General features: G+C 46.1%; 5 protein-coding genes and 1 pseudogene across 19 annotated transcripts; 3 read left to right on the top strand and 3 right to left on the bottom strand.

The window, feature by feature from the left end:
- The first annotated feature begins 28,074 nt into the window (after positions 1 to 28,074).
- LOC100282483 (pseudouridine-5'-phosphate glycosidase) lies at positions 28,075 to 35,186 on the top strand. Of its 3 annotated transcripts, none has more exons than NR_178034.1 (12): positions 28,090 to 28,301; positions 28,444 to 28,554; positions 28,821 to 28,903; positions 30,605 to 30,664; positions 30,783 to 30,843; positions 31,172 to 31,278; positions 31,709 to 31,786; positions 32,728 to 32,773; positions 33,751 to 33,866; positions 33,943 to 34,028; positions 34,295 to 34,378; positions 34,803 to 35,186. NR_178034.1 is itself a non-coding variant. In NM_001155392.3 (12 exons), exons 1-12 carry the CDS (start codon positions 28,214 to 28,216, stop codon positions 34,823 to 34,825), a joined length of 948 nt encoding a protein of 315 aa, NP_001148864.2. In that variant the 5' UTR covers positions 28,090 to 28,213; the 3' UTR covers positions 34,826 to 35,186. The 3 variants fall into 3 exon arrangements, 2 of the variants coding, with proteins under 2 accessions (XP_020408940.1, NP_001148864.2); NM_001155392.3 differs by having other exon boundaries at positions 33,751 to 33,871; XM_020553351.2 differs by lacking the exons at positions 33,943 to 34,028; positions 34,295 to 34,378 and having other exon boundaries at positions 28,075 to 28,301; positions 33,751 to 33,895; positions 34,803 to 35,098.
- Positions 35,187 to 37,596: 2,410 nt separating this feature from the next.
- LOC100284810 (uncharacterized) lies at positions 37,597 to 38,914 on the bottom strand. The gene has a single exon (NM_001157705.2). It carries the CDS (start codon positions 38,775 to 38,777, stop codon positions 37,923 to 37,925), a length of 855 nt encoding a protein of 284 aa, NP_001151177.2. The 5' UTR covers positions 38,778 to 38,914; the 3' UTR covers positions 37,597 to 37,922.
- A 7,066-nt stretch (positions 38,915 to 45,980) lies between these two features.
- Positions 45,981 to 47,800, top strand: LOC103627569 (VAN3-binding protein). The gene is made up of 6 exons (XM_020538639.2): positions 45,981 to 46,100; positions 46,176 to 46,244; positions 46,318 to 46,714; positions 46,788 to 46,892; positions 46,995 to 47,090; positions 47,444 to 47,800. The coding sequence occupies exons 1-6, from the start codon at positions 46,026 to 46,028 to the stop codon at positions 47,632 to 47,634; spliced, it is 933 nt and encodes a 310-aa protein (XP_020394228.1). The 5' UTR covers positions 45,981 to 46,025; the 3' UTR covers positions 47,635 to 47,800.
- Positions 47,209 to 48,995, bottom strand: LOC103627570 (uncharacterized). The gene is made up of 2 exons (XM_008647853.4): positions 48,721 to 48,995; positions 47,209 to 48,534 (listed from the first exon to the last, which is right to left on the bottom strand). Exons 1-2 carry the CDS (start codon positions 48,892 to 48,894, stop codon positions 48,139 to 48,141), a joined length of 570 nt encoding a protein of 189 aa, XP_008646075.1. The 5' UTR covers positions 48,895 to 48,995; the 3' UTR covers positions 47,209 to 48,138.
- A 410-nt stretch (positions 48,996 to 49,405) lies between these two features.
- LOC100216988 (uncharacterized) lies at positions 49,406 to 80,856 on the bottom strand. Of its 13 annotated transcripts, none has more exons than XR_002269407.1 (21): positions 80,409 to 80,856; positions 78,668 to 78,826; positions 78,327 to 78,407; positions 78,093 to 78,200; positions 71,988 to 72,068; positions 71,702 to 71,790; positions 71,461 to 71,603; positions 71,333 to 71,382; positions 70,803 to 70,938; positions 70,427 to 70,548; positions 70,265 to 70,303; positions 68,734 to 68,769; positions 68,411 to 68,479; positions 66,574 to 66,636; positions 63,360 to 66,498; positions 63,113 to 63,177; positions 62,958 to 63,028; positions 56,655 to 57,357; positions 50,923 to 51,377; positions 50,121 to 50,756; positions 49,406 to 50,000 (listed from the first exon to the last, which is right to left on the bottom strand). XR_002269407.1 is itself a non-coding variant. In XM_020553112.2 (20 exons), exons 2-20 carry the CDS (start codon positions 78,725 to 78,727, stop codon positions 50,339 to 50,341), a joined length of 5,928 nt encoding a protein of 1,975 aa, XP_020408701.1. In that variant the 5' UTR covers positions 78,728 to 78,836; positions 80,409 to 80,807; the 3' UTR covers positions 49,425 to 50,338. The 13 variants fall into 13 exon arrangements, 4 of the variants coding, with proteins under 4 accessions (XP_020408701.1, NP_001304309.1, XP_020408702.1 ...); XR_002269405.1 differs by having other exon boundaries at positions 50,106 to 50,756; positions 80,409 to 80,848; XR_002269406.1 differs by having other exon boundaries at positions 78,668 to 78,836; positions 80,409 to 80,848.
- Positions 80,857 to 82,668: 1,812 nt separating this feature from the next.
- Positions 82,669 to 84,057, top strand: LOC103628811 (uncharacterized; annotated as a pseudogene).
- The last annotated feature ends 60,122 nt before the right edge of the window (positions 84,058 to 144,179 follow it).

The following is a 144,179-nucleotide window of genomic DNA, read 5'->3' on the forward strand; positions in this document are numbered from 1 at the left end:
TGGTACGGTCCTTTTGCTTTGGGCTCATTTCTCCCCCTTTTTGGCATGAATCGCCAAAAACGGAATCATTAGAGCCCTAGAAGTACTTTCTTCCCCTTTGGTCATAAATAAATGAGTTAGGATTATACCAAAGACGAAGTCCTTTTGCTTTCTCCCCCAAAGATGGAGAGTGGCATGGAGCGACGGCGAAGGATGAGTTACGGAGTGGAAGCCTTTGTCTTCGCCGAAGACTCCAAATTCCTTTCAATATACCTATGACTTGGTTTGAAATAGACTTGAAAACACATTAGTCATAGCATATACAAGAGATACGATCAAAGGTATATGAATGTGCTATGTGTGCAATCTAGCAAAAGAAATTGCGGGAATCAAGAATATTGAGCTCATGCCTAAGTTTGGTAAAAGTTTGTTCATCAAGAGGCTTGGTAAAGATATCGGCTAATTGATCTTTAGTGTTAATGTAAGAAATCTCGATATCCCCCTTTTGTTGGTGATCCCTAAGAAAATGATACCGAATGGCTATGTGTTTAGTGCGGCTATGCTCGACAGGATTGTCGGCCATTTTGATTGCACTCTCATTATCACATAGCAAAGGGACTTTGGTTAATTTGTAACCGTAGTCCCGCAGGGTTTGCCTCATCCAAAGTAATTGCGCGCAACAATGGCCTGCGGCAATGTACTCGGCTTCGGCGGTGGAAAGAGCGACCGAATTTTGCTTCTTTGAAGCCCAAGACACCAGGGATCTTCCCAAGAACTGGCAAGTCCCCGATGTGCTCTTCCTATTGATTTTGCACCCCGCCCAATCGGCATCCGAATAACCAATTAAATCAAATGTGGATCCCCGAGGGTACCAAAGCCCAAACTTAGGAGTATAAGCCAAATATCTCAAGATTCGTTTCACGGCCGTAAGGTGAGCTTCCTTAGGGTCGGCTTGGAATCTTGCACACATGCATACGGAAAGCATAATATCCGGTCGAGATGCACATAAATATAGCAAAGAACCTATCATCGACCGGTACACCTTTTGATCCACGGACTTACCTCCCGTGTCGAGGTCGAGATGCCCATTAGTTCCCATGGGTGTCTTGATGGGCTTGGCATCCTTCATTCCAAACTTGGTTAAGATGTCTTGAGTGTATTTCGTTTGGCTAATGAAGGTGCCCTCTTGGAGTTGCTTTACTTGGAATCCTAAGAAATACTTCAACTCCCCCATCATAGACATCTCGAATTTCTGTGTCATAATCCTACTAAACTCTTCACAAGTAGACTCGTTAGTAGACCCAAATATAATATCATCAACATAAATTTGGCATACAAACAAGTCATTTTCAAGAGTTTTAGTAAAGAGTGTAGGATCGGCTTTACCGACTTTGAAGCCATTAGCAATAAGGAAATCTCTAAGGCATTCATACCATGCTCTTGGGGCTTGCTTGAGCCCATAAAGCGCCTTAGAGAGCTTATAGACATGATTAGGATACTCACTGTCTTCAAAGCCAGGAGGTTGCTCAACATAGACCTCTTCCTTGATTGGTCCATTGAGAAAGGCACTTTTCACGTCCATTTGATAAAGCTTAAAGCCATGGTAAGTAGCATAGGCCAATAATATGCGAATTGACTCAAGCCTAGCTACGGGTGCATAGGTTTCACCAAAATCCAAACCTTCGACTTGAGAGTATCCCTTGGCCACAAGTCGAGCTTTGTTCCTTGTCACCACACCATGCTCGTCTTGCTTGTTGCGGAAGACCCATTTGGTTCCTACAACATTTTGGTTAGGACGTGGAACTAAATGCCATACCTCATTTCTCGTGAAGTTGTTGAGCTCCTCTTGCATCGCCACCACCCAATCCGAATCTTGAAGTGCTTCCTCTACCCTGTGTGGCTCAATAGAGGAAACAAAAGAGTAATGTTCACAAAAATGAGCAACACGAGATCTGGTGGTTACCCCCTTATGAATGTCGCCGAGGATGGTGTCGACGGGGTGATCTCGTTGGATTGCTTGGTGGACTCTTGGGTGTGGCGGCCTTGGTTCTTCCTCATCCTCCTTTTCTTGATCATTTGCATCTCCCCCTTGATCATTGCCATCATCTTGAGGTGGCTCATCTTCTTGATTTTGCCCTTCATCAACTTGAGTCTCATCCTCATTTTGAGTTGGTGGAGATGCTTGCGTGGAGGAGGATGGTTGATCTTGTGCACTTGGAGGCTTTTCGGATTCCTTAGGACACACATCCCCAATGAACATGTTCCTTAGCGCTATGCATGGAGCCTCTTCATTACCTATCTCATCAAGATCAACTTGCTCTACTTGAGAGCCGTTAGTTTCATCAAACACAACGTCACATGAGACTTCAACTAGTCCAGTGGACTTGTTAAAGACCCTATATGCCCTTGTGTTTGAGTCATAACCAAGTAAAAAACCTTCTACAGTTTTGGGAGCAAATTTAGATTTTCTACCTCTTTTAACAAGAATAAAGCATTTGCTACCAAAAACTCTAAAGTATGAAATGTTGGGCTTTTTACCGGTTAGGAGTTCATATGATGTCTTCTTGAGGATTCGGTGAAGATATAACCGGTTGATGGCGTAGCAGGCGGTGTTGACCGCTTCGGCCCAAAACCGGTCCGGTGTCTTGTACTCATCAAGCATGGTTCTTGCCATGTCCAATAGAGTTCTATTCTTCCTCTCCACTACACCATTTTGTTGTGGCGTGTAGGGAGAAGAAAACTCATGCTTGATGCCCTCCTCCTCAAGAAAGCCTTCAATTTGAGAGTTCTTGAACTCCGTCCCGTTGTCGCTTCTTATTTTCTTGATCCTTAAGCTGAACTCATTTTGAGCCCGTCTCAAGAATCCCTTTAAGGTCTCTTGGGTTTGAGATTTTTCCTGTAAAAAGAATACCCAAGTGAAGCGAGAATAATCATCCACAATAACTAGACAGTACTTACTCCCGCCGATGCTTATGTAGGCAATCGGGCCGAAAAGATCCATGTGTAGGAGCTCCAGTGGCCTGTCGGTCGTCATTATGTTCTTATGTGGATGATGAGAGCCAACTTGCTTTCCTGCTTGGCATGCACTACAAATCCTGTCCTTCTCAAAATGAACATTTGTTAGTCCCAAAATGTGTTCTCCCTTTAGAAGCTTATGAAGATTCTTCATCCCAACATGTGCTAGTCGGCGATGCCAGAGCCAGCCCATGTTAGTCTTAGCAATTAAGCAAGTGTCGAGTTCAGCTCTATCAAAGTCTACCAAGTATAGCTGACCCTCTAACACTCCCTTAAATGCTATTGAATCATCACTTCTTCTAAAGACAGTGACACCTATATCAGTGAAAAGACAGTTGTAGCCCATTTGACATAATTGAGATACAGAAAGCAAATTGTAATCTAAAGAATCAACGAGAAAAACATTGGAAATGGAATGGTCAGGAGATATAGCAATTTTACCCAAACCTTTGACCAAACCTTGATTTCCATCCCCGAATGTGATTGCTCTTTGGGGATCTTGGTTTTTCTCATATGAGGAGAACATCCTTTTCTCCCCGGTCATGTGGTTTGTGCACCCGCTATCTAGTATCCAACTTGAGCCTCCGGATGCATAAACCTACAAAACAAATTTAGTTCTTGACTTTAGGTACCCAAACTGTTTTGGGTCCTTTGGCATTAGAAACAAGAACTTTGGGTACCCAAACACAGGTCTTGGACCCCTTGTGTTTGCCCCCAACAAACTTGGCAACGACTTTGCCGGATTTGTTAGTCAAAACATAGGATGCATCAAAAGTCTTAAATGAAATGGTATGTTCATTTGATGCATTTGGAATTTTCTTCTTAGGCAACTTGGCATGGGTTGGTTGCCTAGAACTAGATGTCTCACTCTTATACATAAAAGCATGATTAGAGCCAGAGTGAGACTTCCTAGAATGAATTTTCCTAATTTTGTTCTCGGGATAACCGGCAGGGTACAAAATGTAACCCTCGTTATCCTGAGGCATGGGAGCCTTGCCCTTAACAAAGTTGGACAATCTCTTAGGAGGGGCACTAATTTTGACATTGTCTCCCCTTTGGAAGCCAATGCCATCCTTAATGCCTGGGCGTCTCCCATTATAAAGCATGCTACGAGCAAATTTAAATTTTTCATTTTCCAAGTTGTGCTCGGCAATTTTGGCATCTAGTTTTGCTATATGATCATTTTGTTGTTTAATTAAAGCCATATGATCATGAATAGCATCAATATCAATATTTCTACATCTAGTACAAATAGTGATATGCTCAATGGTAGATGTAGACGGTTTGCAAGAATTAAGTTCTACAATCTTAGCACGAAGTATATCATTCTTATCTCTAAGATCGGCAATTGTAACTTTGCAAACATCAAAATCTTTAGCCTTAGCAATCAAGTTTTCATTCTCTAATCTAAGGCTAGCAAGAGAAATGTTTAATTCTTCAATCCTAGCAAGCAAATCATCATTATTATCTCTAGGATTGGGAATTGAAACATTACAAACATGAGAGTCAACCTTAGCATTTAAACTAGCATTTTCATTTCTAAGGTTGTCAATCATCTCACGGCAAGTGCTTAGCTCACTAGATAATTTTTCACATTTTTCTACTTCTAGAGCATAAGCCTTTTTAACCTTAACATGTTTCTTGTTTTCTTTAATTAGACAATCCTCTTGGGAGTCCAAAAGGTCATCCTTTTCATGAATAGCACTAACTAATTCATTTAATTTTTCTTTTTGAGCTATGTTAAGGTTGGCAAAAAGGGAACGCAAATTATCTTCCTCATCACTAGCATTGTCATCACTAGAGGATTCATATTTAGTGGAGGAGTTAGATTTAACCTTTTTCTTTTTGCCGTCCTTTGCCATGAGGCACTTGTGGCCGACGTTGGGGAAGAGAAGTCCCTTGGTGACGGCGATGTTGGCGGCGTCCTCGTCGTCGGAGGAGTCGCTTGAGCTTTCGTCGGAGTCCCACTCGCGACAAACATGGGCATCGCCGCCCTTCTTCCTGTAGTACCTCTTCTTCTCCTTTCTTCTCCCCTTCTTGTCGTCGCCTCGGTCACTGTCACTAGATATAGGACATTTAGCAATAAAATGACCGGGCTTACCACACTTGTAGCAAACCTTCTTGGAGCGGGACTTGTAGTCCTTCCCCCTCCTTTGCTTGAGGATTTGGCGGAAGCTCTTGATGACGAGCGCCATTTCCTCATTGTCGAGCTTGGAGGCGTCTATTGGTTGTCTACTTGGTGTAGACTCCTCCTTCTTCTCCTCCGTTGCCTTGAATGCAACGGGTTGGGCTTCGGATGGGTCGCCAAGCTCGTTGATTTTCCTCGAGCCTTCTATCATGCACTCAAAACTTACAAAATGCCCGATAACTTCCTCGGGGGTCATTTTAGTATATCTAGGATTACCACGAATCAATTGAACTTGAGTAGGATTAAGAAAAATGAGAGATCTTAAAATAACATTTACCACTTCGTGGTCATCCCACTTCTTGCTCCCGAGGTTGCGCACTTGGTTCACCAAAGTCTTGAGCCGGTTGTACATGTGTTGTGGCTCCTCCCCTTTGCGAAGCTGGAACCGACCGAGCTCTCCCTCGATCGTTTCCCGCTTGGTGATCTTGGTGAGCTCATCTCCTTCGTGCGCGGTTTTGAGCACATCCCAAATCTCCTTAGCGCTCTTCAACCCTTGTACTTTGTTATACTCCTCTCTACTTAGAGAGGCGAGGAGTATTGTTGTTGCTTGAGAGTTGAAGTGCTCGATTTGGGCCACCTCATCCTCATCATAGTTCTCATCCCCTACCGACGGTACCTGTGCACCAAACTCAACAACATCCCATATACTTTTGTGGAGCGAGGTTAGATGAAATCGCATTAAATCGCTCCACCTAGCGTAATCTTCACCATCAAAAGTTGGTGGTTTGCCTAATGGGACGGAAAGTAAAGGTGTATGTTTGGAAATGCGAGGGTAGTGTAGGGGGATCTTACTAAACTTCTTACGCTCTTGGCGTTTAGAAGTTACGGAGGGCGCATCGGAGTCGGAGGTCGATGTTGATGAAGTGTCGGTCTCGTAGTAGACCACTTTCCTCATCCTCTTGTGCTTGTCGCCTTTCCGATGCGGCTTGTGGGAAGAAGATTTTTCCTTCTTCTCTTTGTGGTGAGAAGAAGATTTCTTCTCCTTCCCTTTGTTGGAGGACCTCTTCTTCTTCTCCCTCCTTTTGGTGCGGGACTCTTCCGATGAAGTGCTCCCTTGGCTTGTAGTGGGCTTTTCGCCGGTCTCCATCTCCTTCTTGGCGTGATCTCCCGACATCACTTCGAGCGGTTAGGCTCTAATGAAGCACCGGGCTCTGATACCAATTGAAAGTCGCCTAGAGGGGGGTGAATAGGGCGAAACTGAAATTTACAAATATAAACACAACTACAAGCCGGGTTTGCGTTAGTAATAAAGAAACGAGTCCGCGAGAGAGGGCGCAAAACAAATCCCAAGCGAATAAGCAAGTGAGACACGGAGATTTGTTTTACCGAGGTTCGGTTCTTGCAAACCTACTCCCCGTTGAGGAGGCCACAAAGGCCGGGTCTCTTTCAACCCTTCCCTCTCTCAAACGGTCCCTCGGACCGAGTGAGCTTTCTTTTCTCAATCACTTGGAACACAAAGTTCCTACAAGGATCACCACAAGATTGGTGTCTCTTGCCTCAATTACAAGTGAGTTTGATCGCAATGAAAGAATCAAGAAAGCACGATTGCAAAAGCCAAGCGACAAGAGCGACAAATAACACACGGATCACTTTCTCTCTCAAGCCACTAATCACTAATGATTTCTTTTCTCAATTGTGAAACTTGGAGAGATGGAGGCTTTGAATGTGTCTTGGAATGGGTTGCTAGCTCTTGTATTGAATGTTGAAGGTTGGAATGCTTGGATGTAGTGAATGGAGGTGGTTGGGGTGGTATTTATAGCCCCCAACCACTTCCTAGCCGTTGCACCATTCTGCTGAGCGCGGACGGTCCGCGAGCCAGGTCCGGACGGTCCGCCCCTGTTGATCAACGGCTGAAAACGCAACGGTCAGCAGTAACGGCTATATTGCATTTAATGCGTCGTCAGATGTCAGACAGAGCCAGTCGCGGACGGTCCGGTCGTGCACCCCGGACGGTCCGCGAGGCCCCCTATAATTCATTTCTCCGAACCCGTTACCTTCGGGTTTTTCGGTTTCTTACCGACCGGACGGTCCGCGCCTGAGGCCGGACGGTCCGCGCGAGGGCTCAGACGGTCCGCCCTTTTTCTCCGGACAGTCTGTAGTAGAAACTTGTGTTTTTGCATTGGTTCTGTCCGAGGGGTATCCCGGTGTCGCGGACGGTCCGCCGCAAGGGCCCGGACGGTCCGCGCTTGGCCTGTTTTTCCAAAAAGCTTCTCCTGTCCGGAATAATCTACGGTATTCCGGACAGTCGATTTCGTATAGTTATAGATGAACCTTTGGCACCTGTAGAACATATAATCTAGAGCAAACTAGTTAGTCCAGCAATTTGTGTTGGGCAATTCAACCACCAAAATAAATTAGGAAATAGGTGTAAGCCTAATTCCCTTTCAACTTCCCTTTTGATTCTTTGGGTAGTTCAACCACATTAGCTACTCCATCCTCAGATTCTAGAACTGCTCATCATTATCTTCATCCAGGTCAACCTTTATCATCTCTAATTGTTTTAGCGTCTTGATGTCATTGTACTCGTGGACAGGGGCTAGCTGTCTTTGTGTCATTGTACTTGAGGACATGGGCTAACTCATGTAAGTTTCAGACTCTCAGGTATTCTCTATTGCAACATTTTCAGGCTAGAGCACAATGTTGTTACCTAATCCTTTGTTTTATTTTTTTACCTTCAAGCTCTGGAATTACATTCTCCTTAAGCAAAAAAGGAATGCCACTATAATTCTGGAAACATTATCACATAATCCTATCTTTTAAAGGGTTATACCTGGTTCTTCCTGTGCAATCTTACCAATTTTTGCATGCAATTGCGGTTATATCCTCTTTTTCTTCAAATAGCCTGTACTTTTGCTACCAACTTAGTCTCTTTGTCTCCATTGTAGATCAGGGCCAAGGTAGCCGCATTTGGATTTGGAGGACGAACTAAGGTACTCCTGGTGGCAACGCCTTGAAGTTTTATGCTTCTGCTCGCTTGAACATCAGGCATATTGGTCTGGTAAACAAAGGCGTGCAGGTAATTAACTAAATCATATGTTTGGCGTTTACCTGATTAGTTTCGTCTCGTACTTTAATGTGTGACATTCAGTACATTCATAGCGTAACTTTGATTTAACAGAGATATACATGTCTGCATGAGACCTATTTAACTGAGCCAGTTCTAGACACATGTAATAGGCATCTACATGTGTTGTCACTCGACAATCGTAAATGATTAGTGAATTTAAAATAACTGACTCTACATATGCCATATTGGTGGGGTGAGCACTTGTGCAGACCAAATGATCACCTTTCAAAGGTAGCAGCGGCAGCATGCGTATGCCATGTAAGTACTGAACTTCTACATATGCTCGAATAATTGTGCATGATTTATTGGTTACTTTTTTATCACGGTACAAAGTCTGTTATGCTCCCAGCTGTGTGTACTGTCATGTATAAATATTTTTGTCAAAAATAATTATTTTGCATAAGGCACCTTTCTCCCTATGAATGATTTTTTATTCTGTCCATTTTTTTTAAGTTTAGTGGTACACATACTAAAACAATCCATTCTGAATTATTGTGAACGACGCTCTTAGTTATTAGATCTATTAAAGAGAAAGGTAAGGCAAGTCATAATTTATTCAGACTGTCATGTCACAGTCTTATGACCTTTCTAGCAAAATTTAAGACCGTCTACCTTTTCCCTTGTCCAAAGTCTAAATTTTTCTTGGTTATGCATCAGCGAATGGAATCTGATGGCTATAAGCCATGGGTTACTATTCTATTAAGATGAAGCATTATGTTACATACATTATTTTCTTTTGTCATAATTATATAGTGTGCTTATTTTCTCATGTCAGGATGGTGTCCAACGAGTGCATATCTGTAAATCATAGAATAGTTTTGTGTGGCATGTGTCAAAACACCAGGGTATCTTAGCTCCGTCAAAACACCAGGGTCACCTTTTAATAAAAGAGATGCTGCAAGCATCCTATTTTATTGTTTTTGTTGGGACATGTGTACGATTTGGAAAACACATGTATTGTGTTGTGCTTCCATGTATCCTCTAGAATGATGTAATAGATTACTACCTTCTTATGTAATACTTTATTATCTGATATTTTGTAATATTTGTATCTTAACAAACTAACGTATGAATTTGGCGATTTTTTTAATTTCTATGGCATAGTACGAGCACATACATATATTATTTCAAAATGAAATATTCTGATTGCAAGCTTAAATGTATTTTTGTACAGCTAACACATTTCATTTTGTATACCAGCTGCATGAAAACTCTTATTGAGTTGTTCGACAGTATGCCTCACCGGAATGTGTTGTCATGGACGATGGTGTTTGTGGGATACACACAAGTATAATTATAATTAAGGTCTTGTTTGGGAGTAAGAGTATTGGAGGGTCTTGAGAGGACTGCAATCCCTTACTTCCTCTTCATAGTTATTTTTATGAAACACCTTGGGTTATGACTAGATGACAATGAAGGTAACATATCTTGATCCAAATGCACTGATGAAAGCAATAAACACACGGCTCGACTCTAAAACGACATTGTTGATGATATTATTTTGTTAAATATTTCATGACACTTTTGCATGGAAGCCATCTACTCAGAGGTGCTAATTGAATGGCAAACACTTTATATCAAGGCCATGAGTTAAGGATCAAGGTTATCATGGTATTATATGTTTCCGTTGCAACGCACGGGCACTCACCTAGTACATATTTATGTTTGAAACAGTCATATACATGCTCAGTTAAACGCGACCTTAGAGAATCTCCAACAGAAGTTCTAAATAAAGTTGTATTTTAATATATAGAACTGTAACATAAAAAATATGTTCCAACAAGGGACCTATTTAAAAATTTCATTAAATAATTATAGGATTCGGTCTCTTAGATCCTAAATATAAAACCCAATATGCGGGAGTCCTATCCTTATTTTTTACACTGTTGCTAACCTTTTATTTCCTAAATAACATAATCTATTTCCTAATAACATAATATATGACTCAACTGTTGGAGCCCAAATGTTTTTTGCCCCTAAACACTTCAAAATCATACCTTATTTTAATTATTAGGACTCAATTATAGGACTTCTTGTTGAAAATGCTCTTATTAGGATATGGTGTATACATACAATACATATATATAATATGATAAGTGTATAGAGCATATCATAACTTGGTCTATCGTCATCACATATTTAAAAATATCAATGTAAAAGCTATTGTGTGGATTACCTATTAGGGTTATCGCTCTCAGAAGCCATGTGCCCAACTATGGCAAAGACTTGACAATAGGTAACTTAACATCAAGGTATCCAAAGAAAATAGCTACACCACTAAGTTCCTTAAAGAGCCACTAAGAGACCCAGGGCACATCGACCCTATGACTGAAGCATCTAGTGCACGTGATGTCTCATGATGGAAGACCAAGTCCCTAGAGCCCTTGTGTCTCGGACAATTATGAAGAATGAGGCTACTCAAAGGAGTATGTCCTCCAAACACTAAAACTTAGACAGTTTGGGGCGTCTGTTGGCCTTCGAGGCCTCTAAGGTCCTCGGCTTCACATCATGTGACCGGTCGGGCCCCAAACCTTTCGAAGCCAGAAGCCTCCATGGTAACCAGGGATAGAGCATGTGCAATCCTACCATAAAATAATGACTAGAACCACATGGGATGATGGGACTTTACAGTCTTGAGGATGGGACCCCACATCTACCTGCCTACTAACAAGTTCATGGCATTAGCTTAATGGACAAGTCTTAGGTACAATATAATAAATGTGTGATATTTGATATTATAGGTCTGTCAAGCATGTTGTTACTCCTACTTGTGTTGTAGGGTACTCAAGACCACCATATGGTATGTACATAAATCCTATTGCTACATGTGCGCACATGGAGTGTACAAATGAAGTATTATTAAATGCAAAAGTCTACACCAGCTACCAACTACGATGCACTTAGTGGCACGAGCCCCAGCGCATGTGTGCGACATATCATATTGCCCTTGCGACAGATATGGCAACCGTCTCGTGAAATGACATCTCCAACATCGTATCACGACCAAAGGCATGGTCCTAAGAACATAATAAGAATGGTGACTCCATGATGGTTCGGTTGAACTTTCCACTACCATAATTCTTCCTTTGTATCCTTAAGTTATATGGCCTTTAGATCATGAACTTGAAAGGGAATTAGGCTTCCACCTCTTCCCTAATTGATTTTGGTGGTTGAATTGCCCAACACAAATAATTGGACTAACTAGTTTGCTCTAGTCTATAAGTTCTACAGGTGCCAAAGGTTCACAATAGGCCAATAAAAAGACCAAGAAAAGGGTTCAAACAAGAGAGCAAAATACAACCTAGAAGGCACCCTGGTCTGGCGCACCGGACTGTCCGGTGTGCCACCGGACAGTGTCCGGTGCACCAGGGAAGATCGACTTCAAACTCTTCACCTTCGAGTTTTCCAGGCGCACCTCCGCTATAATTCACCGGACTGTCCGGTGTGCCACCGGACTGTCCGGTGCGCCAACGGAGCAACGGTCATCTGCGCGCAACGGTCGACTCTGCAAAGCAAACAGTGCAAATCAGATGTCAGAGCAGACGGACAGAGGGGCATCGGACTGTCTGGTGTCGCACCGGACTGTCCGGTGCCACATGAGGACAAAGCCTCCAACGGTCGACCAGCTCTAAGCCCTAACGGGAGGATGACGTGGCGGCGCACCGGACACTGTCCGGTGCACCCATCGCCAGTAGCCTTCTCCAACGGCTACAATTTGGTTGGTGGCTATAAATACCACCCCAACCGGCCACTTCAAGGGGTGGGAGCCCAAGCAACATTCCAAGTCATCTAGTTGACATTCTCAAGCCATCCCAACCACATATATTCATTGATACATCCTATACACAAGATTTAGACCACTACAACCAACACAAGTGCCACAAAAGAGAGAGCAAGCAATAGAGAGCTACTCATTTGAGTTGAGCACTAGTGCCTTGTGAGATTCATTGAGAGATAGTGTGTGCTACATCTTTGTGTTCATTTGCGCGTGGAGTTTTGACTCCCATTGAACTTCCTCCAAAGTTTTGGAGGCTTGTAAAAGCTAGCAAGAGACACCAAAGAGTGTGGTGGTCCTTGCGGGATCGAGAGTGATCCTTGAGAAGAAGAAGAGCTCGCCGGTCTTGAGTGATCGGTGGAGAGAGGGAAAGGGTTGAAAAAGACCCGTCCTTAGTGGACTCCTCAATGGGGACTAGGCCTTCGAGGGCCGAACCTCGGTAAAACAAATCACCCGTGTCCATTGTGTTTATTGCTTGTGATTTGCTTGTTTTCCTTCACTCTAAGTTTTTCTTGCACTATTCTTTGCTAACCCATTTGGTGTTGCTTTAAGATAAATTCTCATTTAGTGAAGCAACATTTCGCAAGAAAGAACTTAAGTCGTTACTCTTCTCATCTAAGCCTTCTTGCTTTATTATCATAGACTTATTAGTTGTATTGATTAATCACTTCCGCATTATTTGAAAGCTATACTCTTTACTAGCAAGAACTTAGTTTTTATACTCCGACAATTGTATATCTTGTTCTAACCACTAATCAAGGGATCTAGTTGGGGGATAAAGTTTTAATTTTCAGGTTTCGCCTATCCACCCCCCTCTAGGCGACTTTCAATTGGTATCAGAGCTAGGCACTTCATCTTGAGTCTAACAACTCGAAGTGATGGCTCGTAGGAGATCCCAAAAGAACAAGAAGACCCAGGAGAACAAGGAGGTAACTCTTGAGATATTGCTTTCCGATTGTTCTAATTATGATTCATGGTCTACTAGGGTGATAAATGCTTTTAGAACGATAGATCCACAATTAGAACAAATTTTAGACAAGAGTATTATTCCTCCTAACTATGCTAGGGAAAATGCCTCCGAAGAAGATTTAAGATGTATACGCTTAAACTATCTAGCTTATGACATCTTAAGTAAATCCCTTAGCAAAGAAGATTATCATGCCTTCATAATAAAATATGACAAACCTATTGTTGGGGGCCTTCGGCTTCCGAAGGTCCTCAAAAACATGATTTAACAATGTTTCTGGAGTATAATGTGTGAACAGGTATCTTCGGACTTGAATCATAAAGGGAGAAGCTCAAAAGATACGAAGGTTGACACAGTGCCGAAGCTGTGAAGCAGGAAAGCTTCGGCATGTTCGCAGAAAAGGGAAACCGACTTAAAGATGAAAAGGCCATTTAGACCTCGATAGAATGCTATAGAATTATCACCAAATGTAAAGGGCACGTATGTAATTTTGTATGGGTTGTACCCCGTGCCTATAAATAGGTGAACAGTACCCCCGTACTGTTCACGCTGACTTGGCATTTGCTTTTGCGTCACACTTGTATTTTCATCTCCTTCCAAGCCGAAGGTACATTTTTAATCCAATATTGTTTCTATTTCTTTATGATGGGTTAATAAAGTTAAATGAATAATGTTATATGATTATTCACGCTATCTTTTATGTTTCATATGCTTCGTCTTTTACTAATGTATATTGTAATGATGAAGGTTGATCCTTCATGACCTTCGCCCGGAGATCGTTATATCCTAAGGGAAATAACGCTTCGAAGGACGAAGGATCTTAATGTTTAACATTTTCTGTGTTGCCTTGTTCTTAACTCATAGCATTTGAGAACAAGTCCCCAACATTGGCGCCCACCTCCGGTGAACTCACTTCCACTTCGAGTCTTCGTGAACACCTTCGGAAGCTATAGACCTTCGCTATGGCGCCGAAGAAAGCTTCAGCGGCTGGGGCTGCAGCACTACAACCGCTGGACCACAACCAGGAGACCGTCTCTCTTCGGGAGGCCAGAAGCCAGAAGAGAAAAGCCGTCAGCCCGACGCTTGAGGAAGAAGAGCTAGACCAAGAAATCAGAGAGATGGAGATGCTACATCAACAAGTGCAGAGGAAGAAGGAGAAGATGGCCCGCCTAGCTGAGTTGCAAAGGCAAATTGACGAAGCTTCTGAGGAAGTTCGCCATCTCACTCACGATGAGCAGAACAGAAGGCCTCATCAGAAAGACCTTCATCAGAAGGGCTTCGTCAACGAAGACGACTGGTATGATAATTTCCATCAGGGAAATTTTGTTTTTGATGATGCTTCTCCTCTGTCTGCTGAGCTGCAGGCTACTCCTTGGCCTCCATCCTATAAGCCACCCCAGCTCCCCATGTTTGACGGCCACTCCGACCCGAAGCAATTCTTGATGAGCTACGAAGCAACAGTGTCTTCGTACGGGGGCAACGCTGCAATCATGGCGAAGTCTTTCGTCATGGCCGTCAGGAATGTTGCTCAGACCTGGTATTCCTCCCTTCGGCCAGGAACAATCACTTCATGGCAGAAGTTGAAGGATATGTTACTGACCAGCTTTCAAGGATTTCAAACGAAGCCGGTTACAGCTCAAGCTCTCTTCCAGTGTATTCAGGATCACGAAGAATACCTTCAGGCGTATGTCCGAAGGTTCTTACGATTGAGGGCGCAGGCACCAACGGTGCCCAATGAAATCGTTATCGAAGCTATGATCAAGGGGCTTCGTCCTGGACCTGCAGCTCAATACTTTGCTCGGAAGCCTCCTCAGACCTTGGAGAAATTGCTCCAAAAGATGGATGAGTACATTCGTGCTGACAATGACTTTCGCCAAAGAAGGGAGGAGGCCTTCAGATTTTCTGAGATGACCAGGGGCTTCGGAGGAAGATACTACCCGAGGCATGTCCGTTCCATTCACAGCACTCAGAATGATGACAAGGGGAGTCAGCAAAACAGGCCGCAGTGCTCCTCACAGGCTTCGGGGCAACAACAAACTTCCTTTCGGCCACCAGCTCCAAGAGGCAGAGGCGCCAGGGGCTTCGGCGGAAGATTCGGAGATCAGCCAAGGAGACTGTTTTGCCTATTCTGTGGAGAGGGCAAGGGCCACACCACTAGGACGTGCCATGTTACAATCCAGAAGCAAAAGGAACTAGCCGAAGCTGCATCTCAACAAGCTCAGTCGAAGCAGGTTATGCATACTGCTTCGTTTCATCCGCCTTATGTCCCACAATACATAGACAACCACCCTGCGGCTTCTGTAGCTTCGGCAAGTCAACCTCAAGCTTCCTGGCAGCAGCTTCCGCCTCCACCTCCATTGCAGCAAGGTCAACAGCCAGAAGGGAGTCAATACGCTCCACAGCAGAGGGACTTCAGAGAATAGTCCGAAGCTCGCACAGTCAACAGCACTGTGCCAGAGTCGAAGCACATTTATTGACATATCCTACCTTTGATAGCAGTCTTTTCTATTCAGTTTTATTTTCTGTGAAGCAAAAAACATTGATAGTTTCCATGTAATAATTTCGTTGTTTCCACGAGAAAAAATTTATTTGATTCACAGGCCTAAGTTGCCGAAGCCTAAAATTTCTTCCGTTACCAAGAAGGACCTTCGGACTAAAAATCCTTCGGAGTAACAAAAAGTCGTTCTAAGGAACGCAGAGTAAGTTTATAAAGTCACAAAAAGTCGTTCCAAAGGGAGCGCAGCGTAAGTTTTCTGCTCAGAAGTCGTTCCTAAAGGAATGCAGAGCCTACAGCGAAAAATCAACGCTGATACCGTCTAAGTAAAAGACGAAGAAGCTCCTAAGGGAGGCTTACAGCGAAAAGTCAACGCTGATACCGTCTAAGTAAAAGACGAAGAAGCTCCTAAGGGAGGCTTACAGCGAAAAGTCAACGCTGATGCCGTCTAAGTAAAAGACGAAGAAGCTCCAAAGACGTTCCTAAGGGAATGCAGAGCTTACGAATATATTTTGTGTGTATCTTCGGAACAAATGTCACATGCATAACATAACATCATCACATCATTTTGCATAGCATAAGCATCATACATCATATCGCATCTGGCAAGAGAAGGGGACACTCTCAACCTTCGAAGCGATGCTTTGAAAAAGTGACATTGAAATTGTATAGCTTCGGAATGCAGTTTCGGGGAATATTTTCACGAAACATGGGCGAACTTTATCAGATCAATATCAAAGTTGCATAGCTTCGGAAAATAGCTTCGGAAAATGTTTTCACGAGGCATCGATGTCATTCATCAGAATAATTTTGACGAAGGCTATCTTCTTCACGACGCATGAAAAGAAGGGAAGGTGTTTTTTCGCCGAAGGCTCAAAAGTGGTATGTATTTAAAGTTTCATGCATCGTAAAGAATCCAATAATGAAAAGAGACTTGTATATTACATTCAAATGTACAAAGTGTTGCATAGATTACACTTTAAATGTTTTTTCCAAATAGCACCTAATCTTCCCTCAATACTGCTTCGGCGGCTTTATTCAGAAGTTGGTCAACGACCTTGTCCATGATAGTTTCGGCCATTTGATTAATTTCTTCATCCCCTTTTGTGTGGGGGTCGGCAGATCGTCCAACAGTTTCTGAGCGTAGAGAGCACTTCTTCAGTACTTTTACAAATCGCGAGCAAAGTTTAAAATGAAAATTACAACGCAACAAGAACGACTAGTTGGTACCTAACTGTCTTTCGGGCTCCCTACTCCTTTCGGCAGCGTCTGCTACTCTTCTAGCATCGTGAATGCCTTTTTCGCTTCTTTCAATGATCTCTCGTGCCGTTCCTCGGCCGCCGTCGTTCCAGATATCAGTAAAAAATTTGCCTCCAACTGTGCTCGCTTCGGCCGAGGGGTCCTTGATGTCTTCGGTAGATAAGGTAGCTTCGGATTGAGCTAAAAATTTTACATGTTCGCAACCTTTCTTCTCTAAGACGGAAGCAATTCCTCTGGCGCCCGAAAAAGCACATATGTCGCCACGACTGTTCAGAATCTCTTCGAAGGCCTCTGCTTCGTGGCTAATCCATTCCAGCGGACCTTCGGGATTGCCTCGAGAGAAATTCTCTTCGCTGGAAAAGGCGCCTACGCTGGCGAAGCTGGATTTAATTTTATTAACACATTCTACAGATTTCACATAATATTTCCCCTGAGATGTGCGAAGTTCCTTAACTCTTGATTCCAATTTGCTGACCATAAAATCACTAAGTTCTCGTTTCGTTTCCTCAAGAGCGCGATCCTCTTCGGCTCTGGCCAGCTGTTTCTGAAGATCTTTAATTTCGAGTTTTTGAGCTTCGGCCTGGGCCTTTGAAGCAGCTTCGTTTCTTCTCACTTTATCTACCAGTGTAAGCAGAATCTTATCTTTTTCCAAAGCTTCGTTTCTCAGTTTGATAACTTCGGAGCGTAAATTATTAAACGCAATTTCATAACTTTCATCTTCGACGCTTTTTTGCGCTCTTAACGCGTTGCTTAGGATCAGGCCCTATATGAAAAAAGAATTCATATAAGAAAAAAGGAATGAGTTGCGTAAAAAAAAAAAAAATAGGGGGTTTTTTCTCAAGTGTTTAATTCCCGTACCTTCAGGCTGTTGTACGCGAGGCTGTCTGCGAGATCCTCTTTCGTCATGGCGCTTAACCCAGCTTCAAGCTTCGGAAAGCCTATGCTTCTCGCCATCTCTCGGCAGACGGATAGCTCTTTGTTATCAGGCAGGCAGTATAAGAAGTCATCTTCATTTGTTCCATTGAATATTACTGCCCCCTTCGGATATTTCAGCTCCTTTGCATAATGGTTGGCCTCATGAGTTTCTTCCTCAGATAGCTTTTTCCCCGAAGCATGTCGTATGATGTAATCATGCATGCCGGCAGGTGCTTCGGGGATGACGGTGTCCGTTTCTTCAACTAATATTGGTTCCGGAATTTTAACTGCTTCGGCTTCAAAAGGTTGTTCTTTGAAGGGCTCTGAAGGCCCAGCTTCAGCTTCAGCTTGTTGAGCCGAAGCTTCAGTAGAAGCTTCAGCAACTTTAACACTCTTTTTTGGAATTGTGCTTGAAGACTTAATTGTCTCCAAGACGTCTAGTACATTTACCATTCTTTTCCTTTTTGGGGTCACTGATGGCCCCTTTTGGTGTTTTGCTGTCCCAACGATTGCTGTAGGACTCAAAACTTCTGATGTTTTGGAGCCCTCAGTTGCTTCTCTTACCTCCTCAATTTTTTCTATGAGCGGCGCTTCGGTTTTCTCTTTTGTTTCTGACAACAAAATGTTTGATTGATCTGATTCTATCTTTGGTGGCACTTCGGCCGTTTCTACGATCTCTGGCAACAAGGCTGGCTCGATTAGTTTTTCAGCTTCGGTGGCTGAAGAAGTTTTCCCGGTAAACTCCGGCACCGAAGCTGGTTCAATATAACGCGGCCGTTGCGTAAGAACCTTTATCTTTTTCCTTTTCGGTTCTGGCTCGCTAGGAGCAGCTGCAGCTTCTTCTTTTGCAGAGATTGTGTTTTTTCTCTTCTGCCTTCGAATGGGATAGCAGTAATCAGGGTAGACAAACCCGATGGCATCAAATACCCGATTCAGTCTCTTCTTTTTTCGGCCTCCGAAGGCTGCTGACATTGCATTATCTTCAGCCTTCGAGTAGGTCCCGAGTAGCTCATCACTTAAATTGTCAATGCTTTTCAACCACTCATCATCTGGCTCAATAAATTTATCTCCAAATTTGAAGGTGTACTTCAGTCTCACAAGCTCACCTTCGTCGGCCTCTTTTATGGTTTCTTGTGGCATTTCCCATGTTTCAGCAAGCGGCCACACCCTGAAGGCGATATGTTCTTGTACTAAGTCCCTTGTTCCTATAAAAGAGCAGACAACGCCGAAGGCTCTTTGGCACTCTTCGGCGGCTTCGTTCATTTCAACCTTCGGCCTCCGAAGGCCGAAGCTTTGCCAAATAGGACGCATAATTATACCTTTGATGTCTTCTCGTGCTGATAAGTCATTCTTCACATAAAACCATTCTGTCATCCAATCCCCGGGCCATCTCTTCCGAAAGGTTGGTACGGGACAGCTTGCCCCGGACCGAGAAACGAAGCTGTAGCAGCCAAAATTGTTATGGTACTGTTCTTTGCCCCAAGGCTTTGTTTCATATAATAATTCATGAACATTACAAAAGCTTCTTGCGTCAGGCTTCAGACCTTGACTTCTCGCGGCCCACACGAAGATATTTAGCCTTATAATTGCCTCGGGAGTAAGTTGATGAAGATAGACTTCGAAGATTTTCAACACCTCCACGACGAAGCTGCTCAAGGGGAATCGCAATCCAGCTTTCAAAAAGCTTCGGTATACCACAACTTCATTTTCTTCAGGGTGTGGACAAGTTTTTTCCCCTTCGTCCGCCCTCACAATGGACAGATCCCGAAAATACCTTCCTCTCATATTAACAAGATGATTCTCTTTGATAGTTGATTTACCATAAACTGAATGGCTTGGTCGCCAGGGGCGATCTTCGGAGTCTTCGCCACCGCTGTCCATATCATAACTTTCACTGTCACCAGTATCTTCAGACAGCCCCTCCAGAATTTCCTTGGTAATCTTTTCTGTGTTGGACTTCGACATCGCTATAAGAAACCCTAGGTTCTTCTCTTCATCAAGACTCAGCTTCATCTCAGCAGCAGCCTTCTTAGCAGCTTCAGACATCTTCGGAAGCGCTAAAAAACTGTTTTTAAAAAAAGCCGAAGCTTCAAAGCTAAAAACTTAGCAGATCACAGTGCACAAGAGCTAAAAAAATGAGTGAGCAGGAGTGGTTGGCCAGAAAGCGTGCAAAATAAGTTTGCGGTATGGCCGTATTTATACGCTTGATGCGTTGAAAGTTGAAAGACCCCACTTGTCATTGAATGTTGCTATTCTAGCAAAGGGAAGGTGTTTTTTCGGACCTTCGGCACAAAGCCTTCGTTCATATCGCAATCTGAATTTATTATTTCAAACAAATTAATATTGCGAGGGGCTACTGTTGGGGGCCTTCGGCTTCCGAAGGTCCTCAAAAACATGATTTAACAATGTTTCTGGAGTATAATGTGTGAACAGGTATCTTCGGACTTGAATCAGAAAGGGAGAAGCTCAAAAGATACGAAGGTTGACACAGTGCCGAAGCTGTGAAGCAGGAAAGCTTCGGCATGTTCGCAGAAAAGGGAAACCGACTTAAAGATGAAAAGGCCATTTAGACCTCGATAGAATGCTATAGAATTATCACCAAATGTAAAGGGCACGTATGTAATTTTGTATGGGTTGTACCCCGTGCCTATAAATAGGTGAACAGTACCCCCGTACTGTTCACGCTGACTTGGCATTTGCTTTTGCGTCACACTTGTATTTTCATCTCCTTCCAAGCCAAAGGTACATTTTTAATCCAATATTGTTTCTATTTCTTTATGATGGGTTAATAAAGTTAAATGAATAATGTTATATGATTATTCACGCTATCTTTTATGTTTCATATGCTTCGTCTTTTACTAATGTATATTGTAATGATGAAGGTTGATCCTTCATGACCTTCGCCCGGAGATCGTTATATCCTAAGGGAAATAACGCTTCGAAGGACGAAGGATCTTAATGTTTAACATTTTCTGTGTTGCCTTGTTCTTAACTCATAGCATTTGAGAACAAGTCCCCAACACCTATTTGTGATGTGCATGATATTTGGACTAGAATTAAAAGCGAATTTGATGAGTCCAAACATGATAGTTCATTTTGTGCTTCTACTTCCTTTGGTCTTTGTGATACTAACCCTTGCAAGGAAGAAGAAGAAAATAAATGATGGAGACCAAACGATGAATCCACCTCTCCAAGAGGTTTGTCTTCCCATTTCGATTCCCACATATGTTGTGTGGCTAATGAAAATGATAGCGGAAGCACAAATGAGGATGAGGAGGAAGAAAGAAGCTTCATGCAACTCTACGCTCGCCTAAGCCAAGAAGACAAGGCGGTCATGCTCAAACTTTTAGAAAGAGCGAGAGAGCAAAGCGAAGCTCGTCAAAGGCTAGAAAGTGTTCTCTCCATGAAAATGCAATGCTTTGACGAGTTGACTAAAGAACATGAGGAGCTAAATTGCTCTCATGTTGATTTGGTCCAAAGGTATAAAAATGTTTCAATTGAGCAAGATAACGCTTTACATTGTATAGCTCAATTAGTAAATAGGAATACCTTGCTTAAGGACCAAGTAGAAAAGCTAAAAGTTGAAAATCTAGCTTTTCAAGAAAAATATGATATGCTTCTATGTTCTCATGAAAATCTTAGAGATGATCATATCATATTAAACATTACTCATGAGGTTGTGATAGAAAACTTAAAATCCCAACAACCTCACTCATGCACATGTATTCAAATTGAAACTACATTACCATGTGCTAATGCTTGTTGTCCGTCGACAAGCAAATCTCCCTTTGAGCTAGAATTTGCAGGAACAAATGATGATACATATCAAAAGCTCAAGGAAGAAAATGAGAGGCTAAAGATGAGCTTGACACAACTTAAAGGGAAGAGCATTGCTCAACCTTCTCAAGATAACCGTGATCACATGGTGAAGAAGCTTGAGACGAGAACAACCGTGGCATGCACTAAATCCCTTGAAGAAAATGTCAAGGACTTGAGGATTGCCAAGAGGAGGAAACAAAAGAAGAAAATCAATACCTCTTCCAAAAGCCTCAACCATGCCTCCATACAAGGTAACATCTAAGGTAATGATCAAGCCACACTTCACACTAAGAAAAATAAGAAGTGTAGTGAATGCTTTGAAGAGGGACACTTGATTAGGTCTTGTCCCTACATTAAAAATGGCTTGATTATTAACAAGGATGATAGACTTTGTTTTAAATGCTCAAAGAAGGGACACTTAATCAAATCTTGTCCCCATTTGAAACAAAAAGGCATACATTAGGAAAGAAGAAATCCTCAAAACTTGAAAAACGCCTATGCTACACTTGCCGAAAGAAGGGACATCAATGCAGGGATTGTCCCACTAATAACTATCCCACTTCTAGCTTGTCAAATATTTCTCATGTAACTAGGCAACCCAAAATTGCAACTTGTGTTAGAATGGTAATGAGTTTACCAAGTGCTAACACAAAGGACTCTTGGGCTCCTAGATCTTTGTTGACTAACTGTGATGGACCCATCAAGCAATGGGTACCAAAATATGCTTGACAAGCTTTGCAGGAGAAGGAGATGATATGAAGCCTTGGGATGCTTGAGAAAGTTAATTCAATTTAACTCAAGCTATCAATCTTCAATGATCCATATATCCAAGATTGACCCAAAGTTACTTCAAATTGTTATGTCTAAAACTCATATCGTCTCGGGGAAGATATTGATGTTGTAGGAAATAAAGGATTATTTTGTGCGGAAAAATCAAGGCCTACAACATGGAGGAAAGCCGAAGGATGGTAACACTTGTGTTTTTAAGTGCAAGTATCTTAAATTATGATTTCTCATGTGTCTTGTGTAGTCGCATAGAAAAAGAAGCACTTCAAATGTCTTTAAATTTATATTACCATTCTTTGAAGAATTTCCTCTCATATGGTAGATTGCATACTCATCATTTCCATCCTATGGCAATCTACATGCCTTAAATTGTTGCAAGTATCTCATGGCATGTTTTTTTTCGCTAGTCACTCTATTATTGCCATGATTCTAGATATAGAGAGATATTTCATGTTCTTAAAAGAATATAGTGTCATGTAAGGAATTCAAATCCTTAGGACACGTATAAAAGGAAAACTCTCTTTATAACTAGGATAGTGAGACTAATGATTTTGTCTAAGTAACCTAAGTAGTCTCACTTATAGAGAATAAGTTTCTCTTTGGGAATGCGTAATCTAACATAAAAAAGAAAAAATCAATCCAATGATTTATGATGTATTTCTACTTGCTTAAATTGGATATGATTCTTTCACATTCATCGCTTTCCATATAATGAATTAGATTTATTCCCATAATCTTAAAGGATTATATATGCTTGTTTTATGATTGAGCATAACATCATTTATAGGATAATCTAGTTCATGCTATGAAGTTTCCATATTCTAGTAATCCATCTTTTCATTCCTTATAAAAAATGATTACAAAAATAGAAACTAGTGCTTATGTTACTAACGACGTATCTCTTGAGCTTACTTATGAATATCTACAAAAGAGAAAGTGCACAAGCCTCAAGGATTGCTCTTCACCCAAAGGAAGAAAGGAAAAAGCAAAGGTATGGGAACTCATCTTCTTAATCAAATACAGTTCCCATCAATGGTTATTTACTCTAAATTATCTTATTCTACCTATGTGAAGAATAGATTCTTTTTGGGACTTAATTTTTGCTAGGTGTGCATACAATCTCATTCTCATAAATGCACTAGTCCATTAGAATCCATTTCATGCCTTTGCTATACATATTCTCATATTGATTTACTTCCAAGTAATGATTAATAAACTCAATATGAAGAAGTAAAATTCCTATGATTGATCAAAATGCTTAAAGGATGCATATTGTTGTGTTCTAACGTTAAGGAATTTACTTCATGTATATGTGAAATATGGATGATGAATTGTATTTATTTCCTATCTAAAGAAATCATCCTTCATTATATACTCCCTTGTGTTATTAACATCTTTCTTGAGTATTTTCAATGAGTTTGAAAGGAAAAAAAAACAACTACAAAGGGAGGACTCTCAAATGAATGAGGAGGACATCAAGAACAACACCACCTACTTGGATAGTAAGATCTACAAAACAATCAATGGTGTGGTTGTGAGTATTCTAAATCCTTTTCATTATGAGAATATCAGGCATAAGTTGTCTATTGCAAATCATATAAGCCTTGATCAAGATGTATAATGCTTCTCCCTACACTTCTCTATAATAAATGCATCTATTCATCTCATTCAAATTCTTGATGCATATCTCTAGGGGGAGTCTATTTCTACATCTTGATTGTGTTGAGACTATCACTTTATCTTAGTAATTTCATATAGTCACGTGCATAAGAATGAGTTTCTCATGAAGTATGCTACTATTATTCAATTCTTATTTTTCACTCTAAAGTAGCATATTTGATGGATTCTCCTACTCTAAGCTTATTCGATAATCTATTGTGTATGTTGTTCTTTTGATCACATTTGTTATTTGTTTGATCATTGAATGACTTAAATTAACAATCATGATTCTTAGTGCCATATATATATATATATATATATTTTTAAATCGATATCTCTCTTGATATGCACTAAGTTGAAAGGAGAATTCATGATACATTTATGCAATTAGTGACTCACTTAATATATGCTAACAATGACTTGCAGAAGGATCACTGGTTGTAGAACTCTCTCTTGTGCAAAATATTTCCATATATTGTCTTGAGTATAGGTCTTAAGCAGCGAAGACTGAGGACAAAGCACAATGAAGAGAGCGTCTCTATGTGAAGGTACAAAAGGGTAAAACTATCTCCTTTCATTTAAACTTGTACCTAAATCTTCCTTTTCTATACTTTCTTTACATATCTTGTATAAAAGGAAGAGAAAGCATGTCCATGCATTATCCCTGCTTCATATCTAGTTTAACTTCTCAAAAATTCATTCCTGCTTTAATGCATCTTTGTTGAAACTAGATGAAGTGTTTTTATTATCAAAGAGCTTAAATCTTAACCTTGTAACAAGGATAAGCTACCTTTGTTCCAAAGGTGGATGGTCCTTAAGTCTCTTTGAAATCCTTCAAGGGAAAATGCTTAAATTGTTCATAACATGCTTTCATAAGTGCATAAATTGTCATGAGCATCACACCTATACTGCGACACAATGCACTTCACATTCTATATGATATAGATATGTTCTCATTAACCCAATTATGTGCAATTGGCATTTAAGGCCAAAATATATGTTCCTCTCCATGCACACATTTAGGGGGAGCAATCTATATTATATAGAACTATGATCATGCTTAATTTGATATATCCTTTGATCATATCTCTTTTATGTCTATGACTAATGTGTTTTCAAGTGTATTCTCATGCTTAGTCATAAGAATTGAAAGGGAAATGGAGTACTCGGCAAAGACAACGCTTCCACTCAACTCCTTCGGTATTATCCACTCTTTGTCGGTACTCCGCATCGTTCTCCACTTTGGTATAATCTTCACTCATATTTCAATTATTTGCCAAAGGGGGAGAGAAAATAAAGGGCTTATATTTCACTCTAAATATCCGTTTTTGGCGATTCATGCCAAAGGGGGAGAAAGTATTAGCCCAAAGCAAAAGGACCGCACCACCACCTAATTTTAAAACTCATGATTTTCAAAATTGGTATCTCATTATGTTCTAAAGGGGGAGAAAGTAGCACCTTCAAAAATTGGTATCTTAAAACCCTCTTGAACACTAAGAGGAGAATTTTATTGAAGGGGAGTTTTGTTTAGTCAAAGGAAAAAGCATTTAAAACAGGGGGAGAAAATTTCAAATCTTGAAAATGCTTCTCAAAATCTTACTCATTTACCTTTGACTATTTGCAAAAAGAACTTTGAAAAGAATTTACAAAAGTATTTGCAAAAACAAAACATGTGGTGCAAGCGTGGTCCAAAATGTTGAGAATATAAAGAAACAATCCATGCGTATCTTATGAGAATTTATATTGGCTCAATTCTAAGTAACCTTTGCACTTACATTTTGCAAACTAGTTCAATTATGCACTTCTCTACTTGTTTTGGTTTGTGTTGGCATCAATCACCAAAAAGGGGGAGATTGAAAGGGAATTAGGCTTCCACCTCTTCCCTAATTGATTTTGGTGGTTGAATTGCCCAACACAAATAATTGGACTAACTAGTTTGCTCTAGTCTATAAGTTCTACAGGTGCCAAAGGTTCACAATAGGCCAATAAAAAGACCAAGAAAAGGGTTCAAACAAGAGAGCAAAAGACAACCCGGAAGGCACCCTGGTCTGGCGCACCGGACTGTCCGGTGTGCCACCGGACAGTGTCCGGTGCACCAGGGAAGATCGACTTCAAACTCTTCACCTTCGGGTTTTCCAGGCGCACCTCCGATATAATTCAGCGGACTGTCTGGTGTGCCACCGGACTGTTCGGTGCGCCAGCGGAGCAACGATCATCTGCGCGCAATGGTCGACTCTGCAAAGCAAACAATGCAAATCAGATGTCAGAGCAGACGGACAGAGGGGCACCGAACTGTCCGGTGTCGCACCGGACTGTCCGGTGCCACATGAGGACAAAGCCTCCAACGGTCGACCAGCTCTAAGCCCTAACGGGAGGATGACGTGGCGGCGCACCGGACAGTGTCCGGTGCGCCCATCGCCAGTAGCCTTCTCCAACGGCTACAATTTGGTTGGTGGCTATAAATACCACCCCAACCGGCCACTTCAAGGGGTGGGAGCCCAAGCAACATTCCAAGTCATCTAGTTGACATTCTCAAGCCATCCCAACCACATATATTCATTGATACATCCTATACACAAGATTTAGACCACTACAACCAACACAAGTGCCACAAAAGAGAGAGCAAGCAATAGAGAGCTACTCATTTGAGTTGAGCACTAGTGCCTTGTGAGATTCATTGAGAGATAGTGTGTGCTACATCTTTGTGTTCATTTGCGCGTGGAGTTTTGACTCCCATTGAACTTCCTCCAAAGTTTTGGAGGCTTGTAAAAGCTAGCAAGAGACACCAAAGAGTGTGGTGGTCCTTGCGGGATCGAGAGTGATCCTTGAGAAGAAGAAGAGCTCGCCGGTCTTGAGTGATCGGTGGAGAGAGGGAAAGGGTTGAAAAAGACCCGTCCTTAGTGGACTCCTCAATGGGGACTAGGCCTTCGAGGGCCGAACCTCGGTAAAACAAATCACCCGTGTCCATTGTGTTTATTGCTTGTGATTTGCTTGTTTTCCTTCACTCTAAGTTTTTCTTGCACTATTCTTTGCTAACCCATTTGGTGTTGCTTTAAGATAAATTCTCATTTAGTGAAGCAACACTTCGCAAGAAAGAACTTAAGTCGTTACTCTTCTCATCTAAGCCTTCTTGCTTTATTATCATAGACTTATTAGTTGTATTGATTAATCACTTCCGCATTATTTGAAAGCTATACTCTTACTAGCAAGAACTTAGTTTTTATACTCCGACAATTGTATATCTTGTTCTAACCACTAATCAAGGGATCTAGTTGGGGGATAAAGTTTTAATTTTCAGATTTCGCCTATCCACCCCCCCTCTAGGCGACTTTCAGAACCTCACCCCAACTATATCCTCTCATGTTGAGCTTTCTGTACTTATGGATGTCAGTCGTAGGGGTTAGTCCCTCCATGACACTATTCAACCACTTTTTCACATACCAGCGCAAAGTAGTCGTACGAGTCAATCATAGAGTTGTATGGTAGATATAGTATTAGACCCTAGAAAAGTTATTTCAAAAGACAGATACATATATTAGAGTAGTTAAAGACTTCTGTTAGCATCAACTTGAAAAAAGTATACAAAGATATCATAAGGGCCTTTGACAGGAATGAAAGGAATGTCCAAAGTATTCAAACTGCACCCCATTTTGATGTAGAGATGCAACTTTTGCAAAAAAAAACTTCAACCACAAGCCAATCCTTCAACAATAAAGTGGTTTCTAGGATGGTCCAACACAAATAGGTGGAAGAGGTGCTCACGCCTTTGGAGGCAGGTATTCCAATAGTGGTTGTCCAACAAAATTATATATGGTAGCATACTTGTATCTCAAAATATAGTACTTTTGTTTGACTATAAATATACATGCCACACTAGATCATGTGATTTAGTAGCATTTAATTACATTGGTTTGCTTAGGAAACAACAGAACGAAACTCTCTATTGCAAGAGGCGGTTTCATTCACTCAAAGATGATATGATACTCTTAAAAACAGTGTCATGAAACTCTCAATTAAAAATAGTCTGGGAACCAAACACCTCCTTAGTTCTAATAGACTCGTATTATCATTTAGTCTTTATCTATATAATTAATTTTATATTTTATAAGTAAAATATATTAATAGTTCTAATAATTTATATTAAACATCCGAATACTAGCTGACTAAAGTTTAGCACGTCAAACGGCCACGAATATCTCGGTCGCCAATTGCTGTATACTCTTACCTTCGCCTTCGCCGCCGCCGCCGTACAGTCTAGAGAGAACCGGCACAGCCGCCGCAGTCCGCAGATGTCGATCGTGGTGGCATCGGAGGTCGCGACCGCTCTCGCGAGCCGCGGCGCGGTCGTCGCCCTCGAGTCCACCATCATCTGCCACGGTCAGCTTGCTGTCTTGCTCCTGCTTTTTTCCTTCCGATTTCCTTTCCATTCAGCTTGCTCCTGCCTTTTCCTTCGGATTCTCTTTTCCATTCGCCGCGCCGCCTATTGTGGCTAACTTGGCGCATCATGGACCCCGTTTAGGTATGCCGTACCCGAAGAATCTCCAGATGGCCATGGAGGTGGAGGCCATCATCAGGGACAACGGGGCTATCCCTGCAACCATAGCCGTCCTGGACGGAGTCCCTCACGTCGGTCAGTTCTCTGCTTCTCCACATGCTGCTGGATTGTCTATTAATCTTTAATTTTGCTAGTGTCCATTTCGTTCTTCCTTCACTGCTTGAATTTGTAGACATGTTACTTCTGAAGCTAGCACCCAAAACGTCATTATAGCTTCTTTTGGAGCGACCATAACACATCATCGATAAAACCCTATTCGCTGTGATCACAATCCAAATTTCTAACTCAAATTCTACTGTCAATTTTACATCCTACCCCTGACACTATTTGTGTGATAATAGGCCTTAACAACGAACAATTGAAGAGATTGGCTATAAGTGGAAGGCAATTTCAGAAGACGGCTAGAAGGGATATTGTCCATGTCGTGAGTGCTCTGCACACTTGAAACTATTCGTTCTTAGCCTTGGTTTCGAAAACCGGGGGACAATATAATTTATGTTTGATGGGGGTGCTAGCGTGGGCTCACTCCGAATGGTGAATTGCATGGATTCAAGAAGAGGATCTAAGACAGAGGGTTATACTGGTTTCGACTTACATCCTAGTCCAGTGTAGTGCTGATCGTAATATTACTTGATGACTATATTATAGCTGGTGCGTGTGTGGGAAGGAGGGGGTCCTGCCCTTTTATAGCTCAAGGTCAAGGGTTGGACCTTACTGTGGGGACTTGTATTCTACCGATGAGAGAGTGGCCTGTTGCCCTAGAGTGGTGTAGTCCTTCTGACGTCTCTGGGAGGGTCGTGCGTATCCGTACTTCCGGTATGGCGTACCGCTTCATCCGCCCGGTATGCGGGTCCCTGTAGCAAGTTCGATGTTGACGTAGTGGCACTTGGCGGGTCCCATAGGGTAGACTTTCGGTATGCTTTGGGGTCGTGCGTGGTGCAGCTTCATCTCCCGTCATGAGCCTTGCGTCACCTTTATGTGTGCGTAGGCATAACCCGATATGGTGTATCGTCCCGTCCTTTCCGGTACGTGAGTTACTGTAGAGATTCCAGTGCTGAGGTCCTCCTATGACTGAGGTTGATTGATCCCACAAGGCAGTGGGGATACGCTTGAGACCGTACATGGCGGTGTACAGTCATGTTGATTGTGACCTATTGGCACCCCTTCGGTAGTCGCGCCTGTGGTCCAGACGTGATTTGGTGGTGACACGTCTTGTCGTGCTGACGTGGGTCAGCAGTACTGGATCAGCCCTTTCGCCTCGCTGAGTTGCTCGACAGAGGGATGGTAGGTCGATCCGCCTCACAGGGTTGCTCCACAAGGAGTTGGTCGGCCGTTCCGTCTCGCTGGGTTGCTCGACGGAGGGTTGGTTGGCCACTCCGCCTCGCAGGGTTGCTCGGCAGATGGTTGGTCGGCTGCTCCGCCTCGCAGGGTTGCTCGACAGAGGGTTGGTCAGCAACTGGGTCGCTAAGAGGCTTTGGGCCTACTTTGGACACCTGGTTCCTGGGTACCCGACACTCAGGTTCCACGTTGTTTGCTTTTCTTCTGTTATTAACACAAGAAGGGGCACTTCACATGCTTTATGCCTCAACAATCTGCCTCCTTGCTGACATAACAGCAATGGAGACCCATAGTGCAATACATCTGAATTATTGTAATCAAATCTAGGTGACTCATGCATATATTTGTACTCTTTTTTTAAATGAACTTTTATAAAAAAACTCGGCCAATAAGGGAAAGACCGTCCCTACGATTTTATATTAAGAAGAAGCTCAATCGGAGCTCCGGCCGAGAAAGGTCACGAAAGCTGGTCCCCCGTGCAAAATGAGGGTCCGCCCCTTATAGACCAGATCTTTACTTGTGCTTTGAGCCCTCCCAGCCCCTACACGAGGATCCGCCCCCCATAGGTCAGTCTATCTCGTGTGCACACGACTAGGGGAACCAGCAAGTGACATTTTTTAACCTCAACCTGAAATTCGCTCCCACTGGGATTCAAACTTAGGACTTAAGGTGTGCTACTCAGACCACCTAACCAACTCGGCTAGAGGCTCTTTCGCTAATGTCCTTTTATAGCTAGCCATATACCTATTTTGTTTCGTTCCTTATTTTTTCCCTATTTTATTGACAGATCGCATCTGGTGGCAACGGCGCAACAACAGTTTCGGCCACTATGTTCTTTGCTCACAAGGTGCCGAAATATCTTTTCTAAAATCATTGTACCTATCTTGTTTATCTTGGTTTGATCTGATATCATTTTTATGTTCGTACCAACTACTCTAAATAAATTAAGCTCTTTCCAAATTCAGGTTGGCATACCAGTTTTTGTTACTGGGGGCATTGGAGGTGTGCATAGACATGGTGAACAAAGTAAGCAGCTTCATATTGCATACTTATTTTGCTATGCGTTGACTGTTGACACTGGCAGGAACTCATTGTATCTTAACTGTTATGATTTACCTCTTTCAATCTAGTGCTTCGCACAGCTCTCTGTGACACCCTTGTTAATGATCTCCTGTCAACTGTCGATTGATGGATTTAAACTCTGAAGCTTAAAGTTCATGAATAAAGTTTGTTCTCTTTTTCTAATCTCTGAAGCATGACATATACAGTGCACAGTTAAACTAAACTACCATTTGGGTGTGGTCAGGCGACAAACAGTTGTACATTGATTGATGAAGTCACCATTTCGATGCAGCTATGGATGTCTCCTCAGACTTAACTGAACTTGGAAAGACTCCTGTAGCTGTTGTATCGGCAGGTGTGAAGTCCATTTTGGACATACCGCGGACACTTGAATACCTGGTAGTATACTTTCTGTTTGCTGTCTTCCACAGATAACTTGGTTTATTAGAACTGACTTTCATGTAGAATTGTATATTGCTTTCATATTTAGCTGTTAAGATGTAAAATATGGATAGGCTATACTTGAGGAATTTACCTTCCTTTGGTTAGCATTTAACTCAATTTAAAGCAAACCAAAACGTCAACTTATTGGTGTTTGTTATTTTGAAGGGACCATTTTGTTCATGTTTATCCTGAATGACCTGAGATCATCTTTTCAGTAGATGCTTACACGAAGTTTCTTGTGTTGTTTGACAATTGAGTCAATATGTGGTGCTTAATACGAGAGTAATATTGTAGAAATTCGTTTGTGTTTCTGCAAGATCCTGTGTAAGTTATAATGCTTTGCTCATGTTCAGTCACGTGATCTTATTAGTCTATTGCATGACAGGAAACTGAAGGGGTGACTGTTGCTGCTTACAGAACCAATGAATTTCCCGCGTTCTTCACAGAAATTAGTGGATGCCAGGTTAATACCTTTTCTTCTGTAAGATTTTTTATTGTTGATACTTGGAATTAATTGCCATACTGTTGAAAGAGCCAAATGCTTTCATCTGAACCAATGATGGCTTAGCATGATCCAATTGCAACTTTTGATTGTTCATAATTCAATGAAGTTGTGGTTTGGACAGAGTGTAGTATGGTTTGAAGAGAAGGTTTGGTAAACTGCTTTATGTATCTTTTACTTTGGATGGTGTGCTAGAGCACAGTCATTGGAAATAACTAACCTAAAGCTTTCAAGGGATAACCATAACCTTTTAAATCTTTCGAGCTTCACCATCCTAGAAGGCTAGAACCTCCCTTCCTATTCACGTTTTCATTGTTATTTTTCTTTTACCCAGACTCTGCTATCTGTATCCTGTCCTGTAACTTCTAAACCCTCCCTTCTATCTTTGAAAGGGTAACACCTTTTTTTACTTTAATAAAAAACTTTTTACTATTTGTAATATTTTGTTTTTTCTCGTCCAACTGCATTTGTATTTATAAATACTTCACGTGCCACATAGTCTATCAGCTAAGTGCTAAGGCAACTAGGCAAGTATGGATATTTTTAAATATACGATTTTAGCTTAACAGGATTTTGTGCCACTTCTGTGCCTATGTCTATGTTAGTCTAAAGGGCATTTTCGTCATCTCAGTGTTTGACAACTATGCAATATGACCTCTTGCAAATAATCCAGTAGAGTACATACTGCCGGTCTTGCAATAATTTAGCACTATCACATAATAATGATTAGATATGTAGTTAGGCCCTGCTGCAAGGGACGCTTTTCTGGATTCTTATGGACTTAGTTTGGAGTTGAAACGTTCCTTGCAATATTCCTGCAATTTCTTTTTCATCCAAGTTCCAAGCATGCCCTATTAACTCCTGTTCTGGATATTTATTGACATGTACTTAACCCAACATAGGTGCCATGTCGTGTTGATTCTCCAGAAGAGTGTGCCAAAATAATATGTGAGTAGTAAATTACAGTATTTTACTTAATATCTTTACATTTTTCATGAGATGAACTTTTAGTGATGACTTGATCCACCGTTCCATCGATGAGCTTCTACTCCCTGAGTTGTCTGATTTCTTGATTTTACAGAGATATTGACTGGTATGTAGATAGAACCATTTCGATATGTTGTACCAGTTTAAAAATCTACAGCCAGACTGCCGGATTAATAAGGTAGCTCCAAATTTATGTGCTATAAATCCAAAACCAAAAGGCATCATGTAGAATGCTTGTATTCTTCTAACGTGCAAAACTCGATCACATTACAAAGCAGTGTTTTCAGATCGCCTGATCGGCTGATCGTTTGGACTGGGCGATCAGCCGATTACTCGCCCCTGATCGACCCTAGCCGTTCACCTGGCTGTCCTGCATATTTCCAGGACACACACGCATACACATATATAATAGTATATACTTATATAGTATAGAATATACTTAGAATATAGAGATTAGAAGGGTGTCGGAGGGAGAGAGAAGGGAGCCGCCGGTCCTGGGAAGCAGAAGAGTCGCCTAGGGTACAGGTAAGTGGAAGAGTCTGGGCGGCTATATTAATTCTGGTCCGAAAATGACTGTTGGACTTCCCTGAGCATTAAACCCTGTTGATCGACTGATAGCCCATCAGGACGATTAATTGCTACAGATCGCCGATTAGGCGGACGATATGGACGATCAGCACATCTGATCGAATCGAAACCTCTAATCGAGTACTGAGTACCGATCAGCCCGACTAATCGCAACTAATTGCGATTAGTCGGACGATATGAAATCACTGTTACAAAGTCTAATTAGCAACCCACACATTGAGTTGTTCAAACTTTTGACTTGTGTAGTATAACTATTTTTGCTTGCTAGCTTCTGCACTGATTAGAATCTTGGTTGTCACTTGTCAGTGGTTCCAGAGTTCTTTGTTTGTAAGATTTCTGATGTCATGCAGATGCAAACAAGAACCTACGTCTTGGTTCTGGGATTCTTATTGCAGTACCGATCCCCAAGCAGCATGCAACTTCAGGGAAAATTATAGAGTCTGCAATACAGACAGCTCTAAAAGAGGCAGGGTACAGTCAACATCTGCACTTCTGGTAATGATATATAAAACTGATAGCTGATGTTGCCCTTTTTTTCTCAGGGATAAAAGGATAATAGGAAATGCGATCACTCCCTTCATGCTTGAAAGAGTAAAAGAACTAACTGGAGGATCTTCCTTGGAAGCTAGTATCCTATAGCATTATTATCTGTATATAGTTTCATTCAGTGGCATATTATTAAGATGGTTGCATAACGTGCACCAATAATTTTAAGCCTACTTGCTGCATTCCACAGATATGAAATCCAATGCATCTTCAAATTCTTATTAGACAATCCATATTGGATTTTTGTGGGAAACAAAGGTTCACTGGGCATAATTACAAAATCCCATATCAGTTGTGTGCTCTTTTAGTTCCCTTCATCCAAAGACAGTTCTCCTTATTGATGTTTAGATATTGCACTTGTTAAGAACAATGCTCTTATTGGTGCGAACATTGCTGTTGCCCTTTCTAACCTTCAGCAGAGAGAAATAAGCAGTAAGCTACTGTCACTTTAATAGAAGGGCAGGCCTGGTGAAATGGTGAGAGCTATCTCACCGAGTCACTAGGTCGTGGATTCGAAGCACCCTCTCCGCTTTTGTGGGGCAAAGGGTGGCATTAGTTTATCTCTTTCCTAGACTACTCATGTCTGAGCATTTGGTACCGAGTCTGCCCTTTACTATCAATAATAAGTTTTCATTTTGCCATATGTAGTGCTTATGATATCACACTACTACTTAATTTACTAGTGTTCTTCTAACACCTCTTTCTTTCTCTTGTTTATAAAAATAAAATAAAAGAGAGATATGGTATTAACTTGTATTGAATGTGGCGTTAAGCTACTCTTTTTATCTCCAACATTGTGAATCAATCTTGATTCGTGTGGTTATGGCTTGATGAAATGTGATTGTTTGAATGACAGGAATGGGAAGATCCGCGTTGTAGGGTTACGCTCGCGGATGGAGTAGCACAGGAAGCAAACCATTTACGAGGATGGAAGCTAGCTGCAGGTTGGGAACTGGATGTGATTGAGATGTGTCTGAGTCTGACAAGAATAGGTTGCCTGCCACTTTGGCACCGTAATGAGATGTAGGCCATCAATGTACTATAATTAGATGTTTTTTGGGATGTAATCTGAATTTGGATGGTTCTCTATACTGAAATCATCTGCTTTGTGAGCGGAATTATGGAATGGTTTTGGCACTTCCATTTGATACATGTAGTATGTGCATGCAAAGCAACCTGTTTTGGCACTTCCATTTGACCTACCGTAGGGGTGGTTACATTAGCTAGAGACTCTTTTGCTTACATGGTTGTCAATTATTTGATACCAATATTGATTTGTTAATTTATTAATTAATTGATAATTAATTAATTGATACCAATTTTATCTTTGTGATGTACCACTATTGTGTCCCCAACCATGAACGTTGGTGGCATGCGTCTTCATACACGCATCGGTCGCACCTCTGTTTGGTATTTTCATGCGCCCGACAAATGGTGTAGACTTCCACTAACTAAATTCACGTGTTGCATAACATCCTACGCTCCGCTGACACTTGCTGCCAAAACACTAATCGACCATTTTGAGGTGTACAAGTTACGAGCCATCCGCTTCATCTCATCTCCTGCTGGCGACCTGGCGTTGACGCATCAGCATTCAGGTCTCTGCTCCCGTTCAAACCGAGGTCAATGCAAGCCGGCGCTTCCTTCCGTTTCCATCCCCGGCCGAGTGACGGAGCTAGAAACATTCCTGTCAACCCAGACGTGGATCCGAAGAAGATAGATGCATGCATGCACGAGATGAAAGAGAAGCAACACTCGTCACCGGACCAACTGTTCATGGAGCCCGAGATCTGAACAGAAGTTTGTTGCGAGGAAGCACTCCCCTGTGTGCAATGCAACTACAACTACTAGTAATTATCCTTGGCCGCAAAGGAAAAACAGCGCAAAAGAAGCGGCGATATGGTCGACCGGAACCGGATGGGTTTTCATGCATCTGCCGCCGACCATACGGGAGGCACCACCACCGCACGTCCGCACCGCACCGAGGCGCGGCGCCACCTGGCCGATCCCACTCGGCCTGGAAACGCAAAAGGCAAGCGCAACGGGAGGACGGACGAGAAGCTATCAGAGCCTGGAGGGTTGTGTGCACGCTACGGCTCTGCTGCAGCCCGCAGCGACGACACAGACACGGCCGGTCAACTACACCGCACTAACAGCGAGCCAGCGACCGATCCCAACCTAGCCACCACCATCATCATTACCCGCCATCGCGCCTCTACTCCACGTCCACGTGACGTCTCCACCCCACCCCACCACTCACGTCCGTCACGGCTAGCTGGCCCCGTGCACTGATCGATCTCCACCATGTCCCACGGTCAGCTCCTCTATCTGTCCGATGCAATATGAACGTCTGTGTTGTGTTTGTGCTTTGATCCGGAGGATGGACTTTGCTCGGAGCAAATTATCCGGGTTGACTCCGGCAGGCTCTGACTTCGCGCCTCGCAGGCAGCAGCCAGTTGCGCACAGATCCCCACCGCGCCTCATGGTTAGGCGTCAGGACACCACGAGTATGTGTCGGCTGTCCTGTCTGTCTAGGATAGCAATAGCGTATCTGGCCAAACACGGACGTATAGCGTACTAGTACGTAGAAAAATACTGCTGTGCAAAGCCTGCTCAAAAGTCCAATCTTTTCCTCTGATCCTATAAACTACACACTTAGCATGTCAGTTTAACGTGAGCTAGCCTGCGCGTATTTTGTATTGGTAGCAGTAGTCTAGCTATCTGTGAGCTGTGGTAAGCCCCCCGTTGTTTAGTAGTACTGGTGCTTTGATACGGCCGGTGATGGCACGCACACTGGCAGAGCAGGTTGCAAGTTTTAAAAACAATGGATCAACCGATCCGAAGAGCTTGTAGTACGTTCACACATCATCATCGGCCTCGGCCAGTCCCCGCGCTAACACCCACACGAACACAACATCATCATCGCCATCGCACACCACATGTTTCACATCGTGGACAGCCCAGAACCCACTAGGAGAGGTGCTAATAACGCGCGCGAGGAGAATCTCCCCCAGAATTGCTGCCTGGCACTGGTGTACGCCATTTCAAGGGAGTTATACCGTGGCCGTGGCCGTGCCATCTTTTCAAGAAGACGTAGCACTCTGCACTCCTGAATCCTGATCGTGAGCCGTGACCATGGTCTGTTTCCTGTGTACCAGTCTCCCTGCAAGAACTGGAATGTGGCCGGTGGAACGGCTCCAACTCCAACACGCACAAAGGGGTTGGGAGATCATTAAAAGGAGAATGGTTTGGTGTACCAGCAAAAGAGTAACGGAAGGACTAGCCATCCATCCATCCAATACACCATCAATATGCTGCCTGCCGCCATGTGAATCCTCTGACCAAATGGAATTGAATTGAAATATACTAGTATAGTAGTGTAGAACTGGTGTATCAATATCATTCACGCGTCTCTCGTTTTCGTCGTCGGCCATAGAATAGGTTCAGGACTCCTTCGTTCAGGCACAAAACGATCAAGAAACTTCTTCTACCAATCTCTGTGTGAATGCTTTCTCTCTCCTCCACCCCTCAAATTCCAGCATTTAATTCTGTACCTAGAACCTGTACTACCACAGGCACAGAATCATTCAAGTCTAATCTTTCTTATTAGTAAATCCAATATGCATGGGTCAGAGTAGTTCAAACTTTGCAGAAGATGAAATCGAAATTACACAAGTAGCTGTACAAACATGAATATGTAGTTACTTGGAAGCAGTACAAGCAGCTCGTTACATCGCCACAAAATGTTGGGCCGACAAGCAGTACTAAACTACGCAGTAGTATATATGTCAACGGGGGTGTTTTGGACTTGGTTTGGGGTGTGTGTGCCAGTCTTGCATACTCTTCTTCTTCACGGATAGACAAAATGTAATAAATCCAAAAAAAAAAAAAAACAAAAAGAAATTTTAAAACGTGGACTAATCTGGATTTGGTGCATGGAATGGAAGGACGAAAATGGTGAAGGTGGAAGCAATCATCACCGGAAGCGGCCGACGTCGGCGAGCTTCCTGGAGCGACAGCGCGTAACGGAGGCAGCAGACGAGAGACTGTGGAGCGGCGACGGCCGGAACTCGGAGGAGAAGGAGCCCGGGTCCGGCGGCTGGACGTGGCGGCGGCGCCCCGGGCTGGGCCGCACGAGCGGGCTGAGGCAGACGGCGAAACCCGACGGCATGCTGTTCGTCTGGCGGCGCCGGCAGCGGGTCCTCCGCATGGGGGACGGGGACGGCCGCCACGGGGGATCCGCGGCGGGCGAGCTGCTCTCGTCGCCGCTGCCGTGGCTGTCCCGCTCCGGCGACAGCCCCCGGTTGCTGACCACGCGGCAGGAGCGCCTCGGCGGGGCTGACCGTGGCGAGGTGATCGAGGCCGGCGCCGCCTGCTTCTTGCGGCGGCGCGGCATGATCGCGGCGAACCAAGAATGTTTCTTCCGCTCCGTGGCGCCTTCCTGGTGCGTCTCTTCCGATCTGTGACCGTGGTGGTGGCCGAAGAGCGTGGCGAGCACGGAGAACTTGCCGGCGCGCCGCCTCTTGTACTCGTAGCCTATGTCGCCTTCCTCCAACGCGCCGCCGCCGTAGGCGGGCCCTACCTGCGGCGTCCGGAAGAAGAGCAGGCTCGGGTGGTGCCTGAGCGCGCCGCCCCCGCCCGACGTGTCCGACTTCCTGCGGGACACGTACGGGGACACCGACCTCGGGAACGCGGGCGCCGCGGCGGGCGGCGGCGGCGACGACGACGCGTCGCCGTTCTGCGCGGCCTCCAGCGCGATCAGGCGGTCGCGGAGGCACGTGGCACAGACGCCACCGCCGCCGACCTGGTACGGGTGCTTCTTGCACCTCATGCCCACCCCGTCGCACTTCGTCTCATCTCCTCTCCTCTCCCCGCGTACGCCGCCGGAGCGGCGGGGCGTTCCTTCGGCGCAGTAGATGGATGGGTGGATTGACGACGAGCCGGGCGCGGGTGCGGAGCCAAGCAAAATAGCGACTAGGCAGATGCACCTGCCTCCCTTACTTTCGATTATATACCCCGTTGGCTCTAGGATTGTGTCTTGTTTTAGTCTTTACTTGATACTCTAGTATTTAACTCAATTCAAGTGTTTTGAGGTGTATATTAGTTTAAGTTACATTCTAATCCACCTCAAAATATGTAGATTGATGTTAATAATAGAGTATACAAACTAGACTTTAGTGAGATAGTAGGGTACATATCTACCGTCACATCTCATATTGATTACAGTTTTCATGTGGTACTTGCTCTGTTCTTTTTTATTTGTCACCGTTTAGTTCGAAATAAACTATGGGTGGTAAATATTCAAGAACTAAGGTAGTATTTAGATGTTGTTTGGTTAGACCGTTTTGGCCCGTAATCCATTCACAGCGTGAAGCAATTACTTTGCATTATATGTAGTTGAACCACAGTATAACCGATCACACTTTTTATTAGTCGCTGGATTGGATAGTGCAAAATTACACTATCCAGCATGCGTATAGAATCTCGATACTGCTCTTCATCCAACGTTATCCAGTTTCGCTCCCATAATCATTCGGTCAATTTTGCACCATGCGTGCGTTTGGTCGGATGCGATGGGAGGCAGGAGAACCTTTTCCATTGGACGCTGCGGTTCCCGGGGGCGGGTGGGCAATAGAGGGAGGTGGACGAAGGCACGAGGCGGCGGAGGAGATGGATGTGGAATTGATAAAATCCCGGCAGCCGGCATGGAGGGGAGGGGGCCGGGGCGACCGAGCGAAGCTGCTGTTCTTGACGCGACGGCTTGTCGTGTTCGTTTGCCATGCGGTGGTGCGGCTTTGAGCCGACGATACCTCTGGTTTCGTTCGTCATTGGGTGGTTGATTCGGCGTTGGCTGGCTTGGCCCGTACTCGGACTGGGTCAAATTCTCTTGGCCTCGGACACATATGGCCCCGTTGCTGTTTTGCTTGTGCGTCGTGTGCCACTGTGGGCCCGTGCCAGGGCGTGGTGTGGGCGTGCGGCACGGTGGACCGGCACAGGCTGATGTCCGTTGGATACTTATTAAACTCAAAAGGGCTTGTTTGGAATATTGACATACACAATTACAATTACTACTACCATCATATATAAGTTGACAACCAATTAACATTCGCCGTAATCAAGGCTGTTCATCAGTTTTATGTCCGCACATGACATGACCCACCTTACCCACGACTATGTTGGATCTTTCGCCGACGAAACGAGCACGTGTGTATTTTAATACCAGGCAGCATTATTTCCAAGCTTTTTCGTCACTGAGATATCGAGTGTGCAGGATTGTGTTGGTTTCTGCGCCACATAACCGTCGCTCGCCGAACTAAATTGACCGGCCGCTGTGTATATCGCGCAGCTGCGGAAAGCCCACCGTACGTACTCCATTCTACTACGTGTTGTATAGCATTACAATGGATGGAATCGTCGACGCGCGGCACGGATCCGATCGAGCTCGGTCACGTTGCCATGGACTCGATCTTCAGAAGGCTGTTCCGTTCACGCAGCCGTTTCCGTGCGCAGTTGCTAAAAAGCTTCCTTTTTTGTGTCGCTCGTGCACCGTGAGACGAGTAACAGCAGCTCTGGCTCTAGCTTAGCTCTCGATCGAGTGAAGTCCGGTCCCCCGATCGATGCGAGCCAGCGAGCGCGACCGCATCCTCATCCCCAGGGAGACGGAAGACGTACGGTACCGGAAGACAAGACGCCATGCCTCGTTGCATCGTCTTCTAGAAAACCGGGACGGGACTACGGGTCGGCAGACGGAGAAAAGGGTAGGGGGCGCGGCGGCGCCACCAGGTCCGCGTCCGTCCGTCCGGGCAGAGAGTGAGGCGTCGGTCTGTCACGTCGCGCCCACGGGAAACTAAAAGCGCAGCGGTGTCGCGCCCGCCGGGCTCATCTTCCTCTTCCTTGCGTTAGCTCCTGGTCGCCGTGCTCGTCGCGACAAGAAGGCAGCACGCGCACGGGCCTGCCTCCTCCTGAGCGCTGATCCCGTCAAGGCCGTGGAAAGATCAAAGCGGTGACTGTGCACGCTGTTGCACCTATCTATCTACATTTATTATATATTTACGGAGGCGCACGTTATCGTATACGTCGATTTCGCCGCGAGCCCACCTGCACTTTGGCGAGGTCGATGCCTGACGTACGCCCCACACAGTTCACCGTCCTGTCTCTCCTCAATACACATAAATTAAGGATTTGTTTGGATACCTCAAATCACATGCGTTGAGGTGGATTGAATGTAAATTAATGAAATTCCTTCCCTTGTCTTATCCTTCCATTACTTAACATTACTTTGTAGCTACCAATTTCAGTTAGAAGTAGGAGTTCCGTTACCAATTTCGTACTTTCAATGAAGAAATTTATACCCTAATCCAACTCAATATATGTAGTTTGTGGTGAATACTAGAGTATATCCAACCAAGTCCTTTGTGTATTAGGGTGTAAGTTAACTTACACCTCAATACATCTTAATCCATGTATATTTGAATTTATCAGTTACTCACAAGCATATATCCGAGTTTTTAAAAACTAGCAGGTGATCCGCACAAACAGTACGGATGGCTAGTTTTATTTTACTAAAGCCATTACGTATTTTGTATTTTTGGGAAACAAATGTTTGTTTGTTTATAGTTGCTCTTGATGTTCCCAACTACATCTATATCTGCCAAAAGTATATATTTTATCATCGACCAGATCCTTTGTTTGAAGATCTCTTCTCTTTCCTTTTCTTCTATTTTCATCTAATGGCCCACAATTTATGCTATAGCGAGATAACGACATCATTTACTTATTTGATGAGCTCAATAAAATTATCATCTTATGTCGTTGGGCTACTCCAAAAGCTCCTCGAACAACTCCTTGAAAATTTCACCAGAAGGGAGGCTCTTTGATAGACTCTTCATGAAAAAAGAGTTTCTACTAGCTCCTCTCCCATGTTTTTTTCTTCGTCGGACCTACATTGCAAGAGAAACTGTAACAGTGCGTTTGGATGTTGGAATTTAGACTCGGAATTCAGAATTGGAATTGACAAACCCGAATTCTGGTGTTTGGATGGTCACAGTATTTGGAATTGGAAATCCACAAAATTCCAGCCGGTATTCAACTCTACACACGCATCCACTCTCCAATTCCGACCCTCCACCCTCTGATTTGCTCGGAATTGAACTGGATTTGGTATTTGATCTGATTTCCAAAGCCAGTCTGATTTGGTATTGGATCCAATTCAATTCCACCATCTCCAATTCCAACATCCAAACGGAGCATAAGTGTAAAAGGAGTTGTGTTTCCAATAAAACATGATACTCTTTCTAGAGCTCTTCCTGAAAAAAAGAGGGAGAGCTAGAGTTTGCGTTGAAGCCCTACCAAAAGGGACCTTAATATCTCATAAAGTTTTAAATTATTTAGTCCTCTTATAATTTATTTTTTTGAATAATATTAAACCCTAAATCTAAAAGGGGTTTGGAATATAGAAACAGTAGAATAAAATACGTAGTTTGGTGCACTGCTCATAGGTGATCTGGTTCGTGGCCTGTCTATTTGGGCCGGCCACTCCGGTATTTCCAGACAATAGAGGGGGAGTGTGACTTGGCCCAAAGTAATGTATCTTTTGCTTACATATTTAGTTTCGCTACACTGTTTGTGCCTAATACTAGATGGCTCTATCTGCAGGGCGCGCACTGATCCAGTTGTGTGAACACTCCCTTTGGTGGAGTCTTGTATGATCACCAGTTCACCACTAGCAAGAAGATCAACGACAATCTTAGGCTTGTCTCAATAGCCTTGCATTTACTTTTCCATATTAATCTGCTTGTGTCATCATCTTGTAATAAAAATCATCGTGTCATCATCTTTCTGTTGGTTTGCAATTTTCTATCATAAGCCTTGTATTCACTTTTTCATATTAATCTGCTTGTGATTGTACTTGCTTAGCTTGTGTAACTAAGTTGTAGTTGCTCTTCTAAATAGATATACTTATGTAGTGTAACTAGGTAATAATAGTGCTACTCTAGTGCTAATGTTGCTTAGGCTTTGTACGTTTTGCTCATGCATGGGTATGTGTAGGGGCTCCTAATGTGCTTAGAGTGCTAGATGCATATGTTTGTGACCTTGCCAACTAAAATTATTTAGGTGATTTTTTACAGCGTATTACCTTAATTATTTTACTTACTATCTTTTGTAAGGTGTTTGTGATAAATAGAGGGGTATAGTCTCAACTAAACCGTCTAGTTTAATTTTGTTTTTATATTAGTTAACATACATACAATTAGTTTTATAAAGAACTATTCACCCTTCTCTACCCTCTCGATCCTACAATACTTCTCTTGTAACAGGCGCCCTGCAAAATCTAAAAAACCCTAACCTCCATCGCCACCGTGTCACCTTAGCGACCGTACCGGACCTTACCGCTAATCGCCATGGTACATGAGACAAACTAGATTGTACAGTGTAGACAGTGGATGCTACATTAAAGAATTTCGTCCACGCAAATAGGGGGGGGGGGGGGGGGGGGGGGGGGTCAACATTTGCTTCGAAGGGTTTCAAAAGAAGAAAATCCCGGAAATGCCTTCAAGATATGTAAACACTCAAATGGGGCAACTTGTTCTCAAACCAGGGAGCCAATAGATACAAAATTACTTTCTTAGTAACAATTGGACTAAAGCAACTAGCTTACTTCACGGTCCTCTAAGATCATTGGTTACAAAAAAAAAGGGTACGCACAAGATCATATGCTATGATAATGCAAAACCTTATCAATCTCCGTGACAAACAGGGGCATGACCATATATATAGGCTCCACAGTTCCAACTGACTTACCAGCTAAGAAACGACAAATGAACTTTTCATACATAAAGGCGCCTTGTGCCATAGCACAACAATTTATGTAAGAAACCAAAGCGATGACACTTAAATATGAATGACAATTTTGAAAATTAATCCGTGCATCGAAACCTTGTCTGAGTAATATATTTCAGTCAAGCGAGAACAATAGACTATTTCGTTTGTTTTGTATATGTAAAACTTGTAGCATTCTTTCCCAATCACTAACCTTGAGCATGCCAATTGCGATGGTTGCGTAATATTTCTGAGTCAGTGCGATGTCACATTCCAAGCCACAAGAAGATATCACTAGTTTAGGAACCCCACTGCAGTACCCCTTTCACAAGCATGATTTATAGGGTAAGAGACATCTTCTATATATATAATATACAAAGCAGGTTAAACTCTATTCACATACCAAGAACAGACAGAATAGCATACCAAGTCAACAGAAGGTTGCTAACTCCGATGAAGGTATACTGCTGGCAAATCCGGTGAGACCATCAGAAAAGGAGTAGACCATTTAAAAGTTTCAACCACATCTCGTGATTCTTTCAAAAATAACTTCTACATATAGAACATATATAAGGGCATCAAGTAGTAGTCATCGGCTAAGAGGGTTCATCACGTCCAGGCCTACCCTTTTGAGTAAGCATACCCTTCCCTTTCGAGTAACCATCCATGCTGATTAGTTGTCATGTCAAATCTTCTTCGAAGATATTTCAACTTCTCATGTTGCTTCTTTGAATGTTGATCTATTCAATCAATCATATAACATCATTTTTTATATGAAATGCATCGTATGCATAAATATTGCATGCAGACTTCGCGAAGCTGACTTTATGGTTCTAAAAATATATGTTCTTATTAAGAGCTGATTTTGAGCTACTTTCAGCTATCTATGTTCACAGGAAATTACAGGTCATCAACAAATGGGGCAAATAGTAAAATTTGGAAGAACTCTATCCCAGATTGGTGTCTCAAGGTTTGATCCTAAGGTGAGCAATATGTGCTTTGTTCTCGCCAGTTAGAATGATCACTTTTGCCACATATACGACAAGTTGCCAGGACCTCCAGGTCAAATTCATGCTTTCAATTGTTATGTGCCAAGATGAAAAGAATTAACCACTTATAGGTAGGGGTAGCAATGGGCTCTAGATTTTACACTATAAAATTTAAGGATTGATTCGAATTAGGACCGAATTCTATTCATATTCATTTTTGAACTAAAATTATTTAAGGGCTCTAACTTATTATGAAGAAACATTTGGATCGTGATCCACTACCACTAGGCATCTGAAGTAACTTGATGTAATCATGATTCATGGCAGGAAGGATGGCAACAGAAGTTGAATGACCAAAGAAGCCTAGACCTATACAGCGAAATTCCAAGAAAAACAGAATATTCTGAACCAGAGGAAACTAAGAACCATCTACACACTGCAAAGCTTCGTCCCCAAAGCTTATCTTCTATCTGTAAACGTAAGTTTTTTTTGACCGGGAAACTGTAGGGGAAGCCCCTACAGCAGAATTTTATTGCAAAGGAAAAAACGCCATAGGCCAAAACTATACAGCAGGCATCTCCTGTGAACCTAATAATCTGATGTTCTATTTTAACTTGAAGTAAAGGATTCATCTCGATCTACTCAAAAGTACACATTATAAGGACTGCATGTTCTATGGAAGACTGAAATAAGGTAGAGTGCAATTTTATGTTAATCCACCCACAACTCCATGATACCAGTATCCTTCAATTACATATTTTGTTCAAGATACTACTCAATACTACAAAGCTTAGATATTATCATATATATGGTTGCATTGCATATATTAAAATAATTTCTGAAGCCAAGCATAAACTATAGTTAACTATTGGTGAAACAAAATGAACTTTTCTTAAAAATAAAACAAAACAAATAACCTATCAAGTGATTGCTAATGGTTAAGGATTTCAATTTATCGTATAACTGTCAAGTGTCAAACATTAAAAAATATCTTATGGTTTATAGGTTTATGGCCCAGAGGGTATCTTAGAAGTGATTGCTTTACTGGGAAAAGAAAAACTAGAATGCAGAGTAAGATGTCCTAATAGATTATACTCGAACAAGACGTTGAGATGGCAAAATGGAATGGTCCTACTCATTGGATATTATATTTTTCCAGTACCCATTATATTTCATGGAATATAGCAAAGTAATATCAAATTACGACATCTATGAGACTATGCTGTGTTTCTTAGAGTATAGATGCATTGGCTGGCAATGGTACACTGGATATGTGCAAGGATGACAACGGAAACAACATGCTCAATCTCAATGAAGAGATAAAAAAGAGGGTGGAAGAGATTAGGGTAAAAACAAAGATCAACGTTATATGCATATAGCAGATGTTTATATACTAGATCTGATGGATGCTCTTCCAACAGGCTCTACTATCCAGTGGAAATGTTCAGCGCACAGGATGTCAGAAATACAAGACTAGCCATGTCAACCGTGTAAGCAAAGAAAAAACTTCCCAAAGCTAAGGCAGTCTTTCTATTTTACATTGACACATGTAATGCTCTCCAGATGATTGTGAGCCCAGTGGCAGAATGGTTGAAAGGCAAACTAATGAATATAATGCAGAAGGGATATGTAAAGAGGGAGGATAAAAGACTTCAAACTGCCCAGATAAATGCAGCCCTCTCGGTTGCAAAGCTGTCTACAGTAGTTGCAGGAACTATTGGAAATTTCACCTTTGGGTCAAATAATTTGAGTGGCATTGCCATGACTGAGAGGAGAGAAGACACTGACATGAAGATGCATGCCGCAATCATGTCAGCTGCAGCGCTGGTGGCAGCGTCATGTGCTGAGGTGGCGAAATCTGCCGGAGCTACCAGGGAGCAGGTTTCATCAGTCATTAATATGGGAATGGAGACTAGGGCACTGGGAGATTTGCTCACACTAACTACTAGTGCGGCAGCTTGTAAGATCATGAACCAGACCAGCTCATTTTCTCCGGATAACATAACACGAAACCATGGTTCTTGCTTCTGTAGGTCTAAGAGGGGTTGAGGGTCTTAAGATGCGGATAAGCAACTGTTCCTTGGAAGGCCGCATGAACAACCAGAAAGATGCCACACTATTTGTTCGTACACCCAAGGGTATAGCCAATTAACTCACAGTTTACAGATTGTTTATCCAATTATATTACTGCATTTTCAATAATATAATGTTTAGAGAGAAAATTTTGTGAATTCATGCAGGAAGGTTCCATAAGAGGATTGTTTCCGTGCACTGCAAGTATGACAATATAATACTAACATTAGGCAAGAAGGGTCATTTCAAAAGCTCTGAAAAATGTGAGTACTAAATGACATTCATCATTGTTTGTACATAAACAAATAGAATTCATACTAAGATAGGGTTGAAATAATGATGAGCTCTTAACAGATAAATTTTCATTACTTACCCATGAAAAAACATTCCAAGTTCCAACATAGCACAATGACAGACTCAAAAGATCTAGATGATACAATCATATAGTTAAACTATAAGATAGAAAATACAGTCACTTAAAGAAAGAACAAACCTAGAACTAACCCCACTTTGCTGAGCAGGAGGATATTAAAGATGGGTGAGCTGTCAGAACTATGACGCATTGTTTGTTGTTTCTTTCCAACAAATTGTCATACCATTTACCCACATTTTCCAGATGTAATTTTCCACGAACAAGGGGAGGGAGAAGAATTCAGGTATCCTACAGATAAACAAAGCTATTGTGCAATGAATCTCTCTACATCTGGTGGAACCATTCAGTTACTATTTGAAGACAATGAACAATACAACTCCTGGAGAGCATTCATCAGCTACCACATGAACCAGGGACGGATGCTATCTTACTGAGTGCCTAGTTCCAACTTCCTAGCAACACCAACTACATGTATTTATTATTTTATTGTACTCTCTAAGTTTGAAACCTATCAGTAACAAATATAGCGAAATAAAAACTTACAGTTATCTCACTAATGTAATCAAGGACGATGATTTGTCTCAAGGTATATTTTCTTAACATTTTGATCAGTAGTTATTTAGGATATCAAATTTGAGGCTCGGTGAACCTCATTGAACTGACATGTTTTTAAGTTTTTGTTAGCATTGGCATCACAACTGGCAATTTCTACAGTTGATTTGACAGTTTTTGTTTCTTATTACTTTAGACTAGCGTGGTGTCAAACTTTTGCAATTTCATCAAACTTCAAACTGACAAGACCAATTGTCAGCAACATTGGTCTAAGACCTCTAGATTGATACTTTTTGTATTTGTTTTTATCTCAATAAGGTAACAGTTTCCAGGCTACAGGAGTCGAAACTAAAACATAACAGCCCTACTCCTACCCTGAAACCTGCCTATACGAAGATGATGCCGTGCTCCTTAATGGTGTCAATCACGATCCCGAGCTTGCCCTCGATCCTCTCGTTCTTCTTGGGCTCATAGGCCATAGCAAAGACGTCGGCGTCCATGGACCTCTCGGCGATGAGCCTCCCTATGGTCCGGCAGGCGTTGTCGTCGACAAGAGATGGGAGGGTGAGCCGGAGGTCCTTGGAGTTGGTGGTGGCGACGGCAATGACCTTGCTGGTGCCCCTGTGCATGACCTTTGCGTGCACGAAGCGCTTGGAGAAAAAAACATTGAGCAGGAAGGGGCGCATGTACATGTCCGTGCGCTGCTTCCACGACTTGCGGTTGGGCCGCTGCTCCGCCTCCCCGCGCGACCGCCGCGTCCACGCCGCACACACCACCGGGCTCTGCGGCGGCGGGTTGGCGATGGGTTAGATTAGCGCTACTGCGCAAAGACATCATCGCGGTAACGAATCGAATCGTAGCGTGCCGTTGCGTTAGAGAGAGAGAGAGAGAGAGAGAGAGAGAGAGAGAGAGAGAGAGAGAGAGAGAGAGAGAGAGAGAGAGAGAGAGAGAGTTAAGAAGGTTCGGACCTGGCGGTTGCCGGAGGCGGGAGGATTCACTAGTGGGTGGAGCGCGAGGCCAGGGGCTGGCGGGATGCGGGAGACGGCGATGGAGGCGGACCATGAGAGCGACGATGCGCTGAGAGAGGGGGCAGGGGAATGGCGCTGGGCCAGCATTGCTGTCGTGGGGTGGAGCGAGGCCATGGCAGCGTTGGGGATGGGGGAGGTGGGGGATGTGGGCGAACGGGACGGGGAGAGGAAGGGGGTTTCAGACCGTCTTATCCAGAATTCCAGACGCTGCGCGGCAGCAGAGATTTCTCCAGTAGCAGCGTTTTCAACTAGCTGTTCGTTGAGATAAAACACTGTAGCAGTGTAAAAGCTACACTGTAGTAATAGCTGACGTTGATCGCGCTTGCAGAGTATTTTACAAATAAGTGGAGCCCTGTTTTCTTACTATTATTAAAACAGTTTGCGTTTAGAAAATTTTGTTTTCTGCTAAGGACATCAGCTAGACCTTAATTGGCCAAACATTCTCAGCTTGTAGGCAGCATTGTGACCTTGATTGGCCAAACAATCTCAGCTTACAGATTATGGGATTCACCATACATTCTCAGCTTACAGATTACGGGATTAGCTAGATATTCTCAGCTAGTCAGCCTACGTATTATGTGGTTGGCCAAACATTCTCAGCGTTCAGGTTACTGGAGGTCAAGACTGAATACAAGCTCGTAGTATTTTTGCGCGAAACAGACCAATTACTCTATCTCATCGTTGCTTGGCAGTGATGCAAAGTCCACTTACCAAGAAAACAATATGGAGGCGCACAATCAGCTACATTGTTACCGGCTCACAGCAGCAGCCCGCTGATCAAAAAGCCCCCTGGCCTCTAACAACAAATTATGGCTATTAATTGGCATAACCGAGACCGAGAGTTCACAGAACCTTATTCATTTTATTACATGTACAACTATGCCCACGCTCTTTACCTCCTATGAAAAACTTGCATCCCGAATCACCAGAAATTGCATTCCTCAAATGAAACTGGAACAGCAGTTCTGATCATATTGATGTCATGCATTGATTCCTGACCAAATATAATGCGCCGATAAGCTGCACTTGACTGATCATTCTTTGGACATTGGCGCCACATCCTAAATTTCTGATAGAGATGGCATCCACCAACTTGACATGTGAGATGTTTTCAGTGGCAAAATAGCCAAACAACATTGGATTAAACAGAGAATGAACACGATATACAGCAACAAATGGGTGGTGCTGAGGGCCTCCTCTTTTACCTTCTCTGTTGGTACCTGCTCAACAAAATTTCAATGTGGTCGAGTTACAAGGTCTACCCTCAAACACAAATGAGGGAAGCATTTCTACATCCTACAATTCTAGACTACCAATATACATACATGTATGGAAATTACCCAATGCCGCCATTAGTGCAAACCCATCCTCAAGCTTGTCAGATCAATGTGACCTCACCAAGCCAGCAGCTTTGCTCCAGCCAGCCATGATAAAGCTTGCAGCACATCTGTGCATGGTTGAGCAACTCAACCTATATCCTTGGGCTCCTGCCAGAGGCGATCTTGTCTCCTCTTGGTATAGGACAGCATCCCATCAACCATAATTTGCTCATCTATGTTCATCCGATATCTGTGAAATCCGAAAGAGGTTCTAACTCTTCAATACCAAGGAGACCAGAGTCACCCTGATCTGGGAAGAACTCGAGGGCGTCAAACTCTTGCAAGAGATCCTCAGAGTAGTTGAATTCATAATCGTTGATACCAAAGTCAGATAGGGAGTCACTAATGTGGAAGTCAGCTGTACTTGGCAATAGTTGAGCAGGCATACAGAGAAAATTACTCATGGCAATTGGCCCTTCCTGATGCAATTCAGTAATCTTCTGGACTTTGGATTTGGGAGGTCTACCAGATTCCGATGCTGCTTTGTGCTTCCCTATAGACTTCAAACCAGATTTGTGGCGGGCAGCATCATTTATGTGGAAAGATGATGATGCCCAATGAAAACTTTCACCATCATAACAAGCTTCTGACGCTATCCTGCAAAGAAAAGTGAAAATGATGCTTAGCAGTATTTTGTGTAGCAGAGGTGAGCTAAATATTAGGAAAATCATGAAATCCAAAGAATGACTGTTTTATTTAAACTAATATAACGGCAACCGCCGCCACCATCATAACAGCAATGAAGACTTGCATCAACACTGACCTGAGTCGGTTCTCAGCCTGTCTACATGAAAGTTCAGATAACAATGATTGTTCCACTGGCTCTGGAGCCTGTTTGGATGATTCTGGTTCCAGTATGGATACATTTAGTACAGACGGGAAGTCTTCCTCATAGGCATGTTGATCTTTCAAGAAATCTAACTCTAATTCTAAATAATTCCGTGAGTATTCCTGGTTTCTTGACGGTGGTGGAATCACAGTTAGCGTAAACTTAGCCTGACCAGCTGCAAGGGCTTCCCTAACTAGATTGACGCTTGGTCTAAAGTTTACCATGGGCCAGTTCTCACTTGATCCACCAGGCTTATTCCTAAAACAGCAGGGATGACGGCAACATTTTGATCTCCATACAGATGAAATTACAGCCATGAAGTGTTTCTGGAGAAGCAATTCATTGTTGGGAAGTTCACTGGTCACATTCACCAACATCTGAGCTTGATCCTGAAAAAAAGATATAAAATACTAAATCAGATATTTGCAAACACAATAAGAGCTACTTTGGATATCCCCATGGGGATTGGAGAGGATTGAGGGGGAAATGAACCCCCACCCTCCAAAAACAATCCCCTCTAATCCTGAAGGGGAATGGTAGATCCAAAGGAGCCCTAAGCTTCATGCCAGCAGTAAATTGCAGATAAGTTTTATGCTTCATGCCAGCAGTAAATTGCAGATAAGTTTTAACATGACACAAGCAAAGTCACATGTTCTTCCTGTTTAATTGGATTGAAAATATGCTGGATGTTAGTAGTGCAGCAGCTTTAGGATGGGCAGATGTGAATAGCTGGGGCTGGGGTTAGAACAGGTTCTGTTTTGTGAAGCAAGCTGGCTCAGTGCTAAGTCGGTTTGCAAATCGACCTGCTTATTCCTAGCAGCTGGCCAGCTGTACACTAGCAAAAATAAAATTGGCTGCTACTACTACTAGCTGTAACAGCACCTGTCTTAGTGGTACAGTGTACAGACTCAAGTTGGTCACTTGCCTGACAGCATATATACTACCTTACTGACCAAGTATAAAAGGAACAGAGTTGCAGCTAGCTTTATAAAACTCAACCTGCAGGGGTAACACAGCCCCGGGGTATAATATTAAGAAGACCTCACGCAGGAGTCGAACCCAGGACCTTCCGCTGCAGCCTGCAGCTAGCTTTAGGAGAAACTACTATCAATACTTAGCCAGATAGTGGTAAACACAAGGATTACTGTAACAGTCTCCCCCTAATCCTTGTGTTTCTCATTGATCCTGACCATTTCAATCCTTGCAATGAGCTCATAAAATCAAACTCGCCCTAATGCCTTTGTTAGAATATCTGCGAGCTAGTCTTTGGTGCTAACAAAATCAGCAGAAATGCTCCCATTCTCCAAGCACTCACGGATGAAGCAGAGATGCTCACTTCTTCAAGCATTCACGGATGAAATGGTACCAAATGTCTTGCTGAGTGCCACAGCGGACATGTTGTCCATTTTCAGTTTCCCTGTGGTAGCTTCCTTTCCTGTGAGAACGCCCAGTAACCATGCCAACAATTGGCTTGCCGCCATTGTTGCAGGAACATACTTTATTTCCCATGAAGACAGAACAACGATCCACTGCTTCATCGATTGCCAGCTGATCGGGTTAACACTGTGGAAGACTGAAGCACCATAGGTGCTTTTGCGTGAGTCAATGTCACCGACAAGGTCATTATCCATAGCTGACCAATTTAGCCTCTCCTATGCCACGAGGGTAGACGAGGTCATAGTCAATGGTGCTGTACATGAAGCGGCTGACATACACCACTGTGAACGCGAGATCAGGCCACATGTGGACGAGGTACTTCAGACTCCCAATGATCCGCCGGTACATGGTTGTGTCAACCTCCCCAGCCATGCTCTCTCGACTCAGCTTGAGCTGCTCCTCCATGGACCATGGATGTGGGTGATGGATTGCAGTTCCTCATCATAATGATGTCGAGGATGCGCCTCGTGTAACTCCCCTGATTCAAGGTAATACCATTCGAGCCTTGGTGTTGGTGTACCTCAATCCCCAAGTAGGAGAGGAGCCCAAGGTCACTCATAAAAAAATGTGCTTTCATCTCATCCTTGAACGGATTGGTCTCTCCTTGATTTGACCCGGTGATCACTAGATCATTGACGTAGATGCCAACAAGCAGACTATCGTCGTATCCATGCTCGTAGACAGCGTGCTCATGGGCACGCTGCTAGAATCCAAGTTGCTTCAAGGTGGCATCAAGGTGCACGTTCCATGCCACGGGGCTTGGCATAGCTCGTACAACGCCTTCGTCAAACACAGTATCTTGCCTTCTTGTCCGGCAATGACAAACCCTGATGTCTTCGGCACATAGACCTCCTCCAGCACTATGTTGAGAAACACCGACTTCACATCTATGTGATGAACAGGACACCCTTCATAAGCTACGAGTGTGAGGAGCAACCACAAAGATTAGAGGGGTGCAATAGAGGCGAAGACTTCATCAAAGTTGCTCTCGAGTTGCACCTACCCCTTGCCAACGATCCACAACATGTGCTTAATTATAGCGCTAGCCTCGTTCTTCAGCTCTTAGACCGAGCAGGCCGATTGGATGGTGGTCGTTCGGCAATACCAGTAGCTCCTAGGTGCCATTGCGTTCTACAACATCCATCTCCTTCATCACGGTGTGCCATGTCGTATTATGCTCAGCATCGGTCAAGGAGCTCGCCTCTCTTTCACAACAAAGCAAAGCTCACCTCAGTTGAAGTCACATGGCACATTGGTGTCTCATCATGAGATGTGTCCAGCCGCTCTTTGTCGTTGGGCGGTGATGAACTCAGGATCGGTTGGTGATTAATGAGTAGGTGTTGAAGTTGATGGTTGTGGAACTAGAGGCGATGTCAAAGCTAGAGTTGTTTGTGCCGAGTGCAAACCAGCTAGTAGCACCAAGTTAGGGGATGCTACTTCCCCTACAATTAGAGTAGGCACCATGAGGGTAACTTGTTTGATTGTCATGGTGATGCACGTGCAAGAGCTTGTCCACTGAATTGTAGGTGTGATAGCCATTGGCACACTCATCGTAGTTGATGAAGATCATGGGAGAGCGTGGGTGGTGGAGCTTCCGAAGTTGTGGGCGCACATCTTTAGTGCGACTGCTTAGTGAAGGGTGTGCATCGACGTTTGGTGGTGATGCACACGTCACCTAGAAGGTCATGCACCAACTCAAACCCAAGAAGACCAAACCGATCGTGTCATCTCTAGGCATCGGCATCGTCATCGTGGCGAGCAACAAGGTAGATAGGGTGTGAAACATCCAGGTGCAACACATGCAGGTTGTTGGAGCCACGTCACACCTTGGTGAATAGTTGCTACCGATCCCAGATGCGGAGCACACGATCGTCAATGTGGACCATGACATCGTTCACATCAAGTTGCCCAAGGGTCACAATGAGGATCTTGTGTGTGCCTTGCTTGTCGCGTAGTCGGTGAGGATAACAGAGCCACAACCTTAGATGCTCCCCACCAAGCCATCCCCGAACTTGACGGTGCCAACCATAGAGCAATCAAGCTCAGAGAAAGCTACCATAGAGCATAGTTGTTAAGGCGAGGTAACGCGACTTACCCCCTTTTCACCTTTTAAGCGATAAGGCGTAAGGCAAGGCGACGCCTTAAATAAATTCAAAAATAGAATAAATATTGATATTTGAGAAAGTATTGAGGACAAACATATTAATAAAGTGGAAAAGATAAAGAAAAAAAGATTAGTCCAGTTACCCTACAAATCAGCACAACTAGGCCATTAAAATTAGGTCAAGCCCACTTCCTCTCTCCTAGCCAGCCAGCCCTCACCCTGTCACCTCCCTCTCCCCCTGTCTTCTCCCAACCACCTCCCTCTCCCCCCTGTCTCCTCCCAGCCGACTCCCGCCAACGGCCTCTACTAGCTCTCTCCCTCTCTTTGTTGGCGCTTCTCCCTTTCTCATGTCGGCGTCGCCGCGCCGCTGCTGCCGCACCTTTGGAGCCACCGCGGCGTCGCGCCGCTGCAGGAGCTAGCCGCCGACAGCCTCTCCCACTCGCCTTAGGTGCAGAGTAAGGCGACTACCGACTAGGATGCCTTACGCTTAGAGCACGCCTTAGCACTTAGGCGTAGCTCAACTATGCCATAGAGCGCGTCGTGTGGTTCGTGGCACCTGAATCAATGTATCGCTTCTCCAAGTGCAACATCGTTGTCAATCGTGACAAGAAATGTCTATGCACATGACTCATCGAGGTGCATGTCGTCCAGCGCCACCGAGAGCATGCAAGGTGAGCCTACACCTTCTTGAACTTGCGGCAGTCCTTTGCCCAATGCCTAAGGTGGCTGCAGTTTCAGCACATGTCATTCACTCATCATCAACTCCGCCATCCAAGTTGTCTGGCGTGCAAGGCTGCCTCTTGCACCCGCCACCCGGTTTAGGAGACTTCGAACTACCCTGACCATGATGCCTCTACTTTGACCGCGCGAACCACTGTTCCTCTGTGCAATCGGCGTCACTGTACTTGATTGCATCCCAGAAGCCTCTAGCTTCACCTTCATGAGGAGGCTCCAATCCTCATGGTTGTTGCGCATCAGTTGTGTGTACAGCGTGCCACCGACTTCCTTCACCACACACCATCTTCTAGCTTTGATGGTGTCGTCTGCTCCTTGGCTGCATGGAAGGAGAACAGCAATGGTAGGTGCACACCAGTTGTTGGATCTTGGATGCGGCTTGGACCAGTACCTGGCGGAACTGAGTCCATGGATCACTCTAACATAGGCTATGGATACCAAATGTTAGTAGTGCAGCAGCTATAGGATGAGCAGATGTGAATAGCTGGGGCTGGGGTTCGAACAGGTTCTGTTTTGTGAAGCGCGCGCGCGGACACATACACACATATATAATTGGCCGCTACAACTACTAGCTGTTTAGCAGCACATGTCCGAGCAGTAAAGTGTACAGCATGGTTTTTAAAGCGGTAAGGCGGTCCAAGGCGTTGGAGCACCGCCTGGACGCCTAGGCGGCGCCTAGGCGACGCCTAGGCGGCGCCTAGGCGACGCCTAGGCGAGGTAGGCGGGCAAGGCGCCTAGGCGTTAGACCACCGCCTGGACGCCTAGGCGACGCCTTAAGAACAGAGGTGTACAGACTCAAATTGACCACTTGCCTGACAGCCTTTATACTACCTTACTGACCGAGTAAAAAAGGAACCGACTTGCAGCTAGCTAATTAAGACAAACTACTATTAATACTAGACAGATAGTGGTAAATACAAATGTTACTCTTTAACACAGGATTGGTAATTAGCCATAGAAACAATGTAACGCTAGGGAGTAACACAGTTCTGGGTGCTTGGCAGTTACCCTTATTAGTATATCCTGTACCATCGTTTTTACAATCTGACCCAGTTTAGAAGCTAAAGGTCAAGAATTTTTTATTTAAACTGACCCAGTTCCCCTACAAACTGGGTCAATTCTCCTCTCATTATTAATATAAGCTGGAATGGAAGGTTCCAGATCTTTCAAAAAAAAACTTAAACTGGGGGGGGGGGGGGGGTGTTCTATGAATAAAGTGTATTGTCCAAGGTATGTTTGCTTGTATGATCTCATAACTATTTTGAGAGATCATAATAAAGTTAATCCATTGTTTGAAGAACAATAACATAGTCAATCTTTGTCAATTTACACACTACAAATCTTCCTTTTTGATAAAGTAGTCCAATAGGAAGACAAGATATCAACTCACCTCAGATACTCTAAGTACAGCCTTTCCAGTCCCAGAAGGAGCCTTTTCACTGTTAGAATTATCTGTTGCTGATATTGCATATTTGCAGAAAAGTTCTCTGTATCTCTCACAGCAATGCAAAGGATGATGATATCTTCCCCTATAGGAGGACCCGCCTGGCAAGGAGTGAAGAAAATCACTTGCCAGTTCCCAAAGAGGACCATACTCATGCACAGTTCCACAAAGAACTGCATCTTCCTCAGATGTCCATGAGTCTGAAGCACAATCTCGAGACCATATTCCCTTCTTTTTCAATCTCTCAGGCTTTATCACAATAACACGCTTTACTGGCATGCAAGGGATGGAAAGTCTGCCATCACTTTTAGTTCTAGCCACTGATTTTGGATCTGAATCATTAAGGTCCTCCTTCGGCCTAGGTGACAACTCAGAAATAAAACTTGATTTAGTTTTCTTAAACTTTTTTAAACTTCTGCTGTTACTATCTTCCTCAGTAGCAGACATAATCTTCTTACGCTTGTTAGAATAATGGTGTGGCGATTCATCACTTATAAGCTCAGGTGAGGGTGCATTGTCATCAATGCTCATTGTATCTACAGAGGTTTCCTCCAGAATGACTTCTGATTCAGAAGACAAACGCGGTCTTTTCTGGGACTTGAATTTGCCAGTCTTCTTTTTATTCTTGTTTGACTTTCTGCGGTGACTGCTGCAGATGAATGCCAAAATGTACAATCAATAGTATATCAAAGGGAAGCTATAGACTAAGCAAAAAAGGCAACAGCCACAAAAACATCCATTAGAAATAATGTGGCCATATAACATTCTAATACTGCCAATTGACACAAAAGTTAAGTGCAACTGAGGGAAAAGAAATACTACCATTGTCCGTGTTTCAGAAAAATAAAGTTTCATTCGATACCTCACATTATTGTTATAACTCCGCCTACGTTATCTCAACATAATAGGTCCTAAGCCCTAATAAAGGACGGTTGTGATTGTGATAAGCTTGTGAGCCAACGTAAACTAGCAATTATAATGGAGACAAAACCCAAAAGAAATCAGTTGAGTCGTAACCCTCTTAGCAATGTGTCATATCAAACTCCGAATATGGTGTTAAATGGGTAAGGGTAGGGTCGGCACTCCCTTGGTGACGTGCCATGTTGCAATCTGAGCATGATGTCAAGCTTAGTAACATGGTTCCCGGATCGACGGGGTCAAGGAACGGTGACGTGGTACGATAGATAAAGAATATTTTAGCAATACAAGGACGAGATTGTTCCTGAGTGCCCAGAACAGAACGTTCCCAGAATGAGGAACATGGACAAGTTCCACGTTCCTGATTTCTAAGATGCCAAGTAAGCAAGGACCAGACTGCTATTTAGTGGTGTGCTACATTGGCACCCAGGTGTAGTGAAAATTGTACAAGGATCTTCACATCATCGATGGGTGTGAAAGTGAAGGAAGCTAGGATCCGTTTAGGTAGTTGGAATGTAGGGTCACTTAGCTAGTTGAGACAGTGACTATGAAGCGTTTAAATATCTTATGCATCCAAGGGACAATGGTTGGTCAGAAAGGAGGTCAATACCAGATTCGATCTTTGGTACACAGGGTCAACTGCAAATAAAAATGGAGGAGTTTCGATCGATAAGCCCTGTTTTCAAGTCGTCGACTAGTCGGCGACTAGTCGCCGACTAGTCGTCCAGTCGGTCCTAGGAGCTCGACTTGGGGGACCGGCTCGACTTTTCTGGCAAGTCGGGCGACTTGTCAACGACTGAAATTTTTGAGTCGACTAGTCGTCGACTTGTTCTAGCTAGTCGGCCGACTTGTCCCCAATTCGGCCCAAGCAGCCCATTACACAACTTAAACCCTAACCTAACCCACAACTGAAGCCGCCCCTCATCTGCACATAGCCGCCCGCCCCTCATCTGCACAGAGCCGCACACCGTCAGCCACCCCTCACGCCGCCGGCAGCCCCTCCTCTCACGCCGCCGGCAGCCCCTCCTCTCACGCCGCCCCTCCTCTGCAGTCTACAGTCTGCACGCCGCCCTTATCAATCTGCAGGAACCTAGTGACTTGGTGAGTCCTGCTCCCCCTCTCCCTCCCTCGCAGCAAGCTCGCCCGACCTCTGCTCACCCTCCCCCACCATCTCATCAATCCCCGCATAGCAGTCCAACTCAAGCTGGTGCTGGTGGTGAAGAAAATGCAATGGATGATCTTGGTTTGGGAGATATTTAGAGTATCTAGTATCTATCTAGCTGCAGCAGTAGCTTAGCTATCTAATGGAGCTTATTTCCTTTCAAGTTTGAACTATATTTTCTTGCTATTTGTTTTCCAATTTGAACTATATGGCTGTTATGGCTTATGAGTTTATGACTTACCACTTATGTGGCTGTCTGGCTGATTTGGTTCAGTCTGATGCTTCCAATGAGGTAAGACTTGCTGTTTATTTCAATTTCGTTCAATTTCATACTTTAAAAGAGGTAAAACATCCTCTTTCTTCATATATAAATGATACATTGTCTATATGAAGCCATTATATAGGCAAAACAGCCACTATATTGGCAAGTCGACGACTAGTCGACTGACTTATTGACTAGTCACCAAGTCGGTACCTTGTCGACTCGACTCGACTTACCGACTTGAAAACCTTGTCGATAAGAGCCTCAAGAACGGTGCAGTGGATGTGAGAAGACAACAAGATAGGGTTACCTTAGTCAAGCTTGTCATGAGTGATTCGGTCTTAAACGTAATTAGCACATATACCCTTCAAATATGCCACGATGAGAGTGCTAAGAGACTTCTGGAAAGACTTAGATGGCATGGTTAGAGCTATACCTATTAGCGAGAAGCTTTTCATAGATCTCAATGGGCATGTAGGTACAACAAATGCAAGTTTCAAGGCGTTCCATAGAGGATTTGGGTATGGTAGTAGGAATCACTGAATCAAGAGGAAGAGAAAGTCTTGGACTTCGCGATAGCTTTTGACGTGTTGATAGCCAACACTTTTTTTAGTAAGAGAAAATCTCATTTAGTGACCTATAGTACTCATTCCATCCTAGAAAGGATGTCGTTTGACTTTTTTGGCATGAAGTTTGACCGACTCGTCTTATTCAAAAAGATCATAATTATCATTTATTTTCATTCCGATTTAGTTTATCATATAATTTACTTTAACTATTAACTAAAATATTCTACAATTTCACAAATATTTTGAATAAGACGAGTCGGTCAAACAAGTTAAACGACATCCTTTATGGGACAGAGGGAGTAGTGGCCAACACTCTAGTCAGATTGATTTTGTCCTCACAAGAGCAGAGGATAAACAAGCATGCTTGGATTGCAAGGTGATACCTGGAAGTGTGTTGTCTCTCAATATAAGTTTATGATGGCAGTCTTTCATTTTCAGGTGCATGCCCATAGAAAAAAAGTCAAGATTGCAACAACGAAGTAGTGGAAACTGAAAGGGGAGACATCAAAAGTCTTCAAAGAAAGGGGCCATCAAATATGCCACTTGGAAAGAAGATGACACAAACAACATGAGGGAGAAGGCAACCTGCTTTCGGAAGGTGGCCTTAGAGGTGTGTGAAGCAACCAAAGGGAGTGAAGGCGAAGCTAAAGATACTTAGTGGTGGAAGGAAGAAGCCCAAAGTGCTATTAAGGAGAAGAAAGAATGTTGTAGACGACTATACCATGTGAGAAATGTCGACAAGATAGAGAAGTACAAGGTAGCAAGTGTGGCAAATGGTAGGGCATAGAGGATCTTTACCAACGTTGAAAGAGAGGACATATCAATTATTTCAAGTCGTCCGACTAATCGCGATTAATCATGATTAGTCGGGTTGGTCGCTTGTTTGTGTTCGATTAGACAGACGACTCGACTAGACAAGTCGTCCTAGTCGTCCGACTAGTCGCCGATTAGGGCGACTAATCGTCCGCTTATTGTTTCCTAGTCGTCCGGCTAGGGTTTTGGTATTGGGCCATTTTCAGCCCATCAACAACATCCGTTAGTCTGGCCTCTCCTCTCCTCTGCCAATACCCAGCAAGCCAACCGCCAAAACCATCTACAACATCCTTTAGTCTCTCCTCTCCTCACTTGCGCCCCCTGCTGGCCTGCTCCACCGGCACCTCTGCCTGCTCAGCTCCTGTCTTGCTCCACCAATGCCTCTGCCTGCTCGGCTGCAGTCCAGAAGACCAGCACCGGCGGCAGCTGTGACTGTGACAGAGCACCGGCTTCTCCACTCTCCAGCAGACCAGCACTATTGATGAGATGAGCTCATCATCTCAAGGTTCCTCCTGCTCCCCCCTTCTCTGTATTCCTGCCAGTGATGAACTAGTGGATGGTTGCTGGCTTGCTGCTCTACTTCTAAGCCAGTGCTAGTCGCCTAATCTCTGTTATTTTGTTTATCCTAGCTGTTTGTTCTAATTTATATAATGTGTGTGTCTATATATAGATATATAAGTATAACTACTAGTCTAAAAGGTCTCTCTGTGTGTGTGTATAAGTATAACTACTAGTCTAAAAGGTCTGGGACGACCAGGGACCGACTAATCGCCCTGGTCGTCGCCTAATCGCAACTAGTCGCCTAGTCGGTCCCAGGGTTCGACCAGGCAACTTGAAATCATTGGGACATATATAGAAAGGCTAAGGTCCGTGAGAGGAAGACTAAGGACTTCAACCAAGTTAAATGCATTAAGGGTGAAACGAAGCACCTCTTGCTGGAGGATGAGATTAGACATAGATGACGGGAGTATTTTCACAAATTGGTCAATAGAAAGAATGGGGACACAACCTTTCAGTTGGATGATTCTTTTGATGGCACCAATAGGTGTTGTGTAGGATCCAAGAATTAGGTTAGAGAGACATTGAAAAGGATGCAAGAGGTAAGGCGATGGGCCCAGATGGTATCCCAATTAAGGTATGGAGATGCCTCGGGGACATAGCTATAGTATGGTTAACCAAGTTGTTAAACCATATCTTCCGATCGAACAAGATGTCTGATGAGTGGAGAAACATATTGGTACCAATCTACAAGAATAAGGGAGATATTCAAAGTTGTACTAATCATCCGGAAATTAATATGATGAGCCATACTATGAAGCTATAGGAGGGAGTTGTCAAGCATCGCCTGAGAGAAATAACGAGAATCTCTATGAACCAATTTGGTTTCATGCCCGAAAGGTCAACCATGGAGCCATCTTAAGACAAGTGATAGAGCAGTATAGGGAGCAGAAGAAAGACATATGGTTTTCATTGACTTGGAGAAGGCTTATGACAAAATACCAAAGATTGGACAAACATTAAAATTCCAAAAAAAAAGTATGTTGGACTCATTAAGGGCATGTACAACAATGTTGCGAGAACCTAGTATTCGAACAAGTGATGGAGACACAAATGACTTCCGGATTATAATAAGACTACACCAAGGGTCAGCTTTGAGATCTTACCTTTTTGCCTTGATGATGGATGAGGTATATATACATTTTGTGAACGATGTAGTCCATAAAATAGTTTATTGTCTCTCCTACAACTCTAAAGTCGGGCAAGAGTAAATAGAAAACTAGAGTGGTGACGGGAGACTCTAGAGTCCAAATGTTTTAGACACAGTAGAACTAAAACCAAATATATTAGATGACTTTGTCAGTTGTCACTACTATATATAAGGAAGGATATGTTAGTTTGGATGGTCCAACAGTGCCTAGGAGGATACCTTTCAGTATTTATGATCAATGCTAAAGGGAGAAAGGGATATTGATAAAAGCGTTAATCATAGAATCAAAGCAGAGTGGATGAGTTAATCATCTGGCATTCTATGTGACGAGAGGGTACTACTGAAGTTAAAAGACAAGTTCCATATGCCGGCAATTAGACCCACTATGTTGTATGGTGCAGAATGTTGGCCTAAAACGACATGTTCAGCATATAAGTGTTGCAGCAATGCATATATGGTGTTGAATTTGTGGCCATACAAGGAGTCGAGTCTAAAACAATGATATATGTGATAGGCTAAGAGTACACCAATTGAAGAAAAGGTTGTCCAGCACCAGTAGAGATGGTTTGAACATGTCCAACAAAAATCCCCAGAGGCATCAGTGCGCAGTGGGATCCTAAGGCGTGATAGCAATAGAGAGACAAGGGACAGCCAAAGTTAATATGGGATGAGGCAGTAAAAGGAGGATCGAATATACCCAAAGATTTAGCTTTGAATAGGAGTACATGGAAAACAACTATCCATGTGACTAAGACTTAACTTGTGGTTTCTATTGGGTAACTTGTTTGGGACTACAAGACTGTTGTTGTTGTTGTACCTCATATTATCATTATTCTCTTCCAACTCTTTTGCTGCTTCCTGAGCCTGTCTTTCCTGTTCTTCCAACAACTGCATGCACTATAACAAGTCAGCCTAAAAGGCGTGTTTCAAGTGAGACACATAAGAACATAAGTTAGCAAGTCAACAAATGACCTGCTTTTGAGTTAAAGCCTCAACATGTTGCCGATAGGCTGTCGTAGCAAAATCAACATCCCATGCTGAAATAAATAAAGATGATGTCAATACTAGTAAAAAAGGAAGGATACCTACATTGAGGGTGGATAACTACATTGAGGTGAACACAAAGCTCCAGGTATAATGCAGAAAATGCCCAAGTGGCAAATGAACAGATTACTCCAAAGTGGCAAAAAGGAAATTATAGCAGACATAAAATACTTACATTGATACGATAGTGGTTCTTGGTCTTCATCAATTTCCGCTTCTAAATCCTCTTTGAGTTTTTCAATGCGATCAAGCTCCCATTCTTCCTCCTCAACATTTACTTGATGATTGACAGCAGCTTTGTCAATTACTGGATCCCAGAGTTCCATAAAGCGCATTGCATATCTATCAATTGGCCGGAGCTGGTTCTCAAAAGATGAACATGCTTGCCCTGCTGCAGCAGCTGCTGCTGCCATCTGTTTCACATCAGCAAGCATGTCAGTATCTTCATCACCAACAGCCAATGTAAGAGCCTTTTCATTGTTTAATCGATTGGTAGACAAAGTAATGTGCTTCTCCTTCTCTACATCAGAAGAGTAGTATTTGTGATCTTCATTAATGTGCTCATCAGGTTTTCCATCCTCCTCATTAACCAATTCATCCTCCTCTGGTCTGCCCGCAACCTCCTCACTGAATTCTTGATTGTCCACAGCTTCTTCCTCCTCCAACTTCTTGAGAGCCATATAGTCAGCTTCATCTTCTGCCTGTCTAATAGCTGCTTCAACATCTGCAATTGACAGAGCCAGATCCACATCATTTGAAGCTCCCACGGATGTAGAGCAATTCTTCTCCTGACCTTCCACACGAAGAGATGTGTGCCCGGAAAAGAACTCCATAGGATCAAGTTTCTTGAAGAATTCCGTATTGTAGCTACCACGTTGTATCACTAAATCATCAAGAGCTCGTTTCTGATTTGCTTTCTTGAGAATGTTCTCCTCTATAGTGCTTTCACTGATGAGTCTATATATGTGAACTTCACGAGTCTGACCAATCCTGTGGCATCTGTCCTGTGCTTGTTGGTCCATTGCAGGGTTCCAGTCACTGTCATAGAAGATAACAGTGTCTGCACCTACAAGGTTGATTCCCACACCACCACTACGTGTGGACAAAATGAAAAGGAAAAACTTTGGATTTGTGTTGAACCTCTGCATTAGAGTCTGCCTCTCTTCTGGGGGAGTAGAACCATCTAATCGCAAATATGTATACCCATATAAATTTATGAACTCTTCCAAGACGTCAAGCATCTTAGTCATCTGAGTAAATATCAAGGCCCTGTGGCCTTCTGATTTCAAACGCCTTAACAGAATAGCAAGTTCCTGCAACTTCCCACAGTCAAACTGGATCAAACGCCTATCAGGAAAGTAGACTTGACGACGAACGATAGCAGACCTTATAGGAGACAGAATGGGAGAAAACTTGTACATGCATTTTTCTCTATATGCTGGATCAATAAAAACAGGAGACTTTCCTTTGCTGCACCAGCAAACAGGGGGAGGAGCTCGAGCAGCTGGAATTGCGAATGTAAATGATTCAACAAAATAAAGCATTTTCTGAAAGCGTTCCACAGATGGAAGAACAAGATCTGCAAGGCGTGATGAATAGTCCATGTGGCACAATGGATTGTTCCTCTTATTAAGAATATTTGATACAGGATGCTTTACAGTCAAAACATGTCTCATGTTTGTGCCATAGACAGGTCTCTTTTGGCATCTAACTCTATTCCACCATGCAACAGAAGCTGCCCTTTCTCTGGATTCCTTTATTCTCTCCTCCTGTAGGGCTTTCTGAATATCTTCAAAAATGTTTGTCAAATTACTTCCCTGATGATCCTTATTAGAGCAAAAAATATCCAGGTCACAGTCCCTGGAGGTGATACTTGAAGGAAAGGCGGAGATGACCTCGTCAGCTTCCCAGGAACTCATGCTAAATTCATTTTGAGTAAACACAAAATTCATATCAGACAGGTCCACCTGAGAAAATGGACTCTTATCAAGGAGCATGCAGACTGAATAGCTGAGCTGCATGTTAATACCAGCCATGTCAAATGAGCTTATTATTGGCCGACCTTCAAAAAGATCTGGATGGTTACAGACCTTTCTAAGTTGCATGATGATGCTTATCATGCCAAAATAATTCCCACTCGCCAGGGTTGCTTGTGTCTCTGAGCTAGCGACAAATTCTTCATACAAGTTCCTTTGCCTTCTAGAAAGTCGGCAATATATGACATGCTCATGCTTCTTTGGTAACTGTTTCTCAACATCTCTTTTCAGTCGACGCAGTATAAATGGCCGAAGGACATTGTGCAATCGATCTATAACTTCTTTGTTTACTTTATCTTGACCTTCCACCATCCCGGAAATTGGATTGCAGAACCAATCCTTGAACTCTTGATGAGACTGAAATACATGAGGCATCAAAAAATGCATGAGGGACCAAAGTTCCATAAGGTCATTTTGCAGTGGAGTTCCAGTCAGAAGAATACGTCTCTTTGAATTGAAGTTGAGCAATGTCTGCCAACGCTGTGATTTCCAGTTCTTTATCAGATGAGCCTCATCAAGAATAAGATACTTCCACTTTTTTCGCTTAAACACTTTAGAATCCTGAATGACAAGCCTATATGTTGTGATGCAAACATGGAAGTAATTTGGTTTCATCCAGCCCTGACGCTTCTGCTTTCTTTCCTTTGCACTTCCGAAATAAGTCAGTATTTTAAAAGCAGGACACCACTTAAGAAATTCAGTCTCCCAATTTAGCATAACACTAGTCGGCACGACAATAAGATGAGGACCCCATATCCCCTTCTCACACGCAAGGTGCGCAAGCAAGGAGATAGTCATGATTGTCTTGCCTAAACCCATTTCATCTGCTAGAATTCCATTAAGCCTCTTCTCATACATAGCAACTAACCAATCCAGCCCTATATGCTGGTATTCACGAAGAGAATGCTTAAGAAGGAATGGGAATTTTGTGCGCACTTTTGTAGTCAAGAAGGTGTTGCCAGTTGGTTGTGCTGATCTTGCAGCAGCTGCAGCATCAGCAATTACATCATCACTCTTATCTTCATTGACTGTCTTAACATCAGTGAGATTATTCTCTTCCACAAAATTTTGTTGAGCACAAGGCTCTGATGCAATTTCTGATTGTAGAGTCGTGTGCTCAGTTTCCAGCACATCCCTGGATTGGTGATCCACAAAAATATCACTTTTCGCTTCCAAAATGTTCACAGATTGATCATTCAAAGACTTGTCGGTATTGACCTCTTCAACAAAATGGGGTGAATTCTCCAACTCAGCTGTTTCATGATCTGCACAGCCATCCTAAATATAAAAAAAGGTATTACAAATGGACCACAGTAAGTTGTTCGAAGAAATAAATGGAAAATCTAACTGTACCTCTCGGTACCTCGCAAGAAGTTCTTCTAGTGGTATCTCGCTCTCCTTCTGCAGTAACTTAATCTACATTGAAAGGGCATATGATCACCAAAAAATAGTCAGGAGAACCCTTTTGAAACTTAGGTAACGTGAAACCAATTGCTACAAAATCTGGAAAGGGATCTGCAATTGATGACTAAAAAAATAGTCCTAGTCTGACTCCAACCTCTGAAACCTTTAATGAAAACAAGAATTTGGCTACATAAAATTCTGAATGGAGGAATGCTGACCACCAGGACCCTCTGCATAGACCAGTTTACTGTCACATTGTGGCATGTTTATTTCAATAATATATAATATCCATACAATTCTGTGTGTGGGTGCATAGGCGCACAGGCACAGGCGTGTGTTTTGGCTACATAAAATTCTTAATGGAGGAATGCTGACCACCAGGGCCCTCTGCATAGACCAGTATACTCTGTAACATTTTGGCTTTTATACATGGTTCTATTGGATAATGACTTGGATAATATATAATATTTATATGATCCTACAGAATTAAATGCACCAGAGAGAGAGAGAGAGCTAAGTTTCAGAAAACAAAAAAAGGGTATAGAAGGCCACCAAATTCACTGTTAGGCTGCCTCCAGCAGCTCGCGCATGTGCAAATAGAGTACCAGCTAGCCCTGTGGCATTGCGCATTTAGGGTAGCTATTTCCAGCAAGTCGCGCATGCGTATCCCACATCACGACAAACTACTGTGTGTTGCCTCCCGCCTGGAGTCAGAGAGAGAACTAAAAGGTTCTTTAAACAGTAGGATGAGCAATGGGGAGAAACGCACAGATATGCATGACCGCGGGGGAGGCCTTGTATTTTGCACGACCACATGTGCAACCTGCTGCGTAAACAGTGCGCTTTTGTTGCGCCTTTTGCGCATCCGCGACCAAATGCGGGAGCTGCTAGAGGCAGCCTTAGCCCCCAATAAAAGCAGATATATAAGGGTATTTTCCCAAACAATCAACCAAATGGATGCATCACTAATATGCTCATTAACTCACTTCCTCATACACAAGATATATTCAGATCCCTTATCAAAACTTAAGGGCCATGGATTTAATTGGGATTCATCAAGTAACAAACTTGTGTGACTAAAGGAATTTTTGTATGTTCTAAACTCAGATAAAAGATTGTGGAACCAATGGTGGTAGCAGATAGCCCAAACATTCTATTGAATTAACATGGTCTCTTGACATACCCAGAATTAATGTCCAAGGTTATTAAAACGATAAAACGTTGGAACGCTCATGGGTGAAATTTTGACTTTTAAACGTTTAAACTTTGTTTAAACGTAGTTTTAAACAACATAGGAAAAATACCAATACATCATAATTTCAGACAATAATATGAAGTTAAATACCAAAACAGAGAGGTTACTGGCTTACCAAAACTTCACCCATGAGTTGGATTGAACCCCAAAAGTAACTAATAGACTGGGCCCAAAAGTAGATAGTCTAAAATGCATAAAACACTGCGTTTTACAGTTTAGAACGCCAAAACGCTAAAACGTGGTTTCAACCTCTAATTAGAGTTTTGATGTTTAAACGTAGTTTAAACATCGTTTAAACGTAGTTTTAATAACACTGTTAATGTCCAGAACCAAAATAAACGAAGCAAACTTCAGAAAAATAAAACAATAGCCTAACACATAGTTGCACATCATAACAATGCTATTGAATCAGTTTCCAAAACCAGATATACTGCTAAGTTTAAGCTCCTTGCAATAAAAACTGAACTAGAGCACTTCAGCATGACAATGCAAAAAAAATCAATAATGTTATGGATCGATGGCAGCAATCACCTCTTCCAGATGATCAGGATCTTCTTTCTTTGCCAATTGTTCCTCTTCGGACAAAGTTGCTTCGTCATCCTAGCAAAGATGATCATATATTGTGTATCACGAGACAGCAGGAGTCAATATACAATGAAAAATTTACTAGATGGCTATAGTTTTCCGATTTTTCTTCAAATGACTCCCAACCAAGTAGTATGGCATGATGGATGGCTATAGTTTTCCCGATTTTTCTTCAAGTGACTCCCAACCAGGTAGTATGGCATGATGGAAAAACTATAGAGGAAACAAGAAAGCAAAATGAGGAAACTAGATGAAAAAGGCAATGCTACCTTTACTTCTTCAGCAGCAATGTAATCTTCGTCCTCCTGGAAAGAAGAATATCACAGTTAATATTAACCATGTCCATGATCATAAAATACCCAGATAGGAGTACTAAAACAGATCATAATATTAACCACACGATCATAAAATACCAACTTTCATCTAGTTGAGCTTTAAAAACAGATCATTTGATCTAGTTTAAGGACCTACTTGCTCCATGTTTCTCCACATTTTTTTACCCAAAGTCCCAAACAGGTGCAACTCCACAAACTCTGCCCCAGTTAAAAAAAAAACTGGAGTTGAGAGAGCACCTAAAGGGGTGCTTCAAAAACTTCAGGTTTTTTGTGGAGCTGTTCCACGATGGAGTTAGTGGAGCAGTGCCAAACAGAACCTTACTTGGCATGAAGAGCCCAAAGTTGAATATCCCAAACCTCCAGTGCAATATTGGAAACTAACCTATGATGGGATAGGACGATCACACTAGCCTGTGTGGTTATGAGGATGTGATAATCCCAGTTTTGCGTTTGGTAGAAAGATGAGGATGGACGGTGATTCTCATCCTGTCAACCACCGTTAGCAGTGGGACACAGGTGTCGACCACTGAGAAGCAGAGGAGATGGCCATGGCCCATGGCTACAGGAAGGTGCAGGACAGCTTATGCGCCAGAAAGGTAGAGCGCATAGCAGCAGGAAGGTGCAGGGGTGCCCCTTGCCTTGAGCTTGCCTGAGCCACACTTGATTTGAGCACGGAGATACGGAGATTGGAGGACAGAAGGGCGCACCACAGGACTACAGCGAGGGGGGAAGGCCAGATCAAGCAGGAGACGACCAGAGGGCAGCAGTGCTTCGTGAGGATTGCCAAGGAGGAAGACTGGAACAGGCCGGAGCAGCGCTAATCAGTGACAGAGCATGATGCCGTCCAGATGGGACAAGTTCATCCCCTCAATCAAGAAGGATAGCTTAGTCCCGAATATCTGAAAAACATCCCTCCAGCAAAGATGACCCTTTCCCCTGCCTCCCATCCAAATGTGCTCCTTCCGTCACATTTCACTTCATCCTAGGAACCAAACACATGCTAATTGAACAATTCAGCTAACATCAACACTGATGAAACAATTTGATTGAAAATTCTGTAGCCTTTGTAATATTTATGATTACACCTATATGTCACAATGTTGACTCTATATTTACTGGAATTGCAGCTTAAATGTCCACAGTAATCAAGAATGTATTGCATTTCTTTCTCTGCTCTTCCTCTATTTTTTTAAAAGGTTCTTAATGGAGGTCGAATTTTCAAAAGATAAACTTTCATGTGACAGAGGTATTGTTTTCTTAATGCAATAGCTGTCCACGAATAGCTACTGTTAAATTTCTTCTTGACTCAAGACCACTGCAAACTCCCATTTCCCAAACATAACTACATAAGAATTGTTTCCAGAGACATCACCCTCAAGCAGCGATAGGAAAGAAAAGATATAAGTATATAACATGGGATAAAGAATAAATAAAACCATAAACAACATAGACGACTAGAACATGCCTGATCATTGATAGAAGAAATATTTCCATTACTTTTACCCTGAAAAGTTAAGAAAATTTGGCGGTACAGTCAGATAATGTTCTATGTCCAGGGTTTCATCCAAAGAATGAATAAAGAATAAAGCCAACAGATGGACCACATATAAGATAGAAGCAAGTGTACATGATTCTTCTTCACAAACTCAGCATAAGAATGACCATCATCCACTTCCTCAGAAGAATTGCCTTCGTCACTTGAAGAGTGAGCAAGTTCATGATCACACCCATTAGCCTGGTTCGGAGTAACTGAAGGCAAGATCCACATCAATCATAAGAAATGGCATCTGATCAACTACCTAATACTCTACACGATCTCACCTACAATCAAAATCTTCAAACCTAAGTTACTTAACATATATTTGCTGTCTGGACTGCTTTCCCTGCTAACTAAGACATATTTGAACTAATCAAATTATCAATTGAGTGCCAAGCACTGGATAGCATTGTCCCCTCTATGCAAGGAAGTGGGTAAGTGAGAATTGTTGGAGAATGGAGATCACCTTTGGTTTTTGTATACATCTTGAGAATAACATCCAGTGGTAGGTCAGCTTCTGCCTCTAAAGCAGCTAGTTCTTCATTGCGCTCAGCTTCGGTAATCTGAGCTTCATCCTCATCGATAGTGTGCTCATCATCTTCCTGCAGCGTTCACATATAAAAGTATGATTCATGTGAACAACAGTTTCAAAAGAAAACAAATGTCCCATTCTAGTACTTTATGCAGCCTACTACAAAATTGACTAGAGTTAACAGTATGTCAGTATGTCAAAACATCTATCACGAACTTTTGCTGGTCTAAACAATAATTGATAAATAAAAATATATTTACTGCCATGTAACAATACAATACTAAGTATATACTATATAGTGAAATAAAACAGATGAAAAGGCATATGGATGGTAATAGCCTCAAAGAAAAGGATCCTTCTCAAAATAACAAATAGTCAAATACAATAATGTACCCTGATAGAATTACTTGCATTTACTTTGAGTGACAAAAGAAAAGGTGAATCAGATAACGGAAATGGCTTACTGGCTCTTCATCCAAGGAGCTCCCATAATCATCATCGACTTCCATATTATCTGCAAATAGAAAATGTTTAAAGAAGAGAACGAAAATAAGGTCTTGACACATGCAACATATATCACTATGATACAAACCAAGATCATCCGGAATGGTTGCGTTTAAGTTCTCTTCTGCTACTACCTCTTGATGGGATGGTTGGTTTATCTGCGAAGTCTCGGTTTCTAGGTTTTGAGAATAGGGCATATCTACAAGGTTTTCCGCCAACATTGTTGAATACCTGGAGAAAAATGTACCAAAGAACAGAAGGTTAATATACAGCTAGGAACAAAATTAAAGATGCAATAGGTCAGATGAACCATAATGAGACTGACATACCTTTCAGTCTGACCTAAAAGGAAATCAAGTTGCTTATCAAGTGCCTTCTTCTTTCTCTCCTCAAGCTCCAGTTGATGCTTATAGACAACCTGCTTTCCCTCAAATCAAAAATAAAATATAGCTCAGTTTTCTTCAAAAAAGAAACATCCAAAGTAGTGTCACAGTTAACCATGACATTAGAAGATAAAAATGAAGTTGCAAAATATAGCTCAGTTTTCTTCAAAAAAGAAATATCCAAAGTAGTGTCACAGTTAACAATGACATTAGAAGATAAAAATGAACTTGCCAGCTTTTCTATTTTGATCCAGAACTTCTTCACATCCTTTGAAATATTAACGGCAACTTTTCGCATTCTATGTTCTTCCTCCTGCAGAAGAAAAATAAGCATATACTGGAATAATTTTCTTAATTCATTATTTACATAATTCAATTTTTGGGGTTATTACTGGAGCACCTATTATTCATTCAAAGGCATTACATAAATAGCTAACATTTCATAGATAAGATATATGACACAATAGTGTTTACAAGTCGTCCGATTAATCATGATTAATCAGTCTAATCAGTCCATTCTGCTTGAAGTCAACCAGGGACACCGAGGCAACTCTGCAACTAGCTTGAATAGAAACTTGACTTTCCAGTCATCCGTCTAGGAGGGGGACGCCCTGGCTGGATGCTGTGACTGCCTGCCCTTTCATGGGCCTGCTCAACTGGACTTAAATGTGGGCCGTAGGCTTCCAATTTGACCACTTAGGGTTAGCATAAGTGTGCCCAGACTTAAGCAAAACACAGAGAACAGAGGAGTGCCGGAATTTTCCTTATCTCACGCCGCCACAATCCCCCCATACATGATTCCTCTCTGCCCCGTGTTATTCGCCTCCCGCGCGCCATTCCTCCTCCCCCATGTGTTACTCCTCTTGTGAAGCCATCAAGCTGGTGCCACACTCTCAAGCCATCGCCCCTCTTCGTAATGTACTCCTCCTCAGATGGTGTCTCCATAGTGAGGTGCTGTACAGATGTTGTGTGAAGATGTGGAACGGTGGCATGCAGTGGTGGAAGTTTTTTTCTTGAATATGCAGGAGAGCTGCATATCATTATATTTAAGAAGAAGAAAAGATGGGCTGAAGCCCTGACACTGAGGTTTAAACCCCCTCAAAACAGGAAACAACCCTTGAACTGCCTTAGAAAAAAACAGAAATTAGCCGTGAGGAAGATTAGCTGCTAGGAAAATAAGCCCCTGCCATCTCCAACAACCTTCGCTCTTCTCCAACCTGCTCCAGAACAGCAGCAATACTTGGATTACCGCCCTCAAAGACACTGATTACGGTGATTCCATAAGGTCCAAGCACCAAGCAAAAACAAGAGAGTTAATCCCCATCTTCATTTGTCCAGTTGCCATTTCACTTATTGTCCTCCACCAGTCCAGGAGACTATCATTTTCTGGTTGAGGGGACAGAGTATGCAGTCCAAATTCTCTCAACAAAAGGAACCAGCACTCCCTTGAGAAAACACAAGAGACCAGCAGATGGTTTATTGTTTCACTTTCTTCTTCACAAAGAGGGCAGCTATCAGGATGGTCCAATCCTCTTTTTGCAAGACGATCAGCTGTCCAACGTCTTTTATGAGCAACTAACCATAGAAAAACCCGACATTTAGGAGGCGCCCAGGTTTTCCATATCCTCATACGGTTCAAAAGGAACCGAGCCAATGAAAAACCCCTCGTAGGCAAATTTCGCTGAATATTTTCCATTGGCAGCCAGCCTAAAATTGTGCTTATCTTCAACATTTTGCCCTAATTCAACAGTTAACAATAAGTTCCAGAGGTGAAGATAATCAACAATTGCCCCCACAGATAGGGCCCTTCGAATATCCGACATCCATGCTCTTCCAATTAAAGCTTCTTGCTCTGTCCTTGTATTGATTCTTCTTTTCGGAACAACTTGAAGAAGTCTTGGCGCAATATCAGCCACCCTTTGTCCTTGAATCCATCGATCCTTCCAAAAAAGAGTATTAGCACCATTTCCAACTTCCGTTTACATCACCATGCTGAAGAAGGCCTGAACCTTGTCAGGAACTTGGATAGTCAAGGATGACGAAGGTCGGTTAGGCTCCTTTTTTTGCAGCCATAACCAACGCATCCGCAGTGCCCAACTCAGCTCCTTAATGCTTGAAATACCAAGACCACCCAAATCAAGAGGTCGACAAACTTTGCTCCAAGAAACAAGGCAATGTCCCCCATTTATCTCTTTGCGACCTCTCCAAAGAAAGCCTCTTCGGATTTTATCGATTGCTTTTGTGATATAAATTGGGAGATCAATTGCCATTGCTAAATAGATGATCATCCCAGTAAGCACAAACCGCACTTGAACTGTTCGCCCAGCCCTTGTCATCAAGTCTGCCTTCCATCCAGGAAGCTGATTTGCAAACTTGTCAATAATTGGCTGCGCTTGTTCCTTGGTTATCTTCCGCAGCGTTAATGGAAGTCCAAGATATTGACAAGGGAAGGACAAAATTCCACAGGGCAGCAAACCTTGCATAACCGCAATGTCACTCTCGTCGCAACGAATGGGATATACATTAGACTTCTGGACATTATTATGCAGCCCGGAAGCCACGTCGAATAGGTGAAGAATATCCACTATGGTTGCTATATCTTCGGCAGCTGGTCGCAAGAGGACTACATCATCAGCATACATAGAGACTCGGTGATGTACAGATCTTGTGGCAAGGGGTTGAAGAAGTCCTGCCTCTTTAGCTGCAATGACCATTCTCCCAAGCACATCCATGACTAGAATGAAGAGCATCGGTGATAGGGGGTCACCTTGTCATAGTCCTTGACGATGAACAATATGTTTGCCCGGAAACCCATTTACCATCACTTGAGTGGAAGAGGTTGCAAGCAGCCCACAAAGAATATCCCTCCAAATCTGTCCAAATCCCATCCTTTGCAATAACTCTATGAGAAAAGGCCAGGAGACAGAATCAAAGGCTTTTGTGAATTGTGATATCCAATTTTAGAAGCAAATGGGCATGTCTCCGAACCTTGCAGTTTGCTAAACTAACATGTAGTTATCCTGAATAAAACGGCCTTTTATAAAAGCACTTTGAATGGGTGAAATCATCTCTTTTTTTTCTCGAAAGCGCAGGAGAACTGCGCCCCATAATATATTAAGAAGAAGAAAGGGGGGTGGCCAAAGAAGGCCAGTACAAAACAGCCTCCTTACGGAGGCCAGTAGGAAGCATACATAAATGAATCCATAAGACCCTCCTTAATTCTCAGCTAAATGGCAGAGCCCCTTGGCACCAGCAATCTCCCATTGCGTCCTTTCCTCATCAGCAGCTCTAAGACTTATGGTAACATTGGGGTTGCAGCCATCAAAAACGCATTTGTTTCTATGTTTCCACAATTCATTTAACCTCCCGAAATGATCCCTGATGTATATTCCGAACCCTAATGTGAATTTCGGGCCAAAAACTGAATTTCGGGCCAAAAATTGAATTTCGGGCCCTAATGTGAATTTCGGGCCAAAAATTGAATTTCGGGCTTTTATAATTTCGGGCCGCCCGAAATGAGCCTGGCACGTTTAAGCAATTACGAGTCGGGTCGTGGGCCGGCCTGGCGCTGCCCGAAATTCAAACGGGCCGGGTCGGGCCGAAATTCGAACATACGGGCCTTTTCGGGCTTGGGTCGGGCGGCCTGAATGTACACCTGTACCCCCAAACCAGTCTAGCCTAGGGCGAACCCGATCCATTCAGCTCCAACAACCCGACACACATGCTATTGTGTTGGGGTGGAACATGAATAGCCAGGTCCAGCGGCCGAGTACCAGAGCGCATCTCGAGCCCATCAAAACCATTACTATGTTGCCCACTTGATCCATCAGCAACGGTGTCGACTGGACTGTGCATCTTCTTCAACATGTCTCCTCCAGTAATGTCCCCAGAACCCGATACAAGCCTAGACTGGGGTGATCCTGGCCCATTCAGCTCAAACAGCCCCGCACTCATGTTGTCATGCAGGGGTGGAGCATGAAAAGCCAGGTCCAGCAGCCCAGCCTTATGGTGCAACTCGAGCCCATAACATCCATTAATGTGTTGCTCGCTTAATCCTTCCGCAGTTCCCAAAGAGAAAGAATCGGAACTATGCATCTTCTTCGGCATGTCTTCTTCACCGATAATTGATCCCTCATTAAATGGTCTTAATGGACAAATATCCAGAGACTGGACTATTGCCACTTTACCCGAAGCGTCGACCAGAACTGGAAGAGCCCCGTCGTTGCATGTGTAAACCGCGACCATCGCTTGAACTACAAGTTGAAACGAGACCCTCTGAAAAATTTGCCTTCGTTGAGAACCCTTGAGGAGGTGTCTTCGTTAGAGAGGAATAGTAGAAAGTCCTCGACAATGGCTTGGTGAATGGCCAAAGAACCAGCATCTATGTCGAAGCAACGCGCCACTCCCTCCACAACCTCAGCGCCAAGAACCTTTGGTCTGGTGCCAACCACCATGACGTACAGAGCTCGTCGGAGTGCCACTTCCTCTTGGGCCATACGCCCATACCATTAGAGAAATCCAGAACGCAAGTAGGTTCCACTGGTACCACCGGTTGAGATGATTCATCACCTCCAGCTTCATCATGCATTACCAATGGGGCATCATGGTCTTCATTCGAGAAAGAGTCCGTAGGAGGGTGCAGAAGAAGCGCCTGCTCCACAACTCCCCTCCGGCGCTTGGCACGTTGCCTCTTCCTTTTGCTGCGCAACTCCATGGCTATTGCACCACCAGAGCCGACGGTGTGGAACTCTCAGTCCTTGTTGCCGACTGTGATGGGGTGATCCGCCTCCACACAGATCCTTTACGCTGGAGATCCTGATGACCAGAGCCTTCCATTCTGGACAACCGCTGCCACACCGGAGCATGCAACCCTTGTTGGTCTCGCTGCTGCTACGCCGCCTTCTTCACAGCTACAGTTTGAACCGAGCACAGAGCCACGCGGTGGCCAGTCTTGAAGCGCATGTAGCAGCGAGTAGGCCACCAGCAAGAAGAAGCACGGTGGGAGAAGGTCCTCGGAGATCCACTAGGAACCTGCGACGAGAAACCTGCTCAGCGCCCCCCCCCCCTTTTACCTTTTAGGTGGTAAGGCGAGGCGACGCCTTAATATAGTATAATTATGTAGTCTAATGGGTCCATTTCTACCACAAGTAATTCGAAATTAATAAGCAAGGTAGCACAAATCTAGTAGGTCCATTTCAGCCTAGTAGTAGAGAGAAACAGGAAAAAAAGAAAAAAGTCCACAATCAATCAGCCCAACTGCCCAATTCCAGTTTTAGGTTAAAATATAAGTCCCCGGTTAGGAGCCAACAGCACTCCCCCACGCGCCAGCATCTCTTCTCCCCCTCCCTTGCGCCGCCAGCATCTCTGGCTTCCCCTCCCCAGCAGCTCTCCCTCCCCGCATCCTTCCTCCTCTGATTGGTCGGTCGGGGCCGTGCGTCGTGCCCTTCACGCCGCCGTCGTTGCGTGCTGCCGATGCAGGCGCGCCGACGTCGCTGCGCGCTGCCGATGCAGGCGCCCCGCCCGCAGCCTTACTCCATGGCGTCGCTCCAACGATGCCTCAAAGACGCCCCGTCGACGCCTTGCGGACGCCCTGCGCCACGACGGACGCCTTACGCTCCACGGCAAGGCGCGTCAGACGCCTCAAGTTCCGCGCACGCCTTAGCGCCTAAGCGACGCTAAGGCGACGCTTCAAGGACGCCTTGATAACCATGGTCAGGGCCTAGATTCACAGCAGGCTTCTTCTGGCACGGCACCTCCGCGCGTCTATAGACCACTGTCGTACCACTGTTTGGCGGTCGTGCGCCCGACGTAGAACGAGGAACTGTGCTCCTAGAGTAGGAAACAGCCTATTTGTAGGAACCCGGTGCCAGACTGGAGCCACCAGAGGATGACGAGTAGTCACTGGCATCGGTCCATCTCTGGGATTTTGAACGTCCAGTCTGGGAAGCCGGAACGTGGTGGGCGGACGATCCTGGCGTCGAAGATGGGGGGTTAAGGTAATAAGGTTCACTAAGGTGGTCGTCGGCTTCTGAGTGAAGTTCGGCGAGGGGTTGTGGTGGACGATGGCGCCAGGAGGTGAAGAGACGGGGGTGGGTTAGGGTTCCATCATGGAGGAAGAGTGCAGTGGTGGAAGTGATCATGCATGACCTTGAATGTAGTCTTGATGCTTGCTTTATTGTGTATAATACACAGTATATATAGTATGTATATGTCCTGAAATATATAGGACAACTAAGACTGACTAGTCTCGACTAATCGGTCTGGTCCACGACTAATTATGACAATTGACAACTAGATTCGACTGTACAGTTTATAAACATTGTGACACAAGTCAAACCTTCTGTTTTCTCTCGCCCTTTGCTGCTTGATCAACTATGCTCTTATTTGCTCTTTGAGCAATCTTTTTGGCCATGGACAACTTCCATTTTCTCTCAGAATCAAACTCCTGCTTCATACACAAATTTAAGCTTGCTAAAGGAAAAAATAATTAAAAATTGTTGATAAATTTAAGCGGGAGGTTTCAATGAGAAGGATTGCAGTTTGCCAATTATAATATAATATAGTAAGCAACCTTTGCCAGCCACAACATCTCAGCAAGGACATGGTCCCAGTGAACTTTTGGCCGTCGAGGCTCCCTTGGAGCTTCAAGAGCCTGCACCAATAAGATGGAGTTTAAAGTAACGTAATCAGAACAAAAGAGAAATGGAGTAGTCAATTTACTGATATTAAACAATATAACAGAAATTGCGCAAAAAAATAACAATTTCCATTTATTTTCCTCTCAAACTACGGAGCATGACACCATATAAATGGCAGTGATTAGGTAGTACAATGTGCCATGTAAACTGGCTCGAAAGATGAAGAGAAATACACAGTGAATGGATTCATGCAATAACAAATCTGTGAGCTAACCTTCTGACGCCTAGCTCTTGTGTCATGGTCTAGCCTTGACCGGGGACCTTTTGACGCCATCTTTCAAATCCCTCACACAGAACTACCTCATATCTTAGAGCATGAGCAGCAAACTAGGACTCGCATACCAACAGTGCAGTAACTGTTAGTGATTAGTGCCTGCAGAAATCTAGCAATATGTAGTGAGTAGCAAGGAAAAGGAACTGACGTAGCCATTTCAGTTTCTGTGTCCCCCCAAGTTCTTTGTAGTCTGCTTGTACATGAAAATCCTATTGCAGTTGTAAAAATTGATCACGCTGGAAGGTTGTAGCCCCATAGTTTTGGGTTAAACAAAAAAATCAATGACCCAGAGAAATATGTGCCCAATGTGTTGAAGAGCAGACAGTGCAGTATGCCTTCAGATTGCTGAAATGAGCCAACGAAAAATTGAATGTTGGAAGCAGGTATCCAACCTATAGTAACATATACCAATGAGCTATTCTGAAACCCCTGGAGGTCACTACATCTACATCCTCTGATTCCAAATATAGGCCATTTAGACTTGAGCACAAGGATTAAGTAGTATATCAAATATCCTTAGGGCCCTTCACTTAATATGCACATTTGGAAAGATGACTTATTCATTTGTGAGAGTGGTAGCATTTATTAAGCAGCGACAAAAATGGACAAAAGGGGTAAACAATGTGTAGAAGTTCTAAAACCACCTAAAAATAGGGAAAATTTAAGAAGGCTAAAATCACAGAGTATTAAAAAGAGTGACAAATTGACTTTTCACACTCATTCCTTCATTTGCGATGATTTTTTTCATAATTAACTAACACAGAGGAATTCTAATGCGGATCAGCAGAAGTAAATTATAGCACACTGTTGGTGTCGATGCCAGAAATAACTAAATTCTAAGAAATCCCACGGCTACGCATAATGTATCACAGTAACATTTCATCCAGTTGTTCTAAATGAGTGAAATTCATTTCACAACAATCTAATGAAATACTTTTAAGTTGCATTATTTGATCAAGTGAGATGCCTCAAAGCTTGGTTAGAGAACTAACACAGGCAACTACATGAATGGAATCAATGAATATCCCAATAACTTATAAAACAGAGCATGCAGACTTCAGGGCATTTCTGGTAAAATTCCCAAAATGTACTGACACTATGTTCGCCTAAAATCATGCAGGGTAGCCACATTGGCATTGTTCAAACTCCAAATCCCTAAAGCATTGCACCACAACATAATAGGCTCATCAATCGCGCAGAAGGGGACCTCAAGACCCGAATATCACAAACGACAATCCCCATAGAAGCAAACTCAGCTGGAATGGCTAGCGCCCCTAGGCAAAGCAGTGGGGGATAAACAGCCGCAAGGGAGGAGCTCCAGTCTACAGCCAGCAGCTGACATCACATTGGGTGTGGAGGTTCACTTGCCCAAAGGCTTGGAAAATAAAACAAATCACCTATACATGCAGCCTAGATGGGCTGGGAAGAAAAACAAAAAAAGGATTTCAAGGATCGCCATAAGGAAGAGAAACAAAACAACATGAGCAATCCGTCCAAGCAAAGCAAGATAGGGGTCCTATAGCCCAAACAAGAAGACCTCAAGTCCCAATGGATCGGACCTCCACTAGACGTCATGGCGTCCAGCAGTGATAGTCTCAGAAATGGAGCTAAGTATGGCAGTGTAAGAGGCCAGCTAGGTTCAAATTAAAACATTAAACTATGTCTCATTAAAAGTACCAACCTGCAGGTGCCGCGGCGGGATCCGGCAGCCGCTATACCGGAGGCAGCACGCACTGGCGCAGTGCCGGGAGCCGTCCGGCGGTGCTGCCGCGAGTGGGTGTGGGCAGACGGCTTCAGTTCGGCGGTGGTCGGCGCCGAACTTGCGTTAGGACCGCACAACCCAGTGGGCACAGGTGGCCGTGCAGCCCTGGACGGATGCACTGGCGGCGGCGGGTGATTGCACCGGCGCCGGCGGCCAGCGGAGGAGGGGACGCACCGGCGACCGGAGCGCAGGAGCAAGGAGGCTAGGGTTTAGGCCTTTAGGATGAATGGGGAACGGCGCGGAGGAGGCGAGTCGCGACTGCGAGGGGGGGCATCGAAGCAACGCGACGGGCGGACGGGCGTCGGGGCCTTGGGAGACAGAGTCGCATGAGGCATGACGCATCGAGTCATCGAGACGATGGGAGATTGGGCTGAGGACCAGGGCGGATGGGCCGTGTATTGACTGGGGCCAATGGACCAGACTGGTGCATCAGCAGTAACTTTTTTTTTGTTTTTTTAGTTATGGCTCGTCTTATTTAAAAAGTTTAGAAATAAATAAAAAAATCAAACAGGCTAAACGATATCACAGTAAAGGTTAATTACTATTATAAAAAAATAATAAGAGAGGTAGAAAAGTCAGACGAATTTTGATTTTGTGACCCGGGAATTGGATAGGCTGATTTGGTGATCCGTGAATTGGAGAGAATCCACGAGAAAGAATCTCCTTTCTATCCAATTATTTGGTCACCAAATCAGACCTTATAGATGTCTGCCACTCAATGAAGAGACAGCAGAACACCACAACCTAAATAAAAGTTTTTTCATAGAAGGGTTCCCATCACCAGAGGAGGACGGCACCACGGTAGCGAGCCGTATGTTGTTTTCATCTATATATTAGCTATTTGTATGTGCTTTACAACGGTTCGAGGGCTCGCTCTACACTATTTTTTGCGCGGGCAGTAACGGGTTATGTGGGTGTTGGGAGTTCACAGGAGTAGTAGCTGAGAGAGCATTGTGCAAGCGCTGGGCTGGGCCTATAGGGCATTGGGGCCAAGGCGGAACACGTGTGCCAAGAGAACCAATCAGGACATGTTTGCACCAGGTGATCACATTAGATTCTTAATATTAAAGTATAGATATAGAAATATATTTTGCATATTTGGGGGTTTATTTTTAAAATGCATACTTTTAAATCAATCCAGTGGTGAGAGGGACGGAAAGAGGCTAAACTCTCTCTTTTGTACTATGTCGAGTCTATATATTATATATTTTTTGAGTATTCGGTAGGTTCACTTTAGTATTCAGTGTATATTTTTTAGTTCTTGTTTTACTATTTCACGTGTTATAAACCAGAACATATTTATTACGCATAATTAGGTCGAATGATTTTTAAACACGACATAGTTAAATTGTCCGGTCCATAAATTATATAGACGTCGAGGAAGGTTGTTGCCACCTTGGATCCATATGAATTACTTCTTGTTAAAAGACACTAGAAATTGGAGCCTCCTCCGCATTCGGCGGGGCTTCCGCCCACCGCGTCTCGCCACGTGTGCCAATGGACGCCGTCGCGTTCCCGCTGTCGCCCGCACCGTTCCTCGACGACGACCTCGATTTCGGGGACTTCACCTTCGCCTCCGCGCCGCAGCCGCAGCCGCCCACCGCCGCCTTCGCGGCCTTCGACGACTGGGGCGACTTTGTGGCAAGCGGGCTCGGATCCGACGCGGGCACATCTGCCCCAACGGCCGCGCCAGCCGCCGCTCCCTCCTCCTCGCCTTGGGAGAAGCCGCGGGGCCCGCTGCCCCTCTCCCTGTTCGGCGTCGATGCCGCCGCCGACGGCCAGTAGGAGGAGGTAGGGCCGGCCGGGCCGCCGCCGATGGCCACGGCGCCCCAGTGCGCTCTGTCCGTCCCATCCAACGGGTCGCGCCCCGCGGATCTGAAGGACCTCATAGCTGGCCTCTACGGATCTCAGCCGCCCCACACCGCCGACGCGGTCCCGCAGGTGAAAGCGTGCTGTTTTTTCATCCTCTCGTGTCTCGTGTGTGCGAGCGAGCGTGCGCCTCCCTCCCCATCTCGCGATCCCAGTTCGATCCGCTCGCCCGCTCTACCGATCCGACCCGCCCTCCGCGGCCAGGCAATTCGGCCGCCGCTGCTCGGATTCGCGTGGGCTCGCCCTCAGATCCGCTCTCCCCGGCGCCCCAAACCCTAGATCCGCCGCTGGTCGTCCCACCGCCGCCGCCATGTTCTGGCGCATGACTGGCCTCTCCGCGGCCTCGCCCGTGAGTTCCCCTTCGTCTGAGGGGGGCACCCAGTCGGCGGAGCCTCAGTCCGTTTCCGCAGGAGGAGGTACTGGTCGAGGGGGCAAGCGCAGGGGGCCCGGGTCGTGGCTCCAGTCGATTCGTCGTCTGCCAAGGGGAGCGCTGCGGTGGGGGAGGAACGCGGCGGCCTCTGCCAGGGAGCCCTCGATCCCGCCGCGCGGGGTGGCGGTGGATCTCTCGCCCCACGGCTCCGGCGGCGCGCATGCGGAGCGGAAGCCCAGCTTCCGCCGCTCGTGCGAGTGGACGGCGTCCCGGGGCCCGAGCAGAGGCTCCCTGCCCCTGCAGCCGCCCCGCCACTCGTGGGACGGGTCCATGGTGGGCAGGGCGTTCGCGTGCTCCTTCGCCTGCTTAGAGGAGCGGGAGCCCCCGGATGGGGCGACGAGGAGCAACGCGGAGGAGGCGGTCGGGGAGACCCGCGCCGCGGCTGCTGAGAGCACGAATGGCGGACACTCGACTGATGCAGGGGGCGATGCCGATGAGCGCCGTCTCAGCGGAAGGAGGTCTTGTGACACTGGGACGGAGATGGCCGTCTCTAGTGCTGGGAGACGGAGGTCCAACAGGTGGAGCAGGGTGTGGGATCGGAGCATAACCAGTCCTCTCAAGGAGTTCCGTGAGGAAAGGGGAGCATGTCCTCGAGCGCTCCCTCTCGGAATCGAGGAGGGAGATCCGGAGGGGTAAAAATGCGGAGGCAGCAGACATGGGCGGCGAAACTCAACCCAGCCGCAACGGACATGTGCCGGGCAGAGCGAGCCAAAGCGCAATCCGAAGCTCACAGGCTGCAAGCAATGCGGATGTGCACAGTTTTCCGGACCGATTGGCTCAAGAATAGCAAGATTGGCAGGAGCAGGAGCGTGCATTACACATCTCCTGGGAACCTAGACAACGGGATGCTTCGGTTCTATCTGACACCAATGAGAAGCTCCAGAACTGCGAACAGGGGGAGGAGGAGAAGTTCGCGCTTGTTTGCGTGAGGACTTTTCGGTTTCATATAAGTGGCTCAAGTAGAGCGTTAGCCCATGCCATGCGTTTTTTTAAAGATGGCAGCAGCAGAAGCAACTTTTCTTTGGAATCTACTTGGTTTCTAAGGATTGGCATCCTCGTAAGTTGTCTGTCGTATTCTTTCTTGTAGGTGACTGTTTGATCCCAACTTAGACTCAAAGAAGCTTCACTGTTAGTTGCAGATTTGCTGCTCATTTCTTTTTAAAATGTTTCTTATAGATGGAATCTGGACACACCTGTGCAGATTAGTATCACAATGTAATTATTTTTGTTGATAATAATATTTGCACCATTTGTTCCGAGAGTTCTCAATTCTTCAATCTTATTCAAAGAATACGCTGTTCTAAATCAATATTTTACCCTTCATAGTTCATAATCATATGCATGTTTATCAGTCGTTGAGGAAACTTACAAGCTAAAGAAATCTCAACTGCTGTTAAATATGATTACTTGATTAGCATTTAGCCTAGGAATGACCAGACATCAAGGACCACTTACTACAGTCTACTAATCTATACATATAGGCAAAAAGCTGCATGTGGGTGTCCCATTGAGCCCCTTCTCCTTCTGCTTTATGTCAAATATTTGTTTCCTATATTTGCTTGTATCTGACATTTTTTTCTGTTCATATTTGGGCTGTCATTAGGCTGCAAAGTGTGCGACCACTGCCACATGCTCTTCGTTAGTACTCGTAGCCTATACATGGCATGACCAGGTTTCTTTCATGTGGGTTGCTATCTCCTATCATCATGCTCAAAAAAATCTCATAGATGAGGCCCTTGTGCTGTGCATAATTCTTCCATCTGGATTCTCAATCCAGCATGTTTTTACACTGAAATAGACTTGGTAATGGATCAAGTATGAATCATCAACTGCACATGCATTTGCATAGCACGATTATGTTTGTTTAGTCAAGTTGAATCATTATAGACTATTTTGTAGGATTGAAGTTTGTGCTTGCTACTGTAGATGTTTATTTATTTATTTGCTAGGAGATCCATCGCACAACTGTTCTGACAACTTATAGTGGGATTGTCTGTTTCTTTGTTGAGGAAAATGCTAAAATCTTTAGCTTAGAAACTTGAGTTTCTCAAAATATCAGTGTACATTTGCGGAAGGTAGTTGTGGTGGTTATGATTGGCACTGTATCGAATCTGAGACTTAGAGCTGTAAATGAGAAGCTATTATTATTATTATTATTGTTTCTTTTCTTTTGCTTCAGCATAGTATTCCATATATTATCTACTTGGATTAACATGATTGCACTAGAGTACAACATAAGGTTAGTCTATTTTGATATGATAAGGTTAGTCTATTTTGATTACTCAACCGCTTGTATATAAAAATGGTTTCTGTTACATTCATCCCATTGTACTCTCAAGGGTTGCAATCTCTTATTTTAAAATAATTTGTGATGTTGTTTGCAACTTTGTACCGTGTGGTTGTAGAGGAGGAAGATAAATCACAATCTGTTGCTTCTGGGTGCTTGATGAAGTTCAGAGCTGTCCAATCATGAATCATTAAGTAACGTGTTGTGTCCATTGCCATGACAAGCTTGCATTCTTCTATTTCAAGTGTTCCTTCTGTGCTTTCCCAGAAGAATGGCCTATATGTTATGTGACATTGTCAATTTAAGTTAGAGAAGATACTAAAATTTGAACACTTATGTTTCAAATTTTACCTGATGTGCATTCCGACTTGGATTTGCCTAGGTTCTTAATACCTGAGTTAGTACCAAGCCAGTGAATGTGTTTCTCGACAGGGAAACAAGTGCTAGCTCTCAAATATGAATATTGTAGTGTTAGGCATGGAATGGTTAGGAGCATGCTACTATATGATTTTAATGAGGAGTCCTGGTTTCATGGATGGATATTATTTGTAATAATTCAGTGCACTGTTAGATTTGCACTAGATTGCAAAAGCGAAACCAAAGTTGAGCCTTAGCAGTACATAAGCAACTTCTGTTGCTGGTCTTCTTTGCCAAGAAAGAAACATTTATTTTAATCTTTCCTCCAAAAAAAATGTCTGCCAAACGGAAGGAGCTGAGACTTCTGGACTGTGGGGGTCCTATGGTTCTATCTGGATGCTGTATATTGACATTTCCTGCATGTTAGTTGGCATCTGCCCTTGCCTGTTCTTCACCTGACTAATTGTACCGGATTCATTTGGCTCTTTGTTGAACACTTCACAGGTAAATATAGACAGTTTTTTCTTCAGCAGCGGTATTACTTCTTGTTAAAAGCCACTAGAAATTGGAGGCTCCTCCGCATTCGGCGGGGCTTCCGCCCACCGCGTCTCGCCACGTGTGCCAATGGACGCCGTCGCGTTCCCGCTGTCGCCCGCACCGTTCCTCGACGACGACCTCGATTTCGGGGACTTCACCTTTGCCTCCGTGCCGCAGCCGCCCACCGCGGCCTTCGACTGGGGCGACTTTGTGGCAAGTGGGCTCGGATCCGACGCGGGCACATCTGCCCCAACGGCCACGCCAGTCGCCGCTCCCTCCTCGCCTTGGGAGAAGCCGCGGGGCCCGCTGCCCCTCTCCCTGTTCGGCGCCGATGCCGACGACGACGGCCAGGAGGAGGAGGAAGGGCCGACCGGGCCGCCGCCGATGGCCACGGCGCCCCAGTGCGCTCTGTCCGTCCCATCCAATGGGTCGCGCCCCGCGGATCTGAAGGACCTCATCTTCGCCGCCACGACATAACCCTGGATAGGGCGCCCGTAAGGGCGCCGTCTGTTCTAGTTACCATGTAAATATACATACAACTAGCATGCTAGTACACTATTACCTCGACATTACTGGATTCGGCACATTCATGAATCCCTGTACAGGTGTGAGGATAAGTTATATGCTAGTAAAACTAAGTTAAATATTCTAATGTTAAAACTAAGACAAATAATTCATTTACACATGAAAAGTGATTTTGAGGTATTAGTGTAGTTAGAAAGATATATTTCAACGAAATTGAGGCATGCACTCCAAGAAATTTGACTCTCCACTGTAATTTTGCCAAGACAACAATAAAAAGGGGATCAAATATAAAATGCAGGGGCCAATTTCGTTGAAATATATCTTTCTAACTACACTATTACCTCAAAATCACCTTTCATGTGTAAATGAATTATTTGTCTTAGTTTTAACATTAGAATATTTTACTTAGTTTTACTAGCATATAACTTATCCTCACACCTCTACAGGATTCATGAATGTGCCGAAATCCAGTAATGTCGAGGTAATAGTGTACTAGCATGCTAGTTGTATGTATATTTACATCGTAATTCATATGAATCCAAGGTGGCAACAACCTTCCTCGAGGTCTATATAATTTGTGGACTGGACGATTTAACCATGTGTTTAAAAATCATTCGACCTAATTATGCGTAATAAATGTTTTCTGGTCTATAACGCGTGAAATAGTAAAACAAGAACTAAAAAATATACACTGAATATTAAAGTGAACTACCGAATACTCAAAGAATATATAATACCCAGACTCGACAGAGTACAAAAGAGAGAGTTTAGCCTCTTTCCGTCCCTCTCACCACTGGATTGATTTAAAAAGTATTCATCTTAAAAATAAAACCCCCAAATATCCAAAATATATTTCTACATCTATACTTTAATATTTGTCGGGAACCATAATTAGGGGTACCCTCAAGGCTCCTAATTCTCAGCTGGTAACCCCCATCAGCACAAAGCTGCAAAGGTCTGATGGGTGCGACTAAGTCAGGGATCGATCCATTCGAGGGACTCGATCACGTCTCGTCCGAGTCCAGCCTCGGGCAAGGGCAGCCGACCCCGGAGGATCTCCGTCTCGCCCGAGGCCCCCCCTCCAGCGACGAACAAACTTCCGGCTCACCCAAGGCCCAGTCTTCACCAAGAAGCAACCCTGGCCAAATCGCCACGCCAACCGACCAAATCGCAGGGGCATTTAATGCAAAGGCGGCCTGACACATTTATCCTGACGCACGTCTTCCAGTCGACAGAGCCGAAGTGACCGCAGTCACTTCGCCGCTCCACTGACCGGCCTGACAGAAGGACAGCGCCGCCTGCGCCGCTCTGACTGCTGTGCCACTCGACAGAGTGAGGTTGACAGGCAGTCAGGCCCGACCTCAAGCACCATAGGAAACTCCGCTCCGCCCGATCCAGGGCTCAGACTCGGGCTCAGCCCCGGAAGACGGCGAACTCCGCTCCGCCCGACCCAGGGCTCGGACTCGGGCTCAGCCCCGGAAGACGGCGAACTCCGCTCCGCCCGACCCAGGGCTCAGACTTGGGCTCAGCCCCGGAAGACGGCGAACTCCGCTCCGCCCGACCCAGGGCTTGGACTTGGGCTCAGCCCCGGAAGACGGCGAACTCCGCTCCGCCCGACCCAAGGCTCGGACTTGGGCTCAGCCCCGGAAGACGGCGAACTCCGCTCCGCCCGACCTAGGGCTCTGACTTGGGCTCAGCCCCAGAAGACGACGAACTCCGCTTCGCCCGACCCTAGGGCTCGGACTTAGGCTCAGCCCCAGAAGACGACGAACTCCGCTTCGCCCGACCCCAGGGCTCGGACTTAGCCCTGGCTTCAGCCGACGGTCTCCGCCTCGCCCGACCCAGGGGCTCGGACTCGACCTCAGCCACGCAAGACAGACTCGACCTCAACCTCGGAGGAGCCTCCACATCGCCCAACCTAGGGCGCGGACCGACCACATCAACAGGAGGCGCCATACCCTACCCCAAGCTGACTCAGGCTACGGGGAACAAGACCGGCGTCCCATCTGGCTCGCTCCGCCTGACAAGTAATGATGGCACCCTGCACGCTCTCTGACGACGGCGGCTCTCAGCCCCCTTACGGAAGCAAGAGGACGTCAGCAAGGACTCAACAGCCCCGACAGATGTCCTTCCGCCAGGCTCCAGCGCTCCTCCGATGGCCACGACACCACACGAACTGGGTGCCAAAACTTCTCCGGCTGCCACGATGGCATGTACTTAGGGCGCTAGCTCTCCTCCGCTAGACACGTTAGCACTCTGCTACACCCCCATTGTACATCTGGATCCTCTCCTTGCGCCTATAAAAGGAAGGACCAGGGCCCTCTTACAGAGGGTGGGCCGTGCGGGGAAGAGGACGGGACAGGCGCTCGCGTGAGGCCGCTCGCTCCCTCTCCCGCGTGGACGCTTGTAACCCCCTACTGCAAGCGCACCCGACCTGTGCGCGGGACGAACACGAAGGTCGCGGGATTTCCACCTCTCTCTCTCGCTCCGGCTGCCTTTTCTTCCCCCCTTCGCGCTCCGTCTCGCGCCGACCCATCTAGGCTGGGGCACGCGGCGACATTTCACTCGTCGGCCCAAGGACCCCCCGGTCTCGAAACGCCGACAATTGGCGCGCCAGGTAGGGGCCTGCTGCGTGTTGACGAACAGCTTCCCGTCAAGCTCCAGATGGGCAGTCTCCAGTGACCTTTCCAGCCCGGGACGGTGCTCCGTTTCGGGAGTCTTGAGTTCATGTCCCTCGACGGCAACTACGACATGGTACTTCTTCCCCCGCCGTGCGACAGCGACAATGGCGACCGACAGCCCGTCCGCCGGCGGCGGAATCAACGACGTCTTCCCTGCGTGGTGGAAGAACGACATTCGAGCTCACCCCACCCTCTCCCCCGCCGTCGGAGGAGGAGGCGGGGCAACCAAGGCCAAGTAGGAGGCGGCACCTCGTCGGCTGTCGAGCAAGTCGACGGCGTCGGCACCCCAACGGAGGGCACGTCGGACATCGACCTCGCGTTTGAGACGAAGACGAGCGCCGTCTCCCCGCAACACGCCAATTCCGAGCAAACGGACGACGCCAGCACGCTCGCGAAAGGCTTGTTGGGCGTCACCTTCATACCTGAGACGACAGTACAGTCAGTCCCTGACGTGACTTCATCACCGCCCGTCGACCAAGAGGTACCGACCGATTCCCATCTCACGCCTCTTGGATTCAGCCTCGACCCGCCGAGCGGCTTCGCTTTGGCGGGCGCTCTCGTAGAAGCGAGTCCGAACCCTCTGGGGTATCGTATGCGGTCACCCTGGGACTGGCTGACGGACGTCTCGACCTACGGGCCCTCGGGGTCCGAGGAAGATGACGAGCCCGACTTCTGTTGGGACTTCTCCGGACTTGGTAACCCCAGTGCCGTGCGGGACTTCATGACCGCATGCGACTACTGCCTTTCCGACTGTTCCGACGGTAGCCACAGCCTCGGCGACGAGGACTGCGGCCCAAGTCGCGAATGTTTCCGCGTCGATCTAGGGGGTCCCTCCGAAGGCAACCATCTTGGTATGCCGGAGAACGGTGATCCCCCTAGGCCTGTGCCTCGCGTTGACATCCTACGGGAGTTAGCTGTGGTCCCCGTTCCCGCGGGGGGTCATGACCCATAGCTCGAGCAAATCCGCGGGGTGCCGGCCAGGCTCGACGAGGGAGCGGGAGCACTTGAGCCGATCCGCTGGGACGTCGGGCAGGAATGGGCGGGCCAACCTCCGGCCGGAGAAGTGCGCCATCTACCCCAGGGTATCCAGCACCGCATCGCCGACGATGTCAGGGCAAGGCCGCCACCCGCTTCCAGTGGAGTCGGCCAAAACCTGGCTGCAGCGGCAATGCTTCTCCGCGCGATGCCGGAGCCATCAACCACCGAGGGGCGGCGAATCCAGGGATAGCTCAAGAATCTCCTGGAGGGCGCCGCGGTCCGACGGGCCGAAAGCTCCGCCTCCCGAAGGCAGGGGTACCCCTCGGAACATCGCGTCGCGACTTCCCGATTCATGCGGGAAGCCTCGGTCCACACCGGGCGCACGCGCAACACAGCGCCTGCGGCCCCGGGACGCCTCGGCAACGAGCACCATCACCACGACCGTCGGGCCCACCTCGACGAGAGGGTGCGCCGAGGCTACCACCCCAGGCGTGGGGGACGCTACGACAGCGGGGAGGATCGGAGTCCCTCGCCCGAACCACCCGGTCCGCAGGCTTTCAGCCGCGCCATACGACGGGCGCCGTTCCCGACCCGGTTTCGACCCCCGACTACTATCACAAAGTACTCGGGGGAGACGAGACCGGAACTGTGGCTTGCGGACTACCGGCTGGCCTGCCAACTGGGTGGGACGGACGATGACAACCTCATCATCCGCAACCTCCACCTGTTCCTCTCCGTCACCGCTCGTGCCTGGTTGGAGCACCTGCCTCCGGGGCAGATCTCCAACTGGGACGACCTGGTCCAAGCCTTCGCCGGCAATTTCCAGGGCACGTACGCGCGCCCTGGGAACTCCTGGGACCTCCGAAGCTGCCGGCAGCAGCCGGGAGAGTCTCTCCGGGACTACATCCGGCGATTCTCGAAGCAGCGCACCGAGCTGCCCAACATCACCGATTCGGATGTCATCGGCGCGTTCCTCGCCGGCACCACCTGCCGCGACCTGGTGAGCAAGCTGGGTCGCAAGACCCCCACCAGGGCGAGCGAGCTGATGGACATCACCACCAAGTTCGCCTCTGGCCAGGAGGCGGTTGAGGCTATCTTCCGGAAGGACAAGCAGCCCCAGGGCCACCCACCGGAAGATGCCCCCGAGGCGTCAACTCAGCGTGGCGCCAAGAAGAAGGGCAAGAAGAAGTCGCAAGCGAAACGCGACGCCGCCGACGCGGACCTTGTCACCGCCGCCGAGTACAAGAATCCTCGGAAACCCCCCGGAGGTGCCAACCTCTTCGACAAGGTGCTCAAGGAGTCGTGCCCCTATCATCAGGGGGCCCGTCAAGCACGCCCTTGAGGAGTGAGCTATGCTTCAGCGCCACTTTCACAGGGCTGGGCCACCCGCGGAGGGTGGCAAGGCCCGCGACGACGACAAGAGGGAGGATCACCAGGCAGGAGAGTTCCCCGAGGTCCGCGACTGCTTCATGATCTACGGTGGGCAAGCGGCAAACGCCTCGGCTCGGCACCGCAAGCAAGAGCATCGGGAGGTCTGTTCGGTGAAGGTGGCGGCGCCAGTCTACCTAGACTGGTCCGACAAGCCCATCACCTTCGACCAAGCCGACCACCCCGACCGCGTGCCGAGCCCGGGGAAATACCCGCTCGTTGTCGACCCCGTCATCGGCGACGTCAGGCTCACCAAGGTCCTCATGGACGGAGGCAGCAACCTCAACATCATCTACGCCGAGACCCTCGGGCTCCTGCGTGTTGATCTGTCCTCGGTCCGGGCAGGCGCTGCGCCTTTCCACGGGATCATCCCCGGAAAGCGCGTCCAGCCCCTCGGACAACTCGACCTTTTCGTCTGCTTCGGAACACCCTCCAACTTCCGAAGGGAGACCCTCACGTTCGAGGTGGTCGGGTTCCGAGGAACCTACCATGCAGTATTGGGGAGGCCATGCTACGTGAAGCTCATGGCCGTCCCCAACTACACCTACCTCAAGCTCAAGATGTCGGGCCCCAATGGGGTCATCACCGTCGGCCTCACGTACAAACACGCGTTCGAATGCGACGTGGAGTGCGTGGAGTATGCCGAGGCCCTCGCCGAGTCCGAGACCCTCATCGCCGACCTGGAGAGCCTCTCTAAGGAGGTGCCAGACGTGAAGCGTCATGCCGGCAACTTCGAGCCAGTGGAGACGGTTAAGTCCGTCCCCCTCGACCCCAGCGGCGATGCCTCCAAGCAGATCCGGATCGGCTCCGAGCTCGATCCCAAATAGGAAGCAGTGCTCATCGACTTTCTCCAGGCAAACGCCGAAGTTTTCGCGTGGAGTCCCTCGGACATGCCCGGCATACCGAGGGATGTCGCCGAGCACTCGCTGGATATCCGAGCTGGAGCCCGACCCGTGAAGCAGCCTTTGCGCCGATTCGACGAAGAAAAGCGCAGAGCCATTGGCGAGGAGATCCACAAGCTAATGGCGGCAGGGTTCATCAAAGAGGTATTCCATCCCGAATGGCTTGCCAACCCTGTGCTTGTGAGAAAGAAAGGAGGGAAATGGCGGATGTGTGTAGACTACACTGGTCTAAACAAAGCATGTCCGAAGGTTCCCTACCCTCTGCCTCGCATCGATCAAATCGTGGATTCCACTGCTGGGTGCGAAACCCTGTCTTTCCTCGACGCCTACTCAGGGTATCACCAAATCAGGATGAAAGAGTCCGACCAGCTCGCGACTTCTTTCATCACACCCTTCGACATGTACTGCTATGTCACCATGCCGTTCGGCTTGAGGAATGCGGGTGCGACGTACCAGCGGTGCATGAACCATGTGTTCGGCGAACACATTGGCCGGACGGTCGAGGCCTACGTCGATGACATCGTAGTCAAGACGAGGAAAGCCTCCGACCTCCTTTCCGACCTTGAAGTGACATTCCGATGTCTCAAGGCGAAAGGCGTGAAGCTTAATCCCGAGAAGTGTGTCTTTGGGGTTCCCCGAGGCATGCTCTTGGGGTTCATCGTCTCCAAGCGAGGCATCGAAGCCAACCCGGAGAAGATTGCGGCCATCACCAGCATGGGGCCCATCAAGGACTTGAAAGGCGTACAGAGAGTCATGGGATGTCTTGCGGCTCTGAGCCGTTTCATCTCACGCCTCGGCGAAAGAGGCCTGGCTCTGTACCGCCTCTTAAGGAAGGCCGAGTGCTTCACTTGGACCCCTGAGGCCGAGGAAGCCCTCGGGAACCTGAAGGCGCTCCTCACCAACGCACCCGTCTTGGTGCCTCCCGCTGCCGGAGAAGCCCTCTTGATCTACATCGTCGCGACCACTCAGGTGGTTAGCGCCGCGATCGTGGTTGAGAGACGAGAAGAAGGGCATGCATTGCCCGTCCAGAGGCCAATCTACTTTATCAGCGAGGTACTGTCCGAGACCAAGATCCGCTACCCACAAGTTCAGAAGCTGTTGTACGCGGTGATCCAGACGCGACGGAAGTTGCGACACTACTTCGAGTCTCATCCGGTAACTGTGGTGTCATCCTTCCCCCTGGGGGAGATCATCCAGTGCCGAGAGGCCTCGGGTAGAATCGCAAAGTGGGCGGTGGAAATCATGGGCGAAACAATCTCGTTCGCCCCTCGGAAGGCCATCAAGTCCCAGGTCTTGGCGGACTTCGTAGCTGAATGGGTCGACACCCAGCTCCCAACAGTTCTGATCCAGCCGGAACTCTGGACCATGTTCTTCGACGGGTCGCTGATGAAGACAGGGGCCGGCGCAGGCCTACTCTTCATCTCGCCCCTCGGAAAGCATCTACGCTACGTGCTACGCCTCCACTTCCCGGCGTCCAACAATGTGGCTGAGTACGAGGCTCTGGTCAACGAGTTGCGGATCGCCATCGAGCTAGGGGTCCGACGCCTCGACACTCGCGGTGACTCGCAGCTCGTCATCGACTAAGTCATGAAGAACTCCCACTGCCGCGACCCGAAGATGGAGGCCTACTGCGATGAGGTTCGGCGCCTGGAAGACAAGTTCTACGGGCTCGAGCTCAACCACATCGCCCGGCGCTACAACGAGACTGCGGACGAGCTGGCTAAAATAGCCTTGGGGCGAACAACGGTTCCCCCGGACGTCTTCTCCCGAGACCTGCATCAACCCTCCATCAAGATCGACAACACGTCCAAGCCTGAGGCACCCTCGGCTCAGCCCGAGGTACCCTCGGCTTAGTCCGAGGCACCCTCGGCTCAGTCCGAGGCACCCTCGGCCCAACCCGAGGCACCCTCAGCTCGGCCCGAGGTACCCTCGGCCCCCGAGGGTGAGGCACTGCGCGTCGAGGAGGAGCGAAGTGGGGTCGCACCTAATCAAAACTGGCAGACCCCGTACCTGCAGTATCTCCACCGAGGAGAGCTACCCCTCGACCGAGCCGAAGCTCGGCGGTTGGCGCGGCGCGCCAAGTCGTTCGTCTTGCTGGGAGATGGGAAGGAGCTCTACCACCGCAGCCCCTCAGGCATCCTCCAGCGATGCATTTCCATCGCCGAAGGCCAGGAGCTCCTACGAGAGATACACTCGGGGGCTTGCGGCCATCACGCAGCACCTCGAGCCCACGTTGGAAACACCTTCCGACAAGGTTTCTACTGGCCGACGGCGGTGGCCGACGCCACTAGAATTGTCCGCACCTGCGAAGGGTGTCAGTTCTACGCGAGGCAGACCCACCTGCCCGCTCAGGCTCTACAGACGATACCCATCACCTGGCCTTTTGCTGTGTGGGGTCTAGACCTCGTCGGCCCCTTGCAGAAGGCACCCGGGGGCTACACGCACCTGTTGGTCGCCATCGACAAATTCTCCAAGTGGATCGAGGTCCGACCCCTAAACAGCATCAGGTCCAAACAGGCGGTGGCGTTCTTCACCAACATCATCCATCGTTTTGGGGTCCCGAACTCCATCATCACCGACAACGGCACCCAGTTCACCGGCAGAAAGTTCCTGGACTTCTGCAAGGATCACCACATCCGGGTGGACTGGGCCGCCGTGGCTCACCCCATGACGAATGGGCAAGTAGAGCGTGCCAACGACATGATTCTACAAGGACTCAAGCCTCGGATCTACAACGACCTCAACAAGTTCGGCAAGCGATGGATGAAGGAACTCCCCTCGGTGGTCTGAGCCTGAGGACAACGCCGAGCCGAGCCACGGGCTTCACGCCGTTCTTTCTAGTCTATGGGGCCGAGGCCATCTTGCCCACAGACTTAGAATACGGTTCCCCGAGGACGAGGGCCTATGCCGACCAAAGCAACCAAGCTAGTCGAGAAGACTCGCTGGACTAGCTAGAAGAGGCTCGGGACATGGCCTTACTACACTCGGCGCGGTACCAGCAGTACCTGCGACGCTACCACGCCCGAGGGGTCCGGTCCCGAGACCTCCAGGTGGGTGACTTGGTACTTCGGCTGCGACAGGACGCCCAAGGGCGGCACAAGCTCACGCCTCCCTGGGAAGGGTCGTTCGTCATCGCCAAAGTTCTGAAGCCCGGAACGTACAAGCTGGCCAACAGTCAAGGCGAGGTCTACAGCAACGCTTGGAACATCCAACAGCTACGTTGCTTCTACCCTTAAGATGCTTTCAAGTTATTCATATACCTCGCTCCCACGCAAAGTTTAGTCATCAAGGAAGGGTCAGCTTTGCCTCGGAAAAGCCCGACCCTCCCTCGGAGGCTAAAAGGGGGGAACCCCCTCTGCGTCGAATTTTTTCCTCGAAAAAAGATCCTTTCTGCCAGAATGTCTTTCGTGCTTTTCGACTACTTCGAAAGTGGATCCTGAAAACGACGGAGTACACGTAAGCAGCCAAGGCTGACCAAGCCGAGGGACTCCTACGCCTCCGGGATACGGATACCTCACTCATCACCTTCTGCGATAAGTAACTCGCGTTCGGATAAGCGATTCCGCGGACCGAACAAGTCTTCACGCTCGAAAGCTCCTCTGCCGAAGCGATTCTTCGGGCCTTCTCGACTGCGTCGGTGGCAGAACCCTATGGACGGGCAAGGGTGCGCATAAGCAGCAAGGCCGACTGAGCCGAGGGATTCCTATGCCTCCGGGATACGGATACCTCACTCATCACCTTCCGTGAAAAGCAACTCTCGCTCGCACAAGACAATTCTGTTACCGACGAAAAAGTCCAGATACTCAAAACAAGAGGAAAAGAAGCGCAGCTTTACAACATGGCGAGGGTGTGTTTGGGCCTCGGCGGCTGCAGAAAACACACGCTACAAGATAATCCGATCCTGCAGGCTCGGATCTTGACGGTTGAAGGGAGCAGCAGCACCCTCGGCGTCAACTACACCTTCGACGAGGTCCGGCCTAGCCTCGAACGGCGACGCGGTCCGAGGATCTCCACTCTGAAGGACGACATCATCATCATGCCCGGGCCATCGCCGCCAGGGTCTTCTCCAAGAATCCGGCTCGAGCAGGCGGCTCGGCTGGTCGCCCCGAGGCCTCGGCCAGCTGTCCCCCGAAGACATCAGCCCGGCCCGAGGCCTCGACAGATCAACTCCAGCGTCGGTCCCGCTAACGGACGACCCGGCCAGGCTCCGGCCGACCAAGTCTTCTTTTCGAGCCAACTCTGCCTCTGTCCATGCTGACACAGCTACCCCTGGCTTTGGCTCATCGAAGAGCGGCCGAGGGGTTCCTTTAACTAAGCAAGAGAAGCCTCGGACAGTAAGGTCGACCGAGCCGAGGGACTCCTACGCCTCTGGGATACGGATACCTCACTCGTCACCTTTGTACGGGGCGACTCACGCTTGGGGAAGCGGTTCAAGCAACCGACGGGCGAGTCTTAGTGCTCGAAAATGAGGAAAAAACATGGCTCCGCGCCAAAAATACATACACGTTCAGACCCCAACTCGGCACACTCCCCTCCCTAGCACTGATGATGAAAATCCTTGAGGCTGAGGGAGGGGCAGAGGCCGCAGCCCGGTTTGCTTTCCCCCGCCATCGAACTGGAGGTCACCGTCCTGGGTGACCGCCGGCGGAGGGGTGCAGCCGGGCTGCATGATGAAAATCCTTGAAGCCGAACGATGGCTGAAAGGTACCAACTCCCACGGAGTTGCGTTCCTCCAACGACAAGGCAGAAGGATTGCGAGTGTCCCCCATCTGGGGGCTCGGAAGGTGGAAAGACACAATGCATAAGGGAGCGCAAAGACATGGTCGCCTTCCAAGGGGGTCACCCTCCTTTTAAAGGCGACTCTCCCTACTTGCGTCCCCAGCCGTCGTGGGCTGAGTCTTCTCCAACACGCTCCAAGGTCCTCCCCCTACAGCGCGGGGGCTGGGTCCCACGCGTCATGCAAGCTGGCCTAGAGCAGAAGAAGCCAAACCGCCGCGTGCAGTGCATGCAACCGCCCAGCGATTACGAGCATTCCTCCGCTTTCGCCCAGACCAGCGGGCGAAAGGGCGGGCAGCCATGCAGGCGGCATGCAACCGTGCCAAGTGGGCGCCCCCCTCCGACTTCCAACGCACCCAGCGCGGGGGCCCACGCCCACGCGTCACGCAACCGGCGCGCCGGTCACTATGTGCAAGCAACTGCACCGCCACTCGCACCACTTCCACGCCTCCTCGACTGCGGAACCAGTACCGCTACTCGAGGCAACCATGCGTACAACCCAGCAGTGCCAGCCAGGCGCGAACGGTCAATACGGCCAAAAATGGGCCAGCAGTAATGGCGGTGGCAGGCGGGCAGGAGCAGCGGTCACGTCGTCAGCCAAGCTCACGTCCCATCCTGGGGCAGTGAGAGAACCCTCTCTCACGGCGTGAAGACGACGCGCCCGTGTTCCGTTCCTCGAACGGCTCACGCACGCGCAACGGCCACCCCGCGAACCGCCCGCTCTGTCGCATTAACTCCGCGGCGGGACAGGCGGCGCCTCTGGCAGGAGAAGCAAGCGACGCTTCGCCTTCGCCATAACGACCGCGTCCAAAAAGGTACGCCGCGTCATTCGATTTCATATCCTTTTCCTTTTCCTCTTTCTCTCTCTTACAACAGGGACCGGGAAAGGGGGATACCCCGAAAAGGATCCTTCCCCATGAAGGAAACAGGCTCCGAGCCTCCCTACTGACCAGGGGTTCGAAGGTTGGCCCCTCGGAGGGGTTCAACAGCCGCCTCAGAGCGCGTGGGCTCCACACCCACTACTGGTCAGAGGTTCGAAGTCCGGCCCCTCGGAAGGGTTCAACGGCTGCCTCAGGCCACTCGGGCTCCGCGCCCACTACTGATCAGGGGTTCGAAGGCTGGCCCTCGAAGGGTTCACAGCCGCCTCAGACATAGAGCGAGGGATGACCCTGGGTACGTTCGATACATAACCAAGGCTCGGGCTATGCTCCCGAGGTACCCTAGGACATTTCCGAGACCAGCGGGAACGATCTTGTAACGGAATCCCATCAGAGGGAGGCATCGAGCCCTCAGACCCCGTCGACAGGGGACCGGGTCCGCCAGATCACCCGCAGGTACTTTTGGGCGCGCCTCTGGGCCTCTAGCCGACCCCTAACAAATGGGGCACGGACGTCCGCTCGGATTACCCGCCAGCAGCTCACCGGAGACACCATGTTCGGCGCCCTCCGATGGCAACATGGCGCTTCCCCCCCTCCTCCTTGCGAAAAGGCGACGCTGGGGCGTATGTAAAAAAGTCGAGTCTGTCCCTGACCGTCCTCTCGCCCTGTGCAGAGGCTCGGGGGCTGCTCTCGCAAACCTGGCTCCGGCCAAATCGTTGACAGCGTCAACATACTAGCCCGAGAACTTGGGACCCGACCGTGCACCCGGGCTACGGCCAGTTCGCATGAGGGAACGACCAGACCAGCCGAAGCATTGCGCGAGGCATTAAGACCTCGGAGGAGTCAAACCACTCCTCCGAGGCCTCGGGGGCTACACCAGGCGGGTGCGCTCGCGCGCACCCACCGGAACAAAACGCAACCGAGAAAGGCTGGTCCCCTTGCAAAAAAGTGCGACAAAAGCCTCCAAGCGAGTGTTAACACTCCCTTCGAGGCTCGGGGGCTACTGTCGGGGACCATAATTAGGGGTACCCTCAAGGCTCCTAATTCTCAGCTGGTAACCCCCATCAGCACAAAGCTGCAAAGGCCTGATGGGTGCGACTAAGTCAGGGATCGGTCCATTCGAGGGACTCGATCACGCCTCGCCCGAGCCCAGCCTCGGGCAAGGGCAGCCGACCCCGGAGGATCTCCGTCTCGCCCGAGGCCCCCCTCCAGCGACAAACAAACTTCCGGCTCGCCCGAGGCCCAGTCTTCACCAAGAAGCAACCCTGGCCAAATCGCCACGCCAACCGACCAAATCGCAGGGACATTTAATGCAAAGGCGGCCTGACACCTTTATCCTGACGCACGTCCTCCAGTCGACAGAGCCGAAGTGACCGCAGTCACTTCGCCGCTCCACTGACCGGCCTGACAGAAGGACAGCGCCGCCTGCGCCGCTCCGACTGCTGTGCCACTCGACAGAGTGAGGCTGACAGGCAGTCAGGCCCGACCTCAAGCACCATAGGAAACTCCGCTCCGCCCGACCCAGGGCTCGGACTCGGGCTCAGCCCCGGAAGACCGCGAACTCCGCTCCGCTCGACCCAGGGCTCGGACTTGGGCTCAGCCCATCTGGCTCGCTCCGCCTGACAAGTAATGATGGCACCCCGCACGCTCTCTGACGACGGCGGCTCTCAGCCCCCTTACGGAAGCAAGAGGACGTCAACAAGGACTCAACAGCCCCGACAGCTGTCCTTTCGCCAGGCTCCAGCGCTCCTCCGACGGCCACGACACCACACGAACTGGGTGCCAAAACCTCTCCGGCTGCCACGATGGCATGTACTTAGGGCGCTAGCTCTCCTCCGCTAGACACGTTAGCACTCTGCTACACCCCCATTGTACATCTGGATCCTCTCCTTGCGCCTATAAAAGGAAGGACCAAGGCCCTCTTACAGAGGGTGGGCCGCGCGGGGAAGAGGACGGGACAGCCGCTCGCGTGAGGCCGCTCGCTCCCCCTCCCGCGTGGACGCTTGTAACCCCCTACTGCAAGCGCACCCGACCTGGGCGCGGAACGAACACGAAGGCCGCGGGATTTCCACCTCTCTCTCTCGCTCCGGCTGCCTTTTCTTTCCCCTTCGCGCTCCGTCTCGCGCCGATCCATCTGGGCTGGGGCACGCGACGACATTTCACTCGTCGGCCCAGGGACCCCCCGGTCTCGAAACGCCGACAATATTAAAAATCTAATGTGACCACTTGGTGCTAACAGGTCCTGACTGGTTCTCCTGGTACACGTGTTCCGCCTTGGCCCCATGACCTATAGGTCGAACCCAGCGCCTGCACAACGCTATCTCAGCTACTGCTCCAATAAACTCCCAACACCCACTCAATTTTCGAAATGCCTCAATTTGGAGGAGAAAAGAGGTGGTTTGGAGTGTATATTGATTTAATTATGTAGCCTTCAGCCCTCTTTAATGGTTTATTTCAATAAGCTGTCAATATTAATGAATGTGCCGAAATCAAGAGGGACTTTTGCTTTTATTCTTTTCTTGAAAATTAGTTGTCAATGAACATAAAATCCCATTTGTTCGACATTTCAAATCATAATGCCAAAGTACTTTAGTGTTAAGGTTTTACTAGACTGGTTCCCATGCGAATCTTTTTAGAGATGCTTTGAACGACAATTTTGTTTTTAAAGTGTCAAAGAATAAGAGATCAAACCTTATACTTACTATAAGTTATAAATGAAGCACACATATTGTGACAGGCCTCCCGAGTTATCGGGCCCACGTGTACCAATCATTGCCTTGAAGGGCTCACATGGCTATGCACGTGTACGAGGTAACTGAACAAGGCTATCACGAGTTCAACAACATGTACTCACTATCCCAAGGATCTCCCACATTCATGCATATTACAGTAATCACACTCGATACGCACACTTCGGAGATAGAGCAGAAGACTTTACAAAACATATGTTACATTTCCAAAGCTCAAGTTTTACAACACAAGAAGAATTGTAATTATTACAAGTCCTGATAGTATCCAAAGTGCATAACTTATTATAATAATTGGAAGGGTGAAGCCTTTCCATAAAAGATACACATAAACATTCTAAGCTTCAAGGCCTCCACATGAAGTAACTAACCAAAAGATAAGGGAATAAAACTTCTCCTGCAAAAAACAACAGGGGATAAAACCCTAAGTATGCAATTACTCAGCAAGACTTACTGGACTAAAGAAAAGACTCTCAAAGGTATGCTAGCTGATTGGGAATCAAGGTAAAGTTTATCAACGATCAAAGACTCCTTTTTGCAGAAAAGCTTGCTACGAGTTGATCCTTAAGCCAATTTTATTTCACTAGTTAGGTTATTACCTGAATCTATATTTGTCTGGTCTAGTTCAAGCACTTGGCCTATACTAGCTGCATTTTATTCATTCTCATATTTCACTTGCTAACTACGATGATGGTCACAGGGATGAGTCTCCATAACCAAGGAGCAACGACGATTCGAACCGATTATACCCAGCTAGGGATCTCTAACCACACGACATATGTAGCACTTAACCCTTGCATATGTCAATCGTTCCCACAGAGTCCTCCACTACATGAACAAGTCCGCGCCACCCGAGAGCACATTACCCTATCAGGCGTGCTACTATGCTAGGAGGGTACATGCTACTCCCGCCATCTCTCTACTCACAGTGTGCGATTGTCTCTTCACGTATGGAATAGTCGGGTTGTCCATTTGTGTCGATTAAGGACTGTACCATTGACTGGCCTGTTGTGGTTGAGACTTTGCAACTAGCCACATACCCTGTCCCATACCATACCAGGGTATGTGGCTAGTTGCAAAGTCTCAACCACAACAGGCCAGTCAATGGTACAATCCTTAATCGACACAAATGGACAACCTTGTCTGCTCAGCGTCTGGTCTTGATTTATTTAAACTATTTTCCCATTTTTGGTACCCGGCAGGGGTACTCTTTTCGAGTGACGAGTCCACTCCGGCCGTAGAGGATTTATCACCTTAGTTTATTTTGATTTTTGAATCAAAAAGCTCATAACCAATGTTCCACATCATTCTTTTGAAAATAAAGGAATTTTAGTTTCTAAGCAGGGTTAAGCATTATCAATTCTTTTTATAAATCAAGGATCAAGTTATAGTATTCAAATTCCAAGGAATGGTAATGCATCAATATTCATCACACAACTCCTATCACCTAATCTATACTACTATATTAAGGTAGTAACGTCAGCGTCCACACTACCATGCCCCCGCCTGCCCTCGCCCTATCCGTGATCCCTCAGCCATCACCACGTCGATCCCCCGCCATCATCGCCCCGGCGCGCGTGACAGTGCCATGCCCCCGCCCCCATCCGTGATCCCCCTGTCACCACGCTGATCCCCCGCCGTCGCCACCCCGTCGCGCACAACACGACGAAGATGACGCGGTGAGGCCATTCCCCCGCCCCCACAATGCCGAAGCACCGAGACAACCGACATTGGAGCGCGCCCTTCACCACCCCCTCCGTGCCCGCCCCTCCCCTCCCCGCCGCGCCCGCCCCCGAGATTGTCGCACGCCGTGGCTGGAGTTCTGCGCCCCCTACACCCTCCCACACGATATCCCCGCCGATCTGTCCTGTCAGGAGGTCCTGACCCCACCACCCAGATGCCTGCATGCACGCCATCGATTTCGTCTGCCTGAACTCCCCACTGCCCCCATTTCTTCTCCACCAGCTCTTCATCTCAACTGTGGCCCCCCTACCCGCAGTCGACCTCCAAATCCTCTGCCATCGATTCGTGGCCGCCAACGCGACGAGGGGGCGGGGAGGGTGGGCATGGACAAAAACTGGCTCAGCGGCGGTGTGTTGCTCGACGCGTCTAGGAGCTCCCGACGACAAGCCTCTAGGATGCTGGTCATGATGCGTGGGCTCACGAGGATGTTCGTGGTGCACAACGATAAGAGCCGGGCACACAGGGATGAGCAGAGCACTGCCTTTGCCTCTACATGTACATCTGTCAGCCCAAACATATGAGCTGCTAGGTATCATGTTCTTTTTTCCATGTCTATCTATCCCTCACCCATGTGGATATTGTGCCAGTGTTTTGATGGCGCCTTACAATCTTACTGAAGCAGCAGTTCTGGATTCCCTCATTTCATAAGCGAATCTTGAGAATAACAGGTATAAGAAGACCCAAAGAGGAGCAAAATCATTGATGGATGCGATCTGATCCTGAGGCGCAAAGCTGATGTCAGATTTATGTTGGTTCAGTAGATTTATGCTGGTTTGCCTGTTCTCCTTGGTCAGTTTCCCCTAACCGATGGAATGGCATGATGTATAGATGTATTGTAGTTTATAAAATGGAATACATTTATGTGGATAAACTACTTTGTTTGTGCGCTGTTGGTAATTTTCATTCATTTTCTAGCAGAGAAGCCGGACCAAACCAACACTATAAACCTCTAGGTATAGTAAATATACAGTTTGGATTAGGATTATGGATTCCTATAATATTTCTTTATGCTAGAATTTTACTCTGTCTATCTTTAGCATGATAAAATCCTATGATTGACTGAGAGCTTAATAATGTTTTGGTCTAAAAAAACTCACAATCAATGACTTTGATCAGATTGGTAATAGTAAGCAATATTATCAGGTTTCACCTTTACAAGGAAAACAAGGACATACAACAGGGCTAGATGGTAGGGGTTCAGGTAGTCTTCATGTTTTATTTCATCAAAAGTACTTCACATGTTTTCTTTTGAGTTGCTCAATTTTCTCAAGTTAATCCACACCTTCCTAGCCCGACATGCCCAGATCCGAGCGGCGGTGGCAGCCGCCTTCCTCGCCTCGCCCTCTGCCACCATGGTCATACGACAAGGGCAGTGACGACAGGAGCATCCCACAGCTTTCCTCCATCGCCAACTTCATCGTCTCCCGCTGATGAAGGTAGTGTCTTCATCTGACGCGAATATACTCTGCTAGCGGTTGGCTATAGAAGTTAGATGTGAGCTATCCACTGATTATTCAAAGAATAAGCATGAATGCTTTTTTGTGATCATGTGATTGGTGTGTTTACCACGTCGCATTAGAACTATGCCCCAACGCAGCATATTGTTGTTGTCCCCAAACTGGATTGGTACTAGAAGTATAGAATTAAAGTACAGAGAAACCCATTGAGCTATTGCTAGAAAATATAGATCAATCTCAACATTTTGCTAGCCTGAGCATTTAATTGGTATATTTGTCCTATGCCAAGGCTTATTCTTCCTACCAATTAGTAAAAGCAATGGAGAAAACAACATATTCTACTCGTCAACAATTATTCCTTACAAAAATCCATTGCTTTACTTGTCAACAATTATTCCTTAAAGAAATCCAATATGACTGAAATTACCTATTGCCAGATATGTGCCCTTCACATTTAAACTTGCCAAGTTCACACTAAATTTCAGCATGGAGCTCCTCATTAAGTTTGGGCATGTTGTGAGCGGAGGTGGCAAAGTGCATAAAGTGGGTACAATTAGATCAACTTAATCTGAATTCATTTTTTAAAACATAAACCAATATAATTCTATGCCAAGAAGTATGTCATATTTACCACTAATATTAAAATCGTCTCATGATCCTATATCATATCAAGTTCATATTTAATCATAACTTAGTTGTTGATGTGACTTTTCTTGGTTCCTGCTAAGGTGCTCTTTTATGAAGTGAAAGTGCTTTGTTTCCTAACTTTAACAATTTCAGGTTTCTTGCTCTTTCAATTGAGAACTTACAGCGATGCTTTGATATTGATTTTCCACACAATTGTTATGAGGCTAATACATATGCAAGATACCTTTTAGAGTATTGCTTCCATAAAGCTCTTCATGAAGTTACAACACGTCCAGATTATTTGGCCGATAAGAATCTTTGCTCTTGATGTTTGATATCATGCTTGCATGGGAAACTCCATATTGTTGTTTTGACTAGCTTTTCAAGAGCTGGGTGTGAGTATCTGACCAAAATTTAGAACGTTGTCTTCATGAGCATAGATGTAAATGATGACAAGTTAGAGAAATCCACTTTTTGGTAGAATCATTGAATGCACAATATGCATGTTGCTTTTCTGACTTCTATCAATACATAAAGATGGCTAACTCAGTCTCTTCTCTGACTATTTACATGAGGCTGGGAAGAAATACGAAGAGGAATTTAGCACATGCCCTCTGTCAGTCCTAATGATGAGCGTGAAGAGCAACACCTAGATATGCAATTTATCCAGGTTCCTAGGATGAAACTTGCATTTTTGAATTGTTCATTATGGCACCAATTGCAATTTTGTCCTGTTGTCGGGATTTCAAGAAATGTAGACAATGGTAGTTTTCAATGAAGGTTTCAATAGGGGCCTCTAGATATCATGTATTCTTACTTGAAAAAGAACAAATACCGTAGCAACGCACGGGCACGGAACTAGTGCATCATTTAAGGTGATAAAGCATTTAAAACACAAGGAAGGGGCAAATGCACAAGGCTTGCCTTTGTTACAAAGAAGAGGTTCTAGATCCTTCTATCAAATAACCAGTTAGATGGCTCCATCCACTTGATGAACAGGCACTGGAGCAAAGTACTCTTCAGCTACCACTTCATCTTGAATCTTCACTCCTTCTGTTGGGAGCTCTCCATGAAATGATATGATCATGGATGCTTATGTTTATGCAGTTTGCAACAAAAATATTTAAAAGCATTACCAGACTACACCTATAAACTATGACTACCAGGGACTATAACACATTAGATTTCATCCATAAACTTACTCCATCTTTTCCAAAGGGATTTATTCATCCTATTTGTGACTTTACAAGGCTTTATAAGCAAAGGACTTCCAAATAGCCTCCAATTTTTACCAAGTGCTTAAATGACCAAAACAAGGTTATTCAAAAATTGCCATAATTTTTGGCACGACACTTTTATTTCTTAAATCCAATCCTATTAATTAGACCCAATAGCCAGAGCAATGAATCAGCTCACCTTAATCCAACCCAACTCAACAAATGTGAAACAATATGGTTCTCTAGTCCAGACCTTCTGTCGTGCGCTTGGTGAGTGCCACACTGATTTAACATTCATCACCATAAAGGATCTTCAATCACGTATCTAGGGCCTTGACCAGAACATAGACATGCTGAGAACACTAGGTCAAACCACAGTTCAACACATGAATTTTCAACTCATATCAACTGATTAAGACGTTCTCACGTTCAACAAAACTGGTGCTTGCGCCCGGTGGCGACCAACAGATCATCGACTTCGAATGGCATCTCTGCACAAACACACCTGAAAACATGGCTAGGACGAACCACAGCGAGATGGGGACGACCAAACTGCTCATTCTATCGAGCAGGTGGCACGTGACGGAAGATGAGCATGCACCCAATGACGGAAGCTGGAGGAAGCATGCGCACGACACAGTAGCAGAGCCGAGTGGAGGGGCGCTGATTTGGAAGGGAGCACGGATGACCGAACCTGAGAGAGTTCGGTGGCAGGTGCAGAACGTTACCAGGGAGCTGGCGAGGTGCTGCAAAGTGAGCACCAAGGGAGCTAATGCCGAGCTGTAACGCCCTGAATTTGGTGGTAGAATTTTTTTCTTCTTTAATACTCACCAAATTCAGACGTTACTCTCTTTTCTCTTCCCGTTTCGCTCCTTCTTCCCAGTTTCAAAGCAGTATAGCGACAGGTGTCTGATCGTGTCTAAACAAAAACCTAAGTTGTCATGGGTGTTGCATCACGCCGAAGCATATTTCTTTTGTCTGATGATTGTGTTTGATTGCGCGTCCGTCTCGTCTCGTTTCGGATTTCATTTTGCTATTGGATTTCGATTAGTGGTTGTGTGTGCCGTTGGTTTTCGACCCAGCCCGGCCCGGCCTGGCCCAGCTCGGCCCTGGCCCGCGTGTCCCTGGCGCCCCTGCCTCTCCCCATGTGCACCCCCCTCTCTCCCTTTCCCTCATTCAATTTTCCCGCGCAGCAACTCCCTCTCCTCCACCTCTCTCTCTTCCCCGTTGTGCCCTAGGTGATTTGGTGACGGTGATCGCCAGATTTGGATCCCTGAGGTGAGCTCTCCCTCTCTCTCTCTCCCTCCCTCTCTCTTTACCTCTCTCTCTTCCCTCCCTACGCGCCCCTTCCTTTCCCCTACACGCGCGTCGGCCGCGCGCCGGCGGCCCGTGCCCTCCCTCGCATTCGCCCCCCCGGCGGTCGTGCCCTCCCCCACGGCCGTGCCCTTCCCTATGGCTCGCTCCCCCACCCCGCGGTCGTGCCTCCCCGGTGGTCGTGCCCTCCCCCGCGGCCATGCCCTTCCCCGGCGGCTCGCGCCCTCCCCCGGTGTCCCACGCCCGGCCCCGCACCCCCGCACCCCCGCGACCGTGCCCCTGCCCCGCGGCCGCGCCCTCCCCTGGCGGCCCCTGCGCGTGCCCCCGGCGTGCGCAGTGCGTTCCCGCGCACGCGACCATCGAGTGTGCGACACTTAAATTTTGGTTTTATTAATTTTAAATTTAGTTTAGTTGACGTGTTGTGTCGCGCGCTTCGTCGCACGACGGTTCATTTTAAATTCACCTTTATTAATGAGCTGCGTCGCGCGCTTCGTCGCGCGACGATTCATCTTAATTATATGTTATTTAATGTGTGGCGTCGCGCGGCCAGTCGCGCGACGTTTCGTTATAAGTTCAGTTTAGATGATGTATGTCGTCGTGCGCTTCGTCGTGCGACGTTTGACGTTATTTTCATAAAAATTCAAGTACCTCGTAGCGCGCTCCGTCGCGCGACGAGTCGTTTCATTCTCAATTCAGCCTAGGTGTGGTGTCGCGCGTTTCGCCGCGCGACAATCCTTTTAAATTTACTTTGGTCTGTTTATAATGATTAAACACGGAACATGATTTTATCCTATGCATAACGCGATGACCAAATTAATACCATTCTGTTTAGACGAGTACTTTGATTTATAATCGCGTAACATGATCGCTCTTGTTGGGGACCTTCGGCTTACGAAGGTCCTCAAAAACAGGATTTAACAGTATTTCTGGAGTATAATGTGTGAACAGGTATCTTCGGACTCGAGTCGGTATCACAGTAGGAGAAGCCCAAAACAATACGAAGGTTGATACAGCGCCGAAGATGTGAGCGGGAAAGCTTCGGCGTGGTAGCAGAAAATAAAACCGACTCAAAGATGAAAAGGCTATTTAGACCTCGGTGGATTACTATAGAATTATTATCAAATGTAAAGGGCATGAATGTAATTTTGTATGGGCTGTGTCCCGTGCCTATAAATAGGTGAACAGTACCCCCGTACTGTTCACGCTGATTGAGCATTCACTTTTGCGTCACGCTTGTACTTTCATCTCCTTCAAGTTGAAGGTACATTTGTAATTCAATGATTATTTCTGTTTATATATGATAATAAGACATGGTTGTTTATGTTGTTCATTATATTTCTCATAATTCATCCTTCGTCATTAAACAATATATTTATGAAGGTATGCCCTTCATAACCTTCGTCTGAAAACCATTATATCCTGAGTGGAATAATGCTTCGAAGGACGAAGGACTTTACCGATTAACATTTTCTATGTTGCCTTGTTCTTGACTTATAGCATTTGAGAACAAGTCCCCAACAGCTCTTTGACCGTAGCCTCGACCGTTACTCTTTCTTTCTCGCTTAGTCGTAGGTGTGAGCCCTGCACAGAACGTCTGTTTATTTATGATATTTTACTAGGTGAGTGCCTGTGCGTTGCAACGGAAACATATATCACGATAACTTATAACAGTATAACCTATTTTTGTACATAAGTTATCATGATAAATGAAGTAACACAGAACATGTAGGTTCTGGTAGCTTTTTGAGCCTAAGCTCATATTACTCACCAAACTTCAATCTTACCACCAAAACCAGTAAATACACAACACTTCGTTGTTCATTCTTAGAACCGTTGTGAGATGTTGTATGATAGTAATAAAGATTCACTACACTACATGACTAAAAACCCATAGAAACAATCTATATGTGATTGCAAAATTCGTAGGGGTATAACACCACCTAACCTGCTTCATGCTCAAACACTTATCAATTAAAATACTATAGGACAGTCTGATGTTGCAAAGATGAGGCAAAAGCATGTTTCACAAAGTTGTTATTATAATTATCGACACAACGCCTCATTGATGATCATCCTCGTCATTGTGGCCATTTGGATCACCACCATCACTGGTGACCTTGAGCTGCCCAAAATCAACAAAATAATAGTTTAGTCAAGTGCTAATCAACAATTACTGGACATCTTTTATAACAATCACTCAAGGCAATGATTTCTGTTACCACAAAGTATTGTGAGCAGACTGGGCACTCATGCGGTTTATCCTTTTACAACCAAAACCAGACAACATCGTGTTCATCCTCTGCAATAAAGCACGATGGAAAAATAAGCACAGTTATGGTGAGTTACATACCCTAGGTACTGACATACGTGGTTAGTGTAGATATAACTCCTTCGTCACCAGGTCAGCCAACTGTTCTCTTGTTATAGTAGGATTCAATCACAGTCGGTTCCTCCTGCAGGCAACACATTCAAAATTAACAAATGTACAATCTTGCACCGCAAATAATCTGGTATGCAAAATCAAAATATAAGGGGAGAGAGTGGTCAAGAAGTCCTACATATCTTTACTAAAAGTGCACGCAATGCTAGTAGTCACCATAGGGTATGAGTAGGAGCACATGCATCAACTGATTAAAAATTAGGAATAATAGAACTACAAACAAGTGAAAGGTACACCCCAGTTGTGTACTGTTTTTTAGTATTATACTTGTTTTCTTAAGGTAGTACTTTATATTGTTCAGAACAATTTAGATCTTGCGGCATAGAAAGTTTAGAAAAAAAAGAAGGGGAGTGAGGGATCAAGAACTTCCACACATATCTAGACCAAATGCAAGTGGTGTCAGTACTCAGTATGGATGGGTGGACATGCCCAGGGTTGAAGAATAGAAGAACCTGATATATCAAACACTGATATTTAATTCAACGCTCCCAAGTGACAAGTTAGTGATAAATAGCTATGCTACAGATTCCATGTATATGGCTGACTGCTTGTGTATCTAGAACAAGACTCAGACAATACATCTTAAGCATGTATATATCAAATACTTTGTAGTTTACGAAATTAATATTAGTAACAAATACTTGTGTGAATTTCTTTGCACCACACCAAACACCTGGTGTGAACCCCTAGAGTCAGAGCTAAATCGCAGGGCACCTCACTTTAGTTTTGAAGGGGTCGACGGGAGGATTCATGTCTAACCGCTTCTTCCCTTGGAGAATTATGTCAATGCTGCAAAATAAAGCATATTCTCATAATTAAAACTAACATAGTAGGTGACCGGAGTAAATGATGTAAAATAGTAATATTGAATTTTATTACATGTGCCCTCTTTCTCGATTCAAATAAATTACACTTCCTTGGATGGAAATGTGCATATGGCGTGGATCAAATACGCTCCTGACATTAAGATAACAAATTTTATGTAACATACTCAGTAGTAGCTATTCCAAAATAGAAGGAACAAAAGGCGCTATTGAAATTTAGGGCTTCATACACACTAATACAGTTGTTTGGACCCATCTCATTATTAAACAATGTCCGGGCATATTTTCTTAACCGAAAAATTACAAGAAATCCATCAAAAGGTTGCCCAGATTATGCCATATTACAAAAATTATGAAAATGATTACAAGGATAAAAAAATTATATTACAAATAGAGCGGTAAACTCAAATATAGTGTCCATGGTTCGCAACTTACTTGCAGCCTACGCCAAGCATAAGTGCCTCAGAAAGCCCATCATCATCTCTGCGGTTCGACTCGACGACTACAATCACAATGCTACTTCCGTGTTCCATTGCGAGAAGCTCTTTTTCAAGTTCGGAAGTAGTAGTACAAAACATCAAGACCCACTCTATTGCTTTCCTGCTAACCACACCAACCAAACTTTAGTGCCAAAAGAGACATGGCATCTAAGCACAACATATAACTAACATCATGCGCACGTTCCTAATGCCCAGTTTATCAGCGCCACACAAAAAATGGATGATTCCTCATAACCATGAATGAAAGGGGTATTGTCTGATTGTGTAATTGATGTTGATTCCTCAAATGGCAGCCTCAACCTTGTATGGATGACAAATAGTGTCCAACCAAAGATTAGGTGGTGGTGATCTATACTCTCGTTAGTTCGGTGATGAAACAATTTAGCTATTGCTCTTCTTTCACAGTTATGTTTCAACAACAAATTGACATTTGTAGCATTAGATAGGCAATGTAAACACAATTAATAGACAAAAATGGTGATTACTTGATCCTGCAGAATTACCTGTTAGGGATCCTAAACGACAAATGGTTATTATCTAATAACATATGTTCCTAGCAATTCAATACGTAAGAGCTTGAATTACCGCACCTAGTTATTGCCTACAGATATTTGATGCCACATTAGAAGGAATTTAGGAAAAGAAACAATGATCTGTCATAGTTGGCACCGATTGAAGCGTGGGAATCCAACTTGACACAAGCCACTGGTGAGCAAACTAACTTTAAGATCTCAGAATTGATAGGCATCATGATGTTGGGTCGTACCGGGTGGAGGGGCTGTGGAAAGAGGCTGTTGCGACCGATGGTGACGGCGACCTCCCTGAAGCCATCCAAGAACAGCACATCGCCACCGTCCTTCATCTTGTTCTTCGAGACATTGCTCGGTGTGGGTTGACCATCGGACGACTGCATGGAGACAAAAGCAGCAGGCTGGGTCATCCTGAGCACCTCCGACAGCTGCACCGAACATAGAACATGAAGGTTCAGGCAGAGAGAACACGCCCATCCCCTAACAATGACAGAGGAGAGCAGACACTCGTGGGTTGTCCAGTGGAGAATGGGAGGAGGGGCACTCACCTGATGTAGTTGGTTGTTGCGACTCCTGCGGCGCCCCCTCTGTCCAGATCAGTAGGTCCATCGTTGATGTGTGGGACTTTCTCACCAGTGTCGGCCTCTCCATGTCGCCCTCCTCTCCAACCGCCTCTTCTTTCCTTCGCACAACCTTCCCGGTAGTATCCATCCACGAGTGGTTGAGGTCAACGTCCGCGTTGACAATGGCAACGGTATTGGGAGGATCGATACGATTATTGCGGGATCTGAAATTTTGGCTAGGGATGGGATGTTGTGAGCGTGATGGACGAAGCGAGGCGAGGGGGCTAAGAGCGGCGCGTGCGGATCTAGCATGGGACGTGGGTGGCTGTTTCACCAGTTGGCATGGGATGGGACTCGGAGTGGCGCACGCAGATCCGGATGGGGGCCGTGGGCGGCAGTTTCGCCAAGAGCATCGCACACGAAGGGGATGGGGGTGAGCGGAGAAATCAGAGCACGAAGGTTGCTGGGGCGGCAGGGCGTGCAGCTGTGTTGACGACGCACAAAAACGAGAGGACACACAAACTCGAGGTTGAACTTCTTGGGCGAGCAGATGCGCAGGGGGAGGGGAAGCGAGTGGGGGCGCAGTCGAGGGTGTGCAGGGAGGTTGCAGCAGAGGAGGCGAAGCTCGACCTCGTTAAGGAAGCCAGAGCAACGGGAGCGTGGAGGAGGATCTCCGGCGCGGCCTTCTTGTTGTGCCTTCCGTGGACACCGCGAGCGGGGCGGGGGGACGACGGCGTGGAAACTGGGGGAATGGGCGTAGATGGCGCGTCGGTGTGAGGGTGAGGCAGGGCCTTGCACAGAGGGGGAGGGGGCAATGGGAGATAGCGCGTGTGGACTGAGACATGGCATAGGTTGTTGGCGCACGCAAATCCGTCGTGGCATGCCGGCGTGAGGGGATCCGGGGCCGTGCGCGGAGGGGTCGAGGATGGTGGGGAAGAGCGAGAATGGCGGGTTGCTCGGCCTTCCATGACGAGGTCGGGGGGAGCGCGAATGGGGGCGAGACGGCGAGGACGGGCCTTCCATGACGAGGTCTGTGGGCACGCAGTGATTTTTGCGAGATTGAAGGGATTGACGAGGGCAGTGGCGGGGGCACGCTTCACCATAAGGATGCGGAGATTTCGGAAGGCCGACACTCAGCTCTCCATGGAAAGCATCAAGAGGGGATTGCGCGGTCGCGAGGAGGGAGGAGAGCTGGGGCCTAAGCGTGGGCGAGGAGAGTCGGGCAGAGGCATGGTGAAGCCATGGTGGATGCCCTCGTTGCGTCCTTATAGAGTAGTAGTAGATTGCATGTTGTACTGTTCTTTTGTATTAAATTTGTGGAATGTATGTTTGAACTCGTATAGATAACAGTCAGTTGGTGGAGTCCGAAGGAGTTGCACGTGAAGACCCTGAGCAGCAGTTGGTTGGTGAAGGCAAGTGTCCCTTGACCCATCTATGTCCTACTCATTCTTATAATTCACTCCCCGCATTTACATGATTTATACCTAAGGATTGACTAGCTTTTGTTTACCTTGTCCTTGTTTACCTATTTTGGTTGGGTTATTTTGATTTAGCTATATGCCAGTGCTTCACATTAATCAATGAACATGATGAGATTATCTATGATACGTTGTTTTCCTTTTGATTATGATGATATACTTGTGGCATTTAAGAGGACTCGAGCTGTTTCTTGAGTGCCTCTCCGTAAGGACTGGTTCGTTGGATGATCGCCCGGAAAAACAGTGCAACCATGAGGGTGAAATGGGACGCTCTTAGCTGAATAATTAGAGTAACTGGGGTGTAGTTCGCTTCGTCATCGTGCCGTCAATGGGGCTCGGTGTATGCGGCTCGCTCTGCCAAGGGCGGTTTGCCCCTTGGGGAGGAGTGTGGTACATTTAGGAAACCTAACGGGCGACTACAGCCTCACGAAATCTTTGTAAAGGCTACATAGTGAAACCCTGCCTGTTCACCTTGGTAGTGTTTAAGGGTTTGATCGGCCCGAGGCAAAAGAGAATCACGGCTTGTGGGTAAAGTGTGCAACCTCTGCAAAGTGTTATGAAACTGATATATCAGCCGTGCTCGCGGTTATGAGCGGCCAAGGGAGCTCCATTGATTAGAGATACTTTGATCAGAGATGTTTGGTTTACAGGTAGTGACGAGGATGATGGTTATGATTATGCTTATGGTAATGTTCTGGTATTCTTTCCGTTTGGAAAGGGTATTTTTGGGTTAACAACTTGGGTTAATACTAAAACTTGGCTCTCTACTAGTAATAATATCCTGACCAACCAAAAGTAATCGCTGGACTTTAACCCCACATAAAGCTAGTCCACTACAGCTGTCGGAGAGGAAAATCTCCGGCCGGGTGGCAGAATGCTGAAAGGGAAATGTGCCCTTGGGCCATTTCTAAGTATTTTGGTGATTGAGTGCCAACACAAGTGGACTTATGTTAATCTATGCAAAGTGATGGATAAAGTGCAAATCAAGTAAAAAGGTATGTTTCTAAGACTTAGTACATTGTTTTGGAGACTAATGTATTGTGTCTAAGTGCTGGAAACAGGAGAAATCAAGTTGGAAAAGAGATGACTTTGTTCAGCCAAAGACAGCTCGGTCTGGGTGCACCGGACTGTCCGGTGGTGCACCGGACAGTGTCCGGTGCGCCAGGTCGGCGTCTGTCAACTGGCTGCTCTCGGGAAGCAATTAATGGCGTACAACTATAAATCACTGGACTGTCTGGTGGTGCACCGGACTGTCCGGTGAGTCAACAGTCGGCCGGGCCAACGGTCGGCCGCATAATCCGCGCGCGACGCGTGGCAAGAGCCAACGATCAGAAGGGGCATCAGACTGTCCGGTGTGCACCAGACAGTGTCCGGTGCGCCAACGGCTCCAAAGCGCCAACGGTCGGCTTCGCCAAAGAAGGAAAGAAATCCGCACCGGACAGTGTCCGGTGGTGCACCGGACTGTCCGGTGCGCCAGGCGATAGAAGGCAAGAATTGCCTTCTTGAAATGCTCTCAACGGCTCCTAGCTGCCTTGGGGCTATAAAAGGGACCCCTATGCGCATGGAGGAGTATAAAAAAGCATTCCTTGAGCATTGTTGATCACTCACACTTCATTCTTGCGCACTTGTTCGACATTCTTAGTGATTTGAGCTCCGTTCTAGTGAGAACCTCGAGATATTGTCTTGAGCTCAAGTCTTGGTCTTGTGTGTGCGTATTTGATGTGGATTTGAGTGTGTTGATTCCCTCCCTTACGCTTGTGCTTCATATTGATTCTTATTGTAAGGGCGAGAGACTCCAAGTTGTGGAGATTCCTCGCAAACGGGAAAAGAGTAAAGTAAAGAAGAACATCGTGGTATTCAAGTTGATCATTGGATCACTTGAGAAGAGTTGAGTGCAACTCTCATTCGTTGGGACGCCACAACGTGGAGTAGGCAAGTTTTGTACTTGGCCGAACCACGGGATAAATCCTCGTGTCTCTTGTGCTTGTCCTTACTGTGTCTATTGTGTTTCACAAGAGCCCTCCTATCTACTCACTTGATTCCATTGTTCTAACTCTTAATCAAGTTTGTGGTGTTAAGTTTTAAGTTTTTACAGGATCACCTATTCACCCCTCTCTAGGTGCTCTCAATTGGTATCAGAGCCGTTCTCTTCAAGAAAGGGACTAATCGCCCGAAGAGATGGATCCTAAGGGTAAGGGGATGGTGGTCAATGATAAGGAGAAGGAGTCCTTCGTCAATGATCCAAAGGATGACAAGCCTACTGACTCAGGCTCGGGCCACAAAAGAAAAGACGGGAGGAAGAAGAAAACAAGGCGCATCAAGGAGATAGTCTACTACGACAGCGACGAATCTTCCTCTTCCCAAAAGGACAACGACAACGACTACGAGAAAAAGAAGACGGTTAATTCAAACTTTTCCTTTGATTATTCTCGTATTCCGCAAAGTTCCAATGCTCATTTGCTTTCCATTCCCCTCGGTAAACCCCCCCACTTTGATGGAGAGGACTACGGATTTTGGAGTCACAAAATGCATAGCCACTTGTTCTCTCTTCATCCAAGTATATGGGAGATAGTAGAAAATGGAATGCACTTTGATAGTACGGATAGTCCCATGTTCATTAATGAGCAAATTCACAAAAATGCACAAGCTACTACTGTTCTTCTAGCCTCATTGTGCAGGGATGAATACCATAAGGTGAGCGGCTTGGATAACGCCAAGCAAATTTGGGACACCCTCAAAATCTCACATGAGGGGAACGACGTCACCATGCTCACCAAGATTGTAGCATCCCAAAAATCCCAACCAAGGTTTGAAACTCTAACCTCCTAAACCCCCCCTCTTTAATTTATTTTCTCCTTTAACTCTACCCCTAGATCACCCCATCATGTGCATACACTTGAAATGACAAGAGCACCTCACCTAGACTATATTTATCACTCAAGATCATTTAGAGAATTTTTGATTCAAAGGAAAAAAGAAACAAAAATAGAAAAATGAAAAGAAAAGAATTAGAAAAGAAAAGAAAAAAGAGAAACTCTCTCCCCTCCCTCGGCTGGGCCGAATCCGGCCCAACTAGCCCCGCGCGCCCGCGCTCTCCTTCCCCTCTCCCCGGTCCAGGCGGCCCAGCTCCGCGCGCCGCTCCCTCTCGCTGACAGCCTGGCCCCGCCCGTCAGCGACCCGCCTCCCTCCCTCTCGCACTGCTCCCTCTCTCTGGCAACAGGGCCCGCCTGTCAGCTTCGTCTTTCTCGCCCATCCCTCACCGGCGCATCCGCCGCCGAGCCCCCCCTCGCCCCGTCGCCTCGCCATTAAGGCTCGCCCAACCTCCACGACAACCCCGCCACTGTACTCGAGCCGTCCCCTCACCCCCCGCCTGCCCGAGCCATCTCAATCGGCGTTAGCGCCATTCCCACCATCATGGCGAGCTCGCCGGTGCTCGCCGTCTCCTCCATCCCCCTCCCTCCCCCGAGCGCCTATAAAAGCACCCGCCCGGACCCCGTCCTCACCACACCAGCTCCGGCCATCTCCACTGCTTTCCCCCGAGCCATTCGAGCTAGCGCCGCCGTGCTCCCTTCGTCGCTCCGGTGAGCTCCCTTCCCCCTCTCTAGCGATCCTCTGTCCAATTAAACTATGCTCGAAGCTCCGCCACACTCTCACGGTCTCAGGGCGCCACTTTTCCCCCTCTATTGTGGCCGGCAACCGCACCGGCGGCATCACCGCCGCGGGCACCCACCACCGTGTCGCGGACCGGCCGCCATACGCCCCCGCAGGCCAAATTAACCCCACTCCCGTGATCCCCTGCACCCACCCGTGCCTCGCCACCACCTCCCCGCCGTAGAACCGGACCAGCGGCGGAGAACCGCCGCGGGATTTCGCCGCCGGCCAGGCTCCGGTCGAACCCCCCTCCTTCCGTTGCCATCAACGCCGTTAACCACCCCCTCTCCCTGGCGTGTGGGCCCCGCGCCACGGCGCCGTCGCCCGCCGTCGCTCCCTCGCGGCTGGGCCAACTGGGCCGCAAGCACGCCCCCGCGCGCGCGCTCGCGCCTGGTGGGCCGAAATCCCCTCGGCCCAGCTAGCTGGAAATCCCTTCTTCTTTTTCTTTTCCCTTTTCTTTTTCCCATTTTCATATATATATATATATATTTAGATGCTAATATTTTATGCAACAAAAATAGTCTAAATAAATTATAGGGCACAAAAATAATAAGGTATAAGAATTTGCACACCCCACTAAAGTCACTATGTTTGATGTATTGTTATTATCTGTGTTTGATTAGCGGAAGAGGGATCCGATCCTTCGGAACTTATAGCTCCGAAAGAAGGGTAAGAACCCGACCCCTCCGAGACAAACCTCTTGTGCCAGGAAAGCTTTGACGAAGGCAAGTCCATCCTTCCCTTGATGCATTATTTACCTATTTCTCTCTACCACTGCCTAGGCCTGGATTATGGGATGGGAATCGAATTGCATGGTGAGCATGAGAGAGCCCGCATTCACTATTACTTTGATTAAAAGATATGGGGTAAGTAAAAGGGTGCAAGTAACATGTTTTCCAAAAAGTGTGCGATGAAGGGTATTCACCCTCATCACCTGGTGAGTAGGATGATCAGGGACTCCCTGGTTTAGGGGAGGGCCTAAGGTGATGGCTCAGCTGGTTTAGGCGTGAGCAGAAGGATCGTCCTCTCGTATAAGGACTGGTTTGTCATCTTTCATTGCCGGTACTCATAAAAAGTACAACCACTCGAGGTTGTGTGGGCAGCCACTCGATCTGAACTCTTACGATCCAACCCCAGGGTTATGAAGGCTGGGGAGCACCGAGAGGATAAGGAGGGGGAATGATTTGTCCGGTTTGGACATGGTGGTGGCCTGACTCCTTCCGGTATAACCGTTAAGGTTAGGACGTGCGAGGAAAGAAAGAGATTCGGATTCGGGTCTCACTAGCTATGAGATCGCAGAGCCGGACTAGTGGGTAAAGTGTACACCTCTGCGCAGAGTTTGAAAACCTATTCGAATAGTCCGTGTCCACTGGTATGGATGAGTCTGGTATGGTATGGCAATTAGTGTTTCTACTACAACCGGGAATAGGGAAAGGTGTGTATGTTCTGGAAAGAAAGTCGTGCCACGGGAGCGGGAAGCTCAGTGGTGGTCAAGCAAGTGTTATTTCTATTGTCTTGGGAAAACCTTAAACAACGAGTTATGCCTTTCTCTGAAAAAGTATGAGTGACTTCAACTCCACCATATGAAACATGTACATTATAGGTCACTTTCTCTTTACGGGAGCCGGGTGGGCTTACGGAATACCTAGTGTATTCGCCCAGATTTATTTATGTTTTTCAGCAGCGGAAGACTTCTTTTCTGCTATGCTTGATTGATGGGGCTGTGTCTTCACCCAGTTCTGCCTGTGGCCTAGGCTATTTTACCTTCCACTGCGCTTTATGATTTTCGGCTCACTCCCGAGCTTGTATTCCCCGGTATTGTAATAACATTATTCAGACTCTGTAACTATTTGAAGTAATGAATGTGGTTACTAGCCTCCTGGGACTAGTAATTGTATCACATTTGAGTCCCAAAGGATCGGGACGCTTCAAAGATGGAGTTGGTGGAGGGCGAACTTGGGAGATTCGCAATGATCAGGGGAGAAGAGCCAACCCAAACGTACAACCGACTCAAGACCCTCGTCAACAAAATAAGGAGCTATGGAAGCACGCGATGGACGGACCACGACGTCGTCCGCCTAATGCTAAGGTCGTTTACTGTCCTTGATCCACATCTTGTGAACAATATTTGTGAGAATCCTAGGTACACCAAGATGACGCCCGAGGAGATACTTGGAAAATTTGTAAGCGGACGGATGATGATCAAGGAGGCTAGATACGTTGATGATGCGTTGAATGGCCCAATCCAAGAGCCTCAAACCATTGCTCTCAAAGCAACGAGGAGCAAGGAGGCGCTACCTAGCAAGGTGGCACAAGTTGAGGCGGCTGGGCTTAATGATGAAGAAATGGCCCTCATCATCAAGCGTTTCAAGACGGCACTAAAGGGTCGTAAGGAGCATCCCAACAAGAACAAGACAAAAGGGAAACTCTCATGCTTCAAATGTGGTAAGATTGGTCATTTTATCGCTAATTGTCCCGATAATGATAGTGACCAAGAACAAGGGAACAAGAGGGAAAAGAAGAAGACTTACAAGAAGGCTAAGGGCGAGGCACACCTTGGCAAGGAGTGGGACTCGGATTGTTCGTCGTCCGACTCCGACAACGAAGGACTCGCCGCCACCGCCTTCAACAAGTCGGCCCTCTTCCCCAACGAGCATCACACCTGCCTCATGGCAAGGGAAAAGAAGGTAAGCACTCGTGATACTTACGCTTCCTTAAGTGATGAAGAATCTAGTGATGATGAAATAGACTATTCATGTTTATTCAAGGGCCTAGATAGAACTAAGGTTGATAAGATTAATGAATTAATTGATGCCTTGAATGATAAAAATAGGTTATTAGAAAAGCAAGAGGATCTTTTGTATGAAGAACATGATAAGTTTGTAGAGGCACAAAAATCCCTTGCTTTAGAAATTAAAAGGAATGAAATGCTTTCTTGTGAATTGTCTACATGTCATGACTCTATTTCTAGCTTAAAGAGTATAAATGATGATTTGAGTGCTAAGTTAGAAATAGCTAATGAATCAACATCTTGTGTAGAACATGTTGTAGTTTGCAATAGGTGTAAAGATTTCAATGTTGATGCTTGTAGTGAACACCTAGTTTCAATTTCTAAATTGAATGATGAAGTGGCTAGTCTTAATGCCCAACTTAAGACTAGCAAGAATGAATTTGACAAACTAAAATTTGCAAGGGATGCCTACACGATTGGTAGACACCCCTCAATTAAGGATGGTCTTGGCTTCAAGAGGGAAGTCAAGAACTTAACAAGTCATAAGGCTTCCATCTCCGCCAAGGAGAAAGGGAAGGCCGCTATGGCTAGTAGTGCTCAAAAGAACCATGCTTTCATGTATCATGATAGGAGACTGTCACACCCGGGTTTCAGGGGTCCAAAGCCCGAGCGCGAACATAATCACCAGGTGTGCTGGGACCAAGTCTCACACATATGATGAATCATGGCACAGGATTGAATGTCACATCTTTACTATTTAATCAGAGTTCTATATAAAATAAATAAATAATTACATTATAAGGAGACAATGGTCTAGCAACCCAAAGTTGACTGGGAGACGACGGCCTAGATCTCTCTCACGAACTCATCGCAGCATCCTCCATGCGCCTCATCCTGCGGTACCTGTTCTTGACCTGTGGGGGGGGGGGTGAGGCAGCAAGAGTGAGCTCACATACGTTCATCGCTCAACAAGTTGTGGGGAATAATGTGAATGAACTCGCCAAAGGTGGGAGTTCATGTGAAGTGTAAGGCTTACCAAAGAGGATGGTTAGAGCTGAGCATTGCTTTTAAAGTTGGTCAAAATTTTATTAGCAATTACTAAGTATAAGTAAATACCAACCCAATTAAGAAAAGTAATAACATCACCTGCGATGCAAATGCATATGACAAATTGAATTTAGTTCCATAAATTAATCATCAGAGAGTCCTGAGCTGCTCATGACCGTGAGCTCGGCTAGTATACCAGTTTTACACTCTGCAGAGGTGGTACCCTTTACCCACAAGTCATGTTACCCATCTGCCAAGGGATCGCGACTTCCCATACACCTCTACCGAGGAGGCGAGGCAGGGTAACACTACGAGGCCTTTACAAAGTTCCACTAGCTTCAGAAAACCCGCTACAGTTTATAGGAAGCTCCAATGCAGGGTTCTTGCCTGACCGCCATCGCAGCAAAATCAAGCAAGGACCTCCCTACACTGACCACTCCCCTACTGCCCTTGCCCCTTTCGAGTAAGGTAGTCCTCCACTAGCTTTCCTAATTAATCAGCCAAGGGCGTCCATAAACCCTTGTGGTGGCACGTGTTTCTCAAGTTAAGCTCTATGTTCCAATTAACATTAATGATCTTGACATGAACAATAAATAACAACGGATAACAAAAGTATAATCATGAATAATGTGTATCTCAATGCCCAAAACCACATATAGCACTAGCAAGTACTACCCAAAAAGTTCAGTGGTAAACAAGGCATAAAGATAGACAGACTAGGTAACCTATTAGGTCCCATCAAAATTAACCTATGCAGATCATTATGATTAATTAGAACATGAGTGGGTAAAAGAAGTGATCAAGGGCACAACTTGCCTGGGACTTGAGATTCCAGGTACCATCTTGCTCTTCAGATGACACGTGTCCTCACTGCTAAACGTAGCAATACAGACAAACATGTATAGGCAAAATTAACATCACACCAAACATAAGAATAAACCGCGTACTAATATTCTACGCGCTGCTACGAGATCGTAGGAACGAGAATCATTAAATTCGGAGTTACGGTTATCGAGTTACGATTTTCCGAAGGTTTATGTGATTAAATAGGAAAACTAGGTTCTAGGTTGATTAGTATAAATCATGTGAGAAAGATATTCCTAAGAAATCATTAATTTAATTTTAATCCAAGTTATAACTTGATTAGAGAACGTATTTTAGTCAAATTACAACTAGGAAGTGAAAATACTACTTTAATTTTTAAATTAAGTAAGTTAACCCAATGAGCATAGGGTAAACAAATTAATTATTTACAAACATGTTTCATGATAAAATAAGGTTACCAAGGTGTAGATAATTCTATTACAAAGCTAACGCAACTTGAACGGGTCAAATCAGAGTTAAAACGTAGAAGTTATGAATTTTGTAAGCATTTAGTATTTCCTTTACCCAAGAAATCATTTTCTAGGTCTATTTTATTAATTCCAGCGAATAAGTGTACTGCAGGCACAATTTAACAGGAGTTCAGGGTTTATTTTGTAAATCCAAGGTCTTCTCTATAATGATCTTAACACTGACTCGGGTGGCGGGTTGATTTGAGAAAAGCCGAGGGGGTCTTTAGAATAAATGCCAAGGCGAAGGGGTATGATCAAACCTGAGCCGTGGGATCACGATCCGATGGCTAGGATTTTATTAAGGTGCGATCCAATCCCTGCCCTTCAACTAAAATCTAACGACCAATTTGAATTCTCTTACCTCGACCCAACATCGCGGATCCAACGGTTCTCCTTTGTCTTCTTCACGCGAGGTAGACGGAGCCGCGGTCGCTCCCGCCTGCGGTGGTGTCCACCGACCAGGGGACCGGTCCGCCCAGCGATCCCCACCCGTTCGCGCTCCACGACAAAGTTCCTCCCGGCGAGCAACGAACCGAGCCCATCCATCTCGCGCTCGTTGAGGATCCACACAGGAGCGCACTTATCTCTCTCCATCACGGCGCTCAGCGGATCGATGGTGGTCTTGGGTTTCGGTTGAGAAATTCCTGGGTGACAGGCGCTTCTCCACCAGCGCAACCATGGGAGCTGTTGCTAGGGGGATCGGCCTCGGTTTTATAGCATAGCAGCGGAGTCCGAGCTTGGCCAACCCGGAATTCCGCGTAGGTGGTTGCGGTCAGCGCCATGGACGCGCGGAGGTGGAGCTCGCGCAGACCAGCGGGTCCCACACGGAAGTGATAGAGTGGGCCGCACGACGCTTGTGTCAATCGGCTGGTTTCCTGGGCCCGCGTGTCAGCCAGAGTACGGCGAGAAGAAACTGGGCTTGGGTCGTGCGGCTGACAAGGCGGTCCCGCCTGTCGGTGCCGCGGTGGGAGCTGGGCTGCGTGGAGGGAAAGGCTTAATGGGCCCAATTGAGCTACGACAGCCCAAATGAGTTTCTTTTCCTTTTTATTTTCTTTTCTGTTTTTCTAAGTTTAATTTGAATTCGAATTTAAATTCGAATTTATGCCAAATTTATTCTCTATTATTTTTGTGAAATTAAGGGTACCTATTTTAGAAATATAATTGTATTATTTTTATATCATCTTCCTTCTTCTTATTTTCAAAACCCTAATTCCAATTTAGGGTTCAAACTTCATTTCAAGTCATTGTTATTATTTTAATGCACAAGCAAACAAAACTCCAAAGGATGCACAAGTTATTTGAGTGTCTTTTGTTACCCATTTATTCTTGTTAAGTAGGGTGTCCACATGAGATGATGCACATAGATGACTCACAAATATATAAAGGAATGAAATTTCTCTTTTTAGACTTTTCTTACAAAGTGGATATTACAGAGACATACTAGGAATGTTTATAGAAGTTATGATGCTTTTGATTCTCATGCCATGATTGCTTCTAGTTCTTCTATTATGCATGATAGAAATTTGGCTAGGAAAAATGTTGTTTATCATATGCCCAGAAGAAATATTGTTCATGTTCCTAGGAAAGTAATGAATGAACCGTCAACAATTTATTATGCTTGTAATGCTTCCTTTGCTATTTGTAGAAAGGATAAGAAGGTAATTGCTAGGAAATTAGGGGCCAAATGTAAGGGAGACAAGACTTGCATTTGAGTCCCTAAGACTATTGTAACTAACCTTGTAGGACCCAACATGAGTTGGGTACCTAAGACCCAAGCCTAAATTTGCCTTGCAGGTTTATGCATCCGGGGGCTCAAGCTGGATTATCGACAACGGATGCACAAACCGCATGACGGGGGAAAAGAGGATGTTCTCTTCCTACGTCAAGAACAAGGATCCCCAAGATTCAATCATATTCGGTGATGGGAACCAAGGCAAGGTGAAAGGGTTAGGAAAAATTGCTATTTCATCCGAGCACTCTATTTCTAATGTGTTCTTAGTTGAGTCGCTCGGATATAACTTGTTGTTTGTGAGTCAACTCTGTAATATGGGATATAACTGTTTATTCACAAATGTAGATGTGTCTATCTTTAGAAGAAGTGATGGTTCATTAGCTTTTAAGGGTGTACTAGACGACAAACTTTATTTAGTTGATTTTGCAAAAGAGGAGGCCGGTCTAGATGCATGCTTAATTGCTAAGACTAGCATGGGCTGGCTGTGGCATCGCCGTTTAGCACATGTGGGGATGAAGAACCTTCACAAGCTTCTAAAGGGAGAACACGTGATAGGTCTAACTAATGTAACTTTCGAAAAAGATAGACCTTGTGCAGCTTGTCAAGCAGGTAAACAGGTGGGAAGCTCTCATCATGCCAAAAATGTGATGACAACATCAAGACCCCTGGAGTTACTTCATATGGACTTCTTCGGACACGTCGCCTATCTAAGCATAGGAGGAAGTAAGTATGGTCTTGTTATAGTTGATGATTTTTCCCGCTTCACTTGGGTATTCGTTTTGCAGGATAAATCTGAAACCCAAGGGACCCTCAAGTGCTTCCTAAGGAGAGCCCAAAACGAGTTTGAGCTCAAAGTAAAGAAGATAAGGAGCGACAATGGGTCCGAGTTCAAGAACCTTCAAGTGGAGGAGTATCTTGAGGAGGAAGGAATCAAGCACGAGTTCTTCGCTCCCTACACACCACAGCAAAATGGTGTGGTAGAGAGGAAGAACAGGACGCTACTAGACATGGCGAGGACGATGCTTGGTGAATTCAAGACACCCGAACGGTTTTGGATGGAAGTCGTGAGCACGGCTTGCCATGCCATAAACCGAGTCTACCTTCATCGCCTCCTCAAGAAGACTTCATATGAGCTTATAACCGGTAACAAACCCAATGTGTCTTACTTTCGTGTATTTGGGAGCAAATGTTACATTCTAGTGAAGAAAGGTAGGAATTCTAAGTTTGCTCCCAAAGCTGTAGAAGGGTTTTTGTTAGGTTAGGACTCAAATACAAAGGCGTATAGAGTCTTCAACAAATCATCGAGTTTGGTTGAAGTCTCTAGCGACGTTGTATTTGATGAGACTAATGGCTCTCCAAGAGAGCAAGTTGTTAATCTTGATGATGTAGATGAAGAAGACGTTCCAACGGTCGAAATCCGTACCATGGCGATTGGAGATGTGCGGCCACAGGAACAAAAGGAGCAAGATCAACCTTCTTCCTCAACGATGGTGCATCCCCCAACTCAAGATGATGAACAGGTTCATCAAGAGGAGGAGTGTGATCAAGGGGGAGCACAAGATGATCATGTAATGGAGGAAGAAGCGCAACCGGCACCTCCAACTCAAGTTCGAGCGACGATTCAAAGGAATCATCCCGTCGACCAAATTTTGGGTGATATTAGCAAGGGAGTAACTACTCGCTCTAGATTAGTTAATTTCTGTGAGCATTACTCTTTTGTCTCTTCTATTGAGCCTTTCAGGGTAGAAGAGGCCTTGCTAGATCCGGACTGGGTGTTGGCCAAGCAAGAGGAGCTCAACAACTTCAAGAGAAATGAAGTTTGGACACTGGTGCCTCGTCCCAAGCAAAATGTTGTGGGAACCAAGTGGGTGTTCCGCAACAAACAAGACGAACACGGGGTGGTGACAAGGAACAAGGCACGACTTGTGGCAAAAGGTTATGCCCAAGTCGCAGGTTTGGACTTTGAGGAGACTTTTGCTCCTATGGCTAGGCTAGAGTCAATTCGCATATTGTTAGCCTATGCTACTCACCATTCTTTCAGGTTGTTCCAAATGGATGTGAAGAGCGCTTTCCTCAACGGGCCAATCAAGGAGGAGGTGTACGTGGAGCAACCCCCTAGCTTCGAGGATGAACGGTACCCCGACCACGTGTGTAAGCTCTCTAAGGCGCTCTATGGACTTAAGCAAGCCCCAAGAGCATGGTATGAATGCCTTAGAGACTTTTTAATTGCTAATGATTTCAAGGTTGGGAAAGCCGATCCAACTCTTTTTACTAAGACTTGTAATGGTGATCTTTTTGTATGCCAAATTTATGTCGACGACATAATATTTGGTTCTACTAACCAAAAGTCTTGTGAAGAGTTTAGCAGGGTGATGACTCAAAAGTTTGAGATGTCGATGATGGGCGAGTTAAGCTATTTCCTTGGGTTCCAAGTGAAGCAACTCAAGGATGGGACCTTCATCTCCCAAACGAAGTATACGCAAGACTTGATCAAGCGGTTTGGGATGAAGGACGCCAAGCCCGCAAAGACTCCAATGGGAACCGACGGACACACCGACCTCAACAAAGGAGATAAGTCCATTGATCAAAAGGCATACCGGTCTATGATAGGGTCCTTACTTTATTTATGTGCTAGTAGACCGGATATTATGCTTAGTGTATGCATGTGTGCTAGATTTCAATCTGATCCAAGGGAGTGTCACTTAGTGGTCGTGAAGCGAATTCTTAGATATTTAGTCGCTACGCCCTGCTTCGGGGTCTGGTATCCAAAGGGGTCTACCTTTGACTTAATTGGATATTCAGACTCCGACTATGCTGGACGTAAGGTCGATAGGAAGAGTACATCGGGGACGTGCCAATTCTTAGGAAGGTCCCTGGTGTCATGGAGCTCTAAGAAACAAACTTCCGTTGCCCTATCCATCGCTGAGGCCGAGTATGTTGCCGCAGGACAGTGTTGCGCGCAACTACTTTGGATGAGGCAAACCCTCAGGGACTTTGGCTACAATCTGAGCAAAGTCCCACTCCTATGTGATAATGAGAGTGCTATCCGCATGGCGGATAATCCTGTTGAACACAGCCGTACAAAGCACATTGACATCCGGCATCACTTTTTGAGAGACCACCAGCAAAAGGGAGATATCGAAGTGTTTTATGTTAGCACCGAGAACCAGCTAGCCGATATCTTTACCAAGCCTCTAGATGAGTCGACCTTTTGCAAGCTGCGTAGTGAGCTAAATGTCTTAGATTCGCGGAACCTGGATTGATTTATAGCATACATGTGTTCTATGCCTTTGATCATGTTCCTTATGCATTTTGTTGTTTATTTATGGTGCTCAAGTTGTACAAACACTCCCCGGACCTCACAAGTCCTTTTGCAAGTAATGCACACATTTAGGGGGAGATATGCTACAACTTGACCCTTTGAGACTAACCATGTGCTTGAGTTTGCTTGATTTAGTCTCAAAGGTGGATTGAAAGGGAAAAGGTGGACTTGGACCATGCTAGACTTCCACTGCACTCCGATGAGAGAGTAACTCACTCCAAGTTCATCTATGTACTCTTATTGCCTTTTTACTCGTAGTTGAAGATTTTGGTGAGGCAATGGGGTTAAAGGGCCAAAATTGATCCCGTTTTGGTGCTTGATGCCAAAGGGGGAGAAAATAAGGCCAAAGCAAGAAATGGATCAGCTACCACTTGAGAATTTTGAAAATAGTAGAGTTAGAGTTTTTGTTTGTCAAAATACTTTTGTTTGTCTCTTATTGTCAAAACATTGGTCTCTTATGGGGAGAAGGCTTGATTATGGGAAAAGGGGGAGTTTTTGAATCTTTGATCAATTTCTCTTGAAATATCTCTCTTTATGTTTCAACAAGTGTGTTTGACTAAGAGATAATAAATTGAATTTGATTTGCAAAAACAAACCAAGTGGTGGCAAAGAATGATCCATATATGCCAAATTTGAATCAAAACAATTTTGAGTTCTCATTTGTATTGATGTTGCACTTCCTTTAGTTGCTTTTTATTGTGTTGGCATAAATCACCAAAAAGGGGGAGATTGAAAGGGAAATGTGCCCTTGGGCCATTTCTAAGTATTTTGGTGATTGAGTGCCAACACAAGTGAACTTATGTTAATCTATGCAAAGTGATGGATAAAGTGCAAATCAAGTAAAAAGGTATGTTTCTAAGACTTAGTACATTGTTTTGGAGACTAATGTATTGTGTCTAAGTGCTGGAAACAGGAGAAATCAAGTTGGAAAAGAGATGGCTTTGTTCAGCCAAAGACAGCTCGGTCTGGGTGCACCGGACAGTGTCCGGTGCGCCAGGCCGGCGTCTGTCAACTGGCTGCTCTCGGGAAGCAATTAACGGCGTACGGCTATAAATCACCGGACTGTCCGGTGGTGCACCGGACTGTCCGGTGAGCCAACAGTCGGCCGGGCCAACGGTCGGCCGCATAATCCGCGCGCGACGCGTGGCAAGAGCCAACGGTCGGAAGGGGCACCGGACTGTCCGGTGTGCACCGGACAGTGTCCGGTGCGCCAACGGCTCCAAAGCGCCAACGGTCGGCTTCGCCAGAGAAGGAAAGAAATCCGCACCGGACAGTGTCCGGTGGTGCACCGGACTGTCCGGTGCGCCAGGCGACAGAAGGCAAGAATTGCCTTCTTGAAATGCTCTCAACGGCTCCTAGCTGCCTTGGGGCTATAAAAGGGACCCCTAGGCGCATGGAGGAGTATAAAAAAAGCATTCCTTGAGCATTGTTGATCACTCACACTTCATTCTTGCGCACTTGTTCGACATTCTTAGTGATTTGAGCTCCGTTCTAGTGAGAACCTCGAGATATTGTCTTGAGCTCAAGTCTTGGTCTTGTGTGTGCGTATTTGCTGTAGATTTGAGTGTGTTGCTTCCCTCCCTTACGCTTGTGCTTCATATTGATTCTTATTGTAAGGGCGAGAGACTCCAAGTTGTGGAGATTCCTCGCAAACGGGAAAAGAGTAAAGTAAAGAAGAACACCGTGGTATTCAAGTTGATCATTGGATCACTTGAGAAGAGTTGAGTGCAACTCTCGTCCGTTGGGACGCCACAACGTGGAGTAGGCAAGTTTTGTACTTGGCCGAACCACGGGATAAATCCTCTTGTCTCTTGTGCTTGTCCTTACTGTGTCTATTGTGTTTCACAAGAGCCCTCCTATCTACTCACTTGATTCCATTGTTCTAACTCTTAATCAAGTTTGTGGTGTTAAGTTTTAAGTTTTTACAGGATCACCTATTCACCCCCCTCTAGGTGCTCTCAAACACACCCGCCCTAAATCCTAAGATGAGGAGGGGCCTAAGCGTTTTGCCTGTCTGCTAGATGGTCGATGAACACGAGTGGACACAAGAATTTAGAGTGGTTCAGGCCGTCGGAGCGTAATACCCTACTCCACTTTCTGTGTGTTGTATTGAGTCTGTGAGCTTGAGAGAGCTTGTCTTGTAACGTTGTGTGCCTTCCCTTTTATAGCTCAAGGGAGGCACATACAAGGATGCTGAGCCCCGACATGTGGGCCCAAAAGCATAACGGAAGGAATACATTATAGGAGGAACTAATGCAAGTAACGCCTGAGCAATCTCCGGGCGCCATGATGTCCGTAGTCCATGCAGTATTGATATGCGGCGTCTGCTTCCTTGGTAACGTGCGAGTAATGATGAGCGTAGTGCACGTGATAGTATGGGCGTGCCGCCTGCCAGTGGAATGGACAGGCACACTGCATGTGGAATGGACAGGTCGCTGCCTACCATCGGAATGGACAGGTCTCAATAAATGCAGAGGCGGCACACCACCTGCTAGTGGAATGGACAGGTCTCAATAAATGCAGAGGCGACACACCGCCTGCCAGTGGAATGGACAGGCGGCGCGCCTTATCCTCAATAAATGCAGAGGCCGCGTAGCCCAGAGGCCTTACGTCAGGCTCCACCCGTTGGCTTACGTCACGTGCAATAGGCCACACGACAGCATCGAGTCTCCATCCGGACGGGGAGCAGAAGCGTATACGATAAGGTCCGGACACGTGTCGGCTCTGGACCCCCGTCTGACCTTGATTAAGGCCTGGGTATTCTCTGTCCCAGAATCCCGGGACCCTGCTGTGAGCGGCCTGGACCCCACACAGAGGGGTCCAAATCCCATCTGAAAGGGAAATAAGGTCAAACCTTTTCCTAAATGATTTTGGTGGTTGAATTGCCCAATACAAATAATTGGACTAACTAGTTTGCTCTAGATTATATGTTCTACAGGTGCCATAGCTTCAACACAAACCAATAAAAAGAACAAGTTAGGGTTCAAAAAGAAAGGAGCAAAAGAAACTGAAGGCTGCCCTGGTCTGGCTCACCGGACTGTCCGGTGTGCCACCGGACAGTGTCCGGTGCACCATGGAGATCAACTCTGAACTTCTCAGCTTCGGGTTTTCGCCAGGCCACTCCGCTATAATTCACCGGACTGTCTGGTGTGCCAGCGGAGCAACGGCTTCCAAGCGCAACGGTCGACTTCAACGGTCGGCTGACAGGTGCACAGTGCGCGGACAGTTCGCGCAGAGTCAGAGCATCGTCAGAAGGCGCACCGGATAGTGAACAGTGACTGTCTGGTGCACCACCGGACTGTCCGGTGGCCCAGGCTGTCAGAGCTCCAATGGTCGAACCCTAACGGTTGGGTGATGTGGCTGGCGCATCGGACTGTCTGGTGCGCCCATCGACAGCAGCCCAACCCCAATGGTTGGTTTGGTGGTTGGGGCTATAAATACCCCCAACCACCACCACTTCAAGGCATCCAAGTTTTCAGCCATTGCATTCAATACAAGAGCTCTAGACTTCACTCCAAGACACAAAACAAAAGATCAAATCCTCTCCAAGTCCCAAACTCATTCCAAAGACTTAGTGACTTATGAGAGAGAGACTTTTGTGTTCATTTGAGTTCTTGTCGCTTGGATCGCTTTTCTTCTTCCTCCATTCTTGTTCTCAAGCAACTTGTAATCAAGCAAGAGACACCAAGTTGTGGTGGTCTTTGTAAGGGGTCTAAGTGACCCGTTGATTAAGGAGAAAAGCTCACTCGGTCTAGGTGACCGTTTGAGAGAGGGAAAGGGTTGAAAGAGACCCGGTCTTTGTGACCACCTCAACGGGGAGTAGGTTTGCAAGAACCGAATCTCGGTAAAACAAATCACTGTGTCATCCACTTTCATTTGCTTGTGATTTGTTTTCGCCCTCTCTAACAGACTCGGTTTTATTTCTAACGCTAATCCCGGCTTGTAGTTGTGCTTAAAGTTTATCAATTTCAGATTTGCCTATCCACCCCCCTCTAGGCGACTTTCAATTGGTATCAGAGCCCGGTACTTCATTAGAGTCTAACCACTCGAAGTGATGTCGGGAGCATCCGCCAAGAGGGAGATCGGGACCGGCAGCGACAAATCCGCAAGCTCGGGGAGAACCCACTCGAGGGAGTTTGGCCATAAGCACAAGGAGGAATCCTCTTCCTCCATCAAGACACAACGGAAAGGTGACAAGAAGAAAAAGATGAAGAAAGTGGTCTACTATGAGACTGACTCTTCGTCACCCTCCACCTCCAGCTCCGAATCGGCGTCCGTCACTTCTAAGCATCATGAGCGCGAGAAGTATAGTAAGATGCCCCTCCGTTATCCTCGCATTTCCAAACACACTCCATTACTTTCCGTCCCATTAGGCAAACCACCAGTTTTTGACGGTGAAGATTATTCTATGTGGAGTGATAAAATGAGGCATCATATAACCTCATTCCACAAAAGCATATGGGATATTGTTGAGTATGGAGCGCAGGAACCAAAGGTAGGGGACAAGGACTATGATTCAGAGGAGATCGACCAAATCTGGCACTTCAACTCCCAAGCCACTACTATACTCCTCGCCTCTCTAAGTCAAGAGGAGTATAATAAGGTGCAAGGGTTGAAGAGTGCGAAAGAGATTTGAGACGTGCTCAAGACCGCGCACAAAGGAGATGAGGTGACCAAGATCACCAAGCGGGAAACGATCGAGGGGGAGCTCGATCGATTCATGCTCAACCAAGGGGAGGAGCCACAAGCCATGTACAACCGACTCAAGACCTTGGTGAATCAAGTGCGCAACCTCGGGAGCACTGAAAGGGAAATGTGCCCTTGGGCCATTTCTAAGTATTTTGGTGATTTAGTGTCCAACACAAGTGCCCTAGTGTAAAAAGGTGGACAAAGTACAAATCAAGGATAAAGGTATGTTTCTCAGACTTAGTACATTGTTTTATGGACTAATGTATTATGTCTAAGTGCTGGAAACAGAAAAAATCGAGTTGGAGAAGAGATGGCTCGAGCAGCCAAAGTCTGCTCAGTCTGGGTGCACCGGACTGTCCGGTGGTGCACCGGACAGTGTCCGGTGTGCCAGGCTGGCTCTGGCGAAAAGGCTGCTCTCGGGACTTCGACGGCGGTGTACGACTATAAATCACCGGACTGTCCGGTGTGCCGTTCACAGGCGAACTCGTCGCTCTCGGGAAACCATCAACGACGTACGACTATAATTCACCGGACTGTCTGGTGTGCACCGGACTGTCTGGTGAGCCAACGGTCGGCAGGGCCAACGGTCGGCCGCGCGATCTGCGCGAGACACGTGGCCGAGCCAATGGCTAGAAGGGGGCACCGGTCTGTCCGGTGTGCACTGGACATGTCCGGTGCGCCAACGGCTCTCAGGCTGCCAACGGTTGACTGCGCCATTTATGGAAGGAAATCGGGCACTGGACAGTGTCCGGTGTGCACCGGACTGTCCGGTGTGCCAGTCGACAGAAGGCAAGATCAGCCTTCCTAGATTGCTCTCAACGGCTCCTAGCTGCCTTGGGGCTATAAAAGGGACCCCTAGGCGCATGGAGGAGCACACCAAGCATTCCTACAACATTCCTAAGCACCAAGACATCAATTCCGCACCTTTGATTCTTTGCGATAGCAATTAGAGCTCTAGTTGAGTAGTGAACTCATTGAGTTGTGTTGTGAGCTCTCATTGCGACTTGTGTGCGTGGTGTTGCTGTGATTTCTTGTCTTGAGTGTGTTACTAATCCCTCCCTTGCTCCGTGTTTCTTTGTAAATTTCAAGTGTAAGGGCGAGAGGCTCCAAGTTGTGGAGATTCCTCGCAAACAGGATTGAGAAAAAGCAAGCAAAACACCGTGGTATTCAAGTGGGTCTTTGGACCGCTTGAGAGGGGTTGATTGCAACCCTCGTCCGTTGGGATGCCACAACGTGGAGTAGGCAAGCGTTGGTCTTGGCCGAACCACGGGATAACCACCGTGCCATCTCTGTGATTGATCTTGTTGGTTATTGTGTTTTGTTGAAGATTCCTCTCTAGCCACTTGGCAGTTATTGTGCTAACACTTAACCAAGTTTTTTGTGGCCTAAGTTTTAAGTGTTACAGGATCACCTATTCACCCCCCTCTAGGTGCTCTCAATTGGTATCGGAGCCGTTCTCTTCACAAAGGGACTAACCGCCCGAAGAGATGGATCCTAAGGGGAAGGGAATCGTGATTAACGACAAAGAGAAGGAATCCTTCGTCAACGAGCCAAAGGATGACAAGCCCACAGACTCCGGCTCGGGCCATAGACGGAAAGACGGGAAGAAGAAGAAGACAAGGCGCATCAAGGAAATTGTCTACTACGACGACAGCGATGAGTCTACTTCTTCCCAAAAGGACGACGACCACAACGACTACGAGAGAAGGAAACCGGTCAATTCGAACTTTTCTTTTGATTACTCTCGTATTCCTCAAAGTACAAATGCTCATTTATTATCCATTCCTCTCGGCAAGCCTCCACACTTTGATGGGGAGGACTACGGATTTTGGAGCCACAAAATGCGTAGTCACCTTTTCTCTCTCTATCCTAGTATATGGGAAATTGTAGAGAGTGGAATGCACTTCGATAGTACGGATAGTCCCATGTTCATTAATGAGCAAATTCATAAGAATGCACAAGCTACTACTGTTCTTCTAGCTTCATTGTGCAGGGATGAATACCACAAAGTGAGCGGCTTGGATAACGCCAAGCAAATATGGGACACCCTCAAGATTTCTCATGAGGGGAACGACGTCACCTTGCTCACCAAGGTGGAATTGGTGGAGGGCGAGCTTGGTCGATTCGCGATGATAAGGGGCGAGGAGCCAACCCAAACATACAACCGGCTCAAGACCCTTATCAACAAAATAAGGAGCTACGAAAGCACGCGATGGATGGACCACGACGTCGTCCGACTGATGCTAAGGTCCTTTACCGTTCTTGATCCTCATTTGGTGAATAATATTCGTGAGAATCCCAGGTACACCAAAATGTCGCCCGAAGAAGTCCTTGGGAAATTTGTAAGCGGGTGAATGATGATCAAGGAGGCGAGGTACGTGGACGACGCATTGAATGGTCCAATCAACGAGCCTCAACCCCTTGCTCTCAAGGCAACAAGAAGCAAGGAGGCGCTACCTAGCAAGGTGGCACAAATTGAGGCGACCGAACTTAATGATAAAGAGATGGCCCTCATCATCAAGAGATTCAAGACTGGCGCTAAAGGGTCGCAAGGGGCAGCCAAGCAAGACCAAGACAAAGGGGAAGCGCTCATGCTTCAAATGTGGTAAGCTTGGTCATTTTATTGCTAACTGTCCCGACAATGATAGTGACCAGGATCAAGGGAACAAGAGGGAGAAGAAGAAGAACTATAAGAAGGCAAAGGGCGAGGCACATCTTGGCAAGGAGTGGGATTCGGATTGCTCCTCGTCCGACTCCGACAATGAAGGACTCGCCGCCACCGCCTTCAACAAGTCGTCCCTCTTCCCCAACGAGCGTCACACATGCCTTATGGCAAGGGAGAAGAAGGTATGTACTCGAGACTCTACCTATGCTTCTTCAAGTGAGGACGAATCTAGTGATGAGGATGAAATAGATTATTCATGTTTATTTAAGGGCCTAGATAGAACCAAGGTAGATAAAATCAATGAATTGATTGATGCATTAAATGATAAGAATATGCTTTTAGAAAAACAAGAAGATTTGTTGTATGAAGAACATGACAAATTTATAGAAGCACAAAAATCTCATGCTTTAGAAGTTAAAAGAAATGAAATGCTTTCTTGTGAATTATCTTCTTGCCATGAGACGATTACTAGTTTAAGGAGCATTAATGACGATTTGAATGCTAAATTAGAAATAGCTAGTAAATCAACAACTTGTGTAGAAAATGCCGTTATTTGCAATAGATGTAAAGATTTTGATATTGATGCTTGTAGTGACCATATAGCTTCTATTGCAAAGTTAAATGATGAAATGGCTAGTCTTAATGCCCAACTTAAGGCTAGCAAAAGTGATTTTGATAAACTAAAATTTGCTAGGGATGCCTACACGATTGGTAGACACCCCTCAATTAAGGATGGGCTTGGCTTCAAGAGGGAAGCCAAGAAATAACAAGCCATAAGGCTCCCATCTCCGCCAAGGAGAAAGGGAAGGCCCCTATGGCAAATAGTACTAAAAGGAACCATGCTTTTATGTACAATGATAAAAGATAGTCTCATAGGAGTTGCAATGCTTTTGATTCACATGCCTATGACTCTTATGCTATGTTTGCTCCTAGTTCTTCCTATATGCATGGTAGAGATATGCCTAGGAAAAATGTTCATCATATGCCTAGGAAGAGTATTGTTCATGTTCCTAGAAAAGTTATGAATGGTCCCTCTACAATTTATCATGCTTTAAATACTTCCTTTGCTATTGGTAGAAAGGATAGGAAGATATTTGCTAGGAAATTAGGGGCAAAATGCAAGGGTGATAAAACTTGCATTTGGGTCCCTAAGGAAATTGTGACTAACCTTGTAGGACCCAACAAGAGTTGGGTACCTAAGACCCAAGCCTAAATTTGCCTTGCAGGTTTATGCATCCGGGGGTTCAAGCTGGATTATCGACAGCGGATGCACAAACCATATGACGGGGGAGAAGAAGATGTTCACCTCCTACGTCAAGAATAAGGATTCCCAAGATTCAATCATATTCGGTGATGGGAACCAAGGCAAGGTGAAAGGTTTAGGCAAGATTGCATTATATAATGAGCACTCTATCTCTAATGTGTTTTTAGTTGAGTCTCTTGGATATAATTTACTATCTGTCAGTCAATTATGTAATATGGGATATAATTGTCTATTTACAAATGTAGATGTGTCTGTCTTTAGAAGATGTGATGGTTCACTAGCTTTTAAGGGTGTACTAGACGGCAAACTTTATTTAGTTGATTTTGCAAAAGAAGAGGTCGGTCTAGATGCATGCTTAATGGCTAAGACTTGCATGGGCTGGTTGTGGCATCGCCGCTTAGCACATGTGGGTATGAAGAACCTCCACAAGCTTCTAAAGGGAGAACACGTGATAGGTCTAACCAATGTATATTTCGAAAAAGATAGACCTTGTGCAGCTTGTCAAGCAGGTAAACAAGTGGGAGGAGCACATCACAGCAAGAATGTGATGACCACTTCAAGACCTCTGGAGCTGCTGCATATGAACCTCTTCGGACCCGTCTCCTTTCTGAGCATAGGAGGAAGTAAGTATGGTCTAGTTATTGTTGATGACTTTTCCCGCTTCACTTGGGTGTTCTTTTTGCAGGATAAGTCTGAAACCCAAGGGACCCTCAAGCGCTTCCTCAAGAGAGCTCAAAATGAGTTTGAGCTCAAGGTGAAGAAGATAAGAAGCGACAACGGGTCCGAATTCAAGAATCTTCAAGTGGAGGAGTTCCTTGAGGAGGAGGGGATCAAGCACGAGTTCTCCGCTCCCTACACACCTCAGCAAAATGGTGTGGTAGAGAGGAAGAACAGGACGCTCATAGATATGGCGAGGACTATGCTTGGAGAGTTCAAGACCCCCGAGCGCTTTTGGTCGGAAGCCGTGAACATGGCTTGCCACGCCATCAACAGGGTCTACCTTCACCGCCTCCTCAAGAAGACTTCATACGAGCTGCTGACTGGTAACAAACCCAATGTATCTTATTTTCGTGTATTTGGGAGCAAGTGTTATATTCTTGTGAAGAAAGGTAGAACCTCTAAATTTGCTCCCAAAGCTGTAGAAGGGTTTTTATTAGGTTATGATTCAAATACAAAGGCGTATAGGGTCTTCAACAAATCATCGGGTTTGGTTGAAGTCTCTAGCGACGTTGTATTTGATGAGACTAATGGCTCTCCAAGAGAGCAAGTTGTTGATCTTGATGATATAGATGAAGAAGACATTCCAACGGCCGCGATACGCACCATGACGATTGGAGATGTACGGCCTCAGGAACATTTGGGGCAAGATCAACCGTCTTCCTCAACTATGGTGCATCCCCCATCCCAAGATGACGAACAGGTACCTCAAGTGGAGGCGCATGATCAAGGGGGAGCACAGGATGTTCAAGTTGAAGAGGAAGAAGCATCTCAGGCACCTCCAACCCAAGTTCGAGCGACGATTCAAAGGGATCATCCCGTCGACCAGATATTGGGTGATATTAGCAAGGGAGTAACTACTCGCTCGAGATTAGTTAATTTTTGTGGGCATTACTCCTTTGTCTCTTCTATTGAGCCTTTCAGGGTAGAAGAGGCCTTGCTAGATCCGGACTGGGTGTTGGCCATGCAAGAGGAACTCAATAATTTCAAGCGCAATGAAGTTTGGACACTGGTGCCTCGTCCCAAGCAAAATGTTGTGGGAACCAAGTGGGTGTTCCGCAACAAACAGGACGAGCACGGGGTAGTGACGAGGAACAAGGCTCGACTTGTGGCAAAAGGTTATGCCCAAGTCGCAGGTTTGGACTTTGAGGAGACTTTTGCTCCTGTGGCTAGGCTAGAATCAATTCGTATCTTGCTAGCATATGCCGCTCACCATTCTTTCAGGTTGTACCAAATGGATGTGAAGAGCGCTTTCCTCAACGGGCCGATCAAGGAGGAGGTGTACGTAGAGAAACCCCTGGCTTCGAGGATGAACGGTACCCCGACCACGTGTGTAAGCTCTCTAAGGCGCTCTATGGACTTAAGCAAGCCCTAAGAGCATGGTATGAATGCCTTAGAGACTTTTTAATTGCTAATGCTTTCAAGGTTGGGAAAGCCGATCCAACTCTTTTTACTAAGACTTGCGATGGTGATCTTTTTGTGTGCCAAATTTATGTCGATGACATAATATTTGGTTCTACTAATCAAAAGTCTTGTGAAGAGTTTAGCAGGGTTATGACACAGAAATTCGAGATGTCAATGATGGGCGAGTTGAACTACTTCCTTGGGTTCCAAGTGAAGCAACTCAAGGACGACACTTTCATCTCCCAAACAAAGTACACACAAGATTTGCTAAAGAGGTTTGGGATGAAGGACGCCAAGCCCGGAAGACGCCAATGGGAACTAAAGGACACACTGACCTCAACAAAGGAGGTAAGTCTGTTGATCAAAAAGCATACCGGTCTATGATAGGGTCCTTACTTTATTTGTGTGCTAGTAGACCGGATATTATGCTTAGCGTATGCATGTGTGCTAGATTTCAATCCGATCCAAAGGAGTGTCACTTAGTGGCTGTGAAGCGAATTTTGAGATATTTAGTCGCTACGCCTTGCTTCGGGATCTGGTATCCAAAGGGGTCTAACTTTGACTTGATTGGATATTCAGACTCCGACTATGCTGGATGTAAGGTCGATAGGAAGAGTACATCGGGGACGTGCCAATTCTTAGGAAGGTCCCTGGTGTCGTGGAACTCTAAGAAACAAACTTCCGTTGCCCTATCCACCGCTGAGGCCGAGTACGTTGCCGCAGGACAGTGTTGTGCACAACTGCTTTGGATGAGGCAAACCCTCCGGGACTTTGGCTACAATCTGAGCAAAGTCCCACTCCTATGTGATAATGAGAGTGCTATCCGAATAGCGGAAAATCCTGTTGAGCACAGCCGCACAAAGCACATTGACATCCGGCATCACTTTTTGAGAGACCACCAACAAAAGGGAGATATCGAAGTGTTTCATGTTAGCACCGAGAACCAGCTAGCCGATATCTTTACCAAGCCTCTAGATGAGAAGACCTTTTGCAGGCTGCGTAGTGAGCTCAATATCTTAGATTCGCGGAACTTGGATTGAAATGTAGCATACATGTGTTTATGCCTTTGATCATGTTCATTCTGCATTTTGTTGCTTATTGTGGTGCTCAGGTTGTACAAACACTCCTTGGACCTCACAAGTCCTTTTTGCAAGTGATGCACATATTTAGGGGGAGCTGTGCTACAACTTGACCCTTTGAGACTAACCATGTTCTTGAGTTTGGTTGTTTTAGTCTCAAAGGAGGATTGAAAGGGAAAAGGTGGATTTGGACCATGCAAGACTTCCACTGCACTCCGATGAAAAGAGTAACTTTTCCAAGTTCATCTTTATACTCTTATTGCCTTTGTACTCTTATTTGAAGATTTTGGTGAGGCAATGGGGTTAAAGGGCCAAGATTTATCCCGTTTTGGTGCTTGATGCCAAAGGGAGAGAAAATAAAGGCCAAAGCGATAAATGGATCAGCTACCACTTGAGAGTTTTTGAAAATAGTAGAATAGAGCTTTTGGTTTGTCAAAACTCTTTTATTGTCTCTCTTGTCAAAAGTTGGTTTCTCGTGGGGAGAAGTGTTGATTATGGGAAAAAGGGGAGTTTTTTGAAATCTTGAATCAATTTCTCTTGGAATGACTCTCTTTATGTCTTAACACGTGTGTTTGACTTAGAGATAGAAATTTGAGTTTGATTTGCAAAAACAAACCAAGTGGTGGCAAAGAGTGATCCATATATGTCAAATTTGAATCAAAACAATTTGAGTTCTTATTTGAATTGATTTTGTATTTGTTCTACTTGCTTTATGTTGTGTTGGCATAAATCACCAAAAAGGGGGAGATTGAAAGGGAAATGTGCCCTTGGGCCATTTCTAAGTATTTTGGTGATTTAGTGTCCAACACAAGTGCCCTAGTGTAAAAAGGTGGACAAAGTACAAATCAAGGATAAAGGTATGTTTCTCAGACTTAGTACATTGTTTTATGGACTAATGTATTGTGTCTAAGTGCTGGAAACAGAAAAAATCGAGTTGGAGAAGAGATGGCTCGAGCAGCCAAAGTCTGCTCAGTTTGGGTGCACCGGACTGTCCGGTGGTTCACCGGACTGTCCGGTGTGCCATTCACAGGCGAACTCGTCGCTCTCGGGAAACCATCAACGACATACGACTATAATTCACCGGACTGTCCGGTGTGCACCGGACTGTCGGGTGAGCCAACGGTCGGCAGGGCCAACGGTCGGCCGCGCGATCTGCGCGGGACACGTGGCCGAGCCAACGGCTAGAAGGGGGCACCGGTCTGTCCGGTGTGCACCGGACATGTCCGGTGCGCCAACGGCTCTCAGGCTGCCAACGGTCGACTGCGCCATTTATGGAAGGAAATTGGGCACCGGACAGTGTCCGGTGTGCACCGGACTGTCCGGTGCGCCAGTCGACAGAAGGCAAGATCAGCCTTCCTAGATTGCTCTCAACGGCTCCTAGCTGCCTTGGGGCTATAAAAGGGACCCCTAGGCGCATGAAGGAGCACACCAAGCATTCCTACAACATTCCTAAGCACCAAGACATCAATTCTGCACCTTTGATTCTTTGCGATAGCAATTAGAGCTCTAGTTGAGTAGTGAACTCATTGAGTTGTGTTGTGAGCTCTCATTGTGACTTGTGTGCGTGGTGTTGCTGTGATTTCTTGTCTTGAGTGTGTTACTAATCCCTCCCTTGCTCCGTGTTTCTTTGTAAATTTCAAGTGTAAGGGCGAGAGGCTCCAAGTTGTGGAGATTCCTCGCAAACGGGATTGAGAAAAAGCAAGCAAAACACCGTGGTATTCAAGTGGGTCTTTGGACCGCTTGAGAGGGGTTGATTGCAACCCTCGTCCGTTGGGACGCCACAACGTGGAGTAGGCAAGTGTTGGTCTTGGCCGAACCACGGGATAACCACCGTGCCATTTCTGTGATTGATCTTGTTGGTTATTGTGTTTTGTTGAAGATTCCTCTCTAGCCACTTGGCAGTTATTGTGCTAACACTTAACCAAGTTTTTTGTGGCCTAAGTTTTAAGTGTTACAGGATCACCTATTCACCCCCCCTCTAGGTGCTCTCAAGCACAAAATGGGATGACCATGAAATGGTCAAGGTTATTCTAAGATCACTCATTTTTATTAATCCTACACAAGTTCAATTAATTCGTGGTGATCCTAGATATAAGCTAATGTCTCCCGAGGAGGTTATAGGTAAGTTTGTGAGCTTTGAATTGATGATCAAAGGCTCCAAACAAATCATCGAGCGAGGCGCCACCTCCACACTCGAGGTGCAACCCGTTGCATTCAAAGCGACGGAGGAGAAGAAAGAAGAGTCTACGTCAAGTAGGCTCCCCATCGACGCCTCCAAGCTCGACAATGAGGAGAAGAAAGAACAATCCGGTGAATTATAGCCGCGACATCCTCGGTGAATTCCCGAGAGTAGCTGTTTACCGTCGGGCCAGCCTGGGGCATCGGACACTGTCCGGTGCACCACCGGACAGTCCGGTGTGCCAGACTGGTGCTGATTTTGCTGTACTTAGCCAACTGTTCTCTAATTCAAATCTTCTTTTCTTGGCATTGTTTCTAGCACTTAGATAAACACATTAGTACTCAAAAACAATTTACTAAGTCTAGAAACATACCTTGTTCTTCGATTTGCACTTCTTGAGCTTGACCTTGAGCCTTATGACTTACACCACACAACTGTAGATGTTACCTCATTGGTTGTAAGTCATGTCCTTATGTAGTGATCCTTGATGCACCATAACTCTTAACTCGATCAACCTTGACTTTGCAAGTCTTCTTCTTCACCCCTGGCTTTGGGTTCCTGAGAGCACCTAGAGGGGGGGGGCTGAATAGGTGATCCTGTAAAAATCAAATACTTGTAGCCACAAAACTTGGTTAAGAGTTAGTGCAATAGGACCAAGTGGCTAAGGACCGAGCTTTTGTGAAACACAATGATTACAAAGTAAGACAACACAAAAGACACGGTGATTTATCCCGTGGTTCGGCCAAGTATAACACTTGCCTACTCCACGTTGTGGTGTCCCAATGGACGAGGGTTGCACTCAACTACTTTCAAGTGATCCAATGATCAACTTGAATACCACGGTGTTTCCCTTTCTTATACTTTCTCCCGTTTGCGAGGAATCTCCACAACTTGGAGCCTCTCGCCCTTACAATTGATGATCACAAAGAAGCACAGAAGTAAGGGAGGGGAGAGCAACACACACAAGACTCAAAGCAAGAGCACAATCACGCACACAAAGCCACAACTTGAGCTCACAACACATCTCGAGGTGTTCTCTACTCAAATGGTGCTCAAGTCACTATCTCAAAGAATCGAATGCGCGAGAATGGAGTCTTGGTGCTTAGGAATGATCAAGGAATGCTTGGGTGTCTCCTCCATGCGCCTAGGGGCCTCTTTTATAGCCCCAAGGCAGCTAGGAGCCGTTGGAGGCAATCTGGGAAGGAAATTCTTGCCTTATGTCGGGTGGCGCACCGGACAGTCCGGTGCACCACCAGACAGGCACTGTTCATGGACCGGTGCAGATCGCCTTCCTAAAATGGCACAGCCGACCGTTGCAAAGTTGTAGCCGTTGGCGCACCGGACACTGTCCGGTGCACACCGGACAGTCCGGTGCCTCCTGCCGACCGTTGGAGCGAGCCATGTGTCGCCCGCGGATTTGGTGGCCGACCATTGCGCTGGCGGACGTTGGTTCACCGGACAGTCCGGTGCACCACCGGACAGTCCGGTGAATTATAGCCGTACACCACCGACGAATTCCCGAGAGTGGCTAGTTCGCCAGAAGCCAGCCTGGCGCACCGGACACTGTCCGGTGCACCACCGAACAGTCCGATGTGCCAGACTACGCTGAGTCTTGGCTGCTCCAGCCAAGTCTTTTCCTTTTTCTCTTTTCTCTGATTCTAGCACTTAGACAAATATATTAGTACACAAAACCAATATACTAAGTCTAGAATCATACCTTCTTGTTGATTTGCACTTCATTCATCATTTGGCACATAATTACTCACTCAGTATGTGTTGAGCACTTAATCACCAAAATATTCTAGAAATGGCCCAAGGGCACATTTCCCTTTCAATCTCCCCCTTTTTGGTGATTTATGCCAACACATCAAAAAGCATCAAATAGAAGTGCAACATCCATATACTTGAGAACAAAAATTGTTTTTGATTCAAATTTGGCATATTTGGATCATTCTTTGCCACCACTTGGTTTGTTTTTGAAATCAAACTCATTTTCCTATCTATAAGTTAAACACACTTGTTTAGGCATAGATAGAGGTATTCCAAGAGAAAAATTGATCAAGAGCCAAAAACTCCCCCTTTTCCATAATCTAATATTCTCCCCACAAGAGACCAAATTTTGCACATACAAGTATTTTGACAAATCAAAAGTGCTAACTCTACTACTATTTTCAAATTTCTCAAGTGGTAGCTGATCCATTTGCTTTGGCCTTTAATTTCTCCCCCTTTGGCATTAAGCACCAAAACAGGATCACTCTTGGCCCTTAAACCCCATTGCCTCACCAAAATCGTCAATTAAGAGTAAAAGGCAATAAGAGTATGGAGATGAACTTGGAATAAATTACCCTTTCATCGGAGTGCAATGGAAGTCTTGCATGGACCAAGTTCACCTTTCCCTTTCAATCCACCTTTGAGACTAAATTAAGTAAACTAAAGCATACGATTAGTCTCAAAGGGTCAAGTTGTAGCATTTCTCCCCCTAAATATGTGCATCATTCACATATGGACTTGTGAGGTCCGGGGATCTCTTGCACAACTTGATCACCATAAGTAAGCAATAATATGCATAAAGGAACATGATCAAAGACAAAAAACACATGTATGCTATAGATCAATCCAAGTTATGCGAATCTAAGACATTTAGCTCACTACGCAGCCTGCAAAAGGTCTTTTCATCTAAAGGCTTGGTAAAGATATCGGCTAGCTGGTTCTCGGTGCTAACATAAAACACTTCGATATCTCCCTTTTGCTGGTGGTCTCTCAAAAAGTGATGCCGAATGTCTATGTG

Source organism: Zea mays, chromosome 5 (genome assembly GCF_902167145.1).
Source record: "Zea mays cultivar B73 chromosome 5, Zm-B73-REFERENCE-NAM-5.0, whole genome shotgun sequence".
Taxonomy (NCBI): Eukaryota; Viridiplantae; Streptophyta; class Magnoliopsida; order Poales; family Poaceae; genus Zea; species Zea mays.

Coding starts and splice junctions, on each gene's coding strand:
- LOC100282483 (NM_001155392.3), top strand. CDS start 28,214: ATGTCGATCGTGGTGGCATCGGAGGTCGCGACCGCTCTCGCGAGCCGC. Junction 28,302..28,443: donor GTCCACCATCATCTGCCACG/GTCAGCTTGCTG, acceptor GACCCCGTTTAG/GTATGCCGTACCCGAAGAAT. Junction 30,844..31,171: donor GCATAGACATGGTGAACAAA/GTAAGCAGCTTC, acceptor ATTTCGATGCAG/CTATGGATGTCTCCTCAGAC.
- LOC100284810 (NM_001157705.2), bottom strand. CDS start 38,777: ATGAGGTGCAAGAAGCACCCGTACCAGGTCGGCGGCGGTGGCGTCTGT.
- LOC103627569 (XM_020538639.2), top strand. CDS start 46,026: ATGTGCAAGGATGACAACGGAAACAACATGCTCAATCTCAATGAAGAG. Junction 46,715..46,787: donor AACTACTAGTGCGGCAGCTT/GTAAGATCATGA, acceptor TTGCTTCTGTAG/GTCTAAGAGGGGTTGAGGGT. Junction 46,893..46,994: donor ATTTGTTCGTACACCCAAGG/GTATAGCCAATT, acceptor GAATTCATGCAG/GAAGGTTCCATAAGAGGATT.
- LOC103627570 (XM_008647853.4), bottom strand. CDS start 48,894: ATGGCCTCGCTCCACCCCACGACAGCAATGCTGGCCCAGCGCCATTCC. Junction 48,535..48,720: donor CCGCCTCCGGCAACCGCCAG/GTCCGAACCTTC, acceptor CCGCCGCCGCAG/AGCCCGGTGGTGTGTGCGGC.
- LOC100216988 (XM_020553112.2), bottom strand. CDS start 78,727: ATGGCGTCAAAAGGTCCCCGGTCAAGGCTAGACCATGACACAAGAGCT. Junction 78,201..78,326: donor AGATGTTGTGGCTGGCAAAG/GTTGCTTACTAT, acceptor TGTATGAAGCAG/GAGTTTGATTCTGAGAGAAA. Junction 70,304..70,426: donor AGTTTGTGAAGAAGAATCAT/GTACACTTGCTT, acceptor TTAACTTTTCAG/GGTAAAAGTAATGGAAATAT.